Consider the following 144,179-nt stretch of genomic DNA (forward strand, 5'->3'; position numbering starts at 1 on the left):
CAGAAATGAGATAGAAGTGCTGGTTAATCTTTAGAATCTATCAGATACTTTGGCACATTTACAATCAGCAAATTATTGAGTTCGACAACTGTTCCCCATGCAAAGATGGAAGGAAGAAAAAGTATAAGACTCTCTTCATGAAATATAACAATGCTTTAGTTAACACCCTGCTGCAGAGCTTGTGACTGCATTTCTCATCATGCATTGTCATTAGTCCTGTTCTATTACCATCTGATTTAATTGGTGTACATTCTTCATCATATTAATTGAAACTCTGTGCATTCAGCAGTACTTCCATTTAAAACAAAGGGGTTAAAACATCCAAATTCAAGAACACATGAGGGTCTGTGTTTGATTTACACTATGTCATCTAATAAAACTCTCAGATATTCTAAACTATTTTATTGCCACTTGAGAAACCAAGAATACATGGAGTTAGTGAGACTCAGTTGACAATTTATACATTTCCCATTGGCAAAAGTATTTTCACTGATAAGGTTTCCTATTGTTGTGCAGATGTGTTATGTAAAATATTAGTTTATAATATAATTGAATGAATATAAGTATATGTACTTTTTAACTTTTTGTGAGACCATTTTGCAATGTAATTGTATTAATAGTGAACAAACTGCTTGGATGTCGACATGTTTTGTCTTTTCTTTCTCTGAGACCGTTTCCAGCAAAGTTTGTCAGTTCAAAACTCAGCTGAAGGCTTCATCACTGCAAGTGGAAGATTCTTAAAGGAGATGTTTGAACCTATGCCACAGTCTCAAAAAAGGAGAATTCAGCCAGCCATTACAGATCCAGGAAGAGACCACTGCTTGTGTGGAAAGTGACTTCAGACGAAAACAGGCATTTAGGACAATGAGTGAATAAGTCTGTTACCCTGAACTAATTGTTACTTGGCCAAATCTTACTTAATATAACACTCTAGAGAGTTGTTTTTTTCCCCAGTTTGGATTTGGTAAATTTGTATGTGTGTTTGTTTAAATTAGGACAGTTGGACATATTTGCATAATAAACATTTTGATGATAGTCTTTACTTGAATATATTTTGTTTGCAATAAAATAATTTGTAAGGGCCAAACCAAACTCCCTCAAAATATACTAAGAAGTTAGCCTAAACCCCCACTTTTTAATTTTAAAAATAAGTTTAAGGCATCGTGTTCCAGATGCAATTTGATTAGTCAAACTACTCAATGTTAAGCAAAACACACTTTATTTTGACACTACAGTTAAAATACAGACAAAATAAAACTAAAATAATTGGCTTAACTGGAACTCTATCAAAAAGAATCACAAAATAATATATTTAGCTCCCATTAATGAAATGTTCCAACATAATGACATCATTCGAACACTCCCTTGACAAAGGTAAAATCAGTAAAGTAGATGGTCTCACATGCAATTCTAACAGCAAGAAGAGAACCCCAGCTTTTGGCTATAACAGAGAGAGGAATAAGAGCTTCCACATCCAGCTTCAAACCCCAGCAACTGCCGAAAGCTAAACTAAAAATCCTGATTCTGTGGGAACTTGACCCCAACCATTCAGGATGCTTCTATTGTTCCAACTTAAGTTCCACTCAGTACCTCTGTCTCAACATTCTTCATTAAATAAAAGATAAAATACACCTCTTAAAGCCATCATTTCATCACAATAATTCTTTACTTTTAACTAAAGTAAAGGAAAGGAAAAGAAAAATAAAATAATAGCACAGGAAAGTTTAGCCCACTAACTGAGTTGTAACACTAAACCGTGAGCTGTAAGAAAATGCATTGATAAATTTGAGTGTTAACTAAAGTGAAAGAACCAATTAGTAGACACTCCTAACGTCAATTGGGGAAAATAACTTGAGTTGCCTTTGTTGCAAAACAAGACACCAGCCATTTACAAATTTTAGTTCACAGCAATTTCCCTACCTACTACAAAAAATAAAGGATTTCAGGGTGACCACATCACAATATTCAAATAAATAGAAGCCTAGAAGCTATTTCTCCTTAAAGAGAAAACCAGAACGAGGAGACATAAACTTAACATTGGAGCCAGATCATTTAGAAGTGAAATCAGGAGACATTTTCACATCAGAGTAGCAGTTATCTGGAATCCTATGCCCCAAATGTTAAGAGAATGAAAGCTTTTAAGATCAACATTGATTGATTTTTGTCAGGGAAATTTATCAAGGTATATAGAGCTCAATAGATTTTTACTGAGGAACTTTAAAGTGTGGGGTGCATGTTGAAAGAAGCACTGTAAAATTAACAATCTCTGGGCGATAGTCTGAGTGGAGTAAAGCAAACAGATTCAGGATTTAAATAGTTGTCTAAAAAAATGATTGGAATAAGATGTTTTGTGTTTTTAACTTATGGGGCATTAACAACACTACAGGAGCTGAAGAGGGATCTGTTTTAACAGGAAGGACTCTTCTTAAATTGAGATGGGACAAATGTTCTCCTGAATTATGTAACTAGGGAAGTGACATTCCTTCAAAGTAATACAAAGGGAAGGAAGGATTGAATAAGCATAATGTCTGAAAAGTCAAAGCTGTAGAATATAGTAATTTGGGTAAAATTCAGCAACTTGTGTTAGGAAGTTAAAAATCACACAACACCAGGTTATAGTCCCACAGGTTTATTGGGAAGCACTAGCTTTTACAACTTCCAAAACTAGTGCTTCCGAATAGACCTTTTGGACTATAACTTAGTGTTGTGTGATTTTTAACTTTGCCCAACACTAGCACCTCCAAGTCATTGTTTTAGGAAGGAACAAATCGTTTAAAAATGGTAATATAGAAACTCTGGACATATCAATGAAAACCTGAATAATTTACAATTGAAGACAACCTGAATGTGTAAACCTCTCATGAAAAATAAAGAAACAAATAGCACAAATAAAAGTTACAAGGTTTGCTTTCACAGTCATCAATGAAACAAGTTGACAAGGTTGAGGATGAAATGCTCCAAGTTACCTGATCTTTGTAAAATGTAGGCAAAGCAGAAAACCAGGTGCTGTAGCCTTCACATTAAAGTATTTCAATAATAATCAAAGTGTGACTACCATGTGTAGAAAAAATATGTGGAAGAGTGCAGCAGAAATTAGACCAGAGATGTGGTATATTTGGATTTCCAGAGGACATTCAATAAGGAGCTACATAAAAGCTTATTGCACAAGATATGAGCTCACAGTATTAGAGGTAATGTATGAGCATTGATTGAGGGTTGGTTAGTGCACAGAAGACAGAGTGTTGGGAATAATGTGTCTTCTTCAGACTGGAAGACTTAACTAGTGAAGAGCCATGAGGATCATTCCCAGAGCCTCAGTTATTTATTTTCTATATTAGTGACTTGGACAAGGGGGCAGAGAGCAAAATATCAAAATTTTCCACCGATACAAAAGTATTTCAGAAGGTAAGTTGTACTGGGGACATGAGGGGTCCACATGGTGATAAAAATAGCGTAAGTGAATGGGGAAAAGCTTAGCAGGTGGAATTTATTGTAGACAAGTGGAAGGTCATGCACTTTGATAGGAAGAATCAAAAGGCAGACTATTATTTAAATGGAAAAAGATTCCAAAAGATGCAGCACAGAGGGATTTGGAAGTTCTTCTGGATGAAACACAAACAGAAGCATGTGGATGCAGCAAGTAATTAAGACAACAGATGAAATGTTGGATTGTATTGCAGAGGGTTGGTGTTTAAAAACGGAGAAGACTTGTACACAGTGTTGGTAAGGCTGAAACTGGAGTCACATGTAAGGTTTTGCTCCCAATATTTGTGAATGAGTGTACTGGCATGGGAGACAGTTCAAAAGGGATTCATTAGGCTGATTACTGGGATAAAGGGCCTTGATCATTACTTCTTAGAAGAATGAAGAACGACCTTTTTCAAATATCTAAGATCCTGGCGGGGCAGTGGGGTGACGGCGCAACATGTTGAGAAGATATTTCTACAAGTGGGAGGATCTCAAACTAGGGGACATAATTACAGAGGAGGGGAACACACATGGAAAACTGAGATGTAAATGAATTTCTCCTAGAAATGGAGTGAAATATCTGGAATTCTCCACACCAGAGAGAGCTGTGGAGGCTAAATCACTGGAAATGTTTAAATGCAATACACGTTTGTAGTATCGAGGAGTTGAGGGCTATGATGAGTAGGCATGAAAGAAGAGTTTAGACCTGGAGCAGAGCAAACATGGCCTTGATGAATGCTGAGGCACAATGGTGAGGGACTCAACGGCATACTCTATTCCTATTTCTTTTGTTCTTATGTAATTATGAGATAAAAGCAATTGGTGTTGAAGGATCTTAGCCTGAAAGACCAGGATAGAGAATAAATAGCGACAGCTACAAACTAATAAAGAGCAGGAAACACTTGTGGAAGTCGCTTGCAGGCCTCCTCATCAGATTAATAGCAATGAACAGAGTATAAATCAGGAGATTAAAGAATTATGTAACAAGGCAACAATATCATTTAATGGCAGGCGTCGATCTTTCAACAGACATGGTGACCGAAACTGGCAAAGAAACCTTGGAGGATGAGTCATGACAATTCTCTCGAAATAATTGTCTAGAAACCAACAAGGAAACACATTATTTTAAATCTAATATGAATTAGTAAATAATAGTAAAAGTGGAACTGTACAGATAACATGCAAGAATTTCATTTTAGATTTGAGCATGATTTGGTCAGTTTTGAAATGTCGATCTTAACATAAATTTGAGAGTGATAAGTTAGCTGAGATAGTTTGACATGGTAGTTGAAAAAGATATGACAGTAAGTTATCAATGGTACAAAAACAGAAATTGCTGGAAAGATTCGGCATGTCTGGCAGCAATTGTACAGAGAAATCAGAGTTAACATTTCAGGCCCAGTGACCTTTCCTCAAAACAGGTTCTATCATCAATGGTAAGTATTTAAAGAAATGTTTCACGTTAGGGACAAGCCCTTCAAGCCTGCTCCAGCATGCAATTAGATCTATGATCTAACTTCATAAGCCCAAATTTGCCCATGTCACTGAATACCTTCAGTTAACAAAAATCCCAAACTCAAATTTAAGAATTGAGAATTAATCCTGGAATAATTGTCATTTGGGGAGAATGTTTCAAACTTCTGCTACCCTTTGAGCAAAAAAGAATTTTCCAACATCAGTATAACTTTCAGACAATCCTCTAGCACTCCCACCTCTCCCAGTATAGAACAGAGCTGGCAATAATTGCCTGACATTATAGTGTAACGCTGAAATCTCTTATTAAGGATATGATCATAAGGCATATCAGAAATTGTAATATGATTAGACAGTCTCAACAACATTTTATGAAAGAGAAATTGTGTTTGACAATTATTCAAGGGTGTACCTAAATGATGAGGAATCATTGCAAATAACATCTTCGAATTCTCAAGATACATTTGATTAAGTGACACAGAGAGAGTGTTCTACAAGATTTCCTTGTGGGTAATATGTTAGCATGGCTTCAGGATTAACTAACAAACAGAAACAAGTATTAGAATAAATGGGTAATTTTTAAGTTTGCAGGTTGAAACTAGTGAAAAGCAACAAGGGTTAGTGTTTGGACCTCAGTTATTTACAATCAATATCAATAACTTAGATAGAGGGACCAAGTGTAATACATCCAGGTTCACTGCTAATACAAAGCTGAGCAGTGAAGATGCTGTAAAGAGAGTGCAAAGGAATAGGATTAGTGAAATAATTGGACAAAAGAGCAGAAATAGAGTGGTAAGGAAGTGTGAAGTTATTCAGCTTTGGTTGGAAACATGGAAAATTGAATTATTTTAGTACGTGAGAGGATAGGAAGCACTCAGAGGGATTTAGGAATCCTTGTATATGAATCATGGTTAGTTCTTATGTAGGTATTGCAAACAATTAGACAAATGATTTTCACCTTTTTTGTAATGAAGTAGAAATGTAAGAGTTGGAAGTCTCTCTGTAATTACAGGAGAAAGTGAGGACTGCAGATGCTGGAGATCAGAGCTGAAAAATGTGTTGCTGGAAAAGCGCAGCAGGTCAGGCAGCATCCAAGGAGCAGGAGAATTGACATTTCGGGCATAAGCCCTTTTTCAGGAATGAGGAAGGTGTGCCAAGCAGGCTAAGATAAAAGGTAGGGAGGAGGGACTTGGGGAAGGGGCGTTGGGAATGCGATAGGTGGAAGGAGGTTAAGGTGAGGGTGATAGGCCAGAGAAGGGGTGGGGGCAAAGAGGTCGGGAAGAAGATTGCAGATCAAGAAGGCAGTGCTGAGTCTGAGGGTTGGGAATGAGATAAGGTGGGGGGAGGGGAAATGAGGAAGCTGGAGAAATCTGCATTCATCCCTTGTGGTTGGAGGGTTCCTAGGCGGAAGATGAGGTGCTCTTCCTCCGTGGTCTGGCAATGGAAGAGGCCAAGGACCTACATGTCCTTGGTGGAGTGGGAGGGGGTGTTAAAGTGTTGAGCCACGGGGCAGTTGGGTTGGTTGGTGCGGGTGTCCCAGAGGTTTTCTCTGAAATGTTACATCCTTTGTCATTTCCGCCACCTCCAAATAGACCCCACCACCAAGGATATATTTCCTTCCCCTCCCCTATTAGCGTTCCGGAAAGACCACACTCTCCGCGACTCCCTCTTCAGGTCCACACCCCCCACCAACACAACCTCCACTCCTGGCACCTTCCCCTGCAACCGTAAGAAATGCAAAACTTGCGCCCACACCACCCCCCTCACTTCCCTCCAAGGCCCCAAGGGATCCTTCCATATCCGCCACAAATTCACCTGCACCTCCACACACATCATTTACTGCATCCGCTGCACCCGATGTGGCCTCCTCTACATTGGGGAGACAGGCTGCCTGAAACTTGCGGAACATTTCAGAGAACACCTCTGGGACACCCGCAGAGGGTCCCTCCTCCCTGAGTGACCCTGGACTTAGGACCCTCTTCCCTGCCTTACTCCTAGTGAAGATTGTAACATAATGGGTCAGACCTGCTCTTGGGCAGAGAACTCAGGAAGAATTCCAGACCCAATTGAGAGTTATGGCACTTCACTTCCTATTAGTTAAGATAATGATTTGTCAATCAAATCCAACTTGCTAATGGTACTTGGAGAGGACTAACCTTTAAATATAAAGTAGTGGTCAAAGATATGTTCCACTCAATCACAGAGTTGTTTCAGTGCAGAAGGAGGCCATTCAGCCATCATGTCTGCACAATCCTCTGTGCAATTTTTCCGGTGTGCCATTCCCTTGCCTCTTACATATAGTTGGATGGTTATTTAATTGGAAACAATGTTCCCCTGAATGCCTCAATTGAACCACAGTCACGAAATGCACAGCAGGTCAGGCAGCATCTGAGGAGTAGGAGAATCGACATTTTGGACATAAGTCCTTCATCAGAACTTATGCCTGAAACATCAATTCTTCTGCTCCTCGGATATTGTCTGACCGACTGTGCTTTTCCAGCACCACAATCTCGATCTCCAGTTTCTGCAATCTTCGCCACACTCCCAGGTAGTACGTTCCACATTCTAATCACTCACCATTGAGAAGGTTTTTCTCACCTCATATTTGTTTTTCTTGCAAACACTTTAAAACTGCATCCTCTGGTTTTTGATCTATTTACATGTGGGAAATAATTTCTCCTGACTCACTCTGTCTGGAAACCTCGTGATTTTGAAAACTTCTCTCCAATCTCCTCTTAGCCTTCTCTCCAAGGGAAACAATCCTGCCTTTTCCATGCATTCCTCTTGGTGTATCCATGGAGTTATTTTCATGAACATCTTCTGCAATGTCTCCAATGCATTCACATCCTTCCTATGGTGTGTAGCCCAGAAATGTACACAACATTCTAACTGATGGCTAGCCAGCATCCCTTGTAAGTTCATTATTGTCCACCCATACATGCCACCCCAGTTCTCTATTTATGAAATTATCGTGCTATATGCTTAATCTGTCCCTACTTTGCCATCTTTAATAACTTAAGTACATATATATGGTCCTGCACACCATTGAGAATAGTTCCCTTTATTCTCTTCTGTGCTGTTTGTACCAGAGTGTATCACTTCACACTTCTACACATTGAACTTCATCGGCCACCTTTCAGTTTGACTTATGCATTGTGAAATGAGGGTATGGGAGGGGAAAATGTAATGAGTGTGATTCCTCTACAAGAAAGCTGGCCTCCCTCACACCGCACCTAATAATCCAAGAGCACCTCGTAGACACTGCAGGTACCATAGGGTTTGTGAGCTCACCTCCTCCAATATATTAATGTTCCTTTGGAGTGCTACACTGTTTACAATTCTCCCAAACTTTGTGTCATCAGCAAACATCGAAATTGTCCCCTGTACACAAAATCTAGATCCTTCGGATCTCAGGCAAAGCAAAGGTCCAAGATCCCAGTTCTGACCCCTGAGGAACTCCACTACAAGATTTCTTCCAGCCTGAAAAATACCCACAATTATTCCCTCTCTCCTATCTCTTAGTTAATAATGCAACTGTTCCTTTTATTCCATGACCTATAACTTTCCTCACAAGGTTGTTATGTGCATTGTATTCAATGCCCTTTAGAAGCCCAGGTAGTCCACTGTAATACTGCCCCGTTATCTCTCCATAAATCTCCAGCTTGTTCAATTCGATTTTTCTGAGTAAGTCTGTGCTGACACTTGTTAAACAACCCACTGTTTTGTTCCATATTGATGCCAAACGATTGTTTCTGGAATTCCATCCCCGACACCCCCACCACTGAAGTTAACCTGACTGGTCTAAATCACAGAATCTACTCCAAGATATTTTGTAAGCAAGTTGCTCAGAGATGATGAGACACACGTCCTGGTGCAGGTCTGAACCTGGCTCTCTCTGGCCCAGAGTTAGGGGCACTACCGGAATGGCAAGGTGATAATTTCTAACATTTGTGCTGAAATGGCAGAAACAGATTGGTGGCTCAGCACATAAATGCTGAGAGCATTTCAGCTTTCTTTTAAAGTTGAGAAATACAAGCAAGTTGATGTTTTACAGCAGCGTTTGGTGTAATTTTCGCTTTGACTTATGCATTGTGAAACGAGGGTCTGGGAAGGGAAAATGTAATGAGTGTGATCCCTCTACAAGAAAGCTGGCCTCCCTCACACCGCACCTACTTCTCTAAGAGCACCACGTAGACACTGCAGGCACCGATAGGGTTTGTGAGCTCGTTCGATGGGAAATGGTACTTGCACCAAAACAATTTAAGAAACAACGTTGATTTTAATTTTGCCAAAACAGTTCGACCGAAGAACGATACAATGATTGGAATCGGAATCCTGAACCATTTTGTGCGGCTATTATTATAGTGAATATCATAACGCCATTGGAACTGACATTATTGCCCTCTTCTTTCGGATCCAAAAAACATGTTAACTAATACATCCCATCTGTAACTGGAATAGTGTTGATGTAAGCGAGTTTAACGCATCCCAGATGTTGAACTGTCTACTCGGTATCAGAGAGAGAAATCATTGTGCAGTTTGGGAGAATATTATTTTTTGGGATAGTTTGAGTCAATACTACAGTTTCAACAGGGAAACATATATATATATATATATAAGGTCATCTTTTTGATCTGGTTTGGTTGACCGACGCTGACTGGCGTTTCTTTTTTGATTCCACCTGGTTTGTGTGAGTGCACCGAGCCCTCCTCAACTGTATTCAGTCTTCACCTGCGATTTATGCAAACGAAAATTTGACCCTCCACCCACACCCACACCACCTGTAGAACCTTCTTCCTCAGAGGTCTCCAAGTTAAAAAAAAAGTTCCGAGCCACCAATAATTCTTCCACCGTTACGTAAGGGAAGCTGATAGGAGTCTCCTGAGGTCGAGCTCAGAGGCATCAGGCAATAGTTGTGCTGGGGGAACTGTCAGTTCAGGCAGAGAGAGAGAGAGAGAGAGAGACCACTTCGGGAGCAGTATCCTTGCGTTTTGCACCAATCGCTAAATTGAAACACAATCATCATCCATGATGGATCCAAGTCTCAAAACGTGTTAAAGTGCGCAATGCATTAAAACGAAGTGGAAGGTGAACACAGAAGCTGTGATTTTTTTAACGTGAAAACCCAATTATTCGCAGCTATTATTACATCCAAAGCAATGCACCCTCTAAATACTGCCAAATCTCTTCTCCCCCACCCCCTACCCCGTCTTGGAGTGCTCCGTTTCATGGTTTAGCGCTGGAAAACATGCAGCCGATAGGGAACTTTGATCAACTCTTGCACCTTGATGACCTTAACTGCAGACCCTGCATCGTTACCACGTCAACTGCGGGCTTTGCAAAACCGTTTTCAGGCGCATCGTCAATTCACCAAACGATCAGAAAGTGAGCTGAACAAACACATTAATACACCGCCCGTGACCTGAACGTTGGGTTCTATCATACCCGCCACGTTATGAGAAAAGGATTCTCCTGACTGGGGAAGAATTTAGCATGTTCAGCTCTGGGAGTTCCCTTTAGCCGTTAGTTTGTTCTGAAACGAATTGGTGGTCACTTTATGGAATTATTCTTTAAACGTCTAAGAATAGGAAGCTGAATTGTTAGAGTTTAAACGACTGATTGAAACATTCATTGCTGCTTCTCATAGGGATTACAATACACGACAGATTTCGTTCAAGCGCCACATCCCAAACCATTAAATCCTCGGAGCAGGATGATGCGGCGACACGTTGATTTCGATGTTGTTACCCAGTCTCTGTGCCACATATCACTTCCCCAATCCCCACACCAGGACATCCTTATGGAGATGAGAGTACTGAGGCTAGCAAGAGAAAACAAAATCCATCATCCTCACAGGTGTTGTTTATACAGTAACAATCAAATTGTTGCAAACAAAACAAAAACACATGCAATCCTAGCAAGGCGCGAATGTTTCCAGTTCAAACCAATCGAATTCCGATCGGGGAATAATGCCATTGTTAAAACCCTTCAGGTTGATGAGCTTTGGGGTTTATATATTTCGATTCTAATGCTTCTGATTAAAAATACCCGTGCATCCCCATGAATAGAGTAATCTCCCTGTTAGGTTCACATCAGGCGACGGGGTGATTCTGTAACGGGGACTAAGATGCAGAAAACATTGACAATTTGACTTATTTCTTGTATTTAAATCAGTTCCCATCTAAACGTTTGGATTTGGGTCTTTTTGTTTAAACTCTGGTTTCCTGGAGGTTTCCTCAGTCAAGTGGTGTTGCTTCACAACTTTTTTTGGGAAAAAAACTGATGAGTTGGCGTATCAATAAAAGTGATTACGTGTATGCTGGGTTAGGAAGAGCGAAGCCGTTCCTTTGCTTGAGAGTTTTCCAGCCCCTCTTTGACCGAGTCATGCTCCAACGTGTCTCTCTGCTCTGAACAGCCTCTGAAACGTAGCCAATTTTTAAAAATGCCTTTGAGAAATGATGTGCTTTTGCCTTAAGAAGAATAGGTTTTCGAAAAAAAAATTATGGTTCATCAAATTAAATGGGTCTTGCATCGGGGTTGGGGGTTGGGGGTGGAGTGTAAGTGTGAGTCCAACAGCCACATGGCGGCTCAGACCAGCCGTCCAGAATTCCCTCGTTCCATCCCGATTGGAGGAAGGCATCTATGTACATGGTGGTGGATGGTCAAGGACAATTGGATCCTCCCGCAGGCGGGGACTTCGCTGGTTTCCAACCGGAGGAGGAGACTGGGTTGGGGTAGTGGTGGTGGGTGTGTGTGTGTGTGTGGGGAGGGGGGGGGGCGGTGTTGTCTGCCTGGAGATGGGCGGCAACGGTTCACACCTCCAAAGCCATGGCACACATAAAAGGACAGGCGATCGGCAAACGGAACAGTAGGAAGTTTCTGCTGGGGCACGGTGCTGAAGCTTGGAATTACACACCAGAACCATTGTATGTCCGGACGCTAAAGAAAGTTTCCCCTTTTTACCCCAAAGAGTCTACATGTCTAATATTTAGACATGTTCAGCTTTGTGGATACGCGGACTTTGCTGTTACTAGCAGCAACGTTAGTGGTGGGAAGATGTCAAGCGGACGATGACAGTAAGTGTTGCTTTCTCGTTTTCCTTGTCTCACCCTGAAGGAACGATTTGAAAAGTCTCCCGTCTCTCGCCCGCTAAAGAGGCGAACGCGACGATCGACAATTAACAGGAGAGGGATGCATAACTTTGAATTGCATTGAAAGTTTGCACAGAAAGCTGTAATGTGAAATTGACTTGCAGGATTGCAGATTCAAAAAAAAGTCAGGCAATATTCTCCTGATGTTAGTTTCAGATGGTAATGTTTGGAGTTTTCCGAAAGCTTGTTGAGTTTTGTTTTGAACTATGTAAACAATTTGAAATAGTTTACTGCAACGAATTTCCTTTTATGGAATAGGTTTTTCGATCCCTAGGGGATGGGGTGCATTATAAAAGAAACCACATTTGTGTATTACGTGGCTGTCGGACTGTCTAGCTTCTACGCCAACCTGCAGAATTGTTGTATCCGCCCTGTTTAAGAAAGGCAAACAGAACAAAGACCATTTTAGTTGGAAGTGAAGGAGTATTTTCCAGATAACTGGTAGAAAGCAGCTGCTTTTGGTAGTGGGTGTGTCACTTTGGAACAGATCCTTTGTGGCGAATTTCGAATGAACTGGTTCCAAATGGAAAATAGTGTCAAGGAGAAGGAGAACAGACCGCAGCGTGAATTAAAATACACTTAGAACATCATTAAAGCGAGTAAAATACATTAAGGGGTAAAATCTAGATTTGATTTTTCGTGATTTTACCTAGTTAGAAATTTAGTTTGCAGGTACAATTGAATTACTGGCATAAGATAACTTTAAAGAAAATCGAAATCGTTCCAATTCCGAAAATTTGCGTATTTACAGTCTAAGCCAAGAAATTAAGTTGTTTCAGAAAAACAAAGTTAGTGTCCGGAGTAGAGACAATCCAGATGTTGGGACATCATATTGAAACCCAGACAAGTTGCGAGCAGTCCAGTGCTTTGGCCCAATAGCGCCATCTCTAGACAGCATGTAAAATTGTAGCTATTGAAAAAGCATCTTTTCCAATATAATCACGTTCTAATTTTAAAAAAAAACTCAGGGCTGGCAAAAGAAAACTCAGCTGGTCTGGTAGCATTTGTGGAGAGAGACAGAATTAAAGTTTCGAGTACAATATGATTCTTCTTCAGAAATCCACTGACTTACTCCAGCACCACATAACAATTCTGCACTGACGTGTTTTAAATAAAGTTACAGCACAATTGTCTAAAATACCTTGTTTGTGTCGGGTGCATTTTTGTGTAGTTCACTGTTGACTGCAGTGAAAAAGGGTTATACCCGAAACATCGACTTCTGCACCTCCTGATGCTGACTGGCTTGCTGTGTTCTTCCAGCCTCCTGCCTGCAGTGCCAATTTGGCACTGGTTAGGAAATCTGAGGTGGAGCTTGAACGCCATCTGTTGAATTTCTCACCTGATATTCTTGGCTTGAAAGCTTTTAACACTCACAGCAACGTGTTCCGTTAAATAATGTCGGTGTAAAGTAAAGGAAGTCCCTTGAAAATAAAGAGCACAAAAAAGGTGCAGTTTTGAAACTTAAATCTAGGCAAGTCTTGTGTTGAATGTCACAAATATCAAAGTGCATGTTTTGCTTTAAATATAGAGGAATAGCGTTATCAGTTCCGTCTTTTGCTGTTTGTGGCACAAAATAAATAGATAAACATGAATCTGCATGAATTTTCCAGTCCCTTTGAATTTGGGGCATTTGTCACCTTTTTGCCTTTCTGCGCATTAGAGGGCGCTCGGTATCACCCTGGTTTTATATTGTATCCCATTGATTCTCAGATAGCGGAACGAGCTGCTACAAGGATGGAAATCAGTACGAAGACAAGGACATCTGGAAACCCCAGCCCTGTCAGATTTGCGTCTGTGACAGTGGCCGGGTCCTTTGTGACGACATAATCTGCGAGGAAACTAGCGACTGCCCCGATGCTGAAATCCGCCCTGGAGAATGCTGCCCCGTCTGCCCCAGCCAAGAACGTAAGTGTTTGCCCTGGTCCCTCCTCTTGCACGCGCCTCGGTCAATTATTTCAAGGGGCTAAAGGTCGTCCTTGAGCAGACGTCCAGCAATTTATGTTAGATCCTCGCGCAACGCTACCAAATTCAATTATCAACAGCAAAGCAGCTGAGGAAGAGGTAGCAGTAATAGGTACTAGGCAGCAATTGGAATTGGACAATTCTCAACGTGACTATAACTACTGCCAAAAGGCACATTGCCTTTGAGAGTTTGGATGAATTCAATTCAAAACAGTAATGATTACATACTAGGGAGTCAACATTTACAGTTTGTTAAGAAACGTTTTGTCATTTTATGGTGAAAATGACAGTGAAGATTATCGGGTTATGTCAGGAGAAAATTACAGTAAACACAGTCACGATAAATATAAATAAGCCACTTTTAATTTTAAGTGAGTGCCTTTGACAAAGCAACCCCCATATTGTTGTCTTTTTCTGAAGCATTTGATCTGAAAAAAAGTTTTGCTTAAACCAATTTAAGCACTTTGGGTTTCCTTTTAAAAATAAATTTTAACTATGACATCATTGAATGATTCAATGAACATGTCACAGCCTCAAGTAGAGCGAAAACAGGAAGGAATCTTAAAAGTCATTTTCTGTCATTCTCTCCTCCCTCAAAACATATGCACAATAAATAAATTATCTACCATTTCTGCGCAATAATTACAATGCTATGTTATTTGAGAAAAATGTGTATATGGATTAATTTTTTTAAAATTCTCTTACAGCAGATGGCGGAGAAACAGTAAGTACATCATGTTTTCCTTCAAGAATATGACAATGACATATTTGCACAGTTACTTGTAACATATATCCAAATACTGACTTAATTAATTGTCTTTTTTTTCCAGTATCCCTCTGGCCCTGGTATTCAGGTAAATATTTTTTTATTTACAGGTCAAAAAAAACCTTAAATTTACAATAAATTGAAAATGTATTAACTTTTCCTTTTCTTGCAAATCTAATTATAATACAATACCTTTTTTTTCAGGGACCTCAAGGCCCCAAAGGAGAACCTGGTCCTAAAGGTGATAGAGTAAGTTGATTGTTACTATCTTATTGAAACAAATGTGACATTATTGCTTCCAAGTTGTAAGGTCCTTAACTTTAACATAACTTTTTAAAAAGCTACAAAATGTCCAAAAGGATAACTGAAAGACAAAAGAGCAAATATTCATAGACACTATATGTAAAAACTAAATATTAAAATACAGAGGGCTTGAAGTTAAATGTATTATAATCATCCACAATTAATTGCCAGTATTATTCTTATGGGGTTGTGTTAAAATGAATTGGAATCCTTTGCCAATGATGGAGAGGCTTTGGAGACAGGAAGTGATGGTAAACAGGAAGTGACAACTGAAGAGATGATAATAGCTAAAAATGTTGCTGGGGCTATGATTGCAACTAAAATGAAGTGCTATACACAATATTTTCATCTGTAACACTGAACATTTTTTTGCATTTTTAGGGACTTCCAGGTTTACCAGGAAGAGATGGAATCCCAGGACCTCCAGGTCGTGATGGCCCCCCTGGTCCACCTGGTCCACCTGGAACATCTGGCCTTGGCGGAGTAAGTGGCCTTCAATACTTACCTAATGAAATGCAAAGTGCAACGGGTCTAATAATTTTCAATACATCTCACAGGCCACAGGCATCTAAATCACTTTGTTTTCTTCCAGAACTTCCTCCCTCAGATGAGTGGCTTTAGTGAGAAAACATCTGGTGGTATTCCAATGCCCGGACCTATGGTATGAGCCCATCTTTCCCTTTTCCTTACAATACATAGAAGATGCAACAATGGCCCTCAACAGTTATATTGTTTTATGTCAGTTTGACACTCCCAAATTAAGTAGGTTACATGTAACCACCTGAGAGTGGCGTAATGTACAATTAACTTTGACCTAGCAGGAAGAAAGTCTGTAACAATGAATGGTTTAGAGCAATAAAACTATTAACTTAAGATCAGGAAAGAGTAGAGTCATTGGCTTGAGGATACAGATTAGAATTTAATTTTTGATGTGATGAATTTTGACATATCATCATAATTTTATTTCTAATGTAAGGTTAAAAAACAAGTTGCAAAGATCCATAAGACTGTGCCTTTTTACTAATGAACCACATTTGTATCCTAGGGTCCAATGGGTCCCAGAGGAGCTCCCGGCCCACCTGGTACACCCGTAAGTATGCAAATGCTTTTTTCCTAAAATACCAGTTGACCATTGACTACTGAATAAAAAAGCTAAATATCAATGGAATTAATATATATTTAAGATATAAAATGTTAATCATTTTCAGTTGTGAAGAAGGAGTGCAGAACTTTAATTGGATTGTAATATAGATTCCGAATACATGGAAAGACCATGATTGTTAAAATGTGTGCTATGTTTTTTAATCTCTAGGGTCCTCAAGGATTCCAGGGACACCAAGGAGAACCTGGTGAACCAGGTGCACCTGTAAGTATTCAGTAAACTAAAAGTCACTGCAGTTCAGATCATCATGTTGATTCATGTTAAATTTGTTTTAGAAACTTATGATTTCTACTTTTCAAAATAATTCCCCACAAGGTGGGACTTTTTTTTAAACCATTGACGCTACGTGAAGATAGTTTACAAATGTACAGATGCTGGGTATGAAAGCATTGTGATGCCCGCTCACAGTTTCACTAACAGATTGAAACTTAGCTATTTAGAATAGTGAACTGCAAGACACCAGTTCCTTGTGTTTACCATGTCTTAATATTATGACCTTGTATTTTAAACATTTTAGGGTCCAATGGGTCCACGTGGTCCTCCTGGCCCTCCTGGAAAGAATGGTGATGATGTAAGTAGCATCAAATGGTCTATAACTTCAATTAGTAAAATAATATGCAACAATTGGCTACTTGCTTTCTGTTTTTGGACAGAATTGCTTGTTACATTCAGCTTTAATTTCACGAATCTGTTTTTAACCATTGAGTCCAACCAATTCTGCCAAACTGATTTTATATTGGAACTGTGTGATAATTAATTGCATAACATTTTAAAACCAGTCCTTGAAACATACTGATTAGAACTAAATTCATAAATGTGCATATTCAGAGCATATTTGTGCCTTATTCAAGATAATTGACCGTTTGCAAATGGCTGACCTTTGTCTTTTCCTCCATAGGGTGAAAGTGGCAAGCCTGGTCGCCCTGGTGACCGTGGTGCCCCTGGTCCTCAGGTAAAGGATTTTCTACCAACACTTCTTGATAAGGATATTGCAACATGCCTGACACCTAGTATGTCAGTTTCTTCTCTGTCACATGGTTAGTTACTAAACAAAAGCCACTGATTACAGTCCAAGAGGAAGGGGGCATTCTGAAATTGTCAACATTCAAAAATATATTGCCTCAATTTCAAAAATGCATGAATGAATCCACCTTACATAATTCTTTGCTAGTGCAAAACAGCTTTTCAGCAATTTCCCATATTTTAACCAATCGTTTGTTATATTTTAGGGTGCTCGTGGTTTCCCTGGAACACCCGGACTGCCAGGAATCAAAGGACACAGAGTGAGTTGTAGTTTAGTCAAATATGATACATTAGTATGCCAACAATGATAGTTTCTGTGAATAACACTGATTGAGTTTGTACAGTAATTTAAATTCAAAGAGATGCTTTTGGCTTTGAATGTTTTTTTTTGATTTAGTAGATTCTCATAACTTTTCCTTTTTTGTACAGGGTTACAATGGTCTAGATGGTGCTAAGGGTGATCCTGGACCCGCTGGCCCTAAGGTAATGCCTCCATGTTCCATTGACAAATTTTGTAATAATACTTTCTCTTCTGTTGTGCACAATAATTGTATTATTTGAGTAATAATAGCTCAGTGTTCTAACTGTGACTTCCATTTTACTTTGAAAAGGGTGAAGCTGGTGCTCCTGGTGAAAATGGCAGCCCCGGTGCAATGGTAAACAAATTAACATTTTTCCTGAAAAAAATAGTTCGGTGAGAACTTACCATACAGGAGAAGTAAATTTATCATACACAGTCCATTAGTTTGATAACCATAACTAAGCTGTAAGAACAAAACACACTAGACCTAAATAACACTGATATTAATATTGCTTAGGACAACAGTTTGCTGTTACTGTCTACACATTCTTCAGTTCATGAATTAAGTGAAAAATGTAGATAATCAAGATAAAGCAGAGAACACCACTTCATGGGAACACCTACAACTGATATTTCTGCAGATTCTTAATTGAAAGCCTTAAATAACTGGAAACACACATACAGATACATTTTGTTAGGCATTGCTCTGATCTGTTGACAATAAGGCCCAAGATAGAGGGAATCATCTAGAAATTGGTGGGCCTACCTTTTAAACAAAATTTGTTACCTTTTGTAGATAGATAGTACAATCATGTTTACACACAAGCATTGGCAAGCAAAATTATGATGCCATATGGTTTTACAGTTATAATGATGAATAGAAGTAACATGTTTTACTTTCAACAGGGTTCTCGTGGTCAAGCTGGTGAACGAGGTCGATCTGGTGCCCCTGGTCCTGCTGTAAGTACAAAATTATATTTATAAACTAATTAGAACACCTATCTGATTTGCTGCCTTAAGAATTTATTTGATGTTAACTTGGATATTTATTGTTTGACTCATTTTGCCACAGGATAACAATGAGCTCTTCCCTTAATTATTGCAGGGTGCTCGTGGTAACGATGGTGCTGCTGGTGCTGCTGGCCCACCTGTAAGTACATTGTGTCAACTGATTACTCTATATGAGATTTACCGATTATGTTTTCCCTTTTTCAGAATGTAACATGTTCTAAATACTTATCTTTCAGGGCCCTGTTGGTCCAGCTGGTCCCCCTGGATTCCCTGGTGCTCCTGGTGCCAAGGTATGATATATATGCTACAACTTTGTCAATTAAAGTTATAACTGTGCCCTAATACAATTAATGTTCTTCATGATGTCACCTTAGCAAGCATAACTCTGAATGGAGAGAAATCAATGAGGAAGCTCCTTCTGTAGTGTGGAGGTCAAGTTGAAGCAATTTTAGCTTCGACGTGGCTCATACAGTGTAAATTGTTCATGCCTTAAGATATTGCTGCAGTACCTAATCCAGGTGATTTCAGTGTATCTCTCTAATGTGAGAACACAGTTATCTTTGACTCCACTAACTGTCCCCAGAGAATAATGGTAGCAGGCACCATTCTTTCTCATTGTGCTGCTAGTTAGGATTGAAAAGAAATACCTAACTTTTTTCCCCAAGGAACTTTTCTGTGAGAAGGATACTGTTAACTGTTTCTCAGTTGCACTTAGCGGTGCATTGACAGTACACATGTTCGTGAACTCTTCTCAACTATTCTCTTAAGGAGAAAGGAGTGACTTTTATTCATGCCGAGACTGACATTAAGTCCTGAACATTTTCATTCTGAATCAGAACAAAGGTGTACCTCTGAAGAGAACTGCAGTCTGAGTTTCAAAATGGAGGCCGTCAAGGCGAGGGTGGGAACAGTGTGTAAGATTTCCCCTGGAGTATTCATAGATTAATATCTGATTAAACCAAGAGGAAGTAAATGAAAGAGCAATAACTTGAAATGAGGTTCACATGCATATTGCAAAGCATTAATTTTAAAACTTTTATAACAAAAAGATCACTTTACATGAGAATTACATGGCAGTTAGGAACATGGCAATAGGTCATTTAGCCCCTTTGGTGTTCTGTGGCCTAGCCCAATTAGAGTGAAATACCATTTTAGCTTACAGTGTAGAAATTGAAGAATAATTGTTCCATTATTTATTTTCAATGAGTTCACTTCTTAAGTATCCAATGTTTTCCTATTTTAAACATATCTGTCCACTATGGATATTACAGTTGGGCATCAGTGTGTGGTGAAATGCCAGCTTGATGGGCACATGCTAGGATGCCACTTCATCTAGTTCAAACTGAAAAGCCTCAAGGGAACACCAAACACTGTCTGGAAAAACATCAGTCTTCACCCTGATTCTAATCCCAGATCTGAATTACTTAACTTTGCAACACTCAAGTTGTCAGACATGCTTCACTTCTGGGACGTGTCATGATATGCTTTACTGACTCAAACAAAATGCTCGTGGCATCCACTCAATTAAATCCAGTGAAATGATGGAATACCAGTCCTTTGAAAAGGCCCTAGTCATTTCTACCTGACATTCTCTGTGCTGCATTAGAATTCTAGCACAAATGACAAATGAAGCAATTTGTTCAGTCAGAATTCATCGATTGTTTTTTCTTTAGGGTGAAGCTGGTCCTGCTGGTGGTCGTGGTGCTGATGGTCCTGCTGGTGCTCGTGGTGAACCTGGCAACCCTGGACCTGCTGGCCCAACTGGCGCTCCTGTAAGTACTTGCAGCTGGGAGGATGGAAATCAGATTGGGGTTAGGGGTATTCTTCAATGGGATGTTAACATCCCATTTCTAGCAAGTCAGGCATGTGTTGCTTGTCCTGAATTGGACTACATAAGTTAATTCTACCTGTTTGAAAATTCTAAAGACTGTCACCCATGTTGACATGTGCCTTGGCTTTCTCAAACACTGATCTCATTAATATTTTCTTTTATTCATCATTAGGGCCTCGCTGGTACTGATGGTCAACCTGGAGCCAAAGGTGCAGCTGTGAGTAAATAATTCTATTCACTTCCTGACTTATTTTGATGAACTAGGATTTTCTGGTAAATGATGATTGCACTGAGTGATATTATGACCATTTATGTTCTAGGGTGCTCCTGGTATTTCTGGTGCTCCTGGCTTCCCTGGTCCACGAGGACCAAGTGGCCCACAAGGTGCTGTCGGACCTACTGGTCCTAAGGGTAACACGGTAAGTGGCTGCTAGATCCACAGGATCTCATTGTTTCTCATCGTCCACTGCATTGAGAGGGAGATTAGAATAGTCTTTCAAATGTTAGTGGGTCTAGACTATTCATAGACCAGTCATTACATCAAGACCTTAAGTCACATATTTTACCAAATGAAGCTTTGAATGGGCTTGTATTTACTCCAGACTCAAAGTTAGTTGTATAATTAGTCATAGAATGATATATCCCCAAGTCAGTAAAGCAGTTTGAAATAAAAGTAAAAGTTTCAGTGACTTGGTTTGTATTTCATCTTTATCCCTATTCCATTCTACCCTATTAACTTTCATAATATTTCTTACTTCTCTTCTGTTAACTTTTATCTTACTGTTTGTCCTACCTGTTGAGGATTTGACCTCTCTTCCAAAGTTGAGTCAGTTTTCTGTCCAATGGACCCACTATTAGGCGGGAGATTGATTTAATGGCTGTTTTACAATTCACTTGAGCATACGGACATCAGACCATGAACTTGTCACCCTGACAATGGTCTTGTCACTCAAAACATGTGATTCATTAAGTGTTCATTTTGTAAACAAGCGCTTGATGAAAATTTTCTTCAGCAGCCCAAGAATTGGTTGTGCTAAAGCTTAACATGAAAGCCAAGATGTACAATCCAAGTCATAGAAAACTAAATGGCTGTGCTGCATTGATATAATATTTTAAAATAATACTGGCTGTAATCTATTCATCAATGCGAACACATGTATGTACATAATAACAAATATTTTAACTAAAAAAAATGAAGTCTAGCTCTTACTTTATCTGCAGTCTAGCTGGTCTCTCCACATTAAACAATGTCAAACAGCTGACCTTCCATGGAGTTCAATTGATCTCCCACTGTACTTCTCACATCAAAGCTGTAAAACGTCTATGGAGATTGTACCAACAGTTGAACACAGCAATTTTCACTGTTCTCTTAATGGCTCTGGTGATGTCCCACCGGACATATAGCAAAACACCAATGAAGCCTCTGTAAAATTTCAGCACCAAGATTTCAGAAAGATCCAAATCACTTTTTGTAAAAGAAGCTTGATTCATAATTGACTTCTGATGTTTAATAGCATTTGTTTGTCCCTTTAGGGTGAAGCTGGTGCCCCTGGTTCCAAGGGTGAACCTGGTGCAAAAGGTGAACCTGTAAGTATTTGTCGTAAACTTTAAGCAATTACTTGAACTCAGCAGTTTCATTTGTTTTAATGTAATAGGAAATATGATCAAATGTACAATATTGAATGGTCACTGATTGTAACTTTGATATTTCCTAGGGTGTTGCTGGTCCCCAAGGTCCCCCTGGCCCTGCTGGTGAGGAAGGAAAGAGAGGTGCCCGTGGTGAGCCTGGCATTCAGGGTCTTCCTGGCAGCCCTGGTGAACGTGTAAGTGAGAAATGCTATTTTTATTAGTAATATTAAATTGGTAGGCAAATATGTCAACAATCTCTGAGGCAACAGTGGTGATGCATAATCTTGTTCCCTTAACTTTCTCTCCATTGCAGGGTGGCCCTGGATTGCGTGGTTTCCCTGGCTCAGATGGTCCAATAGGTCCCAAGGTATGGAAATTCTTTTGAAGCTCTTCTGTTCTGTTCATTGTTATAGGAACTATACCGTCTGTAAATTCTTTCAAGTTGCTCAGTTTCTGTTTCTTTCCTGTTGCAGGGCATTCAAGGAGAGCGTGGTGCTCCAGGACCTCTTGGTCCCAAGGGTGCCACTGGTGAACCTGGCCGACCTGGTGAGGCTGGTCTCCCTGGTGCAAGAGTGAGTATTTGACAAGAATAGGGTAGCAGACCAACACTTCAGCAACATTTTTAAAAAACTCTGTCACAATAGAGAACACAAAAGCTATTATTCCAAAAATGCAAACAACATATTCACAAGACATATAAATTATGCAGTGCTTATGGCAAGATGGTATGTCCATACTTCAAAAAGGGACACAGTTCTTTTCCTCATTACTTATAACTAAGACCTAGATGCAAAACTAATCCTTTGATTTGTTACCTGTTTTATGCTTATGCCAAAATTAGCAAATCGAAGAAAATCTGGTTCTATATCTTGTCTCAGAAGACAATATATCTTTTCTTACAGTAACTTAAGACATCTTGTATAAATTATGAAATAGGCTGAAAGAAGAGGCAAAATTTAACTTATCTTTAAATTATATGAAACACTTGATTCAAACACAGAAAATCAAATGTGATAACATTTAATAAAGACACTGATTGATTCCTGATATAATTCAGTGTAAAATATCACAAAGCAATTGTCTCCTTTAGTTTGGAAAGTATGAAGTGATTCTGAGAGTGTTTTTACTGAATACATTCTAATAGAACTTTTGCGATTATTCAAATTCAGAGACAGTATTCTTTATTGGCTATTTGTTCAGGCTTCCATTATTGATGTCTTTCAGAAATGAGAAATACTCTTCTCAGTTTACATATAAATAACACTGTAGATTTCCTTTATGACTTCTTGTAGTGCAGTATAGTGTGCAATCTAGCTGCTTATCTAACTGCAATTCATTCTGCAAAAGTTATTCGAATATTTCTGAAGAATTTGTTAGACACTATATTAATTCATTTTTTAAATTATTTTAGGGTCTAACTGGTAGCCCTGGCAGCCCAGGTGCTGATGGAAAGTCTGGTCCTCCTGTAAGTATTTATTTCCTTGAGGAAAACATTTTAGAATATTTGCTGAAAGTTGTTCACCAGATATGTACCAGGCTGTCATTATAAAGAGTGAATAGATTTGAAAATCTTAAAGAAAGCATGGCCCTGCATTTCAATTTACACTGCACAACTTGTGTATTGAACAAATGTAGCAAAACAATCTGTAAAAGCCTCTTAAGTATAGGTTTATGGCAACCCTACAAATTATCCATATTTGATAGTCTACATTAATCTAACAGGGTCCTGCTGGTCAAGATGGTCGTCCTGGTCCACCTGGTCCTGCTGGTGTAAGAGGTCAGCCTGGTGTGATGGGTTTCCCTGGTCCTAAGGGTGCTGCTGTAAGTAACAAAATCAAAAACCACAAAGCATGTATAATAATGAGAGCCAGCATCCATTAAAGTGTGTGATAGCATCGAGTGCCCAAAGTGTGAGAATTTGGAGAAAAATGAACTTCTGTTTAATAAATATGTTTTTGTAAAACACACTAATATATGCCTTAATGTAATCACACTAATCTCAATTTCAGTTTACAGTTAGATATGAGTGGGTAGGTGGAGTAGTAAATGACATAATGCTAACTTTGCAACTTAAGGCCGCAGAGGTTTTAGTAGTTCAGCTCCTTTGTTAGAGGATAGAGCTATTTGTATGAGTTCCAGGTGCTTTTAGCTGGCTGATATCACATACAGTATTTCTGGATTGATTTGTTTTGATAATTTTGTTACTACATTAAAGTCCTAGTACAAAGCTTTTTATAGAAACAAACAACATGTAACCTTATGAATTAACAAGATCCAGTTAATCAAGAGGTTATCTTAAAAAGGTCTCCAGTTTACATGAATCACATGAGCCCATAATTATTCATATATTGCATTCTATAGGGTGAGCCTGGCAAATCTGGTGAGAGAGGAATTACTGGTCCTGTTGGCGCAGTGGTAAGTATGTTGCTTACTCTTAACTCCCATTATACTTGTACTAATATTTTAATGATTTTTATCATTCATTAATTTAATACAAGTTGTAATACAAATTGCTCAATCTCATAACATTACAGATTCAACATAGCCTTTAATAATGTTTAATAATCTGAATTGCAAACTCAATGAGTAGCATTTGAATTGGATGATTATCACTAATGGGTGTCATTTAATTATGTTCTCCTGTAGGGTCCTGCTGGCAAAGACGGTGAAGTTGGTGCTCCTGGTCCTGCTGGTCCTGCTGTAAGTAACAATCTAGTCAATTAGGGAAAAATAGTACTTAGCTTAAAAAATGAAGCAACCCCAACATTACGTTGTAGACTGATTGGCTAAAGTGAACACTGAAAACAAAAATATTGTGTCCATTCTCTTTTGTCTTTTGTAAATTTATACTAAACCAGATATTAACAAATATGTTGTACAGTGACTTTTTATATTAATATTTTTAATGTTTGTATATAACATGAGACATTGGGTGCATGATAGACTGGATATCAGTCATGTTAATCCATAGTTAGTACATATTGTAAAACTGATAGAAATATGTAGTATTCAAAACCAAGACTTGAATCTTTATTTATCTTTTTCAAACAGGGTCCAACTGGTGATAGAGGTGAACAAGGACCCGCAGGTCCTCCTGGCTTCCAGGTATAAAAACATCAATACTCTTCACAACTTTCCAACATAAAATGCACCACTGATTTGGATTAATTCATTGGTCTTTCATTACTACTTTATTAATACACATTATTACAATTGTGCCTTCACAGGGTCTCCCAGGTCCTCCCGGTGCTGCTGGTGAAGCTGGCAAACCTGGCGAACAGGTGTGTATATATCAGGACAGAACCATAGATTGCAAGATTGCAAGCATAATAGGATTTCAATGTTATTTGAAATAAGTATATCCATAGATGGACAAATAAATGATCTTTGATAAGTTATGAAGTTGATTCAGCATTATCGATGACCATGACTCCCAGATATTTAGCATTATCTGATTTAGTCACTCTTTGATTATAAACAGGAATTGTATTAGTTTAATGTGAATGTAATACTGGATGTCCTAAATCTTTGTGAAGGTGGTATTACTACCCACTCCAATGAATGATTCTCTAATTTTGCTTCTTAGATTGCTGGATAGCAAATTAGAGTTAATCAGAGGAAATCAAGGCATTGTATTTGTGGAAACTAAATAGGAGAAGGTTTCTTTAGTAGATTAAATTAGTCATTAAAAATACACACAGCGAAAGTCTTGTCATGGAACATTATTTGTTTGGTTGGATGGCAATAAAGGAGAAATAATGTGACAATTTTAAGAGAGAAAGGAAAAGCAGTACTATGAAAGTTCTGTAGTGAAGGCTTGTCTGAGAACTTTGAGGATTTTAATTACTGTTTATTTTTGTACAATAGGGCTTGCCTGGTGATGTTGGTGCTCCTGGTGCTCCTGGCTCAAGAGTAAGTTTATAATTGGAATTTTGATTAAAAGCAAACCAAAAAAAAATACAGCCACAGAATTTGACTCTGTGCAATTTTGTATTGGTGCAGTCTGATTTTCTAATGGTACAATGTGATTTTCTTTAGGGTGAAAGAGGTTTCAATGGTGAACGTGGTCCTCCTGGTGCCGCTGGCCCTCCAGGTGCTCGTGGTGCTCCTGGCGCTCCTGGTAATGATGGCCCTAAGGTAAATCTTCACACGAAAACATACAGGAAATGACTTTGAATCAGGACTAAAATGATTTCATACTTACTAAAGGCCTTAAATAAGGGGTTTCTACATCAAAACATTATGATACTTGCAATTCCAGAAATGAAGATGACTCTTGCAGATGCTTCTTCATCTCAAACCAGCCTTAGTTTGCCTCTACAAGTTTGTTTTTAAGTGGAGTGTAGTGCTAGATGCATCTTCATACAGAAGATCACATGCCGAGGTTAGGCTAGGTGAATGCTGTGTATGCACCTATACTAGGGGTATGGGATTCAAATGCAATTCTCAGTGAGCAAGCTATTTGGAAAATATATGGAATGGAGATAGACAGTTAGGAAGTTAGAAATAAGTACACATGACTTTTAAACTGATGGGTGAAGCATACATCAGTTCTTGGCTACAAGGTTGGGATTAGGTCTGTATTCTTGGATTGTGGATGGACAGTACAGAGATCAAGCAGAGATGCAGTTAGAACTTTAGGATATATTTGGTATCCTAGCCTGGAGAGGGATGCAGCAAGAATTGGAGTTAATTACACGAGGGTACATGCATATATGAAGTGGATGGCACTATGATGCATAGATTTGTCAACAGAATCCCTACAATTTCTGCAAGAAGAGTCCATTTTGGCCTATTGAGTCTGCACTAACCCTCTGAAGAGCATCCTACCCAGACCCACCCTGTGCACATAACTCTGCATTTACAATTGGTTAATTAACTTAGCCTGCACATGACAGCGGGATTTAGTTTGGCCAGCCCACCAAACTTGCACATCTTTGGTCTGTGGGAGGAAACCAGAGAACCCCACAGAAAGCCACGCAGACATAGGAAGAACGTGCAAACTCCACACAGACAGTCACCCAAGGTTTGGGTGGGCCTGGGTCCCTGGTGCTGTGGGGCAGCAGTGTTAACCACTGAGCCACCCAACATAAAGGCATATAAACCTCATCAGCTTAAACTTCATACCTGAGCGTGACACAAATGTAAAATGGAAATAGCACAAGAAGAGCTGCCCCAGAGACAAGAGAGTGTGTGGAATAACACCTTTATATTTTCAAATTCCATTGCCTTTTTGAAAGCAAGCAATATATTGAGGCATTGACTTGAGATGCCTCCAGAGCTGTGCATTGCTTTAACATGTGTACCAGACATTATTGTAACAATGTTTCAGTAAATATAAAAGACATTCATTGTAACTCTGGAAGTATTCATTTGTTTTTAGACAGTCTTTTTGCCACATATAACCTCATAATATTAGCTCTTGTTTATTCCTTTCAGGGTGATGCTGGTCCTGTTGGTGCTCCTGGTGGTCAGGGTCCTCCTGGTCTGCAGGGTATGCCTGGTGCCGTTGGTGTTAGTGGTCTTCCTGGTCCCAAGGGTACAAGAGTGAGTATACGCTGCACAGTTATCTTGCGATATTCTTTTAGCTTTGACTGAAGTGTTGAACGACTGTATATCTGAAGATGTTAGTTGTTTTTAGCCATTTTTACTTAGGCGATGAAAAATAACTTTCCTTGACTTCTCTTTCTCTCCAAAGGGTGAGACAGGTCCAAAGGGAAGTGATGGTGCTCCTGGCAAAGATGGAATGAGAGTAAGTAGTCAAATTGTTTTCTAAATGTTCTGATCATGGTCATTGCTGTAAATTTGAAAGCTTTGGGTAAATTCCTGGACCAGCGCTCTTAGCAGGATACTGTGATCAATGGAATTTCAGGCTGGAGAACTGATGCAGTGATATGACAGCCCTGTCTCCTACCTGTACTCCTATTGAGAATACTTTCCTACTGGAAGCACAAGTTCAATTAATGTCTTCTATTTTTAAATGGATAGATTTTACATTGGTCATATTACCATTCAACCATATCCTTCTATGTTTCAGTACAATACCAGTTTTTATGATACTAGGGAGATTTAAACAATCCTTAGATAAACACATAGATGATTTTGGGATAGTGTAGGGGGACGAGTTGAGAATAGTTCACAGGTCAGCGCAACATCGAGGGCCGAAGGGCCTGTTCTGCGCTGTATTGTTCTATGTTCTAATTGCAAGATGTAATCATTTTCTTAGGGCATGACAGGCGCAATTGGCCCACCTGGACATGCTGGAGCTCCTGGTGAGAAGGTATGGTTTTTCACTGGTTCTTGTTACTTCTTTGATAAAATGCTTTGAACAGATCTATAAACTGAATCCAACGCACCATGCATCCTCAACATAGTGAAGTACATGCAAAATCAATGCATGACATAACATCAGTAAACACCTGAGAACTCATATTCCTTTCTCAAAATCAATAACTTACAAAACAAAACAACTTTTCATGAAGTACAGCCAAATCACAGTTTTAAATGCATTGTATTAATTCCAAACTTTCATGTTATGTTTTTGTTTGTTGTAATAATATTTTGTATATATATTGTTTGTAGGGTGAAGCTGGTCCTCCTGGTCCTGCTGGTTCCGTTGGTGCTCGCGGTGCTACTGTGAGTAATTAATATTTTAAGAAACCATACAGGACATTAAATGCATTTGCAAAGACTCCTGTGCTATTGGTTGGTCTAATATGCAACTGGTGTGAGCTGCAAAATTGGAAGCATGGCATCACAGTCACTGCCAGCTGCCTGTCAGGTCCATCATAAAGCACTTTTGTACCTTTCAATTCTTACAGTATTCAATATTTTTGACATTTCTCAAAAACTAAGGATGTTTCATTGACGGTAATGGATGCCTCTGATCTTTTATTCTGCTGTTTAGGGCGAACGTGGTGAACCTGGTTCTCCTGGTCCTGCTGGTTTCGCTGGTCCTCCTGTAAGTATTGAGAATTAAAAATCATGACTTATTAATAAATAAGGCTCGCAGATAGAGTTTATCAGAAAATTCATGCACAAATGGCCTTCACGTAAATTTGAAAAATAATGTTGGATATTTAAGCATTTGCTCGGCATGTAAAATTAATTTTGTTACCCTGCCTCATAATGATTGTAGCAACTGTTGTTAATAATAGTTTCTTGCCCATAGAGCATCGTGACAATATACATTGGAATTTGCACAGCATCAGTGTTGCCTAGCTGAAAATATTTAAGTCTTTCTTTTCTTAATAGGGTGCAGATGGTCAACCTGGTGCTAAAGGTGAACCTGGTGATACTGGAGCAAAGGGTGATCCTGGTCCTGCTGGTCCTGTTGGTGCAGTTGGAATTGCTGGTCCTCCTGTAAGTAACCATTAAAAAAGCACCAAAAATTTCCTCAGCTAAAATTGGATTTTTACCTTATAAAGTGAACTGTATTTTCTGACACATTTTAATGTAAGTCAGCGCCTAATACAAAGCCACTTCTTTTTTTTCTAATTCCGCAGGGTCCTACTGGTGCCCCTGGTGCTAAAGGTGCTCGTGGTCCTGCTGGTCCACCTGTAAGTTCATGTTTTGAATTATTTCAGACTAATGACTGAAATCCTCTTTTACGCTACTGTGTTGAAATTTGGTACTTTGTTCATTTTGGAATCCAGGGATCACAAAATTCAGTTTCTTTATCCTATCCATTGTGATATATTGCCCTTGATTAAACAGCAGTAATGTGTTCATTGTCATTAGTCCATTGAAAAAACTGACTGTAACATTTGGAATCGCCACATGTTCAAGCTAACAGAATTCCAAACATTAATTGCACACATCCCCAGAGGATGCACTATTGAGTATTTTACTTCACCCCACCCCACCCCCACCCACACACACCCATACACACACACAGTAATCTTAGGAATTGATGAGAATTTGTATTCTTTTGTTGGCCTTATTGTAAAAACCTTCAAAAGGCTACACCTTACCTGGGTTTTTATTGGCATACTAACTTTACAGTTATATCCAGGCACCTTAACTGTCCAAGCAACTGAAGTAATATTGATAGAAATGTAATTTATCTGTAATAATAGAAATTCCACATTTCCTTAAATAAATGTTGTTCTAGGAAGATTGTTTTTAACATCCTGTTTTACCACCTGTGAATACAACAATGAGATTGAAGCTTACCTGCATGGTGATGTCCATGTTGTAGGCCCATGCATTCCTCCGACATGGCATCGGACTTAAACTGCTGACTGGAAAGGGAAAAGATATGCTACAAAGATTGGTGGATCTTTGTGAACATTTTTCCTCGAGGTCAGCGGCAAGTACCTTTGCTTAACTGCTGACCAGAAATTCTGGGCCACAGACTCATATCTTTCATGGGTTTGTGATTGTGGCAATGGGACAACTGAGCTTGATTCAGAGGTGTAAGCTCAGAGCCAAAACATGGCGGACAGTGAATTTTAAATATGCCAAAAGCCATTTTATAGGTGAGCCATTTAAACTCATTGTTGTTACTTCCATATCATTAATTATTAGAAGAATTTTCATATAATTCTGAAAATGTCTATCAAAAACCTGATTAATTTAGGCAAAAAATTAATTCTTATAACTATTTGTTATCTTTTTTAGGGTGCCACTGGTTTCCCTGGTGCTGCTGGTAGAGTTGGTCCACCTGGCCCAAGTGTAAGTACAATTTAAAAAATATTTTAAAATGATTTATTCAGTTTATTTGTTAATATATTCAAAATCATGAGGCAGTAGGATACAGACTTTGCTGCTTATATATGAATACAATATTGGACAAAATTTTAACATCATTGCAAAATATAAGCAATATTGGTTGGTAATGTAAGGACATTTTCTGAGCTATTTCTTTACTATCATTATCGCTTTTGAACATACACATTTTAACTGCTGCATTCATTTGTAGGGAAATGCTGGTCCTCCTGGCCCATCTGGCCCATCTGGAAAAGAAGGTGCCAAAGGTATTCGTGGTGAAACCGGTCCTGTTGGTCGCCCTGGTGAACCTGGTGCTATTGGTCCTCCTGGTCCCCCTGGCGAGAAAGGTTCTCCTGGCTCTGATGGTGCACCTGTAAGTTTGCTTGGCTTAAAACACACAGACTTGAAATCTCAGAATTAAGAAAATCATTTTTAGAAAATAACTAATGTGCAATTTTCAAAAGACATTGAGAACTTTATTCTTGCCATGAGGATGAAGTTCAATTACTTTTTTTTACATGATGATTTGTAAATAAACATATTAAGCCACACCTGCAACATACCAAAATATGTAATGGTGAAATTCATGTTTTTCTTTAGTATGGTGATGCATACTATCAAATGGCATGCATAATGGGTGACCATACAATTTGCCCCACTTCCAAAGTCACATTTCTCCTCCTTACAAACAATTGAAGTCTAAGGGTCAACCACTGTAAGTTGTTCCACTCTATTGTTGCCAATTTGGCAGGACAAATTTTGCAAAGATATTGTACTTAATCTTTGTATATTATTGAATAAAACATGAAATAGGGCTTCAGTGTTTCAGATGCTTACCTTATGAACCAATAGTGACTGATTTTAAATAGAAATAGTTTTGACAAACTATCTATATGAACAAATAAAACCAATTTGTTTCTGTTCTTTTATAACTTTTATGTACATCTTTTTCTCATAGGGTCCATCCGGTCTCCCTGGACCTCAAGGTCTTACTGGATCCCGTGGTGTAGTTGGTTTGACTGGACCAAAAGGAGATCGTGGTAACATGGGTCTCCAAGGCAAATCTGTAAGTTGCAGAACAATATCAATTTTCTTCAATGCTTCATGTGCAGTATACAACCAGAATGCAACATTCCACATCTTTTCTAAGCTTCTGAGCTATCAGAAAACTCTATCATGGAATTAACAGAATGCACTTGTTTTATTTAAAGATAGTTAGCTGTCTTTATAAATGCTTATGAACAGACTCTAGATCAATATGTTCTTCTGATTAAAAAAACACATTTATTCTCTTTGATTTGTCATGTTATCATTATAACCATGAAGTTCGATCGTTTCTTCATCAAAGTCCGTATGCTCACAAAGCAAAAACTATTTCTTTGTCGTTTAGGGTGAGCCTGGAAAACAAGGTCCAGTTGGTGCACCTGGTGACCGTGGTCCCCCAGGCCCAATGGGTCCTCCTGGTATTGCTGGCCCACCTGGTGAATCTGGTCGTGAAGTAAGGATGTTAATAATTTCATTTCTTAAAGTTTTGATTTTTCAATTGATTTCTCATTGTTGTCCCCAAGCATTATTATATGAACACATTAGCTCTTCTGTTCAAAATTTATCACCCTTCTGTCACCAGCTGAAACAGAGCAAAGCATTTCAATCAGAGCACATAACACAAATAGGATGACACACCACATTTATCAATAGAATTGAACACACAATTCTTCTGAACAAAAGAAAATACACTGGACACAATTCATTTGATCCAACTAGTCCATGGGAGCATATAGGCTTCTGTCAAGCCTCTCCCCAATCTTCTTCCTTTCTTCTCATAGCTTTCTTTTCCTTCTTTCTTGTATCTGCTATTCTTGTTTTCCTTGTCATAAATGAATCTCTACTCTTTGCTTCAATCACTACCTATGCTTGCAAGTTCTATATTCCTTTTAGACTTCTTGGTGACTGTGTTGAACTGATGCCTTCTCCACATATCGTCTAAAAGGAAACATTCTTTCTGGATCCATTTTATCAAAACCTTTACAAATGTCAAAAACATGGATCCATGCTCTACTTTAATCTTTCCTGATATTTTTGCCAGATATTTCTGGCATCACCCTTGAACGTCTTCTCTGCACCATCTCCTGCGCCTCCATCCTTTTTTATGACTATAAACTATGGTTTGATACAGATTTAGATAACACCTCTCCTGCTTATTTCTATGCCTCAAGAAATAGTCTGCTTTTTACGGCCTTGCTAACCTGCGATTAACTCTGTGACTGGTGTACTTGTATATTCAGATCCTTTGTTCATTTACCATGTATTTACCCATTTACCTTTCAGGTAATAACTGTCCAATGAAAATTAATTATATTGATGCACAAATTAGCAAATTCCAAATTTTCATCTTTGCAATAATTCACCCTGAAGTCAATTATTCTGATACTTCCACAAATCCAACTCCCTGAACTACTTAAAGTACATTTTGAGGCTGTGTTTACATCTGTCTACATGCATGTGGTGGGATAAATTCTTCTGAACACATGGTGTAAAGCCCAGACTGAATAGCTGTGAGTTGCTGCGATATCTCTACAAGTTTAATATTGGTGTGAGGTGACCTTTGTTTCACAGTCACATCAAATGAATCATGCCAACTGAATAGTAAAAGTCAAGCTTCTTCTGTTGGCATAAGATTTCTTCTGAGGAAGTTTATCCTGTTTTCCTTCTCCAGTTGTGTCCAAGCTCATTATGTATGCTGTAGTCAATAATAACTTCAAAATTTGTGTGACGTAAAATCTCTTGCACCAACATCTGTAGTTGTGTGCAAATACATTGTTGGTGAAAAGAATGAAACCAATGCATTTTAATATCAAATATTGAGAATTATATTGTACCTGTTTTCAGGGTGCCCCTGGTGCTGAAGGTGCTCCTGGTCGTGATGGTGCTCCTGGTCCTAAGGTTAGTTTTTCTCTATTTCAAGTTCACCGGTATTATTTAATTGTTTGAGTACCTTTCTTTTCAATTGTGCTTATTGTGCTATAACAAATCTGTTATTCCTGTGTAGGGTGATCGTGGTGAGTCCGGTCCATCTGGTCCTCCCGGTGCTCCTGGTGCCCCTGGTGCCCCTGGCCCAGTTGGCCCTGCTGGCAAGAATGGCGATCGTGGTGAACCAGTAATTATGCTTTTTTCAAAATATTTTCATATGGATACATAAAATTATCAGCATTTTGCACTCTGGACAAATTCTTTAAATGTACAGCCTTGCAACATTAGATATTTATCCAGATTAAAAGATCATGCAGTTAAATTTCATTTAATGTCAGGTTAAAACCCAGCTTCCAAAGTGAACAACTGCAGATTGCATGTAGTCATTTGTTCATGTTCCATTGCTAATTCCAAATGAATGTAGAAAATGGAGTAAAAGTATTTTGTCTCTGAAAGAGTCAAAATTGAAAATTTGAATTATTTAAGACATACTGATTTCAATGATGTAGATTTAATGTATTAATTTGAAAATTATATTTACCTCTGGGTTTCTTTCTAACCTTCAGGGTGCTGCTGGTCCTGCTGGTCCTGCTGGTCCAATGGGTCCCCGTGGTCCTGTGGTAAGTAAACTCTGCTATTTAAGATTATGCTTGCTGAATAGATAACCACTCATCTTTTCAGAGTTGTTGACAAATTCTCAGCAAACACTGGCATATTTACATGAATTGGGTGATATGCAATTTAGATATAAGCAATAGTTAAGCTATTTTGGTTTCTTCATTACTGATCAACAAAAACACCAAAATAAATTCACTAAACCAAATTGTGTAATTGTAATTGCAAGAGATGGCGTTAGTTAACTTGAGAGAGGAAATTTTAGCAATAGTAAAGTGAGCGTTTGGTAGCTTTCCAACATTGTAAAGAATGAAACACAAAATATGAGCAACTAAAATAAGTTCCTTTTCACTTCACTTCAGGGTGCAGTTGGTTCCCGTGGTGATAGAGGTGAAGCTGGTGAGCCTGGTGCAAGAGGTATCAAAGGCCACAGAGGTTTCCCTGGTATTCAAGGTCTGCCTGGTCCTCCTGTAAGTTATCCATTTTTATCTGAGAACTTTAGCTCCATTCCCTTTCTAAAATTGTTCTTTCCTTGTTATTTATTTCCCATATTGAAATACTTTCTGCAATCCCACAGGGTCCTCCTGGTGAGCAAGGTCCTGCTGGCCCTTCAGGTGCTGCTGGCCCACGTGTAAGTATATTCTTCATTTGTATAAAAGCAATGTCTCTTTTCAAGTCCGTCAGTATTTTAATATATAATATAGTCTTTAAACATTGTTTTAATAGAGGAAACAATTTCTAAAGAAAACAGGAATGACTTGGAATGTGTAGCATGATTTCTAATCACTTTAATTCAGTGATTCAACTATTTTGTTTAATTTTAGGCAAATTGCATGAATATTTTAATAAAACTACATTGGCACCATTTGTAAATGTGTTTCCCTTCCCACCAGGGTCCTGCTGGTCCCTCTGGTTCTCCTGGCAAAGATGGTATTAGTGGTCTCCCTGGTCCTATTGGTCCACCTGGTCCTCGTGGTCGTAATGGTGACATGGGTCCTGCTGTAAGTAACGTCTCTCCTGACGCTGTTGTGTTTGCAAATTGGAATGAACTTCACCTGCTTCTATGTAACCTTACTTAACTACAATTGTGTTCACCTTCCAGGGCCCACCTGGACCTCCTGGTATCCCTGGCCCACCTGGTCCATCTTCTGGAGGATTTGACTTCCAATTCGCTGCACCACAAACCGACAAAGGCCCAGATCCACTCCGTTATTTCAGAGCTGATGATGCCGGGGCTGTTGCAGACCGCGACATTCAAATTGACACCACTCTGAAATCCCTGACCCAGCAGATTGAGAGCATCCGCAGCCCTGAAGGCACCAGAAAGAACCCAGCCCGTACCTGCCGTGACCTGAAGATGTGCCACCCAGATTGGAAGAGCGGTTAGTTTAAATACTTAAAACAAATATCCATATTGTACAGAACCAATGCTGAAATTGTACAGAACAATGCTGAAATTAACCATACAAAACATTGCATGCAGGGACTATCATAGCCATACACAAGTTTCATGAAAGCAAAACATACAAATATAAAAAGTTCAAAATTATGTCACTAAAAAGATTATGAAACGCTATACAAATTGACTGAAGCCAAACTTGATGAAGCAAGAATGGAACACTGATGATCTTTACCATTTATTCCATAGGCGATTATTGGATTGATCCTAACCAAGGCTGCACTCTGGATGCTATCCGTGTATACTGTAACATGGAAACTGGTGAGACCTGCGTCTACTCAAGCCCACAGACAATCCCACAAAAGAACTGGTACACAACCAAGAATCCAAAGGAGAAGAAGCATGTCTGGTTCGGCGAGAACATGGATGGCGGCTTCCAGGTATAAAGCATATTCGCAAAAGAAAACACAAATGATTATCCGCTAAAATTTATTGTGTCTAATTATGTTTTATTTATGATGCAATTGGCATCATAAATAAAGCAGAAGAATGCTTCAAAACTGTATGTCAACTATCTTCAATTAACAACTTTTAGGAATAAGCTGACCTTATATTTATTTTCTTTATAGTTTGGCTATGGTGGTGATGATGGTGTCCTTGCTGGAGATGTTGCAATCCAAATTACCTTCCTGCGCTTGATGTCCTCTGAGGCAACCCAGAACATCACATACCACTGTAAGAATAGCATTGCCTACATGGACGAGGAAGCTGGTAACCTGAAGAAGGCTGTATTGCTCCAAGGTTCCAACGAAATTGAAATCAGAGCAGAAGGCAACAGTCGATTCACATACACCGTTTCTGAGGATGGTTGCACGGTAAGTTTGAAATGCAATAGGTCTTTTCGTTATCATTTAGAAAATGAAATACAGGATCTCTGAGCACAGTTTGATCTTGTTCATTAACAATAGACAGCCAATAGAGTTAGTAAGATCTAATGCACCTTACCAAGCAACTTGTGCACTCAGCGTTTGGTAATTTTAATGCTTAGAGACATGCAAACAAAATGAGTCAAGATACTTCATTGAGCAAAATTGAAAGGATTATAAACAGTCTGTACAGGTGATAAAGATGAAAATAATTGGACATGATACATTAGGACTTAGGTACTCCACCCACTATCACAAATTAGTAATGACTGTTGTTTTTTTTAACCAACAGAGACATACTGGCGAATGGGGCAGGACAGTCTTCGAATACAAAACGATGAAAACATCACGACTGCCTATTATTGACATTGCACCTATGGATGTTGGTGGCGCTGATCAAGAATTTGGTGTTGACATTGGCCCAGTCTGCTTCTTGTAAAACGGACTTGAAATTTACTTGCAGTCATCTCTAAACTTTCTATGCATTGAATTCTAATTCATTCGACAGCCACGGTCCACTTGCTTAAACTTCGGGCCTGAAGACGGGTGGGACAACTACAAGGACACTTTTTTATGTTCTCTGTTTCTATGGCAACAGGAAAAAAGTACTTGTCAGGTGTAAACCTTCCCCTGGAGTTAAGAGATCACTGCAGGTGACATTTTGCCATATACCACTGCAGAGAAAAAACTGAAAGATTGTATGTACCATTTTCAGGTGGCAAAATAAATTTGAAAAAATGTCAAAAGCTTGTTATTGTCCTTCTACATGTGGTGAGAAAGCATCTGTTCTTTGCTATTTTGTAGTGCAGAAGATAAAAATCCTCACATCTTCCAGTTCAAAACTTATAGGGCTACCTCACACAAAATGTTACCTAATGTATTAACAAGCCACAGTGAATCAAAGTGCCGGGATAGGTTACACAGCTATAAGAAAAAATATATATAAGAAGAAAGGTGCTATTTATGCTTAGGTTCTTAAAGTGGTGCAGCAGAGCACAATAAACTTGAAGAACCTTTGACTGGTGCTAAGAAACATTACTCCCTTTCTAGGAATACAGTGAATTTCTCTTCCAAATGCGGTGCTATTTAGAAGTGTCTGTCTATACAGTAGGTTAAGTCTTTTATGTGCAAATGAAACATCACAAACTACCTGTCTTTTTTCAAAGTTAAGCATGTGGATCCCTTTCTCCCTTGCCATTCCTGTTTCATCATCTCAATGCCCTTTTTGTGCTTTTCTTTTTGGCAATACACCTTTTTTTTCTACTTTAGAGGGAAAAAAAGAGGCAGACATTTCTGGGGCAAGTACATGGATATGTACCTATTTTGTATATGTATAATAATTTGAGATGTTTTTAATTATTTTGAATGCTGAAATAAAGCATGTTAAATGATCCAAGAAATATTCGTAAATATGTATTCTTCACTCAATAGTTGATTCACTTAACTCCGATTACTATTTTTAAATGAGTCACTCATTTCATTTAGATGAGGCATCTTTCTGCCTCACTGATGTTAAATGAATGACAAATAACATTGAAAATGTCAGCACTTTAAAGAATATTAAAAGTAGAAACTTTTAGGAAGCCACACTCCAGGAATGACACCAAGTTAAATTGGCAAATCCTATATTTAGGAGAACTCAGATTCTTGAGAGGTCCAGATGACCATTCACAAGAGTCAGCAATGTGGTGGGAATGGATAAATAAAAGAAAGGTTAAATACCTTTCTTTTTGTCGAGATACCACCTCCCCATTTTGTAAGCAATCTTGGTCTTTGTTCCCACAGGAACAAAGAGACCGTAAAACTTGTACCAATGGTTGGCATTGACTTGCATGCAAGATGTGCTGGAATTATGACTGCAATTCCATGCTTCCCCAGAGCAAACATTATAAATTTCTGTTCAGTTGGGGGCTTACAGCACCCAGGTCCACGAGAAACTGTAAAATCCTCTTTGCCTTATCTGTCTCTCGCATCACTCAGCCATTTAATGTTTTAACTGCTGAGGCAAGGCTGGTTCACTGTGAACTGGCTAATACCTTTCTATATTACCATCCAAATCCATCGAATATTGTCCTTTGAGAACCTGCCATTGATTGTACTAAAGTTGTTTTAGAAAATCAAGCATTAGCCCTCCTGCTTTAACACTAGTTTGCTGCCTTATATTCAAAATATGACAACTTTGAATCGTGTGATGATTACTTGAAATACACATGTTAATTGTTCACATCAGAGTTTCCTACTCATTCTGATCTTCACTTCTAGTTTCACAGTGGAGCAGCTGCCTCTCCTATTATTACCTCCTTCATGGTTGCAGACACTGACACTTCTGTTACATCTCCTACTTGATTCTTATCTCTCTTGGTATTTCTTATGGACAAAGATTTTATGAAAGTAGTTTTCATTGGCTGCAAGTAGGTAATCAGGCCTATCAGTGATCAGCAGATGCTTCCACAGTGGATGCAAGTGCAGGCACAGTTGATGCTGGGGGCAATTGGATCTATGCTTTTTTTCAATCATGCTGGCTGTTTGCTCAGTATCAATGGTACAGCTCTCCTGAGGTAGTGTTTCAAGACATTTCTATGCTTCCCACTGGCAATAGTTGATGTGACGCACAGACAAGGATGTTTACAGAAAGTCCTTGAAACTTTTGTCTGGGACTCCTCTGTTCCATTTGCCAGTAGTCAGCTCTTCATGCAACATAGTGTTGGACAAGTAACAGTCATCCCATTCAGGCAAAGTAATCCTCAAAAAACAGTTGCTTTTGCAAGAGGATGGCCTCGATGCTGTTGATACTGGCATTTCTAGAACTTCAATGTTTGTGATATGATCTTTCTAGTGGATCTTGAGGATGCTGCGAAGATGAGTCTTGGAAGTGTTCGAGACAGCTTACGTGGCATCGGTACAAGACTCATGTCTCAGCACCCTTACAGAAGTGTGGTGAGGTAACTATGGCTTTGTACATTGAGTTTAGCTTGTGATCTAAGGCTGTGGTTGCTCCAAACTTCTTGTAAAGTCTCACAAATGCACGGAATGCTTTAGAAAGTCAATTGTCTACTTTTTTGTCCACAGTGACATCAAATGAGATGGCATTCCACAAATAGATAAATTGCTCCAGAGCAACTTGGTTCCATTAATGATGAAGCTTGGTGGTCTATATTCTTCTTGGGGTGCTAGCTGATACAGCATTTCAGTATCCTTTAAACTGGTCTTTCCTTTAAACTGGTCCTTAGTCTGTAGATTTCCACCAGACAAAGCAGTTTGAGTGATAAATGAAATCTTTGACCCAGAAGCCAATAGACAACTTATTTCTTTAGAAGTAATCACCCATTTCTTCTGCAGACCATATTGTATCTTATTGTTTTATGTCCTGAATTTAACATAGTTCTCACAGACTGAGATTACTTTTATTAATAGATAAGTAGTCATGTAAACGTTTGCAATTCTTTGAGCAAGTGAATAAGTGGCACTACCAATTCACTGATGATGGAGGAATAGGAATCTATTTTTTCAAATCTTTGCACAAACTCACATTTTCATTAATACAATATGTATTTGCTGCCATCTTTATTCCAATTGTTTTACTGTGGATTGATCATATTTATTAATCCTTGATCCCACCATTTATTACTTATAAGCCATAAGCGTCTATTATGATTGATGAGCGGTGATCTCTTGTAAATACTACAACTCAATATACTTTGAAACATTAGTCCGGTAAATTAAAGAAATCATAAACTGGTAATGATACTGTTAAAGATGGAGTGTCATTATCAGGATACCTGTTGACTCTGGATTGAGCTTTTTGACTTACCATTATGTTTACGTTCCTCAGAATCTTTCTGATGAAAGCTTTTTGAACTGAAATGTTAATTCTGTATCTCTCCACAGATGCAGCCTCAGCTGTTGAGTACTTCCAACACTTTCTATATTCAATTTGGATCTGTAGTATTTTGCTTCTGAGGTAATGGTTATTATCATACTTGAAGTAGTCATACTGATGCCATGAACTATTTTAACCCAGCTTCTACCTTGAATAGACTTAAATATCCTCAGGGTGCTTCATACAGTCAATTAGCAAACAGTATTTGACATCATGCCTGTTCTGGAGTAAGCAACCAAATGTTTTAAGGAAAATGTTAAAGGAGGTCATATAGAAGAATGGAAGAGTTCTGAAAGAGAATTATACAACAACTAAAGGCAAAACTGGTAAAGTGAATATAAACATGAATGTGCAGACCAGAATTAGATCAATAAAGATATCCCATAGTGTTGTAAAACTGGGGAATGTTAAGGAAATGGGGAACCACATAACTGAGGAATAATTTGATTAAACTGTTTAGAATTTTAACATTGAGGCATTGTCTGAATAGATGCCAAGGCAAATCAGCAAACATGGAGGAGATATGTGGGGGATTTAGTCTGAATTAGGTTGCAGGCAGCCTTTGGTAAGCTCACAGAGATGGCATGATGAAGAAAGATAACACTGCAATAGCCAAGTATGAAAATAACAAAAGCATGACTGATGGTTCCAGAAGCAGATAAGCTGAGGCAAAGGAGGAAGGAGGTGATGTTATGGAGATGGAACGAGGTAGTCTTGTATTGAAGGGGATTAAATGTCAAACTGAATTTAGGGTAAAACTGAATGCCAAAATTGCAAATGACCTGGTTCAGTCTCAGTGGTGAGAGGAAGTGACGGAATAACTGCAAGGGAATGCAATTTGTAGTGGGAACCCCAAAGACAATGTCTTTGGCTTCCAAATTGTAATTGAAGAAAATTCAGCTCATCCAATTCTGGATGTTGAATAAGTGGCACATCAATAGAGGCTGTAAAGGAGTTGGGAGAAGTATTGGTGAGGTACAGCTTAAGGTGATCAGTGTAGAGTATGTGCGCAACCCAACATATTTTCAGATGATGGCACTGATGGACAGTGCTACATGAGAAACAGAAGGTATGTCAGGCTTTACTGAAGGTAAAAATGATTTTAAGTGGGTGCTTAGTGGACAAGAGAACCTTTGCATGACAGGATGGTTTTCAACTGGTGAAAACTTTGCCAAAGTATGGAGGATCCCTCAGCACATTATGTTGTCCAGCCAGATTTGCCGATAAGTCAACCATTAAGCAAGCTGTCACGACCATTTATATTTTTATACTATCTTCAATGTAATAAAACATCTTAAACACCATAAAGCAAAAAAACAGATATAGGTGACATTTGGAGGTGGCCAAAACCTAGTCAGAGGGTTAGGTTTTTAAGTGGGTTGTTAATGAAAGACAAGAAAATAGAAAGAAACAGTGAGGGTTATCCAGAGCTAAAGGTCTAGGCACTGAAGTCGTGGCTGTCAGAATTCTTTAACTTTCATTCATGCAATGTGAGCACACTGTTAGGTCAGAACCCATCCCTAATTACCCTCGAGAATTGGTGGTGAACTATTGCCTTAAACTGAGAGAGTTTGAGTGTCGTAGATCAATTGACAATACTGTTTGGGAGCTGGTTCCAGGATTTTCAACCATCAGTAATGAAGGGATGCCAATATAATTTCAAATGGGATGGCATGTTGGCTCAGTGGTTAGCATTGCTGCCTCACAGTGGGATCTGGGTTCAATTCCACTGTCGGGTGACTTCTATGTGGACTTTGCACATTCTCCCTATGTCTGTATGCTTTTCCTCCAGGTGCTCCAGTTTTCTCCCACATAGGTGGATTGGCAATGCTAAATTGCCCAGTGTTCAGGAATGTGCAGGCTAGCAGGATTAGCCATGGGAAATGCAGGGTTACGGGGATGGGGTGTGTCTGGGTGGACTTGTCTGTGGAGGGTTGATGTAAATTCAATGGGCTGAATGGCCTGCTTCCACATGATAGGGACTCTGTGAAATCAGGATGGTGTATGCATTGGAGGATACTTGCGGATGGTGATGTTCCCAAGCCCATGTCCTTCTATGGTGAAGGTCATGTGTTCAAAATGTGCTTTCAAAGAAGGCTATGCAAATAGTGGTGCATTTTACGCATAGTGCACTGTGCCCCAGTGGTGGCAGAAGTGAATGGTGGGTAGTGTGCCAAATGATTGGACTGTTAAAATTATTGAGAGTTGTTGGAACTGCACTCATACAGGCAAGTGGAAAATATTCCATCACTTTTCTGGCCCGAGTCTTACACATGGTGCCTAGGCATTTGGGAGATAGGAAATGAGTTACTTGCAAACAGAATTCTCTACCTTTGGTACACTCTAGAATCCACAGTGTTCATATTGCCAGCTGGGATTAGTTCCTGGTCAAGGGTAATCCCCAGGATTCAATTAGGAAGGCTTTAACAATGGTAATCATTTGAGATGTCAAAGGTAGATGGTTAGACTCTCTTGCTGAAGATAATAATTGCCTAACACTATTTTGGTGTGAATGTGAAGCAAATGGCAAATGTGTAACTATTATTAACTGTCTTGACAACCCATTAGGTTCACTAATGAAGGCAATCAGCCATTCTTACCTGGTCTGGCCTATACGTGACTCAAGATCCACAGTAATCTGGCTGATTCTTAACTGTCCTCTAGGCAACTAGGAATAGGAAATAAAATCTGTCCCAGCAATTGGTGCCCACATCCAATGAACAAATAATTGAAACAAGTCTGAATGGTATCCAGAGCTTGAAGTATATAAGCAGCTCTTGCATCAGTTTCTGAAAAGAAGCAAATGGAATTGAAAACTGTGCAATGATCAGTGAACTTCCCACTTCTGAGCTCATCGATGAAGGAACTGAAGATGTTTAAAACTATAACACATGAAATAGAAAGGTGAGTAGTAGCTTGGATAAAATGTGGCTTAGAGATATAAGCTAGAGTGATGATATTTTTTTACACACTGGAGGAAGGCAGGCTAGGGTGGTGAATGAGTTAATGCTAGTATGCTGTTTCTTTGTGATATATATAAGTGTCTTGGCCATGAAGATACGGAGTAAAATTTCAAAATGCATTAATAAAAAACTTGTGATGGGATAGACAGACAATGGGGATGATGCAAACTGAATACAACAAGACATAAACAGATCAGCAGAGTGGCAGATAGAATTTACACAGAGAATACGATAATGCATTTCACAGGATGAATATGGAGTGGCTCAATAGACAAAATAGCACAGGTTTAAAGAGTATTCAAGGACTGAGACTTGGAGGTTTATTCACATGGATCTTGCAAGGTGGTAACTTATATTGAGAGAGTGGTTAGCAAAACACACAAGATCTAGAGCTTCACATGGAAAATATACTGAATCTTTCAATAATTCTGGTTAGTGTAACGTTAGAGGGTTGTATGCAGTTCTGGTTACTACACTTTGGGAAGGATGTCAGAGGCCAGAACATGCTTCAGAGCAGATTTACTAGAATAATTCAAGGCCAAAATGGTTTTAGCTTGAAGGTTGGATTGGAGAAGTTGAGTTGCTCTCTGTGAATAAAAAGGAGACTGAAGGTGGACTTAATAGATGTATACAGGGTTTATTCCTGATGAAGGGCTTTTGTCTGAAACGTCGATTTCGCTGCTCGTTGGATGCTGCCTGAACTGCTGTGCTCTTCCAGCACCACTAATCCAGTATACAGGGTTATGTCAAGGTCAGATAAGAAAAGCAAGGAAGAATTGCTCACATTAAATGGATGGCTCAAGAACATGAAGACACAGTTTTAAGGTTTTGGCAAGAGATGAAAGGGGATTTGAGGAAGAACTTTATGCAACAAGTGGGTATTATCAAGAGAGATGATTGATTTCAGAGATATTAGAAGGACACAAGTGCAATGGGGAAGGGCAGGCATGACTGGAATATTCTACTAGAACCAGCACAGACTCCATGGGCTGAATGGCTATTTATGTGTCCAAATGACTCTAGAATGATGTGAAGCATGCAGTCTTGGTGAAGTGGAGGATGTAGAATGTAGATGCTTATTATTTAATATAAAGGTTGATGGTATGGATAATGAAAGTAAATGGAATTGCAGTCGAAGATCAAATGTTCATTAAGTGGTGAGACAGGCTTGAAAGGCTAAATTACCAAGTTCAGCTCCTGTTTCATATGTTCTCGTGAAAGGAGAGAGGAAATCAATTAAAAAAAAACAGGGAAATAGGACTCAGCCTGAAATGACAATCAAAACAGTCATAAAATTTGCCTGAGAAGATCAAGGTTTATGCACGTGGTTCACTATTTCATGTGCCACTGATTTCATGGTGAGGAAAGTTTGTGAGATAACGATGGCTAAGTACATGGAGCAGGAGTAGGCAATTCAGCGCCTCGAGCAACTCCGTCCTCCGATACGACCATGACTGATCTCAACTCCACTTCTCCGTCCGCTCTCCATCATGCATCAACCCATAATGAACTCAAAACCTGCCCATATCCTCCTTAAATTTACACAATGTCCCAGCATCCACCATATTCGGAGTTAGTGAATTCTACACATTCACGACCAGTTAGGGGGATGAATTTCTTCTCATTTCTGATTTAAATCTGCCATTTCGTACGCTAAAACTATGACCTCTCTTTCTAGACCCCTCCTGCTTGTAAATAGCAAATAGGGAGGAAGCAAACGAGATCAGTGGGCTGGGCCATTGATCTGCGACAAAGAGTGGTGCCTATGGTCTGAGTTCAATCCCCATACCAGCTGAGGTCATGCCTTTTCCCCCTTGCCTGAGGTACAGTGACCCTCAGGTTAAATTCACAGTCAGCTGTGCCTCTAGCGAGAGTGCCGCTTATTGGACTATGGCGACTTTGACATTTTACAGGATAATGCACAGCCATAAATGTTCATTTATGGAAATGATGGCAAGGCAAAACTAAAACGGTAGCAAACCCGATATTTATGACTAATTTTGTGACTGAAAACATTTCTCTTTTTGCTAACTTGCAAAGAATGTTAATTTTAAGTCGTCCGCATGACAATAGTTTGGATGTTAAATTCTTTGAAGTGGAATATTTTAAGTGGAATTCTTTAATGATCAGGACAGAAGTTGACGGCTTATTTCACCAACAAGTAAGTATAAGCGTTGAAATCAGCACTGTGTTCAACGATATGGCATTTGATCAATTACGTTTACTCAGTACTTTTATCCTTTTGACGGTGTTTACTAACAGGAAATGCTTGTGTAGTGAAAGGTTGGATAGTTAAACAGTGGAACTTCCCAGACGAGCAGGGAATGATTCAATTCTATCGTGTTCGGGTCAAACGCTAACATTCGGGCCACCAGATAACAAACAAAAAAAAACGTTTCAGAGCTGAAAACATTGCAACCAGGAGCTAGGAAATATGAGAAAGGGGCTTCAGGAACTCCAGCCGGGATCTGAAAGAATAAAATTGCTAAGGGTATTTTTTTAAAGAAGCATGCGGGAGGGTGTGCGCAGAGGTCCGGGGAGAGGGGGGGGGGGGGGACACATTCAAACTTCAAAACGGCGTTGTCAAGAAATGTTTGCTCGTACAAGGGAAAACCAAAGCGTGGAACAAATCCTGAAACAGAGCGATGGAAGCGTTTGCCTTCTAGAGTTGAATAAATGCTTGCTACATTTAGAGGAGGATAGGGAATAACGATAGGAAGGTGTGCGAGCTGAACCTTCAAATGAACTGCCTCCCACTAATAGACCTGTGACCTTCTGCGTTTCGCCGTCGCTCAGCGCCGTCCTAACGCCAGGAGGAGATAAGCAGCTTAAAACAAAATTGGTGAGTTTGGACAAATGCAAGTCAGCGAATCGGAGGAGTTAACGTTTTCCATTTCTACCTTGGCGCTTTTACTTTTGGAGGTACCGTTAATTTCGAAAGGAAGATTTTTATTTTCTTTAAGGGTGGCTGGACCCGAAACGTTCACTTTGATTTCTCTCCACAGATGCTGCCGAACTTTTCCAGCAATTTCTGTTTATTTTGTTTCGGATTTCCAGTAGCCCTTTGGGTGACTTTTTTCTAGTTTTAGAGGGCTTTTTTTTTGTTTGTTTTAAATATTGAGTGGGTTCGCTCGCGGGTTTCTGCAAAACCTGTTCTTTACAACAGTGTTGTAGAACTGAACAAACACTAAATTCGGTCTGAATACAACTCCGGCTTCTCTTCAAAGCCATGATGTGGAGATCCAGGCAGTGCACTGGGGTGGAAGTGAGGACTGCAGATGCTGGAGATCAGAGCTGAAAATGTGTTGCTGGAAAAGCGCAGCAGGTCAGGGCAGCATCCAAGGAGCAGGAGAATTCCTGAAGAAGGGCTCATGCCCGAAACGTCGATGCTCCTGCTCCTTGGATGCTGCCCTGACCTGCTGCGCTTTTCCAGCAACACATTTTCAGCTATTGCACTGGGGTGGACAAGGTCACACGACACGAGGTTCTAGTCCAACAGGTTCATTTGGAAGAAACGATTTCAAATAAACCTGTTGGACTACAACCTGATACTGGATTAGTGGTGCTGGAAGAGCACAGCAGTTCAGGCAGCATCCAACGAGCAGCGAAATCGACGTTTCGGGCAAAAGCCCTTTTTTGCCCGAAACGTCGATTTCGCAGCTCGTTGGATGCTGCCTGAACTGCTGTGCTCTTCCAGCACCACTAATCCAGTATTTGCTTTCCAGCATCTGCAGTTATTGTTTTTACCTCGGACTACAACCTGATGTTGAATGAGTTTTGACCTCTTTAACGCGGCCGCAAACTCAACGTTTGCCCGTTTCTCAAATTCACTGCGACAACAAACAGTCGAAATTGTGAAACTTCGCTGATTTCAGGGTGAGGAAAGTTTGTGAAAAGTCAGAAATGTAGCAATTCTGGTCACACATCTGCTACGTCACTGTGATTTGCAAAGACTGCCCACGGGCCGTTCTGTATAAATTTACAAAAAAACTGTGAACGGCTTAGAGCCGCTTGCTATTTTTCACAGTTACTCCACAGTGAGCCTATTCGATAGTTGCATTTCTCCTACAGTCCGGTCTGAACTTGGAGAGGAGCTTCGGGAGAACACAAACTTCGTCTCATTTGAATCGGATCGGTTTTAGTTGCTCGATGTTAAGCATTTCCGTATCTCTGCGCCGGGATCGTTCGCGGCACAATCTGGATGAGTTGATTTTGTCATGGGACATGTTTTCCTTTCGCATTTTCAATCCAATTTTAGCTTGAAAACCGCTTTTGGAAAATGTGCATTGTTTCACTTCCTTGTTCATGAGCGAAGGAAGTCAAACCCGGAGGTAGTTTGAGCATTTAAACTAATCGGTGCGGTCATTTCCTAATTCAGAACGAGAGCGAGTGTGTTGAGTAGGGTGTTTGTGTTCTTTACTTTTAAAAAAAACTGTTTGAGGAAACGAAGCGCAGCTTGGGATGAGTCCATCAGACTTTGTGACTTAATTACATTGCTAAACTTTATACAGTCCTGAAATGAAATTCTCAATGAATTCGGAATAAAGAAACATTGGAAAATTTGGTAAATGTGCTTTATCCCAATCCAGAATCTGGTTTCTACTTTCGACGCTGTCATGGTGGGTTTTGTTCCGGACTATGTCATTGTCAGCTATTTAAGGCAATTGTAGATTTACCTTGAAATAAGGGGCAAGTCTGTTACCGTAAACGCACAGAAACACAACAACAAAACAAAAATCCCTTCAGGCTGAAGAATGTTGTTTCCCGACGTGAACAGAATGGGGATTGCCAGGGTGCAGGGTGAGTGGGGTAAACCTTTACGGTGGTTGCAAGGACAGGGGGGAAAAGATATCAAATCTTGAGTAAAACGGGTGGGCAGTTGTTGTAGGGAAGTAGGAGTTGCCAACTGTTCTGGAATGGGGCTCCAGGCTGAACTTTCAATTGAAGCGAAGGTGATAAAATGTAGGGAAGGGTGAGGGAGGTTTCAGCCACTGTATGAAATTAAAAGTAGCAAAGTCAGCGAGTTGAAGAAATTGGTCTTTAAACCAATTGCGCCAACTGCGAAGTTATTGTCAGTTTTACTTCAGTGAGTCGTTGACGGGAGCCGAAGGCAAACGCAGTTTACTTTAAATGTGAATGTCCTGTTGGGAGTGAAGCACAGTCATAGCTGAAACGCCCTAAGATTGGTTTGGAGATGCCGGTGTTGGACTGGTGTGTACAAAATTAAAAATCACACGAATCCGAGTTACACTCCAACAGGTTTAACTGGAAGCACTAGTTTTTGAGCGCTGCTCCTTCATCGGGTGGTTGTGACAACCAATCCAGAATCTTCCAGTTAAACCTGTTGGACAATAACCTGGTGTCGTGTGATTTCTAACTTTGAGAAGATTGACAGGGAACAGCTCCGCCGGTTTACCGTGACCGCCCGTTGACTGTAACTGGCACCAAACTTTTAGTCTACCCGAAGACAAGGGGCCAAATGGAGAGCAGGAGCTGCGGACCATCCCTTATATAGACCACGAGGTCGCAGTGCTGTTTCCTGATTGGCCCTGAACCATGCAGTCGAGTGATTGTTACTCGCTGGTGACCGCTGATTGGCTGCTTTGCATCTACTTGAGGGGAAGGATCTGAAACCACTGATCTGTAATGTAGTGGATTCTTTTAAACTACAACTTAACCTCACTGGTCCAAGGTTAAAACTCACACAACAGCAGCTTATTGTCCAACAGGTTTATTTGGAAGTGCAAAGTTTCAGAGTGCTGCTCCTTCATCAGGTCGCTAGTGAGGTGGATCATAGGACACAGAATTTATTGTAAAAGATCAAAGTGTCATACAAATGATGCAATGTATTAAACAAACCTAGATTGCTGTTAAGTCTTTAATCACCTAGAATGGGGACACAGCTTTCAGTGCATTAGTATGGAAATATATTGAAACCTGCAAGGAACTAAGAACCTGCACTCCATGGTCTCTTTGTTTAGGACCTTACCATTTAGTGTATCAGTCCTGCTCTAGTTTGCTTTTCCAAAACGCAGCAGATCACATTTATCTAAATTAAACTCCATCTGCCACTCTGCAGCCCATTGGCCCATCTGATCAAGATACTGTGGTACTCTGAGGTAACGTTCTTCGCTGTCCACTACACCGCCAATTTTGGTGTCATCTGCAAACTTACCTCCTATACCTCCTGTGTTTACATCCAAATCATTTATATAAATGATGAAAAGTAGTGGATCAATCTGCGATCCTTGTGGCACACCACTGGTCACAGGCCTCCAGACTAAACTAAAATTCTCACATCAGTGATAATATGCAAGTATAACTTCAAAATGCAAAAAGTTACATAAATGTTATACAGTATTACAGCATGATTTCATGAATTGAAAGGTGAAAACCACTTAACATCCAGGTGATTATTTCAATTTGTGCAATTTTTCAGTTTATTTGCATGCAAACAATTCAAGACATTTACTCACTGATGAGGTCATCACACACAACTCCAGAGTAGAAACTTGTGTCATAGCCGATATTAGCTCAGCCAACCATTACAAGCAGCAGCTGATGTACCGTTCCATTATGATTCTAACTCTGTTTTGTGTGAAACAAATTTCAGAACTCTCATATTTTCGTAGGTAGGAGCAGAAAATCTTGCATTTTTAGAGTGACTTCTGTTAACTCAGCAACATCTAACATGCTTTGCAACCAATTAAATGTCTTTCAAGAGTACTGACTTGGAATGACAATGTGTACACTATAAACTACCACAACAGAGAAAATTGATACTAAGTAGGTACATTTTTTTGTGATGAAAATGTGTTGCTGGAAAAGCGCAGCAGGTCAGGCAGCATCCAAGGAGCAGGAGAATTGACGTTTCGGCCATGAGCACTTCTTCAGGAATGAGGAAAGTGTGCCAAGTGGGCTAAGATAAAAGGTAGGGAGGAGGGACTTGGGGGAGGGGCGTTGGAAATGCGATAGGTGGAAGGAGGTTAAGGTGAGGGTGATAGGCCAGAGTGGGGGCGGAGAGGTTAGGAAGGTGGTGCTGAGTTCGAGGGTTGAGACAGAGACAAGGTGGGGGGAGGGGAAATGAGGAAACTGGAGAAGTCTGAGTTCATCCCTTGTGGCTGGAAGGTTCCTAGGCGGAAGAGAAGGCACTCTTCCTCCAGCCATCGTGTTGCTATGGTCTGGCGATGGAGGAGTCCAAGGAGCTGCATGTCCTTGGTGGAGTGAGAGGGGGAGTTGAAGTGTTGAGCCACGGGGTGGTTGGGTTGGTTGGTCCAGGTGTCCCAGAGGTGTTCTCTGAAATGTTCTGCAAGTAGGCGGCCTGTCTCCCCACTATAGAGGAGGCCACATTGGGTGCAGCGGATGCAGTAAATGATGTGTGTGGAGGCGCAGGTGCATTTGTGGCAGTTATGGAAGGATCGCTTGGGGCCTTGGAGGGAAGTAAGGGGGAACATTTCAGAGAACACCTCTGGGACACCTGGACCAACCAACCCAACCACCCCGTGGCTCAACACTTCAACTCCCCCTCCCACTCCACCAAGGACATGCAGATCCTTTGACTCCTCCATCGCCGCACCATAGCAACATGACGGCTGGAGGAAGAGCACCTCCTCTTCCGCCTAGGAACCCTCCAACCACAAGGGATGAACTCAGATTTCTCCAGTTTCCTCATTTCCCCTCCCCCCCTACCTTGTCTCAGTCCCAACCCTCGAACTCAGCACCACCTTCCTAACCTGCAATCTTCTTCGTGACCTCTCCATCCCCACCCCCACTCCGGCCTATCACCCTCACCTTAACCTCCTTCCACCTAGTGCATTTCCAACGCCCCTCCCTCAAGTCCCTCCTCCCTACCTTTTATCTTAGCCCACTTGGCACACTTTCCTCATTCCTGAAGAAGGGCTCATGCCCGAAACGTTGATTCTCCTGCTCCTTGGATGCTGCCTGATCTGCTGCGCTTTTCCAGCAACACATTTTTCAGCTCTGATCTCCAGCATCTGCAGTCCTCACTTTCTCCTAGAACATTTTTTTGTGATGTTGACCGAGGAATGAATATTGACCAGTGCATGGGGACAATTCCTCTGCCATCCTTCAAAATTTTGCCCCGGGACCATTTGCATTCACCAGACAGGGAAGATGGGACCTTATTTTGAGGTACTTCCAACATAGCAGCACTCCCTCAGTTTTAGACAGGTACATCAGCCTAGATTTTGGTCCTCAGATCCAGGAGTGATACTTAACATCACAATCTGAGGTTAGAATGCTCCCTATGAGCCTGGGCTAATTACAAAATAAGTCTGCTACTTCAGAGACTATCATCTGACCTTGACTAGTGATTCAAAGTCAACTCATTTCCATAACTTATCCCTGCAACACACACTGAATTTGCTACTACTACATTAGTTGGGACAAAAATATTCCAGTCAGCTTTTCGTTCATTACAAACAATTTTTCTTGGACTCTGGGCAGAAAAAGATTTGTGGCTGTTTGTAAAAATTGACAGGTGACCACTAAAACAAAATTAGGGCAACTAGTAAAGATAGCTAAAGCTAAAGCAAAGTACTCAGGGTGCTGGAGATCTGAAAGAAAAACAAAGTGATGGAGAAATTCAATTGGTCTGGCAATATCTATGGAGAGGCAAACAGAGTTCATATTTAAAATCCAAGTCCAAGATGACTCTCCTGTGGAACTGAAAGGGGCTGGAAATGTGATACCTTTTATGCTGTTGAGAAAGATGGGGAAGAGCAATGGAACAGTTGGTAAAAGTGACCAGAACAAAATGCAAAGGGCATGCTAATAGTAACAGAGTAATGATATAGTTGAAGACTTTGTGTTAATGGTAATGCTAGTAGCAGAAATTAGGTCAGCTCAGCTGGGTACAAGCACATGCAGACATGACACATGGAGGATAGAGTTCATGGTCTGAATTTGTTGAACTCAATGCTGAGTTCTGAGGCTGTGAACTGCTTAAGTGGAAAATAAATCACTGTTCCTCCAACTTATGTTGGACCTTGCTGGAACACTGCAGCAGGCCTAAGACAGAAATGTTATCATGAGAGAAAGGTGGCACATAGAAATTGTACGTGATCCAAAAATTGAGGTCATTTTTGAGAACAAAGGAGAGACACTGAGTAAGTGATCACACAGTCTGTGTTTGATGAGGAAACCGCATTGTGAGTGGCAAATACAGGAGACCACATTGAAAGAAGGACAACTATTTTACCTGGAAGGTGTGTTTGGTACCTTACACAATGAGGGGGAGAATACAAAAGAGCAAGTGTTACACCTTCAATTAGTGGACAGTCTATCTCCAGAAATGGAAGTAGTGACATCAAGAAAGTGAAGGAAAGAATTGGGGATGACCAGTTGAACATGAAAGAAGGGTTTAAGCTGGAACCAAAATTTATTCATTTTTCCAAATCCAGGCAAGAACAGGAAATAGCATTGCTACTGATCGATATGCTGGAGAAAGATTTGAGGGAGGAAACCCAAGTAGGACTGAACCATGTTCTGCTTTTCCCACAACAAGGCAGGCATAACTGTTAGGGTGGCTTGGTGGCTCAGTGGTTAGCACTGCTGCCTCACAGTGCTAGAGAACTGGGTTTGATTCCAGCTTCAGGTGACTGTACAAACTCCACATAGACATTCTCCCCAATATCTGCGTGGAATTCCTCCCACAGTCCAAAGATGTGCAGTTCAGATGAATTGGCTGTGCTAAATTACCCATAATGTTCAGGGATATGTAGGTTAGATGCATTAATCAGGGGTAAATATAGAGTAGGGGGAATGTGTCTGGGTGCGTTTCTCTTAGGAGAGTCGGTGTGGACTTGTTGGGCTGAAGACCCTGTTTCCACACTGTGGGGATTCTATGTAACCCATGCAGGTGTTAATAGCCATACCTTCTTTACATGGAGAAAGTGAGGCAAGTTAGAGGAGAAATTGTTCAAAGTTGGAACGAGCTCAACTAGGCAAAGGAGGATGGTAGTGGATGGGAACTGTTAAGGACTCCTTCCAAGGAAGGTATGAAAAATCTTCAGTCCATCCTGATGTGGAATGGAGGTATAGAGGATATTCACATTCATGGGAGATGATGGGGCTGGTGTCAAGAAATTGGAAATTGTGGAACAGACGTAATGCATCAGACCACCTAAATTTGAGAGTGTTAAGAGACTGGACAAAGGGAGAAAAACTAGTTTTCTAAAGCATCCATTTTACTGAGCACTGGTCAGGTTGCATAATTTGCATTATTTGTTACGTCTCAAATTGCTAACGCATCACTGCACATGTTACAGGCTTTGGCACTGAACAGACTTCATCCTTCATCCCTGGTAATTCAGTAGTCATTGTCAATGAAGGACCAGCCTTCTATGAACAGTCTTCTATGAAGGCTGATTCTGAATACAGTGTAAAAACAGACAGAGCACTTATTCTCAATAATGAGGAGAACTCTGAAATAACTGGCAAATATGCATCTTTAATTTGTATTCTCTTTTCATTGACTTAGAATGCAGAGCTGAACTGATATCGCTGTGGCATCATATATCATGGAACAAGGCTAAGAAAGTAATGTTTTTGAAGCAAACACAAGCAATGTGTAAACAATGAGTTCAAATAATAGAAACTTGTGTTATATATTTGACAATGATGTATATGCACTACTTATGCATTACAACTTATTGTAAAAAGTAATTAGTCTTCTATGTATTCAGTTAAAATACAAAATAAAAATTAAGAGCTCCATCTCAAATATAAAGTACAAATATATTTTGCAATTTATTTTCTGTTTCACAGTAATCTGTTGAAAATCATTTACACTGCACCATCCACTGCATCTTTCATCCTTGAAGCTACTGGTAAACTTAGCACAAGGTGACTATCTGTAGACATACTAGTGTGACATTTGTTTTGCGCAGTGGTGCAAAATGTGTTGTATTGGATTGGCTGCCAGGGCTCCATGGCCTCTGATATTTGGTTCCACTTTATCAGTGGAGATAATTGTGCTCCACTACCCAATCCACAAAATGTATTCTGCATGGAAAGAACTCTGGAAAAGAAATGGAATACATAAAGAGCCTGTGAGCCAACATTGCACAAAATAATATTTAGATTAAGATATTTAGATTACATTCCATATAAAGATTCAGATACTATCTACAAACCAATAAATCTTTGCTTTTTATTTTGGTGCAACATTGCCTTGTAAGTAGATCACTTTATTCAGGCTATTGTGTAATTTAACAATTATATAATCTTTCAAACATCATGCTAAAAGCATATGGACTGATATTTCCATACAAATAAACCACTTATAAATACTTTGGTATATGCTCATAACATTTTAATTTGCTGAAATTGCGCATTGCAATTTCCTTGTAACAATAGTGACTTTGTTTAATTAGTTACTGAACTCACATAGAATGAAGCACTGCAAATGTCAGCAGTCATTATAGAACACATAATATATGATCATTAGAAATTAATAGCATGAATCTAAGTGCACATGCATTTCCATCATGGCTTCCTTCTCATTTTCATTATGGAAAGTATAATGTTTTGCATTGGAGTGATTAGGATCCAGTCCACAGCCTTTCCTTTATCCTTTTATTTACCTAATTAAAAAGAAACACACCATTAAGTTTCAACATCCGTGTGGTCTTTGAAAAAAATATGGACAATATTACTGTTAGAGTTGAAAATAATATCAATATTTTTCAGTCCTTAATCATGGGATATTTTATTATAATAATAAAGATATGTGGCAGATATTATGAGTAGCACCTATAATAAATATATTATCTACTATGTAGGAACATAGTGACAGGAATAGACCATTTTTAGCCCATTGAGCCTGCCTGGCCATTTAAGCGGATCATGGCTGAACAAACACATTAATTTCTTTAATGCACACTATTCCAATAACCATTTATGCCATTTATTAACAAAAATGTATCAATGTCTACTTTAGATATACGTAAAGGCTGAGCTTCCACAATCCTCTGGGGTACGTAATTCCAAATATTCAGTACTCACTCTTTAAAATTGGCCATGTTCTTGTTCAAACAATAAACCTGACAAAATCCTCCTGAAAATGTTTTAAATCTTCTTCACAACACACTTTGTGCTTAGCTTTGTACTATTGAAACATTAGAAATATTATACTTGGTATCCATATCTAAACCATTGATATAGATTGTGAATAGCTGAGACCCAAGTACTGATCTTTGTGCGACCCACTCACCACAGTCTGCCAATGTAAAAATGACCCATTTAGAGTCATAGAGCCATAGAAATGTACAGCACAGAAACAGACCCTTCAGTCCAATTCATCCATGCAGACCAAATATCCTAAATAAATCTAGTCCCATTTGCCAGTATTTGGCCAAAATTCTTCTAAACTCTTCCTGTTCACGTACCCATCCAGATACCTTTGAAATATTGTAATTGTACCAGCCCCCACCATTTCCTCTGGCAGCTCCTTCCATACATGCACCACTCTCTGTGTGGAAAAGTTGCCCCTTTAGATCTCTTTTAAATCTATCCTCTCACATCTTAAACCTTTGCCCTCTAGTTTTTGACTCCCCCACCCCAGGGACAATACCGTGTCTATTTATCCTATCCATACCCCTCGTGATTTCATAAACTTGCATAGGTCCCCCTCAGCCTCTGTTGCTCCAGAAAAGTAACCACAGCCTATACAGCCTCTCCCTCGAGCTCATACCCTCCAACCCTGGCAACATCCTTGTAAATCTTTTCTGAACACTTTCAAGTTTCACAATATCCTTCCTATAGCAGGAAGACCAGAATTCCTACTTTCAGTTTTCTATCGGTTAAACAATCTTTAATCAAGACACTACCTCCTGTAATGAGCTATAATTTTGCTGAACAACCTCCTATTTTTTCAAATAGCATAAGCATGTCTGATGCACATCTTAAAATCTCTTTTGATATTCTAGACCAGTGTTTCTCAACCTTTCTGTATTCAACGCCCCCTTCTTATCCTTGAAATCATGCAACGCCCCCCCAAAAGTAAAGGTTGGTTTCCACGTATAGTACTTTCATCAATTTGTAAGGCGATTTCTTTCGATATCAAAAGGAAACAATTTATCCTCAACATTTGAGGCCATTTCATCGATGTGCCTTCTCACAGAATCATTGCTAAGAGGAATACACTTGATAGTCGTTGATGGTTCCTGATGTAGCACGGCTGATAATACTTCGGCAATAGCTGGAAGCACCAACGATTCACCCACGGAATGTGGTTTACCACATTTTGCAATTAGCTTCACTATGTTGTATGATGCCACAAGGCCATCCACATTTGTGGCTCCCCTCTTTGAAAGGGCAGTGGAAATCGTTGGTCGCTGATTGAATTTATTCTTAAATGTTTGAAAATATGCCAAATCTTTGTCCTTTTTGTCACTGTGTTTCTTTTCCAAATGTTTAATAAGATGGGAAGGCTTCATGGCCTTGTTGGAAAAACTTTGTTCACAGAGCAAGCACAGTGGTAAATACTTATTAGATGGAGATTGAATAAAGCCATATTGCAAATAGTCCATGCCATACTGCCTGCACATTTTCTTACTCGATGAGGCAATTTTTACGCTGTCGCTCAAATACCCTGATGGAATCATGGATATTATTTTATCACGATAATTTTAAGATGCTCAGATAAGTGGCAAAATTTGATTGGCTAATTAGCTGTAATGTGCATTCATTGTGCCACCCGGTAGAACAGTTGAAAAGCTGCGTTTCGTCTTCCTAGAAGAGACACAAGTTAGGTGATATTGATCTTGGCAGTAGAATCAGTGCCAACTGCAAATGAGTTCAAATGGGAAGACAGAGAAGACTATCAATAATAGCGCAGCAACCACTCAGAGCGCACGCCTCCATGGGTGCAGGGAAAATAACAGACTCGTGTTATGCGACTCGTGTTATCCATCTGCACACAGCAAGTCATTCAAGGACATGGCAGTCTTCCAAGTGATTGGTAAGCTCTCTACAAAGTCATTCAGTGCCCCCTTGCTGCCCCCTTCGACTTCAATGCCCACCGAAGGAAGGCAAACGCCCCTCAGGGGGCGCTTCCGCCCCCGTTGAGAAACACTGTTCTAGACCATTATGAGGACTTACCTATGTAAAGCAGACAGTGAAAGTATAATGACACTGAGATTTTTCGAAGATTTAAAATTATAGTTAAGCTTTAGCGAAAGATAGAAGTACTGTGTATGTTGATTTTCAATATACCTCAGCATATTGTAACATTTCTGTTTAAGCAACGCTTATGCATAAGCAGCATTCATATAAAGATACTTACGTACATTAAGTCCATATAAAGATGTATTTGTTAAGTCAAACAATTCGTTCAATGATCTAATTCTGAAAACTGTTCCTTAAGCTCTTATAAAGAAATATAGTCCTAATTGAAAATCATGAAATGATTTAGGCAAGTGATATCCCTCTGGCATCATTTTCCTTACTGTATCTCTTTATTTGGTACATCCTTTTACTTCATCATGTATATAAAATTGACTTTTCTGTAATTTACATTTAACAACAGTACCATTGCTGAATCCTCCACCATCAATATTCTGGAGGATACCAGTGACTAGATTAGCCACATAAATATTGTGGCTACAAGAACCAGACTGAGACCAGGAAGTCTGTGCCAAGTAACTCACCTTCTGATTTCCCAACACCTGTTCACCATCAGCAGGAGTGTAATGGAACACTGTCAACATACCCGGATTAGTATAGGAGATTAACAGGAAGATTGAATTGAAGTGTTTAAGATGGTAATGTGATTTCATAGGGAAGATAGAAAGATAGTATAGATTCCCTACAATATGCAAACAGGCCCTTCGACCCAACAAGTCCATACTGACCCTCCAAAGAGTAACCCACGTAGACCCATTCCCCTACTCTATACTTATCCCTGACTAATGCACTTAGCACTATGGGAAATTTAACATGACCAATTCATCTGATCTACACATCTTTGGACTGTGGGAAGAAACCGGAGCACCTGGAGGAAACCCACGCAGACGTGGGAGGATGTCCAAACTCTACACAGACAGTATCCTGAGGCAAGAATCAAACCCAGGTCCCCGATGCTGTGAGGCTGCAGTACTAACCACTGAGCCACCGTGCCACCCAAGGAAGCTACTTCATCTGGCTGGGTAGGTCAGAACAAGAGACATAACTTTTTTTTATTTCAAAAATATACTTTATTCATAAAATAATTTGATGGTCTGTACAGTTGGTCAAGCCATACATACGTAAACATTTACATACAGAGATCAGAATTTATCATTTTTATATGCAGGTCTGTACGTTTATCAATCATATGTCCATATATTTAGCCGAGGCATCAACAGAGCCGAAATGACTGCGTGGCCCCCCTGTTCTTCTTTAGGCAGGCAAATGTTACACGGTGGTCTTTCCCCACCGCGCCTTGGCGGCAGCTGCCCCAAGCTTCAGTGCAAGGTCCACGTAGTCCTGGACCTTGAAATGTGCCAGTCTGCAACACTCAGTCGGGGTCAACTCCTTCAGCTGGAAGATCAACAGGTTTCGGACCGCCCAGAGAGCGTCCTTCACCGAGTTGATGATCCTCCAGGCACAGTTGATGTTCGTCTCGGTGTGCGTCCCGGGGAACAGACCGTAGAGCACGGAGTCCCGCGTCATGGCGCTGCTCGGGACGAACCTCGACTAACACCACTGCATTCCTCTCCAGACTTCTTATGCGCAGACACATTCCAGAAGGAGGTGTGTGACAGTCTCGTCCCCCCGACAGCCGCTTCGAGGGCAGCGTGCGGTGCGGTTGAGAGTCCGGGCGTGCATAAAGGATCTCACAGGCAGAGCCCTTCTCACCACCAGCCATGCCATGTCTTGGTGCTTGTTGGAAAGTTCTGGCGATGAGGTATTCTGCCAAATGGCTTTGACAGTCTGCTCAGGAAACCGCTCGATAGGATCCGCCCTCTCCTTTTCCCGAAGGGTCTCAAGGACACTACGTGCTGACCACTTCCTGATGGACTTGTGGTCAAAGGTGTTTTTCTTCATAAACTTCTCCACGAAGGACAGGTGATACGGAACGGTCCAACTACTCGAAGCGTTCCACAGCAGCGAGGCCAGGCCCATCCTTCGCAACAACAGGGACAGGTAGAACCTCAGTATGTAGTGATACTTGGTGTTTGCGTACCGGGGATCCACGCACAGCTTGATGCAGCCACATACAAAGGTGGCCATCAGGGTGAGGGTGGCATTGGGTGTACTTTTTCCCCTGTTGCCCAGATCTTTGTACAGCGAGTCCCTTCGGACCCGGTCCATCTTTGACCTCCATATAAACTGGAAGATGTCTCAGGTGACTGCAGCGGCACAGGTTCTGGGAATAGGCCAGACCTGTGCCACGTATAACAGCAATGACAGTGCCTCACACCTGATGACCAGGTTTTTTCCCGTGATGGAGAGCGACCGTAGTTTCCATCTGCCCAGTTTCTGCCTCACTTTGCTGATACGCTCCTCCCAAGACTTGGCGCACGCCCCAGCCCCCCCGAAACAAATACCCAGCACCTTCAGGTGGTCGGTCCTGATGGTGAAGGGGATCAAGGATTGGTCAGCCCAGTTCCCGAAGAGCATGGCCTCGCTCTTGCCTCGGTTTACCTTGGCCCCCGAGGCCCGTTTGAACTGGTCACATATGCACATGAGTCTGTGCACGGACAGCGGATCCGAGCAGAAAACGGCGATGTCATCCATGTACAGGGAGGCCTTGACCTGCAGGCCCCCGCTGCCAGGAATAGTCACCCCTCTCAGGCTCGCATCCTTCCTCATGGACTCGGCAAATGGCTCTATGCAGCACACAAACAAGGCAGGAGAGAGAGGGCAGCCCTGCCTGACTCCAGATCTGACTGGGAAGCTATCTGATTCCCACCCATTGATTGAGACTGCACTGACAATGTTGGTGTAGAGCAGTCTGATCCAATTGCAGATTCCCTCCCCAAAGCCCATTTTGGAGAGAACATCTCTCACATACCTGTACATAACATCATAATTAGCACTAGGCAGTTCAGGGACATGTCTGAAAGCACTTCTACATACAAATCTGGTAAGGGAAGTATAGACCTCTCCTTAAGTTGCAATTGAGGATATATCAATGGAAAATGTCAAAATGAAGACCAATTTTTAATTTAGTTAGGTAATGGTGTTAACAGATCAGGAACCAAGGAATATGCAAAAAATTAGTTAAAATCAGTTCAGCAATGATTTAATTGAATGGTACCACAGATTGGAGCAACTGAATAGCTTATTTCTGTTCCCATATTCCCAATGCCCATATTAACAAAATATTTCAATGATATTGCAATCTTTCTGTTTTTTAAAAGTTATATACCATTATATTTTTATGATACTGAAACACTTACCAGTTTTTTGCTGTTGTATTTTTGGCTGGGTTCTGCAAAAGACAAATTCCATAAAGGAAGCGTTATGGCTGTTCAATCAGTTCCTTACTGTAGTAGTATCATGCATTGAACTGTAGGTGGTGTGAATGATCTGCTAGAAGCAGTTTGCTATTATGTTCGTGAGATGGTCAAATCTGAATCAATTAGTATTTAAACTACTAGCTAGTTCAATAATGTTTAAACCCTTTTAATATCATTTAATCGAGTTTGTTAATTTACAATTTGATGGCAAACTCACCTTGGAGAGGGGTCACTGTGAGGCTCCCTATGAAAAAATAAAACATTTTCAAACATGAATAAATGAATATTAGCTAAAATGTGCATAATTTAACAAATTAATACATACTTATCTGCTAAATTTAGTGATAAACAAACTAGGCAAATACCTGTACGCAACAAATAACTGATAGTGAAAAATTATTTTAATCCAACACTTATGGCTACCCTCCAGGCTAACCTAGGTTAGAATTTCCTTTTCATTCCATTACGTTTTGACCATGATGTCACTGTTCCATTGACCAGTTTTATAAAGGGATGTCCTATGTGGGAAGTCCTCTCAAAAACAGATGGAGGTCAAATTGGTTCACAAATTCATTGGGTGTCCCTGTCAGCTGCCTGAAGTGAGTTTGGCTTTAAATATGTGGGGGTTCTGCACCGATATTCAGATCATTTTCAAAGATTGTTGAAATTGTTGAGTCACTCATTCTTATGGCTGCTCAGGAAAACCTGGCAAAAATGGACTGTGTAAATGTTCTTTTAAGTATTTATGTTGCAAGATTTATTAACATATCCTTTTACATTTTGATTATAATGTATAAAATGTGTTTTTTATTGATCTCATGTTATGAAAGAAATAAATTTATACTTTTTGCTGAGAAGGTTAATGTGACAAGAATTCAAGGATTCACTATAAATGAAGCACATCTATAATTGTAGCTTGAATTTTTAAATAATTACCTTTATCTTTTCATTTGCATTGATATTTTTACTTGTAAATCTTGTAAATACGAACTTTGAATTTATCATAATGTTGTCATGAATGTATATGGTATAAAGCATAAATTCCAGAATAAATAAAATTTAGAACCTGTGTTATGGAGCCTGTCTTAGAAACACAGCTTTGTCAGGGTATCTCACCTGCCAGATTTAATATTCATAAGGTCAGCCCTTCCAGCTTACATCATATAACAGATAAGTGTCAGTTTAATAGTGTGAAAGAACTTAAAGGAAAATGGCAAATAAGTTCGTAACCAAAACAATATAATAATTTTTTTTAAAAGACAGAATGTACTGTAAAAGCTTTTTATCTTGTCCTCATCAGGACAGAATTGCAAGAATAGCAAATCTCAACCATCTGTACTGCATGAGAAGAGGGTATCGATTGGTAGTGCTTTTGCCATGCAAAACATGATAAGGAACAGTTAACTACCAAGTTTTTGTTTAAATTCAAAACAGGCAAATCAACTTTGATTCATCAAAACAGAGTCATGAGGAATGCACCAGGAAATGACTGTCCCCCAAACTTTGATTAATTGAAAAAGGCGCAATCCCTGGACATTGTTTTTCCCATTTGCAAAGGACAGGATCCTGCATGCGCATGCATAGCTTCTACCATGTGTGATTTATCCACACTGTGAATCCAACTGATAAGCTTAACTTGTTTGTGCATGCAATTCTAAACTCAATTGGGATTGCTTGGGCAAGTAAAAGTCCAAAGAACTGCAGGTACTGTCAATCAGAAATGAAAACAGAAATTGCTAGAAAAGTTCAGCAGGTCTGGCAGCATCTGTGAAGAGAAATCAGAGTTAACAATTCAGGTCTGGTGACCTTTCACAAATGCTGCCAGACCTGTTCAGCTTTTCAAGCAATTTCTGTTGTTTGGCAAGTGTTGTTTAATCTAACCATCACATTGAATTTTGGATACTAGATTTTGAGTTTTGCAAGCACAAGCTGGTTGGGTATAGTCAGTTCACAGCCTCTGTGAACTGTAGTGTTTGATACTATCTGTTAGGTACTGAGATGTAAAGTCTAACAAATCACCAGCACATTTTTTTCTAAGTAATACTCAAGTTATAAGTGACCAAATGATTTTAGGTCTTTCAGTTCAGTCTGGTGCAAGACGTTCATGTCATATTGAGGAGAGAAAAACAGTCCCTTCAGTTTCCCTGTAGAATTAAGTGATTTTAATTATTCAACATTTTAAACAATTTTATACGGTACTTGTCCTACAAAGAAATAGTATACTGTTTAATGAATACTTGAGTGCCAATTACAGAATATGATGCTAAAATGGAAATTAGTTATTGATGGGAACAACACAACCTCTTTAAAATTGTGCCACAGGATTTCTTTTACTGCTTAATAAAATCTTCTGCCTGAAACATCAGCTCTTTGACTATTGTAATATGACATGCAGTTTAGTAAAATAATTTGCTTTAAATGTTCTGTGTTAAATCTTCGTCTTTAGCACTGAAAATCAGCCGGTTAATTTGAGAGCTATCCAGACATATGTTTAATGCACACAAGACTATTTCACATCACTGCAATCACATTTTATAACTGTCTTTTAAGTGCAAATTGGAAGAAATAAAATTTATCTTTATTTGGTGATCATGCACCAATTTAAGTTTATATCTCCATTTTTTTTCCAGTTCTGGCTCTTCTGTTTCGCTGAATCTGTTCACCATTAGTGACTGCTTTCAGATACAAATACAGAGTTTCCTCACAAAACCTTTCCACCTTTATCTTTCTTTCCTGCTTTACAACAGTTCTTAAAACTTAACTCTTTGTTAGTTCCCATGAAGCATATTGGGACAGTTTATTGTGTTACAACTGCTATATAAATGCAAAGTATTGCTGTTGGTGTTATGGGTCCTCTGCAATTTCAGTCTGATACCAACCCCATTTTTTATATTTGTCACACATTCTGGAAATTTTTTAAAAAATTTTAATCCCTGTAGAATAACAATATTGTTGTAACTATCTTTGAACAATGGCTAGCCATAGGGAAAACAAGTGCATGCTTGCAACAATCTTAACAGCTTTGTTTACCATGAGACCAAGCTGGCATTGCAGGTGAGTAATGAGCTACAACAAAAAAGTTTATTTGATGAAGCATTTTTTGATTTGGATGCAAAATTGGAGTTGTAGCATTCAATTAGCAAGCATTGAATATTGTTTCCTAAACATAAAAACAAAAATAAGCAGTAAATGTACAACATATTCACCAGAGAGTTGACAATTCATTGATCAATTCTTTCATATACTATGACAATTTTGCAAAAGGGAAAGCTGAACTTACTGTTGGTCTAATACAAGAGGTACACGGGAAGTGTCATAGTTGAAAGGCAGACGTGGTGGTGCTCTTTCCCCCGTTCTTGCATTAAACATAGGGAGAGTGGAGAGAGGCCGGATGCCATCCCTGCTTTTAGCCAAATCTCTAAGTTCACAGGCATTATCTTGAATTGAATGGTGATGAACAAGTTGAATGCTAAAGAGTAAAAAGATAGGAAGCATATTTTAAAATAAAAACTTGAACTCATAGTTCATTCAGAATGATTTAACACTGAATATTTGCACTTCTTGTAACTGGCAAAGTAGGGATGACAATTTTCAAGAGGGCTAGGAGCTTGTTCAAGAATTAAGGTTGGAGAAATTGATCAAGCACACAATCCTGTCAGTAATGCTGCTTCCCAGTGCTTTCCACAGGGAGGTAGGGGAGCGAGGTGGAAAATATATAATGTAATGCTGGATATTAGTGTTCCTGTAAGGCTGGCATATATTATTTAGGGCATTGAAACTGACCCCCTCTCTGTTAAACTGGGGCCTGAAGGCCTTGCTCAGCTGGATGTAAAAGATTCAGTGAAAATCAGGAGAGTTCATCCAGAGTATTGTGCAACATTTTGCCTCCACCAACATCTGTAAGAACAGATCGAACAGGTTATTGATTTAATTGATGGTCATTGCCATTTGCAAATTAACCATGTCTTTTCCTATCTTCCAGAGCAATTCATCAGCCACACAAAGTTCTTACCATTCCAGAGTACCCTCCCCAGAAGAGGAGGTGACAGCCAATGCTAGTACCATATACAGGAGTTGGGAACAAATTATATGGCTCAAAGTAAATAAGCTGCCAAGAAAAATAAATCATAGTTACCAGAAAAATAACTCAAGCTGGCAATGTGTTGACTTTAATTCTGCTAGTGCTACATACTTGACACATGGACTGTACAGCTCTTATATTGCTTTATGTGTTGACTGATACTCCAGCAGAGCACCTGGTCAAGTTGTAGCTTACAACTGAAACCGTTGGCTTATTAACATATGCAGCTTTGTAACACCCACAAACTGTATGCATTATGTATGATCAGCTGTTGCATTCAGGCACGTCATCACTGTGCTAGGCATTTTACTTGCATCATCTGTAAAATATTTAGCTCTTGGCATCACTAGATGGTACATTCAACAAGGAATAAACTCTGGTCCAAGATTACAACACTTGATTCTCACTGAGAAGGTTCCTTTCAGTTTTCTTGTTTATAACACAGTGTGGATGAACAAAAAGAAAGTGGAATTCGGGATCTCTGCAAAGCTCAGGACTAATACCAATTTATTTTTTGTCATTAATCCTATACATTCCAACAAAGGCATTAATGTGACCGCACAATGTGGCCAGACAATGTGACCAGACAATGTGACCACACAAATACAACACATTTTGCATGCAAAGTAATCCCTGTTTAAAAGGTTGTCTGAGAGCCAGCATTCCATCACATGCTTCTTGGTGTCTTTGTAGGTCGGTACATGTAGGCTGATAATGCTGCTAGTTGACCAGTATTACAGCCCTTAGCAAGCAGCATCTCTCATCAACAATTTCAGACACCAGTACAACAACATTTTGTGGGAAGGGAGATGAAGTTGCTGGTATTCCGACCAGTAAATCAGTCATGTCTTTAATACATCAGATAATATGGGCACTAGGTTTGAAACTGATAAAGAGCGTGCATGAGAACAGAGCAGAAGCTTTGGAGAGGTACACCGCTTGGATCAGAAAAGACTGATAAGAATGTGGAAAAGAAGGTTTGAGTGCTGGGCCTGTGGGAGATGCAGAGCTAAGGAGGTGCTATCTTAATGGCCCTGGTTGAATCATTAAACTCTTTCCAGTACTGCAACCAGGCACAAGTTGCTATGCTTCAGGCATTCATCTGGGTGGTCACCTCTGCTCACTTGTGGCAGGCAACCTATCTGGGCTGCCACCCGAATGCAACAGCTGCATCCTCCTGCTTGCCTGTTCTAACAACATCGCATAGAATTCATAGGAAATTGGTGGAGTTCCAACTTTCCTATAATGTCTCACTCTACACATCTTTTAACACTAAATTCTGTTCATTTCAGATATTTGAACCCTCTCTGATAAGAAGAAAATTTCTCCCCAAGCTTTTCCTTCCTTGGAGATGGTTACGGGGGACATCCTGTTTACTAAAGAGAAAGCCAAAAGGATTTTGCAAATACAAAAAACTGAAGATATGTCTTGCAAGTTAGCAATCTGAACATATGGTGCCACTTTATTACTGCCAGCCTGAAAGTGCAAAATGTGTGGCTGACTCAAGATTATCAGCACACACCATTTTATATTTTTCTTGTTAGTGTCTGCAAACAGTAATGCAACAACATATAGTCTAAAAGGTGCAGCAAATAGCCTTGAGCCATTAGTACTAGGTGACAGCATGGCCTACAGAACAAGAGAGTAGCTTGTTGCTTAAATGGCCATAAAACTGTATCATTGACACCTGTGCTTTCTCAAATACAATATGGCATTGACATTGGAATATCATGCCACATTCCTTGTATAAATTGGGGGAAAAGGAGCTATAAGTGCTCACTAAGTTAATTTTAATATTACTGCATAATCTGGATTGAGGCAGAAACGTTGAATGCAGTGATAGCCTCGCCCATAGCCACCAGCTCCATGTAGCAAATATCATCCTGATGTCCCAGAGATTGCATTGACTGTTGCCTAAAACCCTTAAATATTGATTTCGGAATTCTTCACCAACTTTGCCTTCACTTAGATCTGGCACAATCTTTGTAACAAGGTGATGTCTGGCTTTCTCAAACAGCTGAGATGAAATTTGCCAGGGCAAATACTCCTTGTTTATTTTCTTTGTTCTTTATTCCAATTCAGAGACACTCCCGTAAATTATTTACTTACTATTTGCTTACCACTGAAATAGTGATGGATATTTTTCAGAACGTTGCATTATTTAATGCATATGAAGACAGTTATTCTGCATTCAACATATTCCACTTAATGAACTGACTTACTTGTAATTAAAAAAACAACTTACTCTGAAGTCTTTGCGTCTCTTTTTGCTCTGCAAATGAACAAAAGGAAGTCAATATTGTTCAGTAAGGGAAGAGGAAATTGTCAAAGGTTCATTCATAAATGTAAAAATTCCGAAACAGAAGCCAATACTAATTACCAACATTCTGTTCAAATAACACCTAGGTCGAACACAGACTAATTTGTTGATTTTTTTGTATTCATTTATAGGATACTGACTACATCAGCATTTATTGCTCATCCTTAACTACCCAAAGGGCAGTTAAGAGTCAGCCACATTGCTGTGGATATGGAGTCACATGTTGGCCAGACCAGTTAAGGCTGGCAGTTTCCTTCCCTAAAGGACATTAGTGGGTTTTTCTGACAATTGACAATGGCTTCATGGTCATGATTAGACTCTTAAATCAAATGGTTTTATTTAACTTCAAAAGAGATTCATCCATTCAGCTTGAAGATAACATTCAGTTGAGTATTTGATTGATTACAGAAATAGATTGAAACTCTGTTAATAGGGTTTATTTTCTTTCCAGTGCTACATGAAAGGTTCATGTGCCACTGCAATAGTTCCTTTATCTTTGTTTCCTTTTTTTTGACCTATTTTCCTAATCAACCTGTTCAGAGATATTATTATACACATCTGAAGCAGGTGGAAATTGGTCTCTTGGTTCAGGGGTAGGGACACTACCACTGTTCCAGAGGGTCCTCTTGATTTGCTCCTTCCATTGGCACCACTTATTCCTGTTTGTCTCTCCATTAAAATCTATTATCTCTCCATACAACTATCAGCCAGGGAATTCCTTGATTAGGGAAGGCTGAGTATAAATTTCAGGAATTTGACCTGGATTTTTCCCCTGAGCTTCCATAAACTCTGTGAGTATTACAATGCAATACTCTCAATGTTCATGTTGGATAGAGTGGCTGCAGATCAAGCTTTGAATGAGAGCACAATTGCATTTGGAGATGAACTTCTTCATACTGATATTGTTTGTAAGTTATCTGGCAGGTTGCACAGTGCACCCCATGTTTCTTGGTGGATGTTCACCAGTATTCTTCATTTGCCTGGGACCTCAAAAGTTTGCTTCTCAGCATAACCAATTTGCAATGTCACCATCCTGTGTTTGTGGTGTTCTAGTCCTTTGTCTTAGGTCTTGTGAACACAGGCCCCATTAAATCACTGCTTACACCATGTCCTCTAATCTAGCCTCAAGTTATCATGAAGTTTCAATATCTGGCTGGTGCTTGCAAGAGTCAGATCAACTTCGGAAATGCTGCCCTTTTCTTTCTCTGTGGGCTAAGAGCCATCAACAGTCCCAGCATTGAAATGCAAGAGATATACATAGATTAATATGTCATGTCAAGGGACAACAGAGAGAAACAGATTGGGGTTGGAAGCAGCTGCCCCTTATCACACAAACTTTGTGAGAGAAGTCAGAAGGCACAGGGGATTAGGTATAAAGAAATCCTGTAAAATGTGTCTTCTAGTGTTAGCAGAAGCCACAGCATCTGGCCATACCCATTTGGCCAGGAATCTCTCTTTAAGAGGAGAGAATGTGTAGAATGGCTCTCCTTCCTCTGGTAAAGACCTGTTGCCTTCTACAGTGTGCAACATTCTACAAGAAAGTGACATATCGTGAGATATGTGGAGAATGCATCTGTCAGCTGACAATCTGCACGTGCTATGTGACAAATAAAGGGCTGTAATAGTAATGACTGCAAGCAAGAGCACAAGAAACATAAATGAAATGCAAAGACATGATTGGAGGGCAGTGTTGTGAGTGCTATTAGTAATGAGGCTGTGAGTGGTGTAGCTGGAATCAGAATGTATTTAGAGTCATAGAGATATACATCATGGAAACAGACCCTTCGATACAACTCGTCCATGCCTATCAGTTTTCCGAACCTAATCTAGCTCCATTTGCCAGCACTTGGCCCACATCCCTCTAAACCCTTCCTATTCATATATCCATCCAGATGCCTTTTAAATACTGTAATTGTACCAGCCTCCACCACTTCCTCTGGCAGTTCATTCCATACATGCACCACCCTCTGTGTGAAAACATTGCCCCTTCGGTCCCTTTTACATCTTTTTCCTCTCACCTTAAACCTATGCTCACTAGCTCTGGACTGCCCCACCCCAGAGAAAAGATCTTGTCTATTTATCCTATCTATGCCCCTCATGATTTTATAAACCTCGATAAGGTCACTCCTCAACCTTCGACACTCCATGAAAAACAGACCTAGCCTATTCCGTCTTTCCCTATGGCTCAAATCCTCCAACCCTGGCAACATCCTTGTAAATCTTTTCTGAATCCTTTCAAATTTCACAATATCCTTCTGATAGGAAGAATTGCACACAATATTCCAAAAGTGGCCTAACCAATGTCCTGTACAGCCACAACATGACCTCCCAACTCCTGTACTCAATGCTCTGAACAATAAAGGAAAGCATACCAGACACCTTCTCCACTATCCTTTCTACTTGCAACTCTACTTTTAAGGAACTATGAACCTGCACTCCAAAGTCTCTTTGTTCAGCAACACTCACCAGGACCTTACCAATAAGTGTATAAGTCCTGCTCTGATTTGCCTTTCCAAAATGCAGCACCTTGCATTTATCTAAATTAAACTCCATCTGCCACTCCTCAGCCCATTGGATCAAGATCCCATTGTACTCTGAGGTAATTTTCCTTGCTGTCCACTGCACCTCCAATTTTGAATTCATTCCCAAACTTACTAACTATACCTCCTACGTTCACATCCAAATCATTTATATAGATGATGAAAATCAGCAGACCCAGCAACGATCCTTGTGGCACTCCACTGGTCGCAGGCCTTCAGTCTGAAAAAGAACCTCCATCACCATCCTCTGTTTTCTACCTTCAAGCCAGTCTGTATCCAAATGGCTAGTTCTCCCTGTATTCCATGTGATCTAACCTTGCCAGCCAGTCTCCCATGAGGAAACTTGTCGAATGTCTGACTGAAGTCCATATGGATCACGTCTACCACTCTGCCCTCAACAATCCTCTTTGTTATTTCTTCAAAAACTCAATTAAGTTCGTGAGACATGAATTCCCAGGCACGAAGTCTTGCTGACTATCCATAATCAGTCCTTGTCTTTTCAAATACATGTAAATTCCGTCCCTCAGGATTCCCTCCAACAACTTGCCCAGCACTGATGTCAGGCTCATCGGTCTATAGTCCCCTGGCTTTTCCTTACTACCTTTCTTAAACAGTGGCACCACGTTTGCCAACCTCCAGTCTTCCAGCACCTCACCTGTGACTATCGATGATACAAATATCTCAGCAAGAGGCCCACAATCACTTCTCTAGCTTCCCACAGAGTTCTAGGGTACACCTGATCAGGTCCTGGGGATTTATCTAGTTTTATGCACTTCAAGACATGAAACACCTCCTCCTCTGTAATATGGACATTTTTCAAGATGTCACCATCTATTTCCCTACATTCTATATCTTCCATATCCTTCTCCACAGTAAACACTAATGCAAAATACTCATTTAGTATCTCTCCCATTTCATGCAGCTCCACACATTGGCTGTCTTGCTGATCTTTGAGTGAAACTATTCTCTCCCTTATTCCATTTTTGTCCTTAATGTATTAATAAAATCCCTTTGGATTCTTCTTAACCCTCTTTGCCAAAGCTATCTCATGTTCCCTTTTTGCCCTCCTGATTTCCCTCATAAGTATACTCTTACTACTTTTATACTCTCCTAAGGATTCTTTCAATCTCTCCTGTTTACACCTGACATATGCTTCCTTCTCTTTCTTAACCAAAACCTCAATTTTTCTAGTCATCCAGCATTCCCTACACCTACCATCCTTTCCTTTCAGCCTAAGGGAGTATACTGCCTCTGGACTCGCGCTATTCCATTTTTCATTTTCAATATTCCCATTTTCCAGCTGTCCCTTTACCTTCAAACATCTTGTCCATGACTCCTGACCTTAACAACTCATGTTCTTTAACGGCAGTCAACATCACCTCACTTAAATACATAACTTTCTGGAAGAAAATTGTCCCAGCTAATGTCTTGTCAGGAATATTGTTCTTTCTTCTTAAGTATCCCCCACAGTGAGTTTATTAAAAAGGGTAACATCTGCTTCTTGTAACTGATATATCTTTTCATCTCTGAGTGCTGAACCTTCTAAAGGATTGAGGTGGCTCCAACAAAATTCCTCCAAGGCAACGGAAAGCAGATTGTGGATTATCTTTCCAGGATCATTCCATTTCACTGCTCGGGAATAATTCCTGCAGGTGGATTCCATGCTTGCAACCCCATCAGTAGCCATGAATGAGGTCGTAACAAGCTCTATAATGAATTTTGGAAGAAGCCAACAACCAATCAGTGAAAACAGAAACAACTGTATCGGCAGCTTGCTGTCAAGTTGAAAGTGCGATAGCAGAAAGTACCATCTTGCAGGAGGTGAATAGTGAAGCATTGAACTATTGTATCAATATATTGTATCAATATATTCCTTGTGTCTTTGAGGCAGTAGAGAGTCTTTGTAGTCTGATAAAATTCAGTTGAAGATCTTTCCCATTTTAGTAGTTACTTATAACCTGCCAACAAAGACTCAGGGATACCCTAATTTGCCATCTGGATGAGTTTGGACTGTCTTAACAATCTTGTTGTACAACAATGTTAGATTTTTCTCTGGTATTACAGCATCTTACCTGACCAATGGGTCTTGAAATCCAGTTTATTTTTATTATTAATATATTACTTGGCAATTGTTGATAATCCTCTGGTACTTGGTGCAAGTGGAAACTTTATTAGCTCTTTTAGTTATCTTGCTTGTTGAAAATGATCTTCTTTTGGTATTCACAGCATCACAGATATCACTGAATAAAGTTTCTCGATTTTGTTGTGATTGCTTTAATGGTAACAGTTTCTATGATCTCTCAATGAACTCCAGAAAGATGCAATTCTCCATTATTTTACAACTGTTAACATGACCATAAGTGAAGAGGTTTCTTGAGATTTGTAAATTAACATTAACTTTTCTGTCTCATAACTTACTATTGCCTAGTAAGTACTACTTACTAATTTAAACTTGCTATTAAACCACTGATCATAATGTTAGAGACTTCAGTGCCAATAAGTGCAAGAATGATGGATGGTATTACTTTCAGATAAATAATTAAACTGAAGCTTCTTCTGGATTACTGGTGCTGGAAGAGCACAGCAGTTCAGGCAGCATCCAACGAGCAGTGAAATCGACGTTTCGGGCAAAAGCCCTTCATCAGGAATAAAGGCAGTGAGCCTGAAGCGTGGAGAGATAAACTAGAGGAGGGTGGGGGTGGGGAGAGAGTAGCACAGAGTACAATGGGTGAGTGGGGGAGGAGATGAAGGTGATAGGTCAAGGAGGAGAGGATGGAGTGGATAGGTGGAAAAGGAGATAGGCAGGTCGGACAAGTCCGGACAAGTCAAGGAGACAGTGCTGAGCTGGAAGTTTGAAACTAGGATGAGGTGGGGGAAGGGGAAATGAGGAAGCTGTTGAAGTCCACATTGATGCCCTGGGGTTGAAGTGTTCCGAGGCAGAAGATGAGGCGTTCTTCCTCCAGGCGTCGGGTGGTGAGGGAGCGGCGGTGAAGGAGGCCCAGGACCTCCATGTCCTTGGCAGAGTGGGAGGGGGAGTTGAAATGTTGGGCCACAGGGCGGTTTGGTTGATTGGTGCGGGTGTCTCGGTGATGTTCCCTAAAGCGCTCTGCTAGGAGGCGCCCAGTCTCCCCAGTGTAGAGGAGACCACATCGGGAGCAACGGATACAATAAATGACATTAGTGGATGTGCAGGTAAAACTTTGATGGATGTGGAAGGCTCCTTTAGGGCCTTGGATAGAGGTGAGGGAGAAGGTGTGGGCACAGGTTTTACAGTTCCTGCGGTGGCAGGGGAAAGTGCCAGAATGGGAGGGTGGGTCGTAGGGGGATGTGGCCCTGACCAGGTAGTCATGGAGGGAACGGTCTTTGCGGAAGGCGGAAAGGGGTGAGGAGGTAAATATATCCCTGGTGGTGGGGTCTTTTTGGAGGTGGCAGAAATGTCGGTGGATGCTTTCATTGATGCGAAGGTTTGTAGGGTGGAAGGTGAGCACCAGGGGCGTGAGCACCAGGACCTCTCCGCCCCCACCCCACTCCGGCCTATCACCCTCACCTTGACCTCCCTCCACCTATCGCATTCCCAACACCCCTCCCCCAAGTCCCTCCTCCCTACCTTTTATCTTAGCCTGCTGAACACACTTTCCTCATTCCTGAAGAAGGGCTGATGGCCGAAACGTCGATTCTCCTGTTCCTTGGATGCTGCCTGACCTGCTGCGCTTTTCCAGCAACACATAATCAATGTACTGTACAGCCACAACATGACCTCTCAACTCCTATACTCGATGCTCTGATCAGTAAAGGACATTGACATTTCAGATTGACGTGTCATTATAGACACCATTGGAAATTAAGGTCAGGTTGTTTTACAATGTTTTACAGGGAGGAGAAAGTGAGGACTGCAGATGCTGGAGATCAGAGTCAAAAAGTGTGAAGCTGGAAGAGCACAGCCAGTCAGGCAGCATTCGAGGAGCAGGAGAGTCGATGTTTCAGATTCCTGAGGAAGAGTTTATGCTCGAAACATCAACTGTCTTCCTCCTCGGATGTCACCTGACTGGCTGTGCTTTCCAGCGCCACACTTACAATATTTTACACCCAAGCAACATAGACTCATGGAGTCATAGAGATGTACAGTATGGAAACAGACCCTTCGGTCCAACCCGTCCATGCCAACCAGATATCCCAATCAAATCTAGTCCTACCTGCCAGCACCCGGCCCATATCTCTCCAAACCCTTCCTATTCATATACCCATCCAAATACCTCTTAAATGTTGCAATTGTACCAGCCTCCACCACTTCCTCTGCCAGCTCATTCCATACACTACCACCCTCTGTGTGAAAAAGTTGCCCCTTAGGTCTCTTTTATATCTTTCCCCTCTCACCCTAAACCTATGCCCTCTAGTTCTGGACTCCCTAACCCCAGGGAAAAGACTTTGCCTATTTACCCTATCCATGTTCCTCATAATTTTGTAAACCTCTATAACGCCACCCCTCAGCCTCCGCAGATTGAACATTTTTCCCATTATTTGCTCATTTATCTTGTTGCTAATCGCGGGACCATGTTGCACATAAGTTAGCTGCTGTGCTTCCCTTTATGTTTCTATAGCCTGCAATGAGGTTGGAAAAGAAAACAGAAAATGCTAGAGAAACTCAGCAGGTCAGGCAGCATCTGTGGAGAAATGAACAAAGTTGATGTTTTGAGCCTAATGTGAGAAGGGTATCATTGCTGTCCGTCATGGGGAAGGTCATTACAAAATTCCAGCTCAATCCTCCCAGTGCCTAAAGATTTCCTTCCAGAGTTGCAGCAAGAATTCCTTCCATCAGGTGGAACAACTGACTTGATATTCATAGCAAGACAAATTCAAGAAAAGTGCAAAGATATTCAGCAATTTCTAGACATTGTCTTTTTATGACCTCACAAAGAACTGTGACTCTGTCAGCTGGAAGGGACAATGGCATGTTCTCCTCAAATTTGATCGCCCACAGAAATGCATCATTGTCGTCTACTGTTGCACAATGCATGAGAGCTGTGATCATCATCAGATACATTAACCATCCAAACTGGCTCAAACAAGGCAGTACCATCGCAGCAATGTTTTTCTCCATCTTCTCTGCCACAACATTCCACCCCAAATCCATGTAGCTTCCCTGTAGTGTGGAGCTAATCTATACAATGAGTGGGAAATTGTTCAACTTGTGTGGTCTTGAGTCCAGAACCAAGATCGACCTCTTTCATCGAGCTGCAATATGCAGACAGCACGTGTATGTTTGCTCTGTCAGAGTCCAGCTTCCAAATACTCAGTGATCCATTCACCAAGGGATATGAAAGAATGGGCCTTAGGGTGAGCAGACAAAAGGCAAAGGTGCTCTACCAGCCTGCTTTTGCCACACCCCATTTCCTTCCAATCATCAAAATCCAAAGTGAGCCACTGGACAATGTGCATTGATTCCTTTGGAATTGGAGGTCCTCTCAGAGAAAGCAGACATTGACAGTGGAATTCAACATTGTCTCCAGTGTGCCAGTGTAGTCTTTGATCACCTGAGGAACCAAGCATTTGATAACAAAGATCTCAACCCAGCACCAGTCTCATGGTCTATAGGGCTGCAGTGTTACCAACCCTAGTAAATGTACTGGAGACCAGACAGTGTATAGCAGTCACCACAAATCTCTTGAGAAATAGCACCTGATGTGCCTTCACAAAATCCTGCAAATCCAATGGCAGAAGATGCACTCCAACGTCAGTGTTCACTCTTGGACCAACACACCCAGTACTGATTATGGTCAATCCGCTGTATTGGATGGGCTACATTGTCTACAAGCCTGACACAAGTCTTCCAAAACACATTATCTACTCCCAGCTTTGTCACAGCAAGCAGTTATCAGCAGGACAGAGGAAACACTTCAAAGCTATTTTCCAATCCTCAAATGCAATTCCCCCTCCTACTGACTTGGAATCTTTAGCCCAAACCTGCCCAATTTAGAAAAGAAACAGTCACGAAACAGCTAACTGTTTCATGCATTTTCAACATTCTCAGACGGAGAAGAAGTGCAAACAGTGGAAGGAGCACCCAAAAACCCTCTCCCTTCAGGAAATACAACCCTGTTCCACATGTGGTAGAGTTTGTGAACTATTCAGTCACCTCACAACACATAACAATCGATCCCAAGGGATTACATACAAAGAAGATTGTAACAAACATTTGCAATTGCCTGTGAAGTGCTTAGTCACATCTAAAGAACTTGCAAGGTCAAACATAAATGGAAATTTTTGTAGTTTAACTTTAAATTTCAGAATATAATGAACTAATAAACTGCCTACTAATCACTGAAAAGTCCAAGTGATATCAAACTTAAATTATTGAAATGAAACTTACATGCCCTCTCGACGGCAACACATTATATAAGTAAGGATGAGGCACAGAATCAGAGCAATCACTAAAGGAACAGTGATTGTCACCACATAGTCTAAGTAGTAGTCCCTGTCTTCAAGGGAATTTGAAGGTGGGCTATATTCTCCACCATCAGTAAGGACACCATCACCAGGAACCAAATCAGCATCAGGGATATCAGGTTTGGATTTATCCATCTGCGAAATAAAAATATGAAGGGTTACTGAAGCCTGTGTTTACAATTCAAAACATATTGTGTGCATAATGCGAGATATACTGAATGAAACTCTTCTATCTACATATACTTCCTGTCAATATTTCTCATCACTAATTCCTATGTCCACATTGTATGACAATCACCAGTGTAAAGTTTTCACTATGCAATTACATTCTTCCAACAGAGGTTATGCTGTAACAGATCAGTTTGCATTTCCAAAAGGGCCTACCTTGTACTATGAGCAACTCTGCTTTCCACAAGTTTTGTCAATGTGTAAACCAGATCTTGGCTGCCAGCATTATCTGTGGGCCTGTTATTTAATTTTTTAACTTTGCTATCACTATTTGATTTTTGTTCATTGGCGTGATGCTACTCTCCTTAAATATATTGCACAAATATATTTTAAAATGTTTATTTTAAAAATGTCCCCCGCCATAAGCACCCCCCAGCTGTTTTCAGTTTGCAGCCTGCCCTCTTTTACCATCAAATTGGAGCACGTTGCTTTTTACTCCCTGAGAGTAGGTTTACCACTTTATTCTCCAAACTCCTCCAAGTCTCTTGCATGTTCTGGAACTTGGCCTTCATTCTGTAGATTTTACCACCATACTGGCCTGAATTCCAGCTGTAGCTTAATCTGCACCCTGTCTGGTTGATCAAGGCACCCATTCCTGGAGGTTCCTCACTGCAATTCCATCTCTATAATCCCCTCACTCTATTAGGCCTGGCTGGTCAGAGTCCATAGGAGAAAGTGGGGACTGCAGATACTGGAGAGTTAGAGTCGAAAAGTGTGACACTGAAAATGCACAGCAGGTCAGGCAGCATCCAAGGAACAGAAGAGTTGACATTTCGGGCATAAGCCCTTCATCAGGAATGTTCCTGATGAAGGGCTTATGCCCAAAAAGTCAACTCTCCTGCTCCTTGGGTGCTGCCAGACCTGCTGTGCTTTTCCAGCACCACACTTTTCAACTCTGGTCAGAGTTCATTTACTGTGTGCATATAAATAAAGGGTGACTTATTGACGGGATACTGACCTCTGTGCAGTTCTTTCATCCTATCGTGCATAACTTATAAATCTTACCTCTTTAGTGAACCTCTGGTTCACTAATGCCTTTCAGATAAAGAAATCTGGTGCCCTTAACTGATCTGACTTTAGCCCCACAGCAATGTGCATCATTCTTAAATGCCCCCCAAAATAGCTGGACAAGCTGCTTAATTCAGGGATAATTGGCAAGGGCAACTAATGTTGGTTTTGCCAGCAGTACCCACATTCCGAGAAAGATTAAAGAAGAAAAATGATGTGGACAATATAAAATGGTGCTTGTATACAACTTGAAGGAGAAATATCATGTGTTCGTGCACATTTTGATAACATGCATTGGATTAAGTTCAGTACATATCACCTTTTATTTATGTGGTGCCTTTAATGTGGAAAAACTTGCATTGACATGACCCGAAAGTGTAAGGAAAAGCAGGCTAAACCAATGAAGGATGGATTAGGAGGGATCGAGGTTTACTGAGAGTTTTGGACTGGTCTTTCCTTTATCATTGCTACAAAGGCACAGGAGCCACTTAAGGGAAAGACCAAAGACAAATGAATTTCGAGATTGAATGTTTAATTTTCCAAAACTAAGCTTGTCTGTTTCCATTCTTATCCAACCAATGATAGTCAGACAATCACCTTCAGTAGAGTCCTTTCTTAGACTTAGATGATTACTTTGAGAGTTCCCCAAGGATCTATTCTAAGTCCCTCCTAATTCTCATTTCCAAGTTGCCCCTTGCTGACATCATGGGAAATGCAGCATTAATTTTCCAGATAACTGACAACATCCAGCTCCATCTTACATTTCTCTCAACCTCCCCGCAGCCCCTATATTGTCAGGCTCCTCATTCAATATTTAGTATCAGAGGAGCAGGAATTATCTCCAACTAAGTATTCAGAAGAACAAAAGCCATTGACTTCAGTCCCTGACACAACTCTAAACCTTAGCCATCAACATAACTCCGGTATTTGATAAAAGCTTGATGCTGAACCAGACTGTCCAAATCTTCATATCATATTTGAGTCAACTTGAATTTTGGACTACATATCCTTGTCATCACAAAGACTGCTGACTTTTCTCCTCTGTAACATCACTTGACTCTACCTCGGTTTCAGCTTATCTATTGCTGAAACCATCTTCTATGCCTTTGTTGCTTTTAAAGTCAACCATTCCAATGTATTCTTTGCCAACATTCCACCTTGCACCTTCTATGGACTTGAGGTAAGCCAACGCTCCTCTATCCTTAGTCACATCAAGTTTTATTTACCAATTACCACTGTGCACACTGGCCCACATTAATTATTGGTTAACCAATTTTAAAATTCTCAACTTTGTTTCCAAACTACTCTGTGAACCCCTCCCTAACTCTGTAATCTTTTCCATTCCTAGATTGTTTTAAGTATTCTATCTGCAGTTCTCCAATTCTGGGCTGTCTAGAATCCTCTATTTTAACTGTTCCATTGAGGGCTTGTCTTAAGTTAAAAAAAAAGCATAAAGAGTCTGAATTCCCTCCCTAAATCTCCTTGCCCCATTTTCTCAATTTTCTTCCTGGAATCTCTTTGACCAAACTCTTGGTCATTTTATTTTTTTGTAATTCCATATTATGTGGCCCTGTGTTGTACTATATTTAAGAACACTCTTATGTAACCTTTCAATCTTTTTCGCTGTCTAATTACAACCTATTGGTGCTATGGAGAGGGTCCCAAATAAGAAGTGCCTCATTGGAGATTTGTGTTTGGTGGCTTCAGGAAGAGAGAAATATATTAGCTCTGTCAGTGAACCAAGTTTTGGTCAGACTCAGATTATTGTTGAAAAGCAGTAGGCAGCTTGAATGTCTCAAGACAGGAAACTGGGCACCGCTGCCAAGATTGAAGGGCGTGCAGCTACATTTCAAAGGGAAGAGCTGCAGTGTCAGGAGTGTAAAACAAGACTTTAAACTAAGAGCCAACAGGAACAGGGTGCTGACAGTTCACATCAGTAGTGGTGTATTTTGAGAAGGAAGTGGCCAGGGTGGATACTTCCAAAGGTCTGGTAACATGTTGCAATTCTCTGCAGATGGAGAAATAACTCAGCCACTTTTACAAGTGGTCACCAGCATTATCCTTACTGGTTAGCCCATAACAAGTGGAGATTGCATGGCAGATGCTCCAGCCATTTATACCGTGAATTTAATCACATATTACAAATCACACCCTACCTGAATCAAGAGTTTAGGTGAATGTGCAAGTGGTACAGTTTTCAAGTTACTGCTATTCTTATTTACATTGGATAGAAGGAGTTACAATTAGCCTTTGAACGTTGTAATTCCACTGACCAGCAGTACAGTGAAGACTTTCAGTCTAATTCAAACTGGATAACCTTAGTTAAATATGAAATCGTTCACTAGCTTTGGATAAAATCTTTACCCCATATTTTTCATAGCTAATGCTCTGAATATTGGATTAGTGGTGCTGGAAGAGCACAGCAGTTCAGGCAGCATCCAACGAGCAGCGAAATCAACGTTTCGGGCAAAACCCCTTCATCAGGAATAAAGGCAGTGAGCCTGAAGCATGGAGAGATAAGCTAGAGGAGGGTGGGGGTGGGGAGAGAGTAGCATAGAGTACAATGGGTGAGTGGGGGAGGAGATGAAGGTGATAGGTCAAGGAGGAGAGGGTGGAGTGGATAGGTGGAAAAGAAGATAGGCAGGTCGGACAAGTCAAGGAGACAGTCACTGAGCTGGAAGTTTGAAACTAGGATGAGGTGGGGGAAGGGGAAATGAGGAAGCTGTTGAAGTCCACATTGATGCCCTGGGGTTGAAGTGTTCCGAGGCAAGGATGCCTGTCTTGAAGAAGTTTTCCTCCTCTCTCTACAAGAATCTCAGGGAGTCCCTCTCCCACTGCAACTCCCAGGTCATTTCCTTTGCTCTGAAGCTCTTCAACCATGTTGTGAAACAAACTCGGTACCACAGCCACATTTGCTTCCTCAGTGCATGCCTCCGTAACCAACTCATCCCACACGGACTCCAGACCACCTTTAAACCAGCAGAGTTCGGACCCGAACAGGACAAACAGTACAGACTACAAATTCAAAAACACCAGCAACAGTTCTCCTTCAGGATCCTCCGCTCCACGCTTGCAGCAATGCGCCGTCACCTAACCTCTCTACAGTCAGCCCTGCCTCAGCTGAGGGCCACACTCTCTCAGCTTTGCAAAGGACCCACTCTGTACTACATCCTCAGGAGAATTCATACTCTCAACAAACAGTATTTCAATTCCATCTCAAACATCAAAAACTGTAAGTACAACAAACTTTTATCCACCCACCTCCATAACCAGCGCTCCTCAAACATTCCAGAAGATTCCCCCGGCCTCGGAAACGCCATTAGCCATGCGGCTGACGCAGCTACCACCCCCACGCTGAGTGATGATGTCACTTCCGCCCACATCATAGCCACTCCCACAGCCACTTCCGGCCCTCACATCATCGCTGATGCCACACGCTCAGTGACTCCCGCCACCCCCAGTGCCATGATCACCACCACTTCCACCCCCACCAGTGCCACTCACCTGCATTCTGCTGACACGGCCCCCACAGACCCCCCTGTCACTATACCCACACCCCAGAACCCCGAGGGCAACATTACCCCTGCTCATGCCTCCACCCCCATTCCCCCCACCATCACACCCACTCCAGGTACTGGCTCCGACCCCACTCCCAGCTCCACACCCACACCAGATCCCAGCTCCCGGCCCTGCCGAGTTTTCACCATCCCTCCAGACCTCCCCCTCACTGAGGACGAAAGATCAGTCCTCAGCAAAGGACTCACCTTCATCCCCCTCCATCCACGCATCAATTAATTTAATACACGACGTGACATCGAACAATTCTTCCGTCGCCTCTGCCTCCGAGCTTACTTTCACAATCAGGACTCCCGCCCACCTTCCGAGGACCCCTTCGCCCACCTCCAACACACTGCATCCACCTGGACACCCCGCGCTGGCCTATTACCTGCCCTCGACCTCTTCATTTCCAACTGCCGCCGGGACATTAACCGCCTCAACCTGTCGTCCCCCCTCCCCCACTCCAACCTCTCACCCTCACAACGCGCAGCCCTCCAATCCCTCTGCTCCAATCCCAACCTCACCATCAAGCCAGCGGATAAAGGGGGCGCAGTGGTAGTCTGGCGCACTGACCTCTACACCGCTGAAGCCAAACGCCAACTCGAGGACACCTCTTCCTACCGCCCCCTCGACCATGACCCCACCCCCCATCACCAAACCATCATCTCCCAGACCATACAGAACCTCATCACCTCAGGAGATCTCCCACCCACAGCTTCCAACCTCATAGTCCGGGAACCCCGCACTGCCCGGTTCTACCTCCTTCCCAAGATCCACAAGCCTGACCACCCTGGCTGACCCATTGTCTCAGCATGCTCCTGCCCCACTGAACTCATCTCTACCTACCTTGACACTGTCCTATCCCCCCTAGTCCAGGAACTCCCCACATACGTTCGAGACACCACCCACACCCTCCACCTCCTCCAAGACTTCCGTTTCCCTGGCCCCCAACGCCTTATCTTCACCATGGATATCCAATCCCTCTACACCTCCATTCGCCATGACCAGGGCCTCCAAGCCCTCCGTTTTTTCCTCTCCAGACGTCCCCAACAGTACCCTTCCACTGACACTCTCATTCGTTTGGCCGAACTGGTCCTCACCCTTAACAATTTCTCCTTTGAATCCTCCCACTTCCTCCAGACCAAAGGTGTAGCCATGGGCACACGTATGGGCCCCAGCTATGCCTGTCTCTTTGTTGGCTATGTAGAACAGTTGATCTTCCGTAATTACACTGGCACCACTCCCCACCTCTTCCTCCGCTACATTGATGACTGCATTGGTGCCACCTCGTGCTCCCGTGAGGAGGTTGAGCAATTCATCAACTTCACCAACACATTCCACCCTGACCTTAAATTTACCTGGACTATCTCTGACACCTCGCTCCCCTTCCTGGACCTCTCCATCTCCATTAGTGACGACCGACTTGACACTGACATTTTTTACAAACCCACTGACACCCATAGCTACCTGGATTACACCTCTTCCCACCCTATCTCTTGCAAAAATGCCATCCCGTATTCCCAATTTCTCCGCCTCCGCCGTATCTGCTCCCAGGAGGACAAGTTCCACCATAGGACACACCAGATGGCCTCCTTCTTTAGAGACCGCAATTTCCCTTCCCACGTGGTTAAAGATGCCCTCCAACACATCTCGTCCACATCCCGCACCTCCGCCCTCAGACCCCACCCCTCCAACCGTAACAAGGATAGAACGCCCCTGGTGCTCACCTTCCACCCTACAAACCTTCGCATCAACCAAATCATCCACCGACATTTCCGCCACCTCCAAAAAGACCCCACCACCAGGGATATATTTCCCTCCCCACCCCTTTCCGCCTTCCGCAAAGACCGTTCCCTCCGTGACTACCTGGTCAGGTCCACACCCCCCTACGACCCACCCTCCCTTTCTGGCACTTTCCCCTGCCACCACAGGAACTGTAAAACCTGTGCCCACACCTCCTACCTCACCTCTATCCAAGGCCCTAAAGGAGCCTTCCACATCCATCAAAGTTTCACCTGCACATCCACCAATATCATTTATTGTATCCGTTGCTCCCGATGTGGTCTCCTCTACATTGGGGAGACTGGGCACCTCCTAGCAGAGCGCTTTAGGGAACATCTCCGAGACACCCGCACCAATCAACCAAACCGCCCTGTGGCCCAACATTTCAACTCCCCCTCCCACTCTGCCAAGGACATGGAGGTCCTGGGCCTCCTTCACCGCCGCTCCCTCACCACCCGACGCCTGGAGGAAGAACGCCTCATCTTCCGCCTCGGAACACTTCAACCCCAGGGTATCAATGTGGACTTCAACAGCTTCCTCATTTCCCCTTCCCCCACCTCATCCTAGTTTCAAACTTCCAGCTCAGTTACTGTCTCCTTGACTTGTCCGACCTGCCTATCTTCTTTTCCACCTATCCACTCCACCCTCTCCTCCTTGACCTATCACCTTCATCTCCTCCCCCACTCACCCATTGTACTCTATGCTACTCTCTCCCCACCCCCAGCCTCCTCTAGCTTATCTCTCCATGCTTCAGGCTCACTGCCTTTATTCCTGATGAAGGGGTTTTGCCCGAAACGTTGATTTCGCTGCTCGTTGGATGCTGCCTGAACTGCTGTGCTCTTCCAGCACCACTAATCCAGTATTTGATTTTCAGCATCTGCAGTCATTGTTTTTACAATGCTCTGAATATGTCAGTCATGGAATTATAAAGATATGCAGTATGGAAGCAGACCCCTCAGCCCAACTCACTCATGCCGACCAGGTTTCCTAAACTGTACTAGTCTCATTCACCTGTGTTTCGCTCATATCCGTCTAAATATTTTCTCCCCATGTACCCGGCTAAATATTTTTTAATGTACAAATGTCACCCATCTCTTGTGGCTCCACACATAGATGACCTCATTCATCTTTAAGGGGTGTTAGTCTCTCCCTCGTTACTCTTTTGCCTTTCATATCCTTATTGAATCTCTTTGGATTCTCTGGCACGTTATCTGCCAAAGCCATCTCCTATCCCTTTCTGCCCTCCTGACTTCCCTCATAAGTGTACTCCTACATCCCCTGTTCTCCTCAAGGGATTCACTTGATCCTAGCTCCCTATACCTGACACGTGCTTTCTTTTTCCTCTTGATGAGAGTTTCAATTTCTCTCGTCATCCAGTGTTCCCTACTAATGCTTTTGAAAGCCTCTCACTTGCCAGATGTTCCTTACCTGTGGACAGCCTCTCCTACTCAGTTAAAAAAAGAAACTCCACATTGATTCATTTATCAAAAAAAAACTGACTTTACTTCTGTGCATGATTCTGCAAGCTGTCAACTTTTTGAATTTCCTACATTTATCAGGAATGCTGACCTGTCACTCATTTATGCTTTTACTCTAACATTGATTAATACAGGCTCATTTGAGAGAGGGGTCTAAGATTCTGGAGGTACAGGACATCGTAGAGCAACAGTTTAATAATATGTTGGTGAGCCTCTGAGGTCAGCTGTAATGAGACTTTGACCTCAATAGTCATTTGAGAGTATTCTCCTTGGAGGTTGGAACTTGTACAACCCAGAGCAAGCTCGTCTGTAATCTCGTCATGTACAGACTGTTAATACATAATGATTAAAATTAGTCTCGAAGTTAGCCTGAGTTTGAATGACGAACCCATCTGAAACAATTCAGCGGTGTAGATTAAAGAGGCTTTGATATGAAACTAAATGTTATTGATTTACAATGGACAACAGAGGATGTATTGCTTTAAAGGCTTTGCATGGTATAATCTGCCCTTGGCCACTTATTACAGCTGAACAGCAAGAAAGAGGCATTTATGGTAGGAACCAAAATGATGATTTTCCTGTTGTACAATTAATCTGAATGTTTTCAATCCTATCATTATAAAATAATATTCATTCTTCAACTTACTGTGGGCAACAATATGGGACTTCCGCAAGTTATTTAATGAGACCACAAAATATCATGGATTTATAAACTTGGTACTAAATAAAAGCTTTTGAGAGGAAAATCTCCAATTACAATTTTCCTGTAGAAAGGATAGTGAAGATAACAGCGCTCACAGTCATGGGAAAACCACACAGCAAACTTCAGTGAGTGCATACACAGTTAGACATTCAAATTGCTTTCTAACTTGCATCATTCTTAGTAAACAGCATGAAAACAGCACCTCACCAACTAGTTCCCTATTTATAAATAAAGTTCCCTATTGTGGATACAGGTTAAGTTCAGCCCTCAGCCTTTGCAAATACCCTTTTAACAGAGTGACTTATCTTAACTTTTGAGAATTAACCTCTCTGGCACAGAAAATTAATATTTGTATGCATGGGGTTATATTCCTTCAGTTTTGTTTACATTTACAATTCCAATTGTGACATTTCAAACTGTTTGGTTCAGGAAATCCACAGTTGCTTGGACTGTTTGCATAAGCCCCAGATGCCCTTTCCAGGTTATTGTGTTATTTCCATGTCCTGCCGGCAGCACTCTGGGATATCCATAGGCAAGTACAAGTTCAATCATTTGCACACAGCAAACTCTGAACCATCTAAAACTGCGATATGCTGAAATATTTATTTTTGTTTTCCTTTCGGTGGTTTTCTGAATTAAAAGTAGATCCTTTGATTTAAAATGTTTTGTAACTTTTACATAAAAGGAAGAAAGTTTTATTTCAATGCTGCAATGAATTTTGGGAGATGTTTTGTGATGTATTCTCAATTTGACCAATCAGACGTACTTACCAGTAAAATATTACACCAGTCAATACTAAAATGAGGACTAAATGCATCTTCACAGCTGATGGGTTCCTGTTGATCATCACACTGTTCATCAGAGCTTGCTTCTTCTTCCAGGCAAGAGGGAAAGGGAATCCTGGAGCCAACCTTTACATACACCCTATAAAAACAAGCTTGTCATGTTATTCTCAATTTTCAGTACAATTTTGTTTTAAACGGCATGATGCCAATGAGATTGTGAAATTACAAATCTGCTGGTAATATTTCTTCGCAAAATATTAAATTCAATTTTGGATTTTTCAGCTTTTCAACAAATAACATTTTTAAAGATATTAATACATTTTGATTATTGTGGGCATTTTTGTTATTATAGGGAAGGATCCATATATTGTCCTTGCAATGAGTTCTGTAGCAAAAAACACGTCACAAAGAGTCCAGCAAATTCAGAGAGTGTATTTGGATATAGCTAGAAATATTTGTATTAAATCATCTGCATGAAACTTATGCATCTCTGGGACTCTTTGCACAGCTGTGGAGTGGTCTGAGGTGTAGTTGGCACAGTGCTCATGCCAGTTTGGTGGCCATACATTTGCAAAGTTCACAATGTATCCCTGTGAGACATCAGACAGCCATAAGCTTCTATCACTATCTCGTTAATTGCAATGAATGGAGTGACACTCACCTACTTTGTCATGATTTGGAGATGCCGGTGTTGGACTGGGGTGTACAAAGTTAAAAATCACACAACACCAGGTTAATGTCCAACAGGTTTATTTGGAAGAACTAACTTTCGGAGCTCTGCTCCTTCGTCAGGTGGTTATGGAGTACATGATCGTAAGACATAGGATTTATAGCAAAAGTTTACAGTGTGATGGAACTAAAACTTTGCCTTGAAAAATACCTTGATTATTTGTTAAGTCTCTCACCTGTTAGAAATTCTAACAGATGAGAGACTTAACAAGCAATCAAGGTATTTTTCAGTATATAATTTCAGTTACATCACACTGTAAGCTTTTGCTATAAATTCTGTGTCTTACGATCATGTACTCCATAACCACCTGATGAAGGAGCAGAGCTCCGAAAGTTAGTTCTTCCAAATAAACCTGTTGGACATTAACCTGGTATTGTGTGATTTTTAATTTTGTAGTTTGCAGCCTTTTTTGTCCGGAAATCTACCTCAGCAACAGTGTGAAAAGTTGAGATGGAGGCTGAGTAATGTAATAATGAAGTAGTAATTTGAATAAAGTTCTTGTCCATGTTCCTCTGCCACGATCCCACAATCTAACACCCTTCCACCAGTTACTTTTTGAACCCAATATTCTGACTCAGATACTCTCATGCCAGCAACATTAAACTATGTCAATGAGAACATGGTATTGAGTATTCCCACAACTTATGTATGCTGCTTCAAAGACTATCTTTAATAGAAAATTCTAGGCCATGGTCTTATTTGTTAATTGAACCAGTTCATCATTATTGCTTGTTTTTATTTAATCAAAGTTTGTACAGTAAAGATATTTCAAGTATTTCAATTTAATCCAAGAGTCCAACCACTAACTTTCTTGCCTACGACACTTCCACATATTATGTCCTTTCAATGGCTATCAATCCACCTCCCTAGAAATGTTTCAATTCAAGCACAAGGCAGCAGGTTGAGATGTTGCACAATTCATAACCTGCAGCAAAAGTGTTTCTTTTGTGAGAAAGTACATAATGTGTTATTGTTACTTTAAAAGTTGGGTTCCAAAGTGGACAGAACAGTGTATGGCTTAAACTCTAATTTGCATTTCTATAATTTGTGTGTTAAGAAGGGAAGGTAATATCAAGAAAGAAATGACATAGTTTCAATTTCACCTTTTAGCTTGCTGAGTGGCACTGGGTTGTCTGGAAACGTGTTTTTACGCACTTGAATGTCATCTTTTAACCAGATGAATAGAGCAGCAGTTTAGAAAACAGGGGGTAGAAGAGAGAAAGTAATGCCTAGCAGCAAGGTGTCATGTGACACAGGGAGTCAAAGACAGAAACAGATTATTTCAGAAAAACAGAACCATCCAAAAGGTTAATGCAGATTTCCTTCAGAGGAAAAGGCAGATCATTCTAAGATAAAACATTTGTAATATTAGCAAATACACTTAGTTGTCTCCAGTAAAGACCAGATAGAACAAAATAAATCCTGAGTGGCTTTCATTCAGGAAAATAACATCTCCAGAAACAGAAGGCAGTGGAATAGGAGTTTAAGGACATCATAGTGAGAAGTAAGTGAGCTGTGTTAGCAGTTTATTTAAGGATTTTAGGAACACAGATTTACTAAAAAGAATTGAATTACAGCCGTACTGACTGACAAGGAATTTGAAAATAGAAACAAAGTGACTCTTTACTCAGGTTTGAGCATCAGCGAGGTTGTTGTTGAGGGAAAAAGGATTGCGTTTGTATATCAGATATTAGTCATAATCTAATTTCAGCTATTGTATCGTGCAGAGTAATATTTTCCCCTTTTGTAAATAATAAACTTCGGTACTCGTTCATTGAAACTACATTGACAACATAACCTGCAGCAAAAGTGTTTCTTTTGTGAGAAGGTACATCATGTATTATTATTACATTAGTGACTGGCCACTACCGTTAACAAACTGCAAAAATAAAACTTAACATCTCTCAAGTCAGGTTTCACTTTGAGATTTGACTTGACCAGTATTACCATCAAGGTAAAAACAATGACTGCAGATGCTGAAAACCAAATACTGGATTAGTGGTGCTGGAAGAGCACAGCAGTTCAGGCAGCATCCAACGAGCAGCGAAATCGACGTTTCGGGCAAAAGCCCTTCATCAGGAATAAAGGCAGTGAGCCTGAAGCATGGAGAGATAAGCTAGAGGAGGGTGGGGGTGGGGAGAGAGTAGCATAGAGTAGCAACTCCCCCTCCCACTCTGCCGAGGACATGGAAGTCCTGGGCCTCCTTCACCGCTGCTCCCTCACCACCAGGCACCTGGAGGAAGAACGCCTCATCTTCCGCCTCGGAACACTTCAACCCCAGGGCATCAATGTGGACTTCAACAGCTTCCTCATTTACCCTTCCCCCACCTCATCCTAGTTTCAAACTTCCAGCTCAGTTACTGTCTCCTTGACTTGTCCGACCTGCCTATCTTCTTTTCCACCTATCCACTCCACCCTCTCCTCCTTGACCTATCACCTTCATCTCCTCCCCCACTCACCCATTGTACTCTATGCTACTCTCTCCCCACCCCCACCCTCCTCTAGCTTATCTCTCCATGCTTCAGGCTCACTGCCTTTATTCCTGATGAAGGGGTTTTGCCCGAAACGTCGATTTCGCTGCTCGTTGGATGCTGCCTGAACTGCTGTGCTCTTCCAGCACCACTAATCCAGTATTACCATCAGCTGAGATCACAACACTTTAAAACCATGCCGGTACTTGAATGGCCATTCTGGTGGTCTCATGTCAAGACAAGATTAGAGTGGTGCTGGAAAAGCACAGCAGGTCAGGCAGCATCTGAGGCCAACCCTGTGATAATGAATGGTTTTATGTTGCTCTTCCATCACTGTGATGCAAAAGCTGGTGAATGAATTGGCTTTCATGTAAAATACAATGGTCACCTGACAAATATTTGTTTTCATTGTTGATATTGCAACATGGCTAGTGCCTCCCTGAAATTAGCGAGTGCCATGAAGACATAATGTGGTGTAGTGACTAAGCTGAGAGGAGCACTGTCATTCTAGTCCCACTACTCCAAGGGTCACTGCATAACATTAAGCTTTTCTTATTTCCAAGTCCCAATATGGCCAACTGGATGCTTTCTCCATATTAGACTTAGAATAAAAAAGATACATCAATCAGATTTCTTACATAAACACAAGAGTCATTGGCTTATGATAAAACAAAACCCATTCAATGAAGCTGCAGAATTGGTCAACATATACTATTTATAAAATGAAAATCTACACATTTACCTCTCTAACTAACCCAGAACATACACACAAACATATGTACCACACATACTCACACTCTTGTTTCAGGTAAAGGAATAAAGGAATAAAAGAAATGACTTTCTCTCTGCAGAGACTGACGTTTTTGAGAAAAGGACTATCTGGCCAATAGTTGTAATTCTTTAAGAAAAAAGAAAGGTCAGGCATAGGATGCTCTAAAACCTGTCAATGTGGTGTTCCAGTGGGCGCGGCTATCATCAATCATGCATCCTTTACCTCTGGGGTCTTGGCCAAAAGTGCAATTTTCTGAAGAAATACAACATTGACCAATTCTTTCAGTCGCACTTTCAAAAGAACAAACAGAAACAGAAGAACAAATTGAGCAGGAGATTTCTCCAAATGAAGATCCAAGCCAAACTCCAAGACTGCAAACACTGACCAAGCAGAGTAGCCATAAACACAGTGGTAAAACAATCAGTTCCTTTCATCAAAGTGTATTTAAGAAACCAAAACTAGCAATTGTCTGGAATTGTATATTTCTAAGCAGTACCTGATTTTTAAAAATTCACTCATAGGATGTAGGCACCACTGCCTATGCCAGTATTTATTTCCCCTCCTTAATTGCCCAGAGGGTATTCAAGAGTCAACCACATTGTTGTGGGTCTGGAGTCACATGTAGGCCAGACCAGGAAAGGAAAGCAGTTTTCTTTCTGAAAGGGCATTTGTGAACCAGATGGGCTTTCCAACTATCAACAATGATCATCGTTAGACTCTGAATTCAATAAAATTAGGAACGAAAATTCCAACAGGTTCCATGGCAGGATTTGAATCTGGGCCCAGAACATTTCCTGAGACTATGGATTAACAGTCTGGTCAATAATATGGGGGCGGCATAGTGGCTCAGTGTTTAGCATTGTTGCCTCACAGCGCCAGGGACCCAGGTTTGATCCCAGCCTAGGGTGACTGTTTGTGTGGAGTTTGCACATTCTCCCCGTGTCTTCATGGGTTTCTTCCAGGTGCTCCGGTCACCTCCCAGAGTCCAAAGATGTGCAAGTTAGATGAGTTGGCCATGCTAAATTGCCCATAGTGTTCAGGGATATGTGGGTTTGGTGCATTAGTCAGGGGAAATGTAGGGGGATGGGTCTGGGTGCTTTACTCATCGGAGAGCCGGTGTGGACTTGTTGGGTCAAATGGCCTGTTTCCACACTGTGGGGGTTCTATGAATACAACTAGGCCATTGCCTCCTCCATTAAAAAAAATCCAACTTGTCTTCACATTGACTCTAAGCATAATAATTGAGGCATCTCCACAATCCTTCAATCTTAAGTTCATACAGCTGCCTCTACCCTTCATAGCTGGCACAGAGTTATCTGGCAGGAGAACATGGCTGTAATCTATTTTCATGCAGCAGAGTCGATTATTACCTCTTTAGTGCAGCAGTCAATTTTAATTTACATCTCCTCATAAATATCCTCATTGGATTCAGGTTGGCTGCATAATCTTAATGTCACACAAAAGTATGCTGATAAGGAATACTATATCTTTTGAGAAAGCCACATTGCGGTGGCAGAGCAGAGACTGAGGTGTCAAAATCTTTCACTGTTGCAATCAGCCAGAAGCAAGGAAAAGGCTGATTAAACAGAATGTCAAAAATTTCTTTCACCAAGTTTTTCCCTGCTGTGAAACCACTTAAGCTTTCAGCAGTCTTCAGGCTTAAAATGTTCTAATTTCAGCTTGTCTCAGTTGAGCCTGGCAACATCAGTGTCTTTTTAAATTCTAACTTAGCCTTTGTGCACTGCAAGCATAAAACTAACGGTTTTGGAGTTTGGAGTTTACGACTATACACTTTAATCAGCCACCAGCAGACATGTTACGGGAGTGCCAAATTAAAAATTTGAACATTTCCTTTTCAGATCAGACGATAAAAATCAGTTTCAATTCGTTGGCTCATCAATCAGTTCCCCCCGATTTTCAGATCCCGCAACGCCAAAACTGACATGGAATCCCAGAACCAGAAATTTACAGTAGTACGGCTGTTCCTTTGAGAGCATTTTAAGCACTTTAAAAAAAAATTACTCAATAAATGCAAGGCCAACATTTATTGCCCTTCTCTAAATGCCCAAAGCGTATTTAAGAGTAAAGCACATTGTTGTGGGCAATTACGGTTAATAGGTCAGGAATTCAGTTCATTCTGTTGCTCAAGTGATCTTTTCATTGTGCAGCCTTATTGGATTGGTATTTCAAAAAAATAAAATTTGACACTAATAAGGTGTAATACATTTACAGTACCTTTACATGTATTGCCACCTACTGGTAGTAAAAGTGACTTTTTCTTCAAAGGAAAAGCATTTGCAGTGTTCTCTCAGTTATATGGATAACCATAGAAATTTCACACTGAGGGCAGTAAGTTGTCCAGTACTGGTCATGAAATTCTGTGGCAATTAGCTACTATTTGTAAACTTGCAGTAATTAAATACCACTCATTAAGACCTCACTGTAAATGCATTTACAATAGATGAGGTCACGGTGGATCAGTGGTTAGCATTACTGCCTTGCAGTGCCAGGGACCTAGGTTTGATCCCACCCTCTGAGCGATTGTCTGTGTGGACTTTGCACATTCTCCCCATGTCTGCGTGGACTTCCTCCCACAGTCCAAAGATATGTGGGTGAGGTGGTTTAGCCATGGGGAATGCAGGGCTACAGAGTCTGGTTGGGATGGTCTTTGGAGGGTCGGTGTGGGCGGAATGGTCAGCTTCCACTCTGTAGGGGTAATATAGTACTATCTTAAAAAAGCAAGTTGTTTGGAATGAAATGACCATATGTTTGAGTCCTGTTGGAGGCAGCACTGAGGTCAGAAGACTGAAAACAAATTAGAATGTCTGGCTGCAACTTCCAACCTGCAGTGCCTTCCTACTCCTGATGGGTCCTCGAGTGTGCCTCATGCACACAGCTCTTCTGAGGCCAGTGTTACCATTATGAGGACCACCGGAAGTTTGAATTTCGGTCATCCTACTAATTTTGCATGCTTGTCTGAATTTTGGAATCACTAAAATATACATGCGAAGTTTATGAGGTGGGGGAAATCTACTGAGAAGTCACAAACATTGTAACAGGTAAGTGTTTTACCATCTTCACAATTGTATCGTAATGTAGATAGGTTTTAATGCAGTTATTAATTATGGTGCTCTGACCTGCAAATCTAAATTAACTGTTACATTGACTAGCATTGTATAATTGCTGACAATCACTATTAACTTTACCCATTGGAAAAGTGCAAGAGTGCATTCAAATATGTAAAGAAAAACATATCAAGAAAATGTTAGAGGCGCTGGATTCTGCAAAGGCCATAGACCCCTACAACATTCTGACACTAGCACTGAATACTTGTGTTTCAGAACTTGCCATGCTCCTAGCCTAGTTCTTCCAGTACAGCTACAACACTGGCGTCTACATGAGAATGTGAAAAATTTCCTAAGTATGTTCCACACGCAAAAAAGCAGGACAAATCCAATCCACAATTATCAGCCTATCGGTGTACTCTCAATCATCAGTAAAGTGATGGAAGATGTCATCGACAGTGCTGTTCAGCAATAACCTACTCACTGACACCCAGTTTGGGTTCTGACAGGGCAACTCAGATCCTGTCCTCATTATAGCCTTGGTTCAAACGCAGACAAAAAAATGACATGAGAGTGACAGCCCTTGACATCAAGGTCACATTTGACTGAGTTTGGCATCAAGGAGTACTAGCAAAACTGGAATCAATAGGAATCAAGGAGAAAACTCTCTGCTGGCGGGAGATACAGAGGTTGCTTGTGGTAGTTCGAAGTCAGTCATCTCAGCACCAGGATGTCTTGACAAGATTTCCTCAGGATAGTATCCGTGGGCCAACCAAAGTCAGCTCCTTCAATGACCTTCCCTCTATCATATGGTCAGAAGTGGGGATGTTTGCTGATGATTGTACAATGTTCAGCACCATTTGCGACTCCTCAGATATTGAAGCAGTCCATGTTCAGATGCAACAAGGTTTGAAAAATGTCCAGGCTTGGACTTAAAAATGGCAAGCAACATTTGTGCCACACAAATGCCAAGCAATGACTATTTCCTTTAAGATACAATCTAACTACTGCACTTTACATTCAATGGCAATGTCATCATTGAATCCCCCACTGGACTTACCATTGGACTCGCCACATAAACACAGTGGCTACAAGAACAGGCCAGAGGCTGGGAATACCGCAACACGTAGCTCACCTCTTCATTCTCCAAAGTCTATCCATCACCTACAAGGTTCAAGTTAGGAGTATCATGGCAATGGCAAGCAAAACTTTTCTATTTCTTTTCTCGGGATCATCGATCACTTGATCTGTGAAATATTTGTTGTTGCATATGTGCATGCATTAGTTGATCAGTTGTAATTCTGTAAATGTTTCATTAGATGCCCAGACCATAATCTAATATCCATGAATTTGCCTTTAAAACCTTGAACAGTAAAGACGTTTTCTGTATTCACTAGTTTGTGGAATGTCACAAATTACCCATTCCAAGTTGCCTTTGGGAAGCTCCCCACTTACCTGGATGGGTGCAGCTCCAACAACACTGAAGAAGCTTGACACTGTCCAGGACAAAGCAGCCCATTTGAATGGCAGCAGACCCACAAACATCCATTCTCTCTATCACTGACATTCAGTAGCCGCAGTGTGCACTAACTACAAGATGCACTGCAGAAATTCACCGACAATCCTTAAATAGCACCTTTCAAACCCACGAGCACTTCCAACCAAAAGCATGAGAGCAGCAGATATAGGGGAACCCCACCACCTGTAAGTTCCTCTCCAAGCTACTCACCATTCTGACTTGGAAATATATTACAATTGCTTCACTATCACTGGGTTAAAACCCTGGAATTCCCACCCAAACGTCACTGTGGGTCTACCTACAGCACATGCAGCGCAGCGATTCAAGAAGGCAGCTCACCACTATCTTCCCAGGGGCAACTCGGAATGGGCAATAAATGTTGCCCACATGCCACAAATGAGTGAATATAGAAAATATCTTAACTGCCTAAGGCTTTTAAGGCAAATTCATGGATAGCAAATTAAGGACTGAGCATCTAATGAAACATTTATGGGAATACCAACCATTCAACTAAAATATAGACACACGTATACCACATCAAATATTTCACATATCCAGCGATTGATGATGTTGAGAAAAGAAATAGAAAATTTTTGCTTGCTCTTGCCAATGCAGAGCTTCACAAAATTAGCACATCTGGTCTTTCCACAGTCAACCAAAAGGTACATAAAAGATCTGGAAAGCTCTTGAACCTCAGGATTAAATGGCTCCAACTCACGTTGTACCAAGAGCAATGCTAAGATCTATTGACCAATTTGGTGGAAGGGTGCCTCAGCAAATGGCATGATTGTGCCTTTTCCAAAGAGGAGATTGTCAATGATGCCCAATGAGTTGGAAGTTATGTTTACCTACTTGTGTAATTATTGAATTATCAACTGGTGCCTATGTACAGCCATATATATCTATTGGGGATAAGTTTTTATCTTTGGAAAAATGGGGTGTAATAATCAACGCTCCATCTCAGTTTTTTTTTGGTGCATGCACCTCTAAGGTCTGTTCACATTTGCAATGTCTAAAACCAGAACCTAATGCATTGGCACGTCAAGTGCTGTGTGCGGAACCACGGAGGAACTTTAGTGTGTGGCTGTGCAGCCTTACAGCATATAGGACATACTGGTTGTGATATACCCTACTCTCAGTTTGTCTACATTAAGATGATGCTGCTCCTTTAACAAGGTTATTCTGTCCTTGGTTTTTTTCAAGAGGGGTCATAAATACAGAGGTTCTGATGTGTTTGTTTTGTATGGGTATTAGGGCCAATTTGATTATAGCTAACAGATACTGTCTCAGACAAAAAGGCTTTCAAGTTTTAAAAAAAAAACCTGCACAATGCAAGGGCAGTAGCCCATCCTCCCTGCTCAGCTTCTCTCTGGTTTGTTTTGGTTTTAGCATTGGTTGTTTTGCAACAGCTGATCAAATCTTAGCTGGGAACCAGAGAAATGCTGGAGCCAAAGAAACAGCTCCATGCTGATTCTCTCTCACTCTCTCCCTCTCTCTCTCTCTCTCTCTCTGACATCTCTCCTGTAAGAACCTGTGTTTGATTTTACCATTTTTTTTCCAAGGGGTGCTTATGGGGATGTTGCAAGTGTTTGAAACAGCATCATTAAGTTGTGATAGCGTCGATTGGGTTTTCAGATGAGTTATGTTATTCTACACTCTTTTGTGCGTGTATAAATAAATTCTGTTTTGTTTAAAGCCAAGTGGTTGGGCCAGCTGCATTACTCCTGGTATGTGCACTTTTCATCTGCTTACAACAACGAGAAAAGTTAGGGTCTGGACTACCTTTTTGAAACATTTTGAGGAGGTCCGGCCTCGTTCAAAACAAAGTACGTTTAGGAGACACAGTGTGTCAGAGTACTTTGAGGAGATAGGCTCCATAATGCCAACACTGCATTATAGCATGTGACCCAAAGCTATAATGCTCCTTGAGTCTATCTTGTTTCAGATCACAAGAAGCTTGGTACACAGCACAAAGCCCTTGGTTTTCTGTTCTAATCTATTAGCTTAATGTTAATCCAGGGACTTTGGTGTCTCAGAATGTCTGATATCATAAATAACTGTAATAAGTATCTGTTGGATTCTTCAAAGTCAGGCTGTCCATGCTTGGTTTCTTAAGTTACAAAGGTGAACATGACCTTTGCTGCGTCAAGTAAAACACTCTTCTGGAGGCAAAAGCACGTCAGAAATGTAATACAGTGTGGAATCTTCTCTGCTGCCCTCTCTGTTGTGGAAGTGCAGATAAAATTGTTCAATAATAGCCTTCAGTTGAGTATGCATTGGTCTTACTCAATGCAATGCACAATTGTAATTCTGAATGAATTTGCATGATGTTTGAAGAACATAACATAACGGACAGAATTTTTGTTTCCTCTCTGCAGCAACTTCATTTAGGCTGTGGTTGCCATAGCAAGTTCTGTTCTCTGGCAGATTCTATTCTCCACTTGTGAACGCTTTCTAATAACAACAAATTAAGACTGGTCTCAATGCAATACTAAAATACTCAGAGCTCTTAATGATAAAGGAGAATAAAGTGATATGCTTGCAGTCATTTATTTCTTGGATTAGTATCTAAAATAATACATGGCTACATGAATTGTCAGATTTTTTGATACAATTTGTCATTCTTTGATGGATAAAGTCTGTACATGGAGTTCATATTTGCTGAGGATAGTATTTGTTTAATGTAGAACTTAACGAATAATACACAGAAGCCCTTCAGTATAATGCTCTCTATATGTCAGTCTTTATGAATAAAATGTAATCAAAAATTAGCTAATTGTAAATATGGTAATGAAATAGTTGATATGGACAAAAGCTGAGGAGCTATGTGAATATAAGCTCGAAAGAATGTGGAAGGTTTGCATGATAGATCTCTATAAGGGCAGAACATTCCACTGTTAATTGATTTGAGTGATTTTTCCTGATTCTTAGTAAGTTAGTTTCTACTCCACCTTAGAACAAATTAGACAAAAGAAACTAACAAAGTCGCAGAGTCAGTACAATGGCCTTTTAGAATTGAAATGTAATTAAAATGTAGGCAGTGATTGTACTAATACATATTGTTAGTATGGCTATGAATATCCTTGGAAAAAGTGAGGACTGCAGATGCTGGAGATCAGAGCTGAAAAATGTGTTGCTGGAAAAGCATAGCAGGTCAGGCAGCATCAAAGGAGCAGGAGAATCGACGTTTCGGGCATAAGCCCTTCTTCAGCCTTGGCTTTTATGAGCATGACTGCTAGTTTAAGGGAATGGTTAATAAGATGTTGCTGTTGTATTATGTCTCTACATGGTATTTTTTAAAACTTGCAGCTGCCTTTCCATTGGCAGTGGATGGAAGATATATCTTACATAGTCCCATTCTTAGGATGAAGTTTTAAAAATGGGTTTTAAAATTGGAGTGGTGCACTTAATGCTCTATTCTTGTTTTAATCACACAAACTGCCACGTGACCAAGTCTTCCTTTATGAAGGACAACACAAGCACATATCTGGATCAAGAAGGACCCTCACTGAATTCTTAGAATGAATCAGAGTGGGGGTGACTGTTTGAAAGCTTAAGGTACAAATGGACAAAGCAGCATGAAAAGGTTCCACGGGCGACTGTTCACAAAATGGTCCAGGGCATATTTCAGCACTTTTCTGGTGGGGCCTGTAGGAGCAGGATTAACTTTCCTACTGCAGACTTAAACATTTCAATCACAACATCCACCTGAATGCCCAGGTATCGACTGACATCTGATTCAGCAAATGAGTTGATCAGTTCTCTGTACAGCCATAACTGGCAAGCTCCAACACTGCACAGCGATAGCACAGCGATAGAAATGAACGTGCAACTTTTTAAAAATCTGTTTCTTTTTTAAGTGGCTTTTGAAATGGACACATTTTGACAATATTGGCTGGATGGCTTACTCCTATTAATTATTTGATACCTTTTCATCCATGAGAAAATATGCACAAACATTGCATTAACTTCAGCCATTAAAGTTTTGAAATGTATATAAATTATCTCACCCTTCTTTCCTCCCTTCAATAGGCAATGGGACTCGGCCTCCTCTGTCTAATGCAGAAGTGATGTTGATTATGGTCAAATGATTTGATTCCCAAATGCTCTGCACTCTGTCCTTGAATTGTTTTTGTACCTCAAAGGGTAATACCTCCTCCACATTTCTGTTTTTCACAAAGAATTCAACTTGGTATGGAAATTTCAACCCTGTAGCAAGAAAAAACTTCAATTTAACATGACTACTGAATGTGAACAAATTTCCCCTGTGTGCTTTCCAAAGAGCAACAGGTTCTACCTGCATTAACTGTTGTATTACATCTGACAGAAACAATATCAAACCGATCCTTTCCCAAAGGTCTCTATTCAGTACAAGTGTTGGGAAAAAATTGTATTCTCATGATGCTTAAGAAAAAGTATAGGAGTGTGAATGAAGGGATCAGTTGCCATGGTAAACATGTGCAGTCTTTCACTGATGACTGTAATCCAGAAGACCGGGAAATTGGTTTGTTCAAGAAAGGTCATATGACTTCAAGGTCCACTTGATATTGGATCTCACATCTCATATACATTCAGAAATGGGGTGTGGTCTACTGAGCATTCCCAGAGAGTTCATTCATAAAGTCAATTGTATTTCAGGCCACTGACCAGGATGCATAGAGTCATAGAGATGTATAGCATGAAAACAGACCCTTTGGTCCAACTCGTCCATGCCAACCAGATATCCCAACCCAATCTAGTTCCACCTGCCAACACCTGGCCCATATCCCTCCAAACTCTTCCTATTCATATACCCATCCAAATGTCTTTTAACTGTTGTAATTGTACCAGCCTGCACCACTTCCTCTGGCAGTTCATTCCATACGCATACCACCCTCTGCGTGAAAAAGTTGCCCTTTAGGTCCTTTTTATATCTTTCCCCTCTCACCCTAAACCTATGTCCTCTAGTTCTGGACTCCCCAACCCCAGGGAAAAGACTGTCTATTTTCCTTATCCATGCCCCTCAATTTTGTAAAAATCTATAAGGTCACCCCTCAGCTTCCAAAGCTCCAGGGAAAACAGCCCTAGCCTGTTCAGCCACTCCCTGTAGCTCAAATCCTCCAACCTTGGTAACATCTTTGTAAATCTTTTCTGAACCCTTTCAAGTTTCACAACATCCTTCTAATTGGAAGGAGACCAGAATTGCACGCAATATTCTAATAGTAACCGAACCAATGTCCTGTACAGCTGCAACATGACCTCCCAACTCCTGTACTCAATACTCTGACCAATAAAAGAAAGCAAACCATACGCCTTCTTCACTATCCTATCTATCTGTGACTCCACATTCAAGGAGCAGGTGTAGGGACAACAACAGGGTGAGTCGAGAGTGTGTGAGAAACAGGGAGGGAGTTGGATAATTAAGGGGGGGGGGGGGGGGGGTTTGTGGGAAGAGATAGCAGGGGTGGAAGGTTGCTGAATGGTGACCAACAGCAACTTAGGGTTTTAAGTTGAACTTCTTTCCAGCTTTGTCTTCCATAAGTAATCTCCAAACAAAACACAGCTGTCCAGGGCTGGCCTGGAATGGGTATGTACATGCCAAAATATAATCCTAACATGTGGAACCATGATGCCACCTCATATCTATATCATTGGACAATACATTCCTGGCACAGAGTCCACATGTGTACCACACATCAAAACCTGCTGCAGAATGCATGAGTCTCTGCCCTAGCCCATTGGCATGGACTCCAAGCCGTTGGTCAAAGCACAGCAGGCTCCCTAAAACTTTGGCTCCTGTTATTGGGTTTCACCAACCACTATATTGGAACACTGACATCATTTTACAGCTGCAAAGCAGAAACCTAGGGTTATTTCCAGCTTCGTCTTCCATAAGTAATCTCAAAATAAAACACAGTTGTCCGATGCATCTTTACATTTCTAGTCTATTACTTATAAGTCAGATAATGAAGATCAATAGATTGTGTATTTAAAATTGCATTATATGTTATACATCATATAAGGCTCACAAATGTAAATCAACATTGGGTTTGTTTGTATTCTATCCTGTTGTATCATATGCTTGGAGATCAGACCTTCCCAGGAACAGGCTATTATAGATCTGGTAATATGTAATGAGGTAGGATTAATAAGAGATCTCATAGTTAAGGATTGTCTAGGGGTTTTCAATCACAACAAAGTAGAATTTCAAATTCAGTTTGTGGTAAAGCAACTTGAGTCTCAAACCAAAGACCTCAACTCAAACAAAGGCAATGACAGAAGTGTGAGGAAAAGGTTGACTCAGTGGAAGATTCAGTGATTAGATTCCCTACAGTGTGGAAACAGGCCTTCGGCCCAACAAGTCTACACTGACCCTCCGAAGAGCAACCCACCCAGACCCACTCCCCTACATTCACCCCTGACTAATGCACCTAACACTACAGACAATTTAGCATGGCCAATTCACCTAACCTGCACATCTTTGGATTGTGGGAGGAAACCGGAGCACCCGGAGGAAACCCACACAGACACGGGGAGAATGTGCAAACTCCACACAGATAGTTGCCCGAGGAAGGAATTGAACCCAGGTCTCTAGCGCTGTGAGGCAGCAGTGCTAGCCACTGAGCCACTGTGCTGCCCCTAGCCAACAGATATTTAAGCAGATATTTCAAAAAGCTCAGGAAAAATGTGTTCCCGTCAAAAAGGACTTGATGAGAAGGATGAAACACCCATGAGTAAATGGTGCTTAAAAAGAGTATCCTTTCAGTTTACAAAGTGGGAAAATTAGTGGTAGGCCTGAGGATTGGGAATTTTCTTAGGAAGTAGCATAAACTGACTATGTATGTAAAGAGAAAGAGAATGGCTAAGGTCAGTGTGGCACCCTTGGAGGATGAGATTGGGGAACAGGGAACTAACAGGTAATTGAACCAACATTTTGTATCAGTCATCACAATGGAGGACACAATTAATAGAGTAAAGTTAGGGTCTCAGGGTAACCTCTGCATTTTGCCATTGTGATGATACTGTGGTTTTAAGAGGTGTATTTTGTTCTCATTGTTTTTTAAGACGAAAAGTTGAGACAGAGGTGCTGAGCCAATAGAGTAAACAGCTTGTGATACCTTGGGGTCATTTTTTGAAGTTGGAACAATTGAGGCCACCTGAATGGGTGGGGTCAACCTCTCACAGAACCAGGATTTTTAGTTTTAGTCTTCAGTAGCAGTTGCTTGGGTCTTGAAACTGGATGTGGAAGCTCTTATTGCTCTCTCTGTAACAGCTAAATGCTGGGGTTCTTTTTCTGCTGCTAGAATTGCCTGTGAAACAATCTGTTTTGCCTTTTCAAAGGGCTAGTCTATAGGATGTTACAATATTGGAACAGTTAATTAGTGGTAGTTAATATATATTTATATATTATTTTGTTAAGCATTTCAATGGACTTACAGTTAAGCCAATTCTTTTCTTTTTCTTTTTAATTTGTCTGCATTTTAACTGTAAAAATAAAGCATGTTTTGCTTATCATTGAGCAGTTTGACCAATCAAATTGCACTTGGAACACAACATCTTACACTTACCTTTAAGATAATGTTAGGGCTTAGACTAGTTGCTTAATATACTTTGAGAAGGTTTGGTTTGGTCCATAATACAGTGTTATATTGGCATGGCCATAATGTACTTTCGTCACTATTGCTAATTCTGACTGTTTCCAGAGAGTACTGCCATTCCCTGTTTTTACTACAGATGGTAATTAGTTGTCCACTATCATGATGTTATCAATGACACTATATTTTCTTCAAATATAATCTATCATTCTATTTTGAGTGATGGGGCTATCTTGATAGGAAAATATAATGTCAAACTTGCTGGTATGCAAGCAAAGTGAGGTGTATTGCTGGTTGATATTTACTTGTTCATGAAAATAATAAAAGTCGAAAAGCGTGGCACAGGAAAAGCACAGCAGGTCAAGCAGCATCCGAGAAGCAGGAGAGTTGAAATTTCAGGCATAAGCCCTTCGATTCTCCTGCTCCTCAGATGCTGCCTGACCTGCTGTGCTTTTCCAGTGCCACACTTTTTGACGCTGATCTTCAGCATCTGCAGTCCTCACTTTCTCCATGAAAAAAATAGGCTGTTTATCTTTTCAAAATGCAATTCTCCTTTGCTCATCATACTAGACCATGTCTAAATAAATTGACACTGTAAATAAAGACTATTCATTCATTTGGCCTTATGATCGGGTGACAGTAATGAAACTCATCAGTTGATCGAAAATCAGGACAACACTGCTATGTACTCAAAAGATTATTCTCATTGTCCAAACAAAACCTGGCAGACATTTGCACAACTTTGATGAGAAACTAAAGCAGCAACATGATTTCAAAAGCATTATATATACACAATTGTATAGCAACATTAATTTTAAAATATTTGCCCCTAACATCTCAAAAGAACTGTGTACACTTAATAGGAAATACTTGTTTCTCAAAACCAATCAAACTTTTCATACTTCAAACCAATGGTTAAAGTTGTAGTTTCTCACCTAATGTCTGTTCAACATTAATGATGATGTTTTGTCTTGTTGTCTCATACGTTTTTCTGTTATAGGCAGTTACCTAATCAAAACAAAACAATAATTAACCTCAGAAATTATGTATATTATGCAGTATTTTCATACTTGGTGCAGAAATATGGATTTACCGGACCCTTATATTTCAATGTACTTTTGATGTCAGCCTTTAAGTCAATCTTTGAAGACTCCAAATTCCCATCAAAAATTGACACTGATTTATGCACTAAGTAGAAAAATGAACCACCATTGTAGGTATCGGTGCTCACTATTTTGGAACATGACTCACATCTGATGCAAGCAGTAGTTGTGTCTTAAATTCCCCTGCATTTCCAAAACACAGCCTGTTTTGTCTGTTTGAGTTGCTGAACCTAATGAACAAGGTACTAATAAATACATGCCCATTAGTAGTAGTATGAAAAATTAAGATAGACTGCTAATGTAGCATGTTTTAGCTGTCTTTTTAATCACTGATGTATATGCAAAACAGACCTTTTGGATCACAACCCCACCTGCACGAAAAATAATGACTGTGCCACCAATTTTCATCGCCCTAAATACCTGCTTCTGTCTTATTCCAGGGGAAAATAAATCATATTAGGGCAGAACTAATCACAACAGTTGATGGGCTACTGAACATTGAGCTCCTCACCCCTTTTGAGAAGAGAAATCCCCTGGACTGGTATCGGACGCTGCCCTTGACCTACCATGCCAGTAACCCCAGACTGAAAACTATCTCCCTTGATCTGAATGAGGACTGCTGACAACTATGATATGTTTCCTGGCTTTGATCTGTGCTAAGTGGCATGTTGTACAGCAGTACTGAGAATCTGGTATGTCTGGTTGAGCAGCAGAGTACAAAAATCCAAAGCAAGGCAGGGATGCTGTGAGCTTCTAGGTAGGTTCCAAATGAGTGAGTGTTGAGAGAGCCAGCGAATAGCCCATACTTGCAGCTTGATCCAGTTCATCGACTGGGTGTGTCTTCCTGAACATAACATGTTTTTGTTGCAGCATTGCAATGATAGTTGCCATTGTACTCCAAATCACAGCATTGAGGTACAGAAATGTAAGTGAATCGGAGATGTTTTGTCAGAAGCTGACACATGTAGGTTGTCAGTGTCCATGGATATTGGGTGCATATGACCAGTGTCATTGGAGCATGCTCTGTGATGTTTGTGCCTGGTGCTCAATGGACAGGTCCTGTAGAGCAAGCTGTGATGAATTCACTTGCTCTGACGTCCAAGTCAAGAATTCTCAGCATCTATTTTTCTCACAGCGGATAGTAAGAATGGAAGCTAGAGATTAATGAGATGAGAAGTGCACTTAATAAGTCAGTAACTAGCAATTTGCCCCCTTAATAAGGACCTCATTGCTGCTTAGGGATTCTTGCCTTGACACCCACAACTTAATTAAAAGATGCAGCGAGTTGCTCTCGATGTCGACATAGACCTGTTGGACTTCTCAAGCGATTCTGCTACATTTTTTGCCACAGTCCACATTGTTCAGGCCCCAATAAGATTCTATCTCGAATATCTGAATTTTTAAAGTGAAATGTGAATATCATCACAATGAATCAAGTAATTAAGTTTGATCAGACTGCATGATTTGGTTGAGTGTTCATGATAGATGTTGTAATGTGAATTAGACCAATGAGGAACTTCCCTTGATTCAATGTATCCTGATCACGATTGAATTAGCCACTACCACCTGATGAAGGAGCGCCGCTCCGAAAGCTAGTGTGCTTCCAATTAAACCTGTTGGACTATAACCTGGTGTTGTGTGATTTTTAACTTTGTACACGCCAGTCCAATACCGGCATCTCCAAATCACAATTGAATTAGTTACTGAGCAACAGTAGAGACAAAATCTGAATTTGTTTCCTTAACACCATTGACTGATTCCAGTGAATTTCAATTCTGGTCCTCCTGCTATAGGAAGGATGTTGTTAAACATTAAAGGATTCAGAAAAGATTTACACTGTTGTTGCTGGATTTGGAGAGTTTAAACTATAGGTAGAGGCTGAATAGGCTGGGACTTTTTCCCTGGAGCATTGGAGGCAGAGGGGTGACCTCATAGAGGTTGATAAAATCACAGGGGGCATGGATAGGGTGAATAAACAAGGTCTTTTTCCCAGGGTCCAAAACTAGAGGGCATAGGTTTAAGGTGAGAGGGAAAAGATTTAAAAGGGACTGAAGGGGCAACTTTGTCACACAGAGGGCAGTGCATGTATGGAACAAGCTGTCAGAGGAGGTGGTGGAGGCTGTTTTAATTACAACATTTGAAAGGCATCTGGATTGTACATGAAAAGGAAAGGTTTAGAAGGATATAGGCCTAGTGCTAGCAAATGGAACTACATCAGTTTAGGATATTTGGTCAGTGCGAATGAGTTGGACTAAAGGGCCTGTTTCCATGCTATCCAGCTCTGTGACTTTATCTTCCAAGACAAAGATCTCATTCTGCAGTTGATCCAATTGCAGTTTATGTTTAAAGTAATGAAAGATGCAGCACAAATTAGGAATTTGTTTTTAACTATAATTCCAGCTTGATATTTTGTTTTCTTTGTCGCTAATAATTAAATATTAAAATACATTTAAACAGTTAAGAGAAAACTGTCAATGTGAACAAAGGTTCCTAATGCATTAGATACAATTTTAAAAACAGCATATAGAAAAACTAATTTAGATTAAAAATGTTTAACATCCTTAATTTCACTAAAGTATTATGGTAATTGCATCCTTGCTATAGAACACACTAGAAATGAGCTATTTTACAATTGTAATAAATGTGAACGATTGAATTTTAAATTCCATTGTCTGATTCTTAGACTGAAAACTTTTCCTAGACTAAAATAATTTTTAAAAAGAATGCAACATGGACCTAAACAGTTATCATCTGAGCACAGGTTGTGGCAAGCTTTGGGAGAGCAACATGAAATAAATTTAGCTATCTGCACTGAAATTACCATTTTTATCTGAAAACAGGCCACAGAATCAATGTCAAGAAATTCACAACTCCTGTTAAATTTGCCTATGCATGATAATTTCATGTCAATAATTAAAAGGCCCCACCTGCCTTTAACAAAAGAGAAAGAACATGGATTTGTAAGCAGAAGCCTGAATATTTTATTTCTCTCTCTCTCTCTCTCCCTATTTCTGTCATTATCTCAGAAAGCAGAATCCAATGATAAATTCAGAAAAGACCATTCACTGAAAAATCAAATATGTACAAGTTCTGCTACTGCTGTGAATACAAGTCAGTATTAAACAACTGTAGCTGTACATTAAGAATCTAATACTCCAAGGACTCTAATTATCCTTCTCTGTTCCAGGTAATTTCCCTTTGAAACATACTAAGTGTGCATATGTGTGCTTTTGATATTGCACTTGAAAATAAATTCTCAATGTCAGCAGGTAATAAACTCCTTTCTTTCATTCAAGTAAACCTTGGAAATTGCTTCCTTCATTTTCTAATAAACTATGTTTCAATTGAAGTATGATAGCTGCATGCTAAAAAGAAAGGAAAAGGTTTGTTGTGATCAACTGAAAGGGGATTAAATAAAGGATTTCTACCTCTCCCCCTCCCAGCTGGTTTTTACAGCCAGAATGTGAAATGGGTCTAGATTAGAGTGGTGCTGGAAAAGCACAGCAGTTCAGGCAGCATCTGAGGAGCAGGAAAATCGACTTTTTGGGCAAAAGCCCTTCATCAGGAATGAAGGCCGGGAGCCTGCAGAGTGGAGAGACCCTGCCTCTATCCCTGATGAAGGGCTTTTGCCCGAAACGTCGATTTTCCTGCTCCTCGGATGCTGCCTGTCCTGCTGTGCTTTTCCAGCGCCACTTTAATCTAGACTCTGGTCTCCAGCATCTGCAGTCCTTGTTTTTACCTAGAATGTTAAATGGGTGCCTATTTATAAGTACAGCATATTTAGACTGTGAATATTTTACTGGTAATTTTATGTACATTACGAAAATATTAAGGTAGTTTCTGGTGCATAGAGAGAAATATAGTACTTCAATTATTCTCTGTCCAATGTCTTCCGAAGTCGGTGTGCCGTAGAGCATTCCATCATGGTATGCTGTCCGTTGTGTAAAGCGAAGCCACCGTGGCCGATCAGGATGGTCATCGAGATTCGTACTGAATGTGATAGGAGTATTGGTAATTATACCTAAAAGAGAGAGTTGAGATTGAACTGAGAAGTAAATGCCAATTTTACTGATGGAAAGGCTATTATCTCCATATTAACAAAAGGATGCTCCTTCTGTAGATAAAATGATCATTTAAAAACATTAAATTCATACTTATCTATTACTGTTGCCAGAAGGATTGTGTGTTGTACAAGAGAATGTAGAATGTACAGCACAGAAATAGACATTTCAGTCTAAATGGTTTCATTCATTGTTTATGCTTCATATGAGCTCCTTCATCCATCTCTGCATCGACCCACCTCATCGTATCCTGTATTTATCTAATTTCACCTTAAGCGCATCTGTGCTATTCTTCTCAATGATTCCTTCTGTGAACAAATATTACTTTCTTACTACCCAAGAAAGAAGTTTCTCCTGAATTCCAACTTGGATTTGTTAATGATTACCTTATAACCTTTATCTTAGGTTTGTGGCAATTAAATCTAATTTCTTCAAATTATATAAAGTTATGATAAAAAATAAGTGGAGCTCCATTTGCCCCTAAGGGTTCAGGGTCTACCGTCAGCAAGCGGAATGGGAATACTACAGGCAGGAACAGTGAAGTGACAGTTATCTACAGGCATAAACTTCACTGAATCTGTTTTGGTAACTTGGACGCATGTGAATATAAACTGTGGATTTGTCACAAAACAACACCATTGCAACATTCCTTTAAATAGGGACAATGTATTGGGCTAGTTGATCACATGTCCTCAGACTCAACTTTGCATCTCAGATTCCCTTTGTCTTCATCTTAGCCTGCTGTATCTTAATAATCTATTTTTTTTTTCAGCTGTGGCAAAGATACCCTTGAGGCTTTCCAAAGGCTTTCTAAAGCTTTTGACTTAGAATTATAATGACCCCCTTCCATTTAAATTGATTTTATCTAAATTTCCCATCTCTTCTTGTCTCCACCCAGCAGACTCACATTTGCTGCTGTGCATGGTTACATAAATCTACTCACATTGGACAACTGCGCGTTATTTACACTTGAACGATCAGATGTGACTTGCGTCAGTCTTTAACCATTGAGAACTGACTCAGACCTGATGACAACATTTGTCTTTTTACTACAGAACAGAGTCTCTATAAAAGTTGTTTTTCAAAAATTGAGCATTGAAACTTTGAAAATATTTTCACAAATGCAACAACTGTGCCCCAGTTGTTTGTACCCAATCTTATTGTCAGTGCTGTTTGTTGTGTATCTGTGTATCTAAGTTACCACACCGAAAGGATGCATTTACACTGAGGCTTCCAATTTCAGGCTGGCATTTCCAAGCAGGCAGGACTTTGTTTACCTTGCTTGCTATCTGTCTGGCTTCAAATGTAACCTTCCTATTTGTGAGAAAGCTCTATACATGCCTGTGTGGCTGCAATATCAGAGCGATCTTCCCAGAGAGAGCAGAAAGTACAATATTCATATTGTGGTTAGGTTAGTTTACGTAATATGTAAATAACCACAGAGATTTTTTTGCAAACTAATTTTAATACCATATTGGATATAAACCTAAATATTGCACCACCTCTTTTTAGAGTCCTGTATCTCTCTCTCTCTCAGCTCATCATTGCTGCACAGTTGAAATTACAACAATGGTAAACTTGGAGCATCAATATGACACCAAAGAAATATTAAGTAGAATTGCTTTGCTCACCATATGTTTCCTGGAAGGATCGAAATCCTTCTTGATAGTGACCCCTCTCTAACACATGGAGAAATAAAACTCCTACAATGGGATTCACAGTCTGATCAGCGACCACGGAACATACCGTAGTGAGGAGTACTGCAATGCAAAACAAATGAATCAAACAAACATAATTCAAACACTTCTGAAATTGTTTTGGAGTCATGCTTTTGTTTTAATTAGGAGTCTACTATAAAGACATTTCTCTCACAGGATGTTGGTGTCACTGATAAAGTCAGCATTTGCTGCCATTCCCCATTTCCCCTTGAACTGAATGTCGTTTTTTGATGCCATTTCCGATGACAATTCAGAGTCAGCCACATTGCTCTGGATTTGGAGTCACGTATCTACCAACTCGAGACAGGATGGCAGATTTCCGTTAGTGGACTGGATAAGTTTTTTTGACAGTGATGGTGATTTCATAAGACCATAAGACATAGGAGTTGAACTAAAGCCATTCGGCCCATCGAGTCCACTCTGCCATTCAATCATCATGGTTACCATTAGAGTTTTCAAATAAAGCTTTTTAAAAGATCTATAATTTGCAATTAAATTCCACAAACTGCGGTGATGGACATCACTGGATATTAACTAAGGGCATTAACCTAGGCTTTACGATTGTTACTTCAGTGACATGATCTCTATCCCACCATCAGCCTCTGACTGTGCTAAGAAGGAAGAGCCACAAATGAAGCACTAACTGCCATGTTGATAACATCTCATAATAGTTTGAAAAATTTAAGTTGTAAGGATTATTTTCCTCTCTGGTATACTTCTTGTTGAGAGTAAGAAACTGGGCAGAGAAACATCCTGGCAAATCTTTGCTCAGCTCACACACTGTCATGATCTTCCACGACATTTTAAATGGGCATCACTGTGCAAATGGGTTTGCCATCCCTCAGCAATGACTTCATGCACAATTCTTTCTGCATTAATGCTTCAGTACCAGCATAAAGGCAGTGCCATACTGATAATGTCACTTGACAGAACCCCAGGTTATTGTTCTGGAGACATGAGTTCAAATGGCAGATAATGAAATTTGAATTCAATATGAATTTGGAATGGATGTAGGTTTGCTCGCTGAGCTGGAAGGTTCATTTTCAGATGTTTGATCACCACACTAGGTAACATCATCAGTGAGCCTCCGGACGAAACTTGGAAGAAAGAGCTTGCCTAATGGCAACTGCATGATCACTGTCATTTGCTGTTAAATCTGTTGCTTATTAATTTATTCATTATTTATTAATACACTAAAAAAGGACAGATGTCCTTCAGGAAGGGAGGTCTGTCATCATCAAATGGCCTTGTTGACATGTGACTTTGGATTTATAGCAATTTTCTGCTGAACAATTGGGGCTGGGTATTAAACGGTAGCCAAGATGGTAATGAACAAAAAATACCAATAGCACTATGTGTAAATTATGGTTTCAGTAACTAGGTACTTAGCATTGCCAGAGGTATAAAAAGATTCTGGAAGCTTCTTTGGGCAAAGAGGTAGGTGCAAGCTATGAAGGGCATTTGATAAAAAATAAAAAGTAAGGCTGTCATACTCATTGGTCTCTCCATTTCTTTCTCCATTAAGATGCAAGCCCTGTCACTTCCTGAATCCACCCCCTCCGCCTCCCATTGTGAATTAGCCTGACCACAGAAAGATTAGATTAGATTAGATTACTTACAGTGTGGAAACAGGCCCTTCGGCCCAACAAGTCCACACCGCCCTGCCGAAGCGCAACCCACCCATACCCCTACATCTACCCCTTACCTAACACTACGGGCAATTTAGCATGGCCAATTCACCTGACCTGCACATCTTTGGACTGTGGGAGGAAACTGGAGCACCCGGAGGAAACCCACGCAGACACGGGGAGAATGTGCAAACTCCACACAGTCAGTCACCTGAGGCGGGAATTGAACCCGGGTCTCTGGCGCTGTGAGGCCACCGTGCCACCGTGCCGCCCACAGAAAATGCAGTTAATTCTCATGTCACACTTGCGTTGATATTATTGCAGAGGGGAAAAATATCCTTAGAGTCTGCTAGATCTACTAATGCAGTTGATTAGTTCACACACTTACTTTTCCTTTTAGAAGAAGCAGTGCAAGGATTAGTAGATTGCTTATCTACCTGTTGAACCACATTATGAATGATCCTTGCTTCCAGCATCAACAAGTCCGGGAGTGGGACTTGAACTCAGAGCTTTTGGCTCAGAAGCAGTAGGAACAAGATCAACTGAGAAACAAGACCACCTGTAGTGTAACTAAATGAATCACATTTAATTGGATTTAGTTAAAAGGTATTTGCATTGACAAATGAACATTAATAAATGGTAAATGTAAATTATGCCTTAGATTTGGACTTGAGATTATTGAAGTAGTGTTGCAGCTTGAGTTTAATGGCAGACATAAAGAAAGAGTTGCTTTTCATGCACACAAGCTGGACTGAGTCCTAAGTTGCAACTCCTATCGAATCCAAACATTAAACGTGTATGTCATGTTCTTAAAGGATAAACTGCCCACACCAAGGAGTGAGTAGCTGATGGAAACTCTGCGACTTATACTGTATAGCCTGCCCTGAGGAGGCACATTCTGCAATTATGGGTACAGGCCAGAAAGATCTCAATAGTTTGTGAAATAGAGAACAGTATCCCATCACAAAGTCACCCTTTATTTACACATGGAGAGTCCTTGACACAGAGCCAGCGCCTTCAGAGCTGTGAGAAACAAAGCCCACTCACTTCAATAATTTCAGTCCGAGACAAGATCTGAATCAGTAGTGTCATTTATTTTACACTTGCAAGTGGGTGTGATGTCCAGTGTCTATAAGGCAGAGGACATACACACCAAATTCAATTCATACACAACATTTATTTGATTTGATTTCTATTGTTTTACACTGCTCCCTCCCCTGTTTACATCCTCCACTTCCCTAAGACCGGCCCCCATTACCCCTGTTTATCGCTTGCCTTATCCGGCCTTGTCTGTGACAAAATGCTTATTCCTGGCCTCACAAGGCTGTTTGACCTCATCCTGCTGTAGGTCATTGTTAGGCATATTCTTTCTTCATCATTATCTACCCCCTTCATCTGTGCCTTTCCCGAAGCCGTTCTGATCCCTATGACCCTTTTAATTGGGGTTTGTTCCTGTGTTTTTGTAAAAGTGGGAAGCAGATGTTTATACCTACTGTTTGTACAGGCGTATCTAGCTTAATTTCATCCCCTCACAACATCTTATCTATTTGCCCGTAATGTCTGCCATTGTTTTGAAGTCACATTTCATTCTGACATACAGTTTTAGCTAATACAAAAAAAATTATATATTTCCTCCACATCGTTTCCATTCTTGTTGACTCAGCTCGTGGCTAAAACAATTACACACTGGTGTGAGTTCATTTTACTTTGTAAAATGGAATTGCAGAATTGCAGAAGTAACATTAATTTACCTATATCCCACAGAGCCAACTCTCAGAGTGAACAGAACCCCTGACACTCCTGTTTATATCTGTCAGCCAGGGCTCCCTGATTGGATCAGATTAACAGCCCCAATCAGGGAACTCATATTCTATGAGGTCCATCTGGCTGACTTTGTTACAATCACTCCATCCCCTTCCCTCTCAGTCTGACGACATAGGTCAGCTCTTTTTATTTTGTAGCTCCTCCTGGGACATTTTAGCACCATGTCAGGTTCCTCCAACTCTGCCTCTGATACAGACCGTGTATAACACAGAAATTGCCTCTTGCACCTGGAGCATCTCGGAAGAAATTCATTCTTCTCTTCAGGCAGCAAAGGCATCAAGGAGGCAACATCCACTGTGTCCATTTCAAATACCAAGGTATCTTTAATAATTGATGAAGAGGGGGATCCCATGGATTGTGGAACAGACAGAATGGCAGTTGAGGAGCTGGACACGTTTTGCTCCTGCACCATTTGCAAATTTGCAGCTTTCACATGGTCCACATGCTTGTTCACCGACTGAACTTTATACATCACTAGACCCAACCTCTTGCCCATTCAGGGCCATTCCTTCACCAAACTTCATCCCCTGAAGTAAACTGTCTCTCTCATTTAACAGAGTGTTGTGTTTGGCATTGGTGTTCCTGATGCTGTTTCACTCTCACCCCAGGTCCAGGAAGGTTAGATTTAACCTGGAATGGAGTCTTCTCCCTATTCGCAACTCTGCTGGAGCAATCCCTGTAATTGCAAGAGGGGTGGTCCTTGAATCAAATAGCCATCAGGACCGTTTGGTATCTAGTCAAGCTGTAGGCTGTTTCTTCAAGCCTGCCATCAAAGATTGGACTGCTCCTTCTGCCAGACCATTGGATGATGGATGGTATGGAGCTGTCTTTATATGATGCCCAAAGTCCCTGCTGTGTAAACAATGGCCCGATATCTGTGACCTGAAGTCTGTGTATTGCAAAAGATGTGCCCAGTTTTTCTATTGTCATCCCTGTGTTCTATACATGTCCAGCCACTTTGAGTGGGCATGCACCATGAGCCCAGGAAAGGACTTGCATAGTCAAAGAGTAACAGAGTCTAGGGTTTATCCGGCCATTCCCATGGATGTGGGGGTGCTGCTGGCAGTGATTTTTGTCCTTCTTAGCATACTGGGCACTTTCCAGGATGTTGTAATGTAGGTACAACTCTGGCACCCACCTAACAGTATGAAAAATTGCCCATGTATTAATTGCCCATAGACAGTAAGACTATTCCAACTAGGTTAGCTTCTGAGTTAACAGTTTATTCTTTATCATTCGTTTATTTGAGGTTGAACCTCTCAGTTCAGAGACATCAATAAATAAGTTCTTCAGGGGAGAGTCCTAGGCTCAACCTGCTTCACCTGCTTCATCAATGATTATCCTTCCACAATAAAGTCTGAAGTGGGAATATTTACTTATGATTGCACAATATTTGGCAACATTCACAGCTACTCACACCTGAAGTGGTATATGTCCATATGCACCAAATTCTGGACCACATTCAAACTGGGACTGGAAAATGGAAAGTAACATTTGAACCATACAAGTGCCAATAAATGACCATCTTCATAAAGAGAGAACCAAACCATCTCTGCTTAACATTGAATGAAATTACAATCACTGAATTCTCTACTGGCGTTGTCCTAGGGGTTTACGATTGACTAGAAACTGAACCATTTGTGATTATATTTGACATGGACTGGTTGGTTCAAAGGGTCTGTTTCCATGCTGAATAACTGTATTACTCCATGACCCTGGAGCAGCTATGTAAGCACTGTGGCTACAATAGCAGTCAGATCTCTAATAATTATTGTCAAAGCTCTGAGAACTGCTGAGAAATCTCTACCTGGCCTAACCTAAGTACAAATTTAATACTTTTTTCTTAGTTTTCTATCCCTGATGGGTCAGGACCACAATGTTAGGGTCATATAGGGGGGTTGATACCTGCAGTGTGTGAGTAACAGTCACTCAGCAGTGATATTCCCTGAATTTGTCAATTATGGGTCAAAGATTAGGCCTGCAGTTTAGTTCATAACAGTCACTGGACTCTTGAAGCAAACATGAGGCCCTCCAGCATTGCAAGAGACATCTCAGTTAAGTAACATATAGCTGACTTCAAATTTAAGGCACTCTCTCTCAAACGTATTTTAAAAAATCTTTAAAAATGTCTTCAGGAACAATGGTGGTTTACCATTGAGGAGGGAGAGTCTTTTCACCAGGCTACCTGAGAGCACCATGGATAAAGGCAGGTTGGGAAGGCCTCAGAGCCTGTTTGAATTGCTGATTGCCCAGCCTCCTGCCAGATATTGACTCTCAACAACTAGCCTGGTGGTCAATGCCCCTGGCGCTACTAGAATTCTCCAGTAAACCTCTGACAATGGACCTTAAGATGACTTTAATTATAGTTAATTGAGTACGCATCTTTTATCGATGGGTAACTCTGCTGACATCAATCCTGCCTTGGGGCAAATAGCTCAGGGGTGGAATGTAACCACCAGACTGACACACAGGCTGGTAGTGCAAATTTTCCCACATGTATCCCTTCACCACTTGCTATTCAAGACTCAAAGCTCTCACAAATTATTTTTTGTTTTTTAGAAAGATCATCTATCCCAGGTAGTATAGAGATCTAAAGGTTAACTATACAAATATTAAAATGGCCACAACACAGGGATAAGTATTTTTCAAAGTGTATGATATCACTTTGATGAGGTCATTTAAACTAAACTGTTTCATTTACAAATTAAGTCGTGTTCTATCCTTTTGGTAAATGTTACATCTTGTTCAGGGCTTCAACAAATACAGCAGTTTAAAACATTACATGACATTAGTGCTCATGGAACAAGGCACTATTTCTTCCTTGTAGATGCCTTGTCATATTTCACTATAAATGCATTGAACATAATGGAACCATGGCAACAATTTAATATTAGCACATATTTGAAAAAAAACACTTCCTTATCTCCTTTTTTGTCCAACACATCCTGGTCATCTACTCAAAGTCTAATTGATTAAAATAACCTTTAATTTTATGTTAAAAGACAGGAAAATGCTTCATAAAGAGTATTATAATTTTGGATTGAATTCAAATATTATTGCAATGACAATATTGACTTACCTACTGTGTTCAGAAATGGAATCAGTAGTTCAAAAAAGTTGAAATGTTCAGTTGCCAGATAAAATAAACTCACTTTGATATGTATTTTCTAATATATAGATGCATCATTTCAAGCATTAATGGAAAATTCTGTAAAAATACTGAAAACTTGCCTGCAGAAGCATAAATCCAAACTCTATGTGTTGCCATCTTCCTCTGAAAGGTAAAAATAAAATGCTTTGATTTTGACTGACAGCAACATAAGGAAGCCACTGGAGCATTCCAAACCAAGAATAATTGAGTGGAGATGATCGCACTATTTTGGGAATTTTTTTTAGTCACCCTCATTAGATGCTCACTAAAAAAGTATATCTGAACTTCTCAACTTTGAAACCTGTCAGAAATTAAACTCCATGTATCATGTTTCTTATTTTGGAAACAAACTGGTGTTCTCTTCAAAAATGTGTTTGCAATGCTGTACTTTTAAATCTCAAACTAGTGCAGAAATTAGATCGCCTTGGATATTCCCGTCTGATGAAGAGATTTTCCACCGTTAAAACCAAAAACACTTTAGATAAATGAAGATCCGAATTCAGGAAGAAGTCCTGACCAGCAATAAATATTAATGCCCGTGGGATTACAGCAACTTGTGAACTTAAACAGCTAAAGTGGTTGGGTAGTATGATGGCTGATATTTTTAGAAGCTAGATATCACTGAGTGCGTATAATGAAAAGTCTATAAACAAATTCCAAGCCAGCCAGTACCAAAATGTGTTTTGTTCCAGTTGTAGCACAAATGAGGTTTGTGGGATCCTCATTATGTCATGACTTCTGATGGGTTCATATATATCTAAATTAGTACAGACAGTGCAATGTAATCTCCAGACAAATCCTTTATCTTAGTAGGGGTGTTCTCATGTAACATGGTTCTGTTCTTTAATCATGTGGTCACATCCTGGCACTTGGCTCATCTGTATGTTGAGTAACTTAAAATGTTATCACTCTTAAAGCAATATGACATTGATGTTTCCACGGATGTTGTACTATCTTCTGTTTTCTAACGGTGGCTGAGATATTTGCTGCTACTGCCAAGTTTGTGACTTGGTTTGGATTTCTTTTACAGTTGTAATATAAAGAACAAAGAAAAGTTACAGCCCAGGAACAGTCCCTTCGGCCCTCCCAGCCTGATCCGATCCAAATCCACTGTCTAAATCTGTTGCCCAATTCCTAAGCATCTGTATCCCTCTGCTCCCCACCTACTCATGCATCTGTCCAGACGCATCGTAAATGAATCTACCGTGCCTGCCTCTACTACCTCTGCTGACAACATGTTACAGACACCTACACCCTCTGTGTAAAGTACTTGCGCTATGTATCCCCCTTAAACTTTTCACCTCTCACCTTGAAAGCATGACCTCTTGTTATTGAATCCTTTACCCTGGGAAAAAGCTTATCTCTATCAACCTGTCTATACCCTTCATGATTTTGTAGACCTCAGTCAGGTCCCCCCTCAATCCCCTTTTTTCTAATGAAAACAATCCTAACCTACTCAACTTCTCTTCATTGCGAGCACCTTCCATACCAGGCAATATCCTCGTAAACCTTATCTGCATCCTCTCCAAAGCATCCACTTCCTTTTTGTAGTGTGGCGACCAGAACTGTACAGAGTACTCTAAATGCGGCTGAACCAATATCTTGTATAATTTTAACATGACCTGCCAGCTCTTATAATCAATACCCCATCTGATGAAGGCAAGCATACTATATGCCTTCTTGACCACTTTATCCACCTGTGCAGCAACTTTCAGGGTACAATAGACCTGAACTCCCAGATCACTCTACTCATCAATCTTTCCCAAGGCTCTTCCGTTTACTGTATAATTCTCTCCAGATTAAGACTATGCAAAATGCATCACCTCACATATGCCTGGATTTAACTTCATCTGCCACTTCTATGTCCAACTCTCCAGTCTATCTATGTTCTCCTGTATTCTTTGACAGTCCCCTATGCTTTCTGCTACTCCACCAATCTGAGTGTCATCTGCAAACTTGCTGATCATCCCAACAGTGCCCTCTTCCAGATCATTTATGTATCTCATAAACAATAATGGCCCCAACACTGATCCCTGTGGAACACCACTGGTCACCTTTCTCCATTTTGAGTAACTCCCTTCAACTACTACTCTCTGTCTCCTGTTGCTCAACCAGTTCTTTACCCACCTAGCTAGAAGACCGTGCATACCATGTGACTTCACTTTCTCCATTAGTTTACCATGGGGAACCTTATCAAACGCCTTACTAAAGTCCATGTATATGACATCTACAGCCCTTCCTTCATCTATCAACTTGGTCACTTCCTCAAAGAACTCTATTAAATTGGTAAGGCACGAACTCCCCCGCACAAAACCATGTTGCCCATCACTGATTCTTTTCCAAGCAAAAATAGATTTTATCTCTCAGTACCTTCTCCAGCAACTTTCCTACCACTGACATCAGACTCACTGGTCTGTAGTTACCTGGAATATCCCTTTTACCCTTCTTGTACAAGGGGACAACATGAGCAACCTTCCAGTCCTCCAGCACCTCACCTATATTTAAGGATGCTACAAAGATATCTGTCAGGGCCCCAACGATTTCCTCTCTTGCCTCCCGCAATAACTTGGATAGATCCCATCCGGTCCTGAGGACTTGTCTGCCTTAATAACCTCTAGCCTACCCAAAACATCTTCCCTACTTATATGAATGTGATCCAGACTAATCAAACTTCTATCTCTAATCTCAACATTCATCATGTCCCTCTCCTCAGTGAACACTGATGTAAAGTAATCATTCAGAATCTCACCCACTTTCTCAGGTTCGACACACAGTCTTCCTTCCTTATCATTTTGTGGACAAGTCCTTTCTCTAGTTACCCACTTGCTTCTTATATAAGAATAAAAGACTATGGGATGCTCCTTAATTCTGCTTGCTAAAGCTATTTCATGACCCCTTTTAACCTGCTTGTTTCCTTGTGTAAGACTGATCCTACTCTCCCGATATTCCTCCGGGGCCTGTTTTGTTCTGAACTGCCTGGACCTTATGTACATTTCCCTTTTCCTCTTGGCTAGTCGTACGATTTCTCCTGTCATCCACAGTTCACAAATCTTGCCTTTCCTCTCCTTTGCTTTCAACAGGGCATGCCTATCCTGCACTATCTTTAACCTATCTTTGAATATCAAATGTGGACTTCCCTTCAAATAGCTATGTCCAATCCACATTTCCTAGCTCCTGCCTGATATAATTGGCCTTGGCCCAGTTTAGTACCACTTCCCTTAGGACCACTCTCATCTTTGTCTACAAGTATTCTAAAACTTACAGAATTGTGGTCACTGTTCCCAAAGAAATGCCCCACCGTAACTTCTACCACCTGACCTGGCTCATTCCCCAACACCAGGTCCAATATGACCCCTTCCCTCATCTGACTATTGACATACTGCTCTAGAAAACTCTCCTGGATGCTTCTTACAAATTCTGCCCCATCCAGACCTCTGACATTAGGTGTATCCCAGTCAATGTTGGGAAAGTTAAAATCTCCCATCATCACCAACCTGTTGCCTCTACATCCTTCCATAATCTGTTTACCTATTTGTGCTTCTACCTCAAGCTCACTGTTGGGAGGCCTGTAATACATCCCCAACAATGTAACTGCACCCTTCTTATTTCTCAGCTCCACCCATAATGCCTCCCTACTCAAGCCTCCATTGTCACTTCCTTTAGCACAGCTGTGGTATCACCCCTGACCAGCAATGCAACTCCTGCCCCCCTTTTACTTCATTCCCTGTCCTGTCTGAAATGTCTAAATCCTGGAACATTTAATTGCCAATCATGCCCTTCCTTCAACCAAGCCTCTGTGATTGCAATAATGTCATACACCCAGGCACCAATGCAACCCCTAAGTTCATCTGCCTTACCCACTGTACTCCTTGCTTTAAAGTATATGCACTTCAGGCCACCAGTTCTTTTGCATTCATCTGCTCTTTCCCTTATTAATGCTAACTTCATGATTCTTACAGTCTCCACTTTTCTACTAGTCTCTACTTGTCTTTCTTCTCATTCCCAATCCCCTGCCACATTAGTTTAAAACCTCCCAAAGAGCAGTCGCAAAAACTCCCCAAAGGACATTAGTTCCAGTCTGGTTTAGGTGTTGACCGTCCAATTTGTAATAATCCCCAGAACAAGTCCCAATGCCTAACAAATCTGAACACCTCCCTCCAACACAAACCTTCAGCCACGTGTTCATCCTGCCTATTTTTTCATTTCTATGCTGGCTAGCATTGGCACTGGTAGTAATCCCGAGATCACTGCCTTTGAGGTGCTCCTTTTTAACTTCTCTCCTAGTTCCCTGAATTCTGCTTTCAGGACCTTATCTCATTTTTTACTTATATCGTTGGTGTCTATATGCACCAAGACAACTGGCTGTTCACGCTCCCCTTTTAGAATGCTCTGCAGCCAACCAGTGACATCCCTGACCCGAGCACCTGGGAGGCAACATACCATCCTGGAGTCCTGTTTTCAGCCACAGAACTGCCTATCTACTCCCCTTACAATAGAATCCCCTATGACTATACTCTACGAGTTTTTTTTCTCACCTTTCTGAACAGCAGTGCCTGCACAGCGCCATGACCTTGACAACAGCTGTCCTCCCCTGGTGAGCCTACTTCCCCACCGGTATCCAACACAGTATACCTGTTTCGGAGGGGACGACCACAGGGTACACCTGCTCTACCTTCCTACTCTTTTGCTGCCTTTTGGTCACCCATTCACTGTCTCCCTCAGCAATTCTAACTTGCAGTGTGACCAGTTCACTAAACGTGCTATCCATGACCTCCTCAGCATCGCGAATGTTCCACAGTGAGTCCATCCGCAGCTCCAGAGCTGTCATGCGGTCAAACAAGAGCTGCAGATGAACACACTTCTTGCAAGTGTAAGAGTCAGGAACATCAGCCACATGCCTGAGCTCCCACATCGAGCAAGAGGCACATGCCACGGGTCTGAGGCCCCTGTCATTGTAAGCCTTAGCTTTATATGAACTAAAACCAAACAATGCACTTAAATATATCAAAGAAAAGAAAGAGAAAAAATAAAAACCCTTACCTTACAGAATCTTTTTCTTCTGGTTGGGGGGGCGCAGTGGAGGGAGATTCTACAGGTGCCCAAATATATACTAAGTTTTTATGGCATAAATTATAACATTATAAAACACTGCTAGGCTGGAAGGAGTGAGGCTGGTCTATATTTTTGGATTTAGAAAAGCAGTTCTCTTTCAAAAGTGCTCCCCACATAGCCACAAGTCGGCCATTTATAATAAATTCTAGTATAGCAATGGCTGGTCTCTGATTCCTGTGAGGTATAAAGATTGGTCTATTCATCAGCGATGGTTTCTTGAGACACAAGCAATGGCCTTAATTTAAAAAGACCTATTAAATAGTGCAATCTCTCCAGTAGCGAGGTAAGATTGCAACTGAATGTGTATCTGATTTGAACGGTATCACATTTTATGAGCAACCCAGAATCAAATAACAACACGCATGATCACATTTATTTATTCAAATTACTATTAAATTTTAGTATCAGAAAGTTGTTGGGTTTGGGTGAAGCCTCCCCCAGAGCACAAGTTTCCTGAAGGGCATAATTCACTTGGTTTTTTGGGGCTCCAAGGTGTTGGGGTCTCAATGAAATGGGAGGGAATATACAGTGCACTCACCATAGTCTACATGCAGCCATAAGCATACAGTGAGGAAGTCCATTCAGGCTAGGAGTGCTGTCAAAAGTTCCCAATAGGTGAGCAAATAGCTTTCTCAATCAAGAGGTTTGCAATAAATACATAAAAATCTGAACACCATCTCTTTGTCCATGAGTTCAGCACAACTGCAGCAAGACTCCATCAGGTTCTCATGCTTCTCAGGTTAGCCTGGGGTTTCAAGGGAAAGGGCTGAGAAGTGGCTGTCCTCCAGTTTGGGACTTTCTCTCAGTGCACTCTAATTCCAGACAGCAACTCCTCAGCCCGACTGAGGCCTCAGATCTCACAACTACAATGACTCATTCACAGATCAGTTGAATACAAATAGGTTGGAATCCCTTCCTGTTGATGAAGTTAGAAATCACAGAACACCAGGTTATAATCCAACAGGTTTATTTGAAGCGCTGGACCACAACCACCTTGATGAAGGAGCAGTGCTCAGAAAGCTAGTGCTTCCAAATAAACCTGTTGGACTATAACCTGGTGTTGTGCGACTTTTAACTTTGTACCCCTCAGTCCAACACTGACATCTCCAAATCCTGTTGAGGAAGGTCACTGTATGTATGCTCTGTGGTAGCCTTGACAACCATAAGTGTGCAACTGATGAGACCTCATCTGGGGAAATCCAGACTTAGCTCAGAAGCCAATTGTTCTCTCTGTCAGTGTCAGTTTGTTAGTGCATACAATCCACAGTTTTACTAAACTAGCCATTGTACATCTTCTTGCTACAGTAAAGGGCTGACTTCCAGACAGGAAAACATCAATGTCCCAAGATATCCCAGGAAAGATCCAAATGCATGACAGTAGAGTGTCACAGTAATCTGCAAGGCCATTGGATGTCCAGTGAAACCCTGGATCTTAGCTCACAGAACAGCATGACATATAATGCAATGACAACACCCACAGAGACATTGTTGACACTGGGCTTCTGGCCTTTATAGGTTTTTGAGTCAGATATATCCTCAGTAATGGATAGGTCCTTCTGAGCATCACTTCCACATCTAGGTTCATTGACTTGCCAGATGGCACTGGGGCCTGACGTTCTCTGAATATCTCTGTGCAGCAAAGTCTGCCTGTATGAGCTCCATGCCCATTGGTGTCGCCTCCTCCTGTGCATTGAAGTTTGAATAAGGACCTTATTTCTGTTGCCTTTCCTTTGCCACTCCTTTCAATGTGCTATTGCCCCCTTTGCCCACTCTTGCCAATGAATGCATCACCTCCTCTGCACCCATCATTGAAGCCATCCATGGGAACAGTGTGGGAACACGGCACTAATGTAGACTATCACCTGTGCCATGTGAAGGAATGGTAAAGCAGCTCAAAGGGCCAAATGGTGTACCCCTGCTCCTTTTCCTTCTGTTACTATGAGTTGGCCAATGACAGCAGGATACCCCGTCCTTCTTCTTGAACTTCTCCTGCACTCATCATGGCTGCTTTCCCAATGAAACGGCAAGGTATCAGTTTGGTGCTACCACCTTTGACGAGGTGAGGATCAGATATTACATGATCTCTATGCACCACAGATTGAATCATAAGTAGTCATAAAATTCAAGTAATCTCCATGCAAATACCTGCTCAGAAATTCAACTTACAGTTCCTTGCACATGCAGTGCCGCATTGTTACTTAAAACCCTCCTGCTACTAACAAAATCCAGAAACAACATCCCAGCCAGAAGTTTTCCAGTGACCTCATCCCATCCACACACCTCGCCATCCCCATACCTTCCAATCTGCCCGCTTGAGCTACACAAATGTCAGACCTATGTGCAAAGAAGAGTAATAGTTAGTAGAAAGCTTGAAAAGATTCCTCCCTGAGGAGAGAGGAGTTTCAAACTCGAATGGATGAGGTAGTGAAACCTCCAGCAATAAGAAATCAGCGCCTTGAGTAGTACAGCTCCTTTCACATTCCTCTCCATCACCAGCAAATTTATTCGGCAATTGGAAGCTACTGTATAAGGAATTGGCTCCGTAGCCTCCCTCCACGCAGCTGGCACCTGTGCTATTCCTGGCCTCTGATCCAAAAAAATGGTCCCAGCTCCTTTGGGTCTCTGTCCGTAGCAAAACATCCAATTTGGCAGCACCAGGAAAAACATATTCAAGGAGAAAGAGGATATTAACTTCATGTTACTGTTGTGTCATTTTGAACAATTGGTTCGCTTTTCTCTTGCTACTATTTAAGAGATGCCTCTTTAGCTTTTGTCATCCTGCCAAATATGCCATAGGCCAAACTCTTGGAAAAAAATGTATCTTGTTTCTGTCGCTTATTCAAAGCAGAGACTGTAATTTGTATTCCAAATCTGACTTGGTCTGGTGTTGAAGCTAAAGGTGGAGTTGTGTTGGTTAATTTTGCATACACATTCTTATGACTGACTCTCAAAACATTGAGAGTGGAAGGGAATATTGACATGGACTTCTTTAAGTATTTGGTCAAATTAACAGTGATCACTTAGGCAACAGCCAATGGGAGGTTGCATATTTCATTTTTGTGCGTCCATTCAGGATTCCTAGACAAAATAGTTGCCAACCTCAGGCACATGTAGAAAATGTAAAGCAAAGATATGGTGATCACTCACAGTCAAATGTTAACTGTTTCTCTCTCTTAGAGTGCTGACAGACCTGCACATTTAGAAAATTTTCTGTTTCCATTTTTTTGCTGCCTGCCTCCAGCAAACCCTGTCCTAATTACTGCCATAACCCTCATCCCTACCTTTGTCAGCTCCATATTCCTCCAATACTTTCCTTGCCAGACTCGTGAGATCACATTATAATACTTCCAGTTCATCCAAACTGCGTCACTCGCATTGTATGACATACTAAGATATCATCACTTATCGTAAGCATTCTTTCTAATCTCCAAGGGTTTCCATTCTTCAGAATGAGGATTTTAGAGTATTTTATCATTGCCCTCCATTGCCTCACTTCAACCTAGGCAGAAGTGGGTACTGCAGATGCTGGAGATTAAAGTCAAGACTAGAGTGGTGCTGGAAATGCACAGCAGGTCAGGCAGCATCGAAGGAGCAGGAAAAGCCCTAATGAAGGGCTTTTGCCTGAAATGTCAATTTTCCTGCTCCTCAGATGCTGCCTGACCTGCTGTGCTTTTCCAGCACCACTCTAATCCTGACTCACTTCAACCTATAGCTGTAGAATCCTTAAACCCTACAGTCCAGCTCAAGGCTTTGATTTTTCCAAATTTTTTTCTTGTCTTCATTCACAGGCTGCGGGTGTTGCTGGCTTGGCCAGCATTTATTGCCCATGTCAGAGGGTAGTTAACAGGCAACCTCACTGCCGTAGGTGTGGTATCACATGTAGTCCAGACCAGGTAAGGATGGCAGTCTCCTTCACTAAAGGAGATTACTAAACCAGGTGGGGTTTTCTAACAATCAACAATGGTTTCATGGTTAATTCCCTTGATTCTGAGTCTGCATTTTCCTGGATTGACTTTAATGACAGAAGCTATACCTATTGTATTCCTGCACTTGAGAATTCTACTAACAATCCTCAAACCCACCAAGCATAAACCTTTCTATATTGGCACTTATCTCTTCATCCACACTTTGGTTATCTGCTTTGGCAGTGGTTGCATGGTCCCAAACGCACTTCTGAAATATCTTGGGGGTTTTTTAAAATTTAATTTTCATATACAAGTCCAGCGCGTTTGCTGAAGGTATTTGCAAAATAGTTACTTGGAGCCATTTTTACATGACAGATTTGGCTGCTCCTTTTTGGTAGGACCGGGGTAAAGAAACAATACAACGCCTGTAAAACATGGAAATGAATGAACTGGTTGTATTGATGTTCCATTTTTGAGGTGTACAAAACAGGTTAGACTAAGATGTGTCACTTGCAAGCTTTATAAATCCTTTCATGTGTATAAATAGAAGAGTCTTCAATGGTGACAAAGTCAGACTGTGTCTCCTTTGCCCTTTGATGAAACGTACTTAATGTTCACCTTAATCCTGTCCAAACAAAATATTTTAAATTTAGTTCAAGCCATCCTGGCCTTTTGGTCAAAGCTTAAGTGACAGGGATCGATAAGTGGCAGCAAAAATGCAGGAAAAGAGAATCTTTGGCGAATCTGCAAATAAGTGACAGAACAGTTTAACACTCTGTCTCTGTTTGATGGTTGGGGCAGTTGAAATGAAAAATGCATGATGTGATCATCAGGATTTCTCTCCATTCCTTGATTTTCATTGTTTTCAAAGCACATGTATAAATATAACAATTTCAGATAATTTTGACTAATTTACTGAAGTCCTGTGGCATAATTTCCCTGACTCAGCCTTGCACTGTACTTGAATGGGAACGCCCCTTAATCTTAGGTCGTGGCTGACATGTACCATTCCTAGCTGTGCTGATGAACTATTAAATTGTAGGTGTATGTGTCCTTATGGCAAATGATGCAGCTCAGCATCTGTCTCTCTGCTGACTCAGAGCTCGGGAAGGCAGAGAGTTGCAAATTTAGACCATGAGAGCCTGCAGCAAAGCTTGGAGGCATTCTGGTGGCTGTGAGCAATCAGGTTTGCTTTCTTTCACTCAGTAGCACATAAGACACAAAAGTTGGACTGATTGTGAATACAAATCCAGCAGCAGCCTTAGTCAGGCATTTACGTGGTGATAGCACCATCCAGACTCTGCTGCTGAAGCTTCAAGAAAGACCATGTGTCCTCTGCAGTGCTGTTGCATTATTCTAACAAAGCTTATGGGAAACACTCTGCTATCCAGCTGTAATCACCACTCACCCCTAACTCTGTTGCACAGCTGTTACACTTGCAGATTGACCTTTCTGTCTCTCGAGATTAAACTGTGACCTACTCTCTGAATTTACTGGAAATGCTTCTGTGAGTAGCAGCAGACTCAAGGACTGAAGCATAGAAACTAGGAGCAAGGATAGGCCATTTGGCCCTTCAAGCCTCTTCTGCTTCATGGCTTCATTTAAACTTGCATTTTCCAAATTGCAAATCAACCAACTCTGCATTACTTCTTTGTTGTCCTTGATTTTACTGCTGTGCAGTGCAGTAACAGGACAGGTGAGCATTTTCCCCTGGCAAGGTGTAAAATGGTGAATCATAGTTTAATACGAGGGCATGGACCATTCCAGACTGGGTAAATGAGAAATGTTTTCACTTGAAATGGTTGTCAATCTTTGGAATTCTCTGCTGTAAAGAGCTGTGAATATTCCATTGTTGAGTAAACGTGTGACAGAAATCAATAGACTTTAGAGTACTAAGTTAATCAGTAGGCATGGCATGGTGTGGGAAGGTAAAGTTGAGGTAGGAGACGATATTATCTTTGTAGGGTGAAAGAGACGGGTCGGTGCACATGCAGACTAAACTAAAATAGGTTAATCCATTTTGTTGATCTAGGTACATCCATGCTTGATGCAGCTTCAACATAGGATTGCTTGTTTGCTAAACAGCATAAGCAGCATGCAATTAACATAGCTAAATGAACCCACAACCTACAGGCCTGATCTCAGCTTTGCATTCTTGCCACATCCAGTTATGAATGATCATAGACATTAAATAAATAATAGGAGGAAGGTCAACAAATATCTCTGTCCTTGATGATGAGAGAGCCCAGTATACCAGTTGCAAATACTTCAGAATTGTCTTTTGCACTATCTCAAATCAAGTGAACCGAGTGGCTGATTCATTTTGGTTGCCTCCAAGATTCTCCTGCATCACAGATGCCAGTCTTCAGACACTTTGCTTCAAGGACAAAGAACAAAGACCAATATCGCACAGACACAGGCCCTTCGGCCCTCCAAGACTGTACTGACACATTTTGCCTTCCCATACTAAAACTGTCTTCACTTACAGGATCCGTATCCCTCCATTCCCTTCCTGTTCATGTATTCATCCCAGTGCTTCTTGAATGCTGCTATTGTGTCTGCTTCCACCACTTCCTCTGGCAATGCATTCCAGGCACTCACCACCCTTTACATGGTAAACGTGCCTTGCACATCTCTTTTAAACTCCTCCCGCCCCTTAGTTTGAACCTGTGTCCCTAGTAATTGACTCCTCCATCCTGTGCAAAAACCTCATACGTTCCACTCTATCCATTCACAATCTTATAAGCTTCTATCAGGTCACCCCTCAACCTTTTGTGTTCGAGTGAAAGCAAACCCAGTCTATCCAACCTTTCTTCATAGCTAAAATTCCCCATGCCAGGCAACAACCTGGTAAACCTTTACTGTACTCTCTCCAAAGCCTCCATACCCTTCTGGTAGTGTGGTGATCAGAACTATATGACATGTTCCAAGTGTTGCCTAACTAAAGTTCTATAAAGCTGCAGTATAACTTATCTATTCTTATATTCAAAGCCCCTTCCAATGAACGCAAGCATGCCATAGGCCTTTTTTTACTATCTTATCTACTTGCACTGCCACCTTCAGTGATTGGTGGACCTGCACGCCCAGATTCAATTGATTGATATCAAGAAATGACTTCAAGCACAAGATATTGCAATGGCCATGGGCCCTGACAATACTCTGACAAGAGTACTGAAGACCGGTGCTTCAGAACTAGCCACACCCTTAGCCAAGCTGTTCTGGGACAGTTACAATCCTGGCATCTGCCCAGCAATGTGGCAAATTGCCCAGGCACAAATTGCCCACAAAAATGGACAAATTCAACCTGACTAATTCCAGCTCCATATCTCTACTCTCAATCATTGGAAAAGTTAGGGAAAGTGTAATTAATGGTGCAATTAAGTGGAACTCACTCAGCAATAACCTGCCCAATGATGGTCAGTTTTGGGTTATGCCAGTGACACACAGCTCCTGACCTCAGTATAGTCGAGAGTGTGGTGCTGGAAAAGCACAGCAGGTCAAGCAACATCTGAGAAACAGGAGAATCAATGTTTCAGGCATAAGCCCTGCATCAGGAAACCAATGACCTCAGTACAGCCTGGTCTAAACATGGAAGAAAGAGCTGAATTCCAGTAGTAATTTGAGAAGGCCACATTTGACCAAGAGTGAGTCCAAACAAATCAGAATCAATGGAATTCAGAGGAAAACTCCTCATTAGTTAAGAGTCACACCAAGTAGAAAGAGAGATGTTTGTAATTGTTCGAGGTCAGTTATCTCAGCATCTGGACATCACTTCAGGAGTTCTTCAGGGCAATGTTCTATATTCAAACATAGGAAACCCTGGACCACATTCAGGCAATGGCCTCGTGGTAACACTGGATTGTTAATTCAGAGACCCAGGTAAAGTTCTGGGGACCTGGGATTGAAACTTGCTGCAGCAGATGGTGGATTTCAAAGTCAGTGGTGAAACAAAATCTGGAATTAAGAGTCTGATGATGATGAATGCATTGCTGATTGCTCATCTGGTTCACTAATGTCCTTTAGGGAAGGAAACTGTCATCTTCATCTGTTTTGGCCTGCATGTGACTCCAGACCTGCAGCAATATAGTTGACTCATAACTGCCTTCAGGGCAATTAGGGTGGGCAATAAATGCAAGCCAGCGATGCCCTCATCTCATGAATGAATAAAAAAGTGACTCGAGCTGATAAGTGGCCAGTATCACACAATTGCCAAGCAATGTCTATCTCCAACAAGAGAGAATCAGTCTGTTTTTGACTTTAAATAGCATTACCATTGCAGAATCCACCTGTGTGTATGTGTGAGCAGTTTATAAAGAATGTTGTTTTGAGTCAAATTTTCAGGACCTTGGCATATTTGGGCTTGAATCTGAGAAGGAGAAAGTGAGGTCTGCAGATGCTGGAGAGCAAAGTCGAAAACCCCATTTCTGATGAAGGGCTTATGCCCGAAACGTCGATTCTCCTGCTCCTTGGATGCTGCCTGATCTGCTGTGCTTTTCCAGCACCACACTCTCGACTGGAATCTGAGAAGTCCCTTCCTCCAACAAAGATTGATTTTGTCCTTGAGCTTCAGTTGAAATTTTGACCCCCTCTGACACGTCTGTCTGATTCTGACTTGAATCTGAAGTAGCTTAATGTTAAATTTGGAGGAATTCAATGTAGTCTATCTGTGTCCCAACTATCCAGTCCATCAAACTCATTTGATTTATGGAAGTTCATAGAATCCCTACAGTGTGGGAACAGGCCCTTTGGCCCAACAGGTTCACACCAAGCCTCCGAACAGTAACCCACCCAGATTGCACCTGAGTTGGAAGTGGCTTAATATACTGGCAGGGAGATTTGCTCAAGCTGCTCAGGAGGTTTTAAACTAGTAAGGGTGGGGGAGTGGGACCCAGGGAGATAGAGAGGAAAAAGATCAATCTTAGACTGCTACAGTTGAGAACGGACGTGAGTCAAACAGTCAGGGCAGGCAGGGACAAGGTAAGACTGATAAACTAAACTGCATTTATTTCAATGCAAGAGGCCTAACAGGGAAGGCAGATGAATTCAGGGCATGGGTAGGAACATGAGACTGGGATATCATAGCAATTACAGAAACTTGGCTCAGGGATGGACTGGACTGTCAGCTTAATGCCGCAGGATACAAATGCTACACGAAGGATAGAAAAGGAGGCAAGAGAGGAGGAGGAGTGACCATTTTTTACAAGGGATAGCATTACAGCTGGACTGAGGGAGGGTATTCCCGGAAATACATCCAGGAAGGTTATTGGGTGGAACTGAGAAATAGGAAAGGGATGATCACCTTATTGGGATTGTATTATAGACCCCCTAATAGTCAGAGGGAAATTAAGAAACAAATTTGTAAGGAGATCTCAGTTATCTGTAAGAATGATAGGGTATTATGGTAGGGGATTTTAACTTTCCAAACATCGACTGGGACGGCCACAGTGTTAAGGGTTTAGATGGAGAGGAATTTGTTAAGTGTGTACAATAAAATTTTCTGATTCAATATGTGGATGTAGCTACTAGAGAAGATGCAAAACCTGACCTACTCTTGGGAAATAAGGCAGGGCAGGTGACTGAGGTGTTAAAGGGGAGCACTTCGGGGCCAACGACCATAATTCTATTAGTTTTTAAAATAGTGATGGAAAAGGATAGGCCAGATCTAAAAGTTGAAGTTCTAAATTGAAGAAAGGCTAATTTTGACAATATGAGGTAAGAACTTTCAAAAGTTGATTGGGCGCAAGTGTTCACAGGTAAAGGGATGGCTGGAAAATGGGAAGACTTCAGAAATGACATAACAAGAATCCAGAGAAAATATATTCCTGTCAGGGTGAAAGGAAAGGCTGATAGGTGTAGGGAATATTGGATGACTAAAAATAATGGCAGTTTGGTGAAGAAAAAGAAGGAAGCATATGTCAGGTATAGACAGGATAGATTGAGTGAATACTTATAAGACTATAAAGAAAGTAGGAGTATACTTAAGAGGGAAATCAGGAGGGCAAAACGGGGACATGAACTAGCTTTAGCAAATAGAGTTAAGGAGAATCCAAAGGGTTTTTACAAATACATTAAGGGTGACTAGGGAGAGAATAGGGCCCCTCAAAAATCAGCAAGGAAACCTTTGTGTGGAGCCACAGGAGATTGGGGAGATACTAAATGAGTATATTGCATCAGTGTTTACTGTGGAAAAGGACATGGAAGATATAGAATGTAGGGAAATAGATGGTGACATCTTGAGAAATGTCCATATTACAGAGGAGGAAGTGCTGCATGTCTTGAAACGCATAGAAATAAATAAATCTCCAGGACCTGATCAGGTGTACCCTAGAAATCTGTGGGAAGTGGGGGAAGTGATTGCTGGGCCTCTTGCTGAGATATATGCATCATCGATAGTCACAGGTGAGGTGCCGGAAGACTGGAGGTTGGCTAACGTGGTGCCACTATTTAAGAAGGATGGTAAGGACAAGCCAGGGATCTAGAGACCAGTGAGCCTGACATCGGTGCTGCTCAAGTTGTTGGAGGGAATCCTGAGGGACAGGAAGTACATGTATTTGGAATGGCAAGGACTGATTAGGGATAGTCAACATGTGCGTGGGAAATCATGTGTCACAAACTTGATTCAGTTTTTGAAGTAACGAAGAGGATTGAAGATGGCAGAGAGGTAGATGTGATCTATATGGACTTCGGTAAGACGTTCAACAAGGTTCCCCATGAGAGACTGATTAGCAAGGTTAGATCTCATGGAATACAGGGAGAACTAGCCATTTGGGTACAGAACTGGCTCAAAGGTAGAAGACAGAGGGTGGTGGTGGAGGGTTGCTTTTCAGACTGGAGGCCTGTGACCAGTGGAGTGCCACAATGATCAATGCTGAGTCCACTACTTTTTGTCATTTATATAAATGATTTGGATGTGCACAGAGGAGGTATAGTTGCAAAGTTTGGAAGTGACACCAAAATTGGAGGTATAGTGGACAACGAAGAAGGTTACCTCTGATTATAATGGGATCCTGGTCAGATGGGCCAAATGGCTGAGAAGTTGCAGATGGAATTTAATTCAGATAAATGCGAGGTGCTGCATTTTGGGAAAGCAAATCTTAGCAGGATTTATACATTTAATGGTAAGGTCCGAGGGAATGTTGCTGAACAAAGAGACATTGGAGTGCAGGTTCATAGCTCCTTGAAAGTGGAATCGCAAGTAGATAAGATAGTGAAGAAGGTGTTTGGTATGCTTTCCTTTATTGGTCAGAGTATTGAGTACAGGAGTTGGGAGGTCATGTTGCAGCTGTACAAGACGTTGGTTAGGTGACTTTTGGAATATTGCGTGCAATTCTGGCCTCCTTCCTATTGGAAATATGTTGTGAAACCTGAAAGGGTTCAGAAAAGATTAACAAGGATGTTGCCAGGGTTGGAGGATTTGAGCTATAAGGAGAGGTTGAATCGGCTGTAGCTGTTTTCCCTGGAGCATCGGAGGCTGAGGGGTGATCTCATAAAGGTTATAAAATCATAAGAGGCATGGATAGGTTAAATAGACAAGGTCTCTTCCCTGGGGTGGGGGAGTGCAGAGCTAGAGGGCATAGCTTTAGGGCGAGAGGGGAAAGATATAAAAGAGACCTAAGGGGCAACTATTTCATGCAGAAGGTGGTACGTCTATAGAATGAGCTGTCAGAGGAAGTGGTGGACGCTAGCATAATTGCAACATTTAAAAGGCATCTGGATGGATATATGAATAGGAAGGGTTTGAAGGGATATGGACCAGGTGCTGGCAGGTGGGACTAGATTGGGTTGGGATATCTGGTCAGCATGGACAAGTTGGACTGAAAGGTTTGTTTCCATGCTGTACATCTCTATGACTATGACTCTATGCAATACAAAGTGATTTGAGGAAGGTACCGCCCTACAGACGAGGAGTTCAAACATCAATCTCTCACAAGGATTGACACACAAAAATTCAGAAACTAGGGCAGGAATAAGCCAGTTAGTCCCCTAGCCTGCTCTGCCATTCAATATGATCATGGCTGATCCTCAATCAATGCCATATTTCCACTGTCTGCATATATCCCTTGATGCCCCTTCTAGATTAGATTAGATTAGATTAGATTAGATTAGATTACTTACAGTGTGGAAACAGGCCCTTCGGCCCAACAAGTCCACACCGCCCCGCCGAAGCGTAACCCACCCATACCCCTACCCCTACATCTACAGCTACCCCTTACCTAACACTACGGGCAATTTAGCATGACCAATTCACCTGACCTGCACATCTTTGGACTGTGGGAGGAAACCGGAGCACCCGGAGGAAACCCACGCAGACACAGGGAGAACGTGCAAACTCCACACAGTCAGTCGCCTGAGGCGGGAATTGAACCCGGGTCTCTGGCGCTGTCTAAAATGGTATCAATCTCTGCCTTATATCTGTTCTATAACCCAGCCTCCACAAACCTCAGTGTAGCAAATTCCACAGGCTGACAACCCTCATCTCAGTCCTAAGTGATCTACCCCGTATCCTGAGAATGTGATCTCTGGTTCCAGAACTCTGAAGCAAGGCAATATCCTGCCTGAATCTAGTCTGTCTAGCCTTTACGGAATTGTACATGGTTCAATCTGATTCCCTCTCACTCTACTAAACACTATTCCAACTGACTTCTCCTCACACAAAATTCCTGCCACACCTGCTATTTACCCATGAACCTTAACTCCATCCATGGGAAATATATACTTTTTTTTAAAATAGGGAGACCAAAACTGTGGGTAATACTCCAGGTATGGTCCCACTAAGGTCCTGTTTAACTACAGAAAGACATCCACACTTCTGAACTCAAATCTTCTTGCAATGAGGAGCAAAGTATAATTTGCTTTCCTAAATGCTTGCTGCACCTGCCTGTCTTCTTTCATTGACTGAAGTGCAAGGACAGCAAATCCATTTAAACATCCACACTTTCCAATGTATGACCATTGAAATAATACTAAGCTTTCATTTTCTCTTCACATTTAGCCACATTACACTGTGTCTGCCATGTGTTTGCCCACACACTCAACTTGCCTAGGTCAAGCTAAAGTGTCCTCGCATCTTCCTCATAACTCACAATCCTAATTAGTTTTGTGTCATCAGCAAACTGGGAAAAATTGCATTTGGTTCTCTCATCTAAGTCAGGTATGTATATTGTAAATAGCTGGAGCCTAAACATTGATCCCTGCAGCGCACAACTGGACACCATCTCTCATCCAGAAAAAGAACCAAGATTCTCATTTGCTGTTTCTGGTCAGTCAACTAATTCTCAGTTTCCTACTGAGTATATTACTCCAATTCCCATGTGATTTAATTTTGCCCACTAGCATCTAACATGTGACCTTATCAAAAGCCTTCTTGAAGTTCAAGTCCATCACATTCATAAATTCTCCCTTATCAAATTACATCCTTAAGTACTCCAGCAGATTAGTTAAGCATGACTTTCCCTTTATGAACCTATGCTGGATTTGTATAATCCAACAACTGTTTTCCGAGTATTCTGTCATCATGTCTTTTATAATAGTCTCTAGTGTTTTCCCCACTGATGATCACAGGCTAACTGATCAATTATTCTTTTTTTCTCTTTCCTTCCTTTTTCATTAAATGGTGGGGCTACATTTGACAAACTCCAATTTGGTGGAATTGTTTCCACAGTCTATAGAATTTTGGAACAGGACCACCAATGCACCTAAAACTACCAGAACCTCTGCCTTTAGTTCTCTGAGATTCAATTTACCAGATCCTGTCAGCCTTTAACCTATTAATTTCTTGTACTTTTTTTTACTAGTACTAATTTTCATCACGTCCTCTCCCTCAATGGACTCTTGGCTGCCTAAACTTTCTGAGAAATTACTTGTACTCTCTTTTTGTGAAGATAGAACCAAAATGTGTGTTCAATTCTTCTGCTGTTCCTTTGTTTCTATTATCATTTCCTCCATTTCCGATTCTAAGGTTTGTCTTCATTGATGTTTTTCTGTTCACACATTTGTAGAAGCTTTTACAGTCAGTTTCTATGCTCCTTGCAAGTTTCCTCTCATATTCTGCTTCCCCCTCTTGATCAAACATTTTGCCTACTTTGCTGAATTCTAAACTGCTCTTTGTGTAAAAGTTTCCCCACTATTCTTAGGAAGGCGGGAGAGTTCTCCTCCTGTATAAAAGCAAAATATCTGGTCGGCATGGACGGGTTGGACCGAAGGGTCTGTTTCCATGCTGTACATCTCTATGATTCTATGATTCTATGCGGGATTCCAAAATAGCGATAAGAAGGCTGGAAATCCTCCGGCAGTATATGTAGTATGAAAAATAGAGTTAACATTTCAGGTCAATGAAAGATCACTGACACAAAATAAAGGATAGAATTTATGGCAATAGTAGTGGAGCAATTTACCCACTGGGAAATAGATGGCAATTCCACCATGGCCATTTTCAGAATGGCCCAATGGAATTAAGGGCTTTTGCCCAAAACGTTGATTTTACTGCTCCTTAGATGCTGCCTGAACTGCTATGCTCTTCCAGTACCACTAATCCAGAATCTGGTTTCCAGCATCTGCAGTCATTGTTTTTACCTAGTTGATTTTAACCCTACTGCGAATCCTCTTGCAAGGATGCCTGCCTTGAAGAAGTTTTCCTCCTCGCTCTACAAGAATCTCAGGGAGTCCCTCTCCCACTGCAACTCCCAGGTCATTTCCTCTGCCCTGAAGCTCTTCAACCATGTCCTGAAACAAACTCGCTACCACAGCTACATTTGCTTCCTCAGTGCCTGCCTCCGTAACCAACTCACCCCACACGGACTCCGGACCACCTTGAAACCAGCAGAGTTTGGACCCGAACAGGACAAACAGTACAGACTACAGATTCAAAAACACCAGCAACAGTTCTCCTTCAAGATCCTCCGCTCCACGCTTGCAGCAATGCGCCGGCACCTAACCTCTCTACAGTCAGCCCTGCCCCAGCTGAGGGCCACACTCTCTCAGAATTGCAAAGGACCCACTCTGTACTACATCCTCAGGAGAACTCATACTCTCAACAAACAGTATTTCAATTCCATCTCAAACATCAAAAACTAAGTACAACAAACTTTTATCGACCAACCTCCATAACTAGCGCTCCTCAAACATTCCAGAAAATTTCCCCGGCCTCTGGAACTATTTGGATGCCATTAGCCATGAGGCTGGTGCAGCTGCCACGCCCCACACTGATTGATGAAGTCACTTCTGCCCCATCATGGCCACTCCCACAACCACTTCCGCCCCTCACACGTGACATCACTTCTGCCCCTCACATCATCGCTAAAGTCACATGCTCAGTGACTTCTGCCACCCCTACTGCCGTATCTGCCATCACTTCCGCCCCCACCAGCACCACTCACCTGCATTCTGCTGACACCCCCCCCACATATCCCACTGTCACCATTCCCGGCCCCTAGAACCCTGAGGGAAACACCATCCCTGCTCATGACTCCGCCCCCATTCCCCCCACCATCACACCCACTCCAGTTACTGGCTCCGCCCCCACTCCCAGCTCCACACCCCCACCAGATCCAAGCTCCCAGCCCTGCCGGGTTTTCACCAACCCTCCAGACCTTCCCTTCACGGACGATGAAAGATCAGTCCTCAGCAAAGGACTCACCTTCATCCCCCTCCATCCACGCATCAATGAATTTAATACACGGCGTGACGTCGAACCCTTCTTCCGTCGCCTCCGCCTCCGAGCTTACTTTCACAATCAGGACTCCCGCCCACCTTCCGAGGACCACTTTGCCCACCTCCAATTCACTGCATCCACCTGGACACCCCGCGCTGGCTTATTACCTGCCCGCGACCTCTCCATTTCTAACTGCCGCCGAGACATTAACCGCCTCAACCTGTCTACCTCCCTCCCCCACTCCAACCTCTTACCCTCACAATGCGCAGCCCTCCAATCCCTCTGCTCCAATCCCAACCTCACCATCAAGCAGCAGATAAAGGGGGCGCAGTGGTAGTCTGGTGCACTGACCTCTACACCGCTGAAGCCAAACGCCAACTCGAGGACACCTCTTCCTACCGACCCCTCGACCAAGACCCCACCCCCATCACCAAACCATCATCTCCCAGACCATACAGAACCTCATCACCTCAGGAGATCTCCCACCCACAGCTTCCAACCTCATAGTCCGGGAAACCCGCACTGCCTGGTTCTACCTCCTTCTCAAGATCCACAAGCCTGACCACCCTGGCCGACCCATTGTCTCAGCATGCTCCTGCCCCACTGAACTCATCTCTATCTACCTCGACACTGTCCTATCCCCCTAGTCCAGGAACTCCCCACATACGTTCGAGACACCACCCATGCCCTCCACCTCCTCCAAGACTTCACTTTCCCCAGCTCCCAATGCCTCATCTTCACCATGGATATCCAGTCCCTCTACACCTCCAAGCCCTCCATTTTTTCCTCTCCTGACGTCCCCAACAGTACCCTTCCACTGACATTCTCATTCGTTTGGCCGAACTGGTCCTCACGCTTAACAATTTCTCCTTCGAATCCTCCCACTTCCTCCAGACCAAAGGGGTAGCCATAGGCACACATATGGGCCCCAGTTATGCCTGTCTCTTTGTTGGCTACGTAGAACAGTCTATCTTCCGTAATTACACCGGCACCACTCCCCACCTCTTCCTCCACTACATTGATGACTGCATTGGCGCCACCCCGTGCTCCCGCGAGGAGGCTGAGCAATTCATCAACTTCACCAACACATTCCACCCTGACCTTAAATTTACCTGGACCATCTCTGACACCTTCCTCCCCTTCCTGGACCTCTCCATCTCCATTAATGACGACCGACTTGACACTGACATTTTTTACAAACCCACCGACTCCCACAGCTACCTGGATTATACCTCTTCCCACCCTACCTCTTGCAAAAATGCCATCCCGTTTTCCCAATTCCTCCGCCTCCCAAGAGGACCAGTTCCACCACAGAACACACCAGATGGCCTCCTTCTTTAGAGACTGCAATTTCCCTTCCCACGTGGTTAAAGATGCCCTCCAACGCATCTCGTCCACATCCCGCACTTCCGCCCTCAGACCCCACCCTTACAACCGTAACAAGGATGGAACGCCTCTAGTGCTCACCTTCCACCCTACAAACCTTCGCATCAACCAAATCATCTGCCGATATTTCTGCCACCTCCAAAACGACCCTACCACCAAGGATATATTTCCCTCCCCACCCCTTTCCACCTTCCACAAGACCGTTCCCTCTGTGACTACCTGGTCAGGTCCACGTCCCTTACAACCCACCCTCCCATCCTGGCACCTTCCCCTGCCACCACAGGAACTGCAAAACCTACGCCCACCCCTCCTCCCTCACCTCCATCCAAGGCCCTAAAGGAGCCTTCCACATCCATCAAAGTTTTACCTGCACGTCCACTAATATCATTTATTGTATCCGTTGCTCCCGATGCGGTCTCCTCTACATTGGGGAGACTGGACGCCTCCTAGCAGAGCACTTTAGGGAACACCTCCGGGACACCCGCACCAATCAACCAAACCGCCCTGTGGCCCAACATTTCAACTCCCCCTCCCACTCTGCCGAGGACGTGGAGGTTCTGGGCCTCCTTCACCGCTGCTACCTCACCACCAGATGCCTGGATGAAGAACGCCTCATCTTCCGCCTCGGAACACTTCAACCCCAGGGCATCAATGTGGACTTTAACAGTTTCCTCATTTCCCCTTCCCCCACCTCACCCTCGTTCCAAACTTCCAGCTCAACACTGTCCCCATGACCTGTCCTACCTGCCTATCTTCTTTTCCACCTATCCACTCCACCCTCCCCCCGCCCCCGGACCTATCACCCTCATCCCCACTCACCTATTGTACTCTATGCTACTTTCTTCCCACCCCCACCCTCCTCTAGCTTATCTCTCCACGCTTCAGGCTCACTGCCTTTATTCCTGATGAAGGGCTTTTGCCCGAAATGTCGATTTTACTGCTCCTTGGATGCTGCCTGAACTGCTGTGCTCTTCCAGCACCACTAATCCAGAATCTGGTTTCCAGCATCCGCAGTCATTGTTTTTACCCAATGGAACTAAGTCCTAATCAAGTAGTCAGCTACTTGTCTTCAGTCTTTCTGCTCTCCTGCAGTTCTCCTGCACCAGAGAGCAACTGAATTATAGGAAGCTGGTGCCCTTCAGTATTGGTAGTGCCAGAGGTAGTAGTGACCACTGCTGCACTACAGTGTGGCTCATTGTGCAGTGATCGATACTGATCCAAGGCAAGTGTGTGAGATACATTCACTAATGAGTTGTTGAGTGGAAACAAAAAGGGCTGTATTATTCCAAGGTCCCTCTATTCCTACTGAATGGTACCTTCATTGAACATACAGCTACCAACAAGGAGGGTCTACCTTTACAACCATCTATCACTATCCAACAAGATATTGAATGTCACTGGTGGTAGGATGCAACACTTAAGTAGCCACTTGAGAAGCTCAACTACCTGTCTGTGGGGAAGCTATCTTCAAGCCTTCCTGATCTGGACTTAAGTTGGAAAAAGGCAAAATTATACATTATATTTCCATTTCACAACTGATCACCTGATCATAAGTACTCTGCTTCCAATGTGCCTTTGGGGGACATTAAATTCAATATGTGAATATATGCTCCTTTCTCTACAGGTGGTTGCTGGGGTGGCACAGTGCTGCCTCACAGTGCCAAGGACGTGGGTTTGATTCCAGCCTTGGGGTGATTGTCTGTGTGGAGTTTGCACATTCTCCCTGTATCTGTGTGGATGTCTGCCAGGTACTCCACTTTCCTTCCACAGTCCAAGGAGGGTGATCACAGGGTGATTCAAGCAATTAGTGATAGCAAGATGTACTTTCATTTGGTATTGGTTAGTGTTTGAGATTGTGAACTTTAAAATTAATGTGTTACCGTGTGTCACAATAAAAGATGATTAAACTTTATTCCTGCTCCTTTTGGCATTAACTCATGTTGGGGTGACAGTTTCCCTGCTTGCCGTAGTTGTGGGTATGTTCGCTGAACTGGGAAGTTGATTGGAGACGTTTTGTCCCCTGTCTAGGTGACATCTTCAATGCTTTGGAGCCTCCTGTGAAGCACTGCTCTTCTGTGTCTTCTGGGATTTATTTGGTTCCATTCCACTCCATTGCTGCCTCCGTTTGCTGGTTCTGTTTGTTCATTGTAGTGGTCTTCATCCGCAGATGCCTAGCAGACAAACAACATGATGAGGACATGCCACAACCTAACTCACTAGCCACACTACCTTTCATAAAAAAAAGTCTCTGAACTAACAGCCAGACCTCTCTGACCACAGGGATTCATGACAGCCCATAAACCGACAGCCATGCTCAGACAGCACCTCACCAGGACAAAAGACTCAATACCCATCATAAGTAAGACAAGATTCCATATAGAGACTGCATGCAACATTATACAGGACAAACAGGCAGACAACTAGTATTCCGTACCCACGATCACCAACTCGCCACGACCAGCTGTTCCTAGTAGCCTTACACATAGATGACAAGGACCACAAAGTCAACTGGGACAACACAACGATCATAGGACAAGCCAGAGGACTGCCAGAGAATTTCCAGAAGCATGGCACTCGTCCACAGACTCCATCAACAAGCACGTTGTCCTGGATCCAATATACCGACCACTACAACAAACAATAGGAATGGGCAACTGGAAGCAGCAGGAACAGAACCAAAGAAATCCCAGAAGACACAGTACAGCAGTGCTTTACCGGAGGCTCCAAAGCACTGAAGATGTCACATTGGCAAGGGATGAAATGTCTGCAAATCAATCTCCCAGCCTGGTGAACATACCCACAACTATGGTAACTGGCACCCGAGCTACAAATCTTTATGCAAACCTTGGGTTTCTCTGCTTATTGGCCAACGCAATTTGGTTGCCACTCTTACTTTACTTTGAAACTGTGACAACACTTAAAACTACTGAATTGTCTTCAGAGCATTTGAGACTCCGAGGTCATGAAAGGTATTTCATTGTGTTCAATTTTTCTGTGTTCAATTCTCTAAGCCTGTTTAGTGATCAATGCTCATAGTGCTCAATTACTTAAGTCTGGTTGATGCCTCAGAGGGAATGTGAAATGAGATGTTACTGGAAAATTGAAGCTGAGCTGGGATGAGCATGGCGTACACATTTTGTGATTGCAGAGGTATTTTAAGGTAAATGCTACAAATAAGTCTGTTGCTCATTTAGAAATGAATGTAAACTCTGCAATGCCTTGAGGAAAACCCAGTATAAAAAATGTTCAACACAGCAGATGTATAGCTCGTATTATCCCTCTGTTTCCTGTTACAGTGTTGGTAATTAAAAGGGATTGAACAGCTCTGGTAAACTCAGGGTGCACTGCATCTTCAATCAGAGGGACAAGATAGATTGCTTTCTTCGTGACCAGAAAACACATTCATCAACCTCACGATAGAGGATAGATGAGTCATACAAGGTTAGATTGTCTCAAACACGTTCTTTAGATGAAGCATCAGAAAGTAGAATTGAACAGGCCAGAATAGCCCACACTTGTTGCTTTTCCAGGAGACTGAATATAAATTGAAATCCAAAATGAGACCTGTTGAACTGACCCATGATAGTTTGGGAAGAGAGAAGGAGGAAGTTCAGTTACTAATCAAGAATTAAAAAGAGATATGAGGAGGGAAAATAAAGATGTGTTCAGTGAGATAGTTTTAAAGTGATGAACCAAGATGTCAGTGACTTAGGATTTCAGACAGCAGAGCTCTGCTGGGTGAAGACTTAGTTCTGATGGTGGAATGGAAGGGGGAACATAATACAACACTATCCAGGGCAAGGGAAGAGGATGCGAGTTGGGAGATGGGTCTAGTGGGTGCAGTAACAGCTGAATGGAGAGAGAAAGATCTATTGTTGACAAATGGTTTCTGAAATCAATATATTGGTGACTTGGACAGCCATAAATTTTGGCAAGAACTAGAACTTTTACAAGTTAGACATTAAGGAGTAAAACTCTGGATGAAAGCCTTTGAAATTGGATCTAGGAGCCCTTAAGGGCGGCACGGTGGCACAGTGGTTAGCACTGCTGCCTCACAGTGCCAGAGACCTGGGTTCAATTCCCACCTCAGGCGACTGTCTGTGTGGAGTTTGCACATTCTCCCCATGTCTGCGTGGGTTTCCTCCGGGTGCTCCGGTTTCCTCCCACAGTCCAAAGAGGTGCAGGTCAGGTGAATTGGCCAATCTAAATTGCCCGTAGTGTTAAGTAAGGGGTAAATGTAGGGGTATGGGTGGGTTGCGCTTCGGCGGGGCGGTGTGGACTTGTTGGGCCGAAGGGCCTGTTTCCACACTGTAAGTAATCTAATCTAATCTAATCTAAACATTAAGGATGTTGGCAAGTTCTAGCAAGGAGGTAGCGGAAGTGTGGTTGAGCATTTCAGTGACTGTAGAGATGGGGTAGGATCAGAGGCAGACATTATTGCAAAGGCCTATATAAATACAATTGTTAATGGATGAGTCGCTGGGTATGAACTTGATTTAAGTTTAGTCAAGGCACTGAAAATATGCATTGATTCCTTCAGCCTAATTGAACTGCCAGTAAAGAGAGAGTTCAGATTTATGTTAGCACTTAACCTTTTCAATGTTAACATTTCATTTTCCTTACCTCAACGTTCTGGAACATTTTAAATGCTTCCACTTACTTCAGTTTTCAGTGTTGTGTAATGAATAGTCCGTACGTGTTTTTCGGACTGTGATTGTTATAATTGCTTGTAGACTGTTAATCACAAAAATGCAATTGCCACATGATTATCATTGTAGCCAATCAGAAAGGAAACAGGGATTATTCAGTAGTAAGTTTGCATTGGTCATTAACTAACGATGAAAAAAGTGAAACAAATTCTGGCAATGCATAAAACACAGAATACTCTTTTGAATTAGCTGCAGATGGATTTGTTTTTATTCAGTAGTGAGATGTGGGCACCAGTTCCTAGTTTCCCTTGAGAAAGTGATGGTGAACTGCCACCTTGAACCACTGCAGTCCACATTATGGGATCCAAAGTACCATTAGGGAAGGAGTTCAAAGATTTTGGTCCAATGTCAGTGAAGGAACTGCGGTGTAGTTCCAAATCAGAACGGTGTGTGTAGCTTACAGGGTGTGGTGCTCCCATGTCTCTGCCATAGCATATTGGGATATTTTACTTAAAAATGCTCAATAAAATGCTTTGAGTGTTCCCATGATTGTGAAAGATGCTATTTATATGCAAGTCAATATTTTGTTAAATAGTTTGCAACAAACTGGTCCTAATTATCTTATATCATCCTAATTATTTCAGACAGTAGAACTATTTAAATTCCTCAAATGGTTGAGAACTGTCATCTAAATACCAAGCTGTGTTAGCATTGAATTTAAATATAATGCTGAAATTTGCCAAGTACATATAATTGATTTTGTTTTGTCTTATACTTCGATAAGTTAACAGAAACATTCTGATTGCTCTGAATCGAATAATGCGACTGACTCTTTTATAGAATTTTATTCTGAAGCTTTTTGTTTTCCTTTCTGCCACTAATAAAGTGCAGCATGTCGAATCTTAGTGCAGCACTGAGTGTTTCAGATAACATTGAAAATGGCAAATAATTCCCTGAAGACTTCATTTGTCACTGTCCCCAGCAACAGACTGCTTGCACAACTGAGTTTAAAAGAGAGCAGTGTGAAAGGTCATTTCTAATTGCAAAGATACACAGAGGAGCTTTATCAGCCAAACAAAGAAGCAGGAGCATCACTGCAAGTTAATGTACTGATTCTCTGTACAGCTGTGCTCCTTTTAAGTACGTGCTTAACAGATAGCTTTTATTTATTAGAAATTAGTGTTTTTTAACCTATTGGCAGGCCATCTGGTTTGCAACTTGATGTCTTTAATATATTTTGTATGATACAAACCATTTGAAGTAAGCTGTTATCTTCATGTAAGTCCCAAATATGAAGTGCATAGTCTCTTTAACATTTCACAATAATCTCCATGGACAGTAAATAGTTGCTGCACCAAAAAGCCAATATAAAGTACAACACCATAACAGAACGCCAATATTCATCCAGTCATCGCCTCCATCTTTTTTCAATCATTTTGTTGGCAAATCCTATATGTGTGACATCACATTTCAACACATGCATGCCACAAAGATCATGAAGCCAGGATTCTTTATTCCACTGGCATTAGGTCATTATAAACATGAAAGGAATTTAAGTTTACACAAGGAAACATTGTTTACATAGAATGAAGCCTGTTGTTTAATATTGAGAAATCCTTAGTCTCCCTGCTAATCCCTGCTTTCTGCCATCATTTTCTTTCTCAAAAATCATCTGCTTTTCCAAAGTGAGTCTGTTCAACTGCTCTAGTAATTCAGAAGAATTGTCATATTGGACTCATATGTTCACTCTGCTCCCCCCTCCTATGGATGCTGCCAGACTGATTGAGTCTCTGCAGCACTTTCTGTTTGTTTCAGAATTCCAACATTCTCAATATTTTGCTTATATTGTTACAGTTAACTCCAGCAACAGAAAGAAAACCAGTCAGGTTTCTTATTCCTCATGGCTATTCAGTGATTCGTG

General features: G+C 41.1%; 2 protein-coding genes across 3 annotated transcripts; one reads left to right on the forward strand and one right to left on the reverse strand.

Annotated features, from left to right (window-relative positions):
* The first annotated feature begins 11,793 nt into the window (after positions 1-11,793).
* On the forward strand, positions 11,794-37,448 carry LOC140465831 (uncharacterized). Of its 2 annotated transcripts, XM_072561658.1 has the most exons (53): positions 11,794-12,017; positions 13,803-13,997; positions 14,762-14,778; positions 14,885-14,908; positions 15,025-15,069; positions 15,505-15,606; positions 15,716-15,784; positions 16,169-16,213; positions 16,436-16,489; positions 16,803-16,856; positions 17,184-17,237; positions 17,515-17,568; positions 17,738-17,791; positions 17,920-17,964; positions 18,516-18,569; positions 18,715-18,759; positions 18,857-18,910; positions 20,294-20,392; positions 20,624-20,668; positions 20,772-20,870; positions 21,985-22,038; positions 22,167-22,274; positions 22,394-22,447; positions 22,554-22,652; positions 23,492-23,545; positions 23,803-23,901; positions 24,442-24,495; positions 24,727-24,780; positions 25,132-25,185; positions 25,308-25,361; positions 25,948-25,992; positions 26,119-26,217; positions 27,520-27,627; positions 27,779-27,832; positions 28,307-28,360; positions 28,663-28,716; positions 28,988-29,041; positions 29,335-29,442; positions 29,586-29,639; positions 30,703-30,756; positions 31,004-31,165; positions 31,751-31,858; positions 32,183-32,290; positions 33,682-33,735; positions 33,842-33,949; positions 34,329-34,382; positions 34,740-34,847; positions 34,955-35,008; positions 35,271-35,378; positions 35,480-35,759; positions 36,026-36,216; positions 36,406-36,651; positions 36,995-37,448. In XM_072561658.1, exons 1-53 carry the CDS (start codon positions 11,936-11,938, stop codon positions 37,139-37,141), a joined length of 4,386 nt encoding a protein of 1,461 aa, XP_072417759.1. In that variant the 5' UTR covers positions 11,794-11,935; the 3' UTR covers positions 37,142-37,448. The 2 variants fall into 2 exon arrangements, with proteins under 2 accessions (XP_072417759.1, XP_072417761.1); XM_072561660.1 differs by lacking the exons at positions 18,715-18,759; positions 18,857-18,910 and having other exon boundaries at positions 18,516-18,559; positions 20,329-20,392.
* A 16,843-nt stretch (positions 37,449-54,291) lies between these two features.
* LOC140465832 (epsilon-sarcoglycan-like) lies at positions 54,292-115,673 on the reverse strand. The gene is made up of 12 exons (XM_072561661.1): positions 115,637-115,673; positions 108,867-108,995; positions 107,041-107,195; positions 103,007-103,079; positions 98,508-98,706; positions 85,926-86,079; positions 76,322-76,533; positions 67,340-67,366; positions 64,294-64,482; positions 61,231-61,257; positions 60,954-60,985; positions 54,292-55,151 (listed from the first exon to the last, which is right to left on the reverse strand). Exons 1-12 carry the CDS (start codon positions 115,671-115,673, stop codon positions 55,144-55,146), a joined length of 1,242 nt encoding a protein of 413 aa, XP_072417762.1. The 3' UTR covers positions 54,292-55,143.
* Positions 115,674-144,179: the final 28,506 nt, after the last annotated feature.

This window comes from Chiloscyllium punctatum, chromosome 42, assembly GCF_047496795.1.
Source record: "Chiloscyllium punctatum isolate Juve2018m chromosome 42, sChiPun1.3, whole genome shotgun sequence".
In the NCBI taxonomy this organism is placed as follows: Eukaryota; Metazoa; Chordata; class Chondrichthyes; order Orectolobiformes; family Hemiscylliidae; genus Chiloscyllium; species Chiloscyllium punctatum.

Coding starts and splice junctions, on each gene's coding strand:
- LOC140465831 (XM_072561658.1), top strand. CDS start 11,936: ATGTTCAGCTTTGTGGATACGCGGACTTTGCTGTTACTAGCAGCAACG. Junction 27,833..28,306: donor CTGGCAAAGATGGAATGAGA/GTAAGTAGTCAA, acceptor TCATTTTCTTAG/GGCATGACAGGCGCAATTGG. Junction 28,361..28,662: donor CTGGAGCTCCTGGTGAGAAG/GTATGGTTTTTC, acceptor TATTGTTTGTAG/GGTGAAGCTGGTCCTCCTGG.
- LOC140465832 (XM_072561661.1), bottom strand. CDS start 115,673: ATGGCAACACATAGAGTTTGGATTTATGCTTCTGCAG. Junction 103,080..107,040: donor TTGGACAGAGAATAATTGAA/GTACTATATTTC, acceptor TGTTTTGATTAG/GTAACTGCCTATAACAGAAA. Junction 67,367..76,321: donor TGTTGCCGTCGAGAGGGCAT/GTAAGTTTCATT, acceptor GTTCATTTGCAG/AGCAAAAAGAGACGCAAAGA.